Source organism: Heloderma suspectum, chromosome 12 (assembly GCF_057233095.1).
Source record: "Heloderma suspectum isolate Gila_16-S chromosome 12, 16-S_ref, whole genome shotgun sequence".
Lineage (NCBI taxonomy): Eukaryota > Metazoa > Chordata > Lepidosauria > Squamata > Helodermatidae > Heloderma > Heloderma suspectum.
The window spans coordinates 36301481-36445659 of record NC_139469.1 but is presented as its reverse complement, the minus strand read 5'-3'; the positions used below and the strand labels follow the sequence as shown (position 1 = coordinate 36445659).

The 144179-nt window shown below is 47.8% G+C and overlaps 1 protein-coding gene across 1 annotated transcript; it reads right to left on the bottom strand.

Annotated features, from left to right (window-relative positions):
* Positions 1 to 39487: 39487 nt before the first annotated feature.
* Positions 39488 to 126920, bottom strand: USP31 (ubiquitin specific peptidase 31). Its single transcript, XM_084819149.1, has 16 exons — positions 125850 to 126920; positions 64087 to 64224; positions 63599 to 63687; positions 62866 to 62958; positions 61163 to 61298; positions 59185 to 59329; positions 58654 to 58831; positions 54339 to 54450; positions 53714 to 53808; positions 53081 to 53158; positions 52638 to 52767; positions 51826 to 51945; positions 51220 to 51445; positions 50702 to 50860; positions 49162 to 49314; positions 39488 to 45370 (listed from the first exon to the last, which is right to left on the bottom strand). The coding sequence occupies exons 1-16, from the start codon at positions 126531 to 126533 to the stop codon at positions 43836 to 43838; spliced, it is 4071 nt and encodes a 1356-aa protein (XP_084675275.1). The 5' UTR covers positions 126534 to 126920; the 3' UTR covers positions 39488 to 43835.
* Between the last annotated feature and the right edge of the window lie 17259 nt (positions 126921 to 144179).

Genomic DNA, 144179 nt, shown 5'->3' with positions numbered 1-144179 from the left:
GTTGGAAGGCAGGCTGCAAGGGCAGAGAGCACACAGGTGTCTCAGCCGCCTTCCCCTCTCTCGATGTCGTCACCTCCCACCGCCATAACATCCTCTGCCCAGCACTACATCTATAGCAGCACCAAGTTCCGCCACCGGTAAACACATTTCAGGCCCACGAAAACCACATTCCAGGTTATGGTTAGCTGATGGTGCTCTCCCATATTGCAGATTGGCACACTGGAGGAGGTTAGGGGGTAGTACCTCCCCCCAGGAGTAGATGTTTCTGCTGCCATTTTTGCTGTTGTGCCTGCATCTTCCAAGGTGGGGGTGGGGGGTTCTGCTGTGCACACTTGGCGTCGCACTTTGCACGATGCCAAGGTGCTGCCGCTGCATGGCATGCCCTACACCTGTGGCAGAGGGTGGACTTAGTCTGACTGATAGGCCAGGAAGCCAGCAGGATGTCGCAGACAACAAACAAGCTCCCCTGCCTCCTCCTCCTCCGCCCAGGTGGCCGCTGCTTCCTGCTTTAAGCAGACTCTTTATTCCCCCTTTCTAAGCTTGGGGTTACTCTAAAATATGCAGCTGAGGTTCTTTCTAACCACTCAGGGGTCTTTGCAAATGCAAGGCCTGTAAGTTCTAGTCGGATCCCCCCCCCCCCAAGATTTAGCGCTCTCTCTCGTTAGTTTGTAAGGGGTTAACCCTCTGGGATTTAGCTGTGCCCTTGTTTTGGCTTCAGCTGCTATTTATCCATTTTACATTGTTACCTGAGGTACTTTAGCGGATAATTAAGCAATTCCACTCACCTTTCCCGGGCCCCAGGGCTTAGCCGGCTTGTTTGCTGAGGCTTTGTCACTGGGGCTCCTGGAGCTGGAGCTCCCACCCCGCTTTTGTCTGGCAAAGGGCATGGAGAGGATACTTGGCGGCCTCTCTGCCCACGGGGCTCACCGGCTGAGAACGTGCCTGCTGCCAGCTGATGCGTTCCGCTGCTTCTCCTGGGGCTGCAAAGGGAGAGGAAGGGTGGGCCTGCCCCACGGAAGCTCTCTCGGTCTGGTAAGTCAGCCAGAGCCATCGTGTGAAGGATCCCCCAGTCTGTGGCGGCTGCTTCCCAGATCTGACGGACGCTTTGAAGCAGAGCACATCCCAGCAGGTTTGTGGAATTGTGGCAACCTGTTCAATGCCAGAGAGTGCTTGGAGGGCGGGGGCGGGGGGGGCGCTGGGAAGTATGAGGATTGAACGGAACATCCCTCCTGTGCCTCAGAAAAGGAGCAGCAGCGATCTCTGGCAGGTTTGGGGTCCTCCTCCTTGGGTGCAGGGGGCGGACCTCTTTCTGGTCCCTTGACTCCACAAAACATCTTTGACTCACCAAAAAACTTGTATCCTTGGAAGGGAGGAGTGGTCCCAAGACTAGATCTGGGCCGCTGGGATCTGTTCCAGTGTTTGAGTTGTGGATTCCAACAAGCTGCTAACCCTGCGGGGTGATGGTTTCTGGCCAAGTACTGAAAGGCCCCGATTGTGGAGTCTGCCATGAAGCTTGAGGCTCCAATGAGCCTGTTGAGGTGTTCTCTGAAATGCTTTCTGTCCCCTGGAATCTCTCTGAGGAGGTCAGATATTTGAAAGGCTGTCATGTGGATGATAGAACGAATTTGTTTTCTGTTACTCCTGAAAGTAGGGCCCAGTGGTGGGCTGGTGGCCACGGTGGTTGGTGGGGCAGAAGGAGGAGCCAAGGGGTTCCCCCATCCACTCCCAGGAAGAGATGCAATATAATGTTAAATTCTCTCTGACAGTTTTTAAATGCCCCCCTCACTCTCAGACAGATTCAGTATACATTAACATTTATTCAGGCAGATCTTAAAAAATCCTCCCGCCCTGCCACCTCGCTCCCAGGCAGAGACGCAGTATAATACTACACTCACCAAGCAGCTCTGGTGCCTAAAGAAAGCAACAGATGACAGAGAGGGGGGCTTTGAACCCGTGCCCCTCCGCTGCCGCCGCTGCCTCCTCCCCGTTAGCTGAGAGAGTGGAGGCAGCAACATGGCAGAGCAACTGGAGCAGGGGAGAACTGAACTGCAGCACCACCATGCCCCCCCATGCCCTTCCGACCCAGCCCTTTGGGAAGGATCAGGACCAGACCCAATGGGCTGCCTGGCCCAGAAAGGCTGTGACTTCGCAGTTGTTGTGGTCTTTACTTACTTATTTATGTATTTATCTACCACATTTTCATACTGCCCAACATCTAAACAGATTCTGGAGCGGTGAACAACAAGAGATAAAATGAACAAAAGATAAAAAGAAGAAACATGGTATTAAGGTTATTCTTTAAAAAACAGAGTGCCAATAAAACTGAGGCTGGTAAACCAAGGAAGGCTTCCTGGAAAAGAGCTGTTTTCAGGAGGTGCCGAAAACAACCCAGTGTCGGTGCCTGCCTGACCTCCAGAGGCAGGGAGTTCCATAGGACAGGAGCTGCCACACTGAAGGATCTTCTCCGCAACGACTCCAGTTGGGAGATGGGTCCATGTGGAACCACCAGGAACCACCATCTGATTGTAAATTCGGTTCTATTTAACCTCAGAACCTGCACTAAATGGGTCAGAAGCACCCCAGTGGGTAACCAAGCTAATCCCAACAGACAAACATCATTACAGACAAAAGCGTAGATTGAAATCTATTTAACACTTTATTTCAGGAACACACAAAAGATAAAGAAAGTGGCATGGTGGGTATATGAGCATTAGAAACTTTCTCTACAATTACAGGGAAAGGGAATGCAACAAAAATAGAAGATTAATTAAAAGAACTGCAATTGCCAAAGTTGGTATTATGAATTTGGCTAATAAGATAACGGCTTGAGCTTTGAACATCGTCATGACTCCTCCTTCCAACTTTCTCCTGTTTACTACTTGCGGTTTAGAGCTAAACTAGAATGAAACTAAACTTAACTAAACATACGTGTTGACCCTCCCGTTACACTTCCTCCTGTGCCATCCTGACTATATAAAAGCTACGCTAGAGCATTGCTAGGTTCCTCTGGGCATGTGAAGAATAGGGGCAGGAGTTAGGGTGAAAGGGAAGCCCAGACCTGGAAATAATTCCAAATGCCATTCTGAAGGTGGGAGTCCAAGTCCCATCCTCAGAAATAACCTCCAGGTCCCAAACTCAGAAAATATTCTAAGTTCCAAAGTCTGAGATTCTAAAACGGTCCATAGTTACCCCAATCCTCGGGTCTGGTGGCACGGCACAAAGAGTGAAGGGAAGTAACGGCAGCAGCGGGAGCAGCAGGAACAGTAGCAGCCAGGAGCTCCCATTCGCTGGGCTTTTATGCCCTTGCTCTGGTCAAAGGTGGGGCCCAGGAGCAATGAGACAACCATCCTCCAGTCAAACTGTCTCCAATTCTGGGCACCACATTTTAAGAAGGATGCAGACAAGCTGGAGAGGGTTCAGAGGAGGGCAACAAAGATGATCAGGGGACTGGAAACAAAGCCCTATGACGAGAGACTGAAAGAACTGGGCATGTTTAGCCTTGAGAAGAGAAGACTGAGGGGAGACAGGATAGCGCTCTTCAAGTACTTGAAAGGCTGTCCCAGAGAGGAAGGCCAGGATCTCTTCTCGATCATCCCGGAGTGCAGGACACGGAATAATGGGCTCAAGTGACAGGAAGCCAGATTCCGGCTGAACATCAGGAAAAACGTCCTGACTGTCAGAGCAGTACAACAATGGAACCAATTACCTAGGGAGGCAGTGGGCTCTCCCACGCTGGAGGCATTCAAGGCGAGGCTGGACGGCCATCTGTCAGGGATGCTTTGACTTTTATTTCTGCATTGAGCAGGGGGTTGGACTTGATGGCCTTGAAGGCCCCTTCCAACCCTACTATTCTATGATTCTATGACCCTTTCAAATCAATGATTCTATGCTGCTGAGAGTCTTAGCCCTGGAGAGATTGTGCCGCTCTTGATACAAGGTCCTTTTGGAGGACTGAGGAAAAAGAACAATGGGCTCAGAACTAGCAGAGCTGGGAAATACTTCCTGAGAGGGTTCCCCAGTGGAAGCCCTCTGAAGTTTCTCTCTCTACACAGAAGGTGCAAACAGCCTTGGAATGAACTGGAAAAGTTTAAGCTCCAAGCAGCTTGCTTCAAATGTGGGGGGAGGTATGCATGTTTTCCTTCCAAGAGAGCTCCCCACTCTTCTGCTCTGCACTGGGAGGAGGTCTTGTAATTCACAGAGGCCCTGCTGACCCTGTCCCTATAAAGAACAAACAGTTAATGGCTATGCTGTGTTCCAACCCCCCCCCCCCCGCACACCTACGACCGACCGACCCACAGGTGTGGTGGCTGCCCCATCAGCCTGCCCTCAGTACTCCAGATGCTGCTCTTAAATGCCAGATCAGTTCAAAATAAGGTGTCCCTCATCCATTACTTAATAGTGGATGAGGTGGCCGATCTAGCATGTATAACCAAGACCTGGGTGGGTGAGCAGGGAGGAGTTAGTCTCTCCCAGCTGTGCCCATTACTTGGTTCAGCATCAGGGTAGACTTGAGGGCCAGAGGGGGCGGGGGGGGGGTTGCTGTGGTCTTAGGAATTCCATCTCTGTCTCCAGTCTCCATGTCTGTCTGACTGTGGGTTTGGAGTGTTTGCACTTTGTGTTGGGCCATTGGGACAGACTGGGGATTCTGTTGGTGTAACGCCCACCCCGCTGCCTAACAGTCTCTCTACCTGAGCTGATGGAGGTGGTCACAGGTGTGTGGTTGAGTTCCCCCAGATTGTTGGTTCTGGGAGATGTCAACATTCATGCCAAAGGCACCTTCTCGGAGGCAGCCCAGGATGTCATGGCCTCTGTGACAAGCATGGGAGTGTCCCAATAGGTCATTGGCCCAAAACATGTAGTGGGGCATACTCTAGACTTGGTTTTTCAACTGGCTATGAAGATGGTGATCTGAAGGTGGGGGACTTTGAATCAGTTATCACCTGCTGAGGTTTAGACTCAGGTTTTCTCCTCCGCAAGAGCGGGGGACCTATTAAGATGATCCACCCCTGGAGGCTAATGGATCCAGATGAATTGGATCAGGCCTCGGCGGGGGGCAGCTGATATGACTGGCTGTCTTGTCAAAAGCCTGGTTGGTCTGTGGAATGCAGAAATGACCCAGCAGTTGACACAATTGCTCCCAACCACCCTCTCCAGAATAGAACTCTTACTGCTCCATGGTATACCCTGGAGCTGAGAGGAATGAAACAAAATAGGAGGCAGCTTGAGTGTAGATGGAGAAGAACTCCTAGTATATGCAACCAAACACTTGTCAGAACAGCAAAGAGTAAATATTTCTCTGCCACTATTGAATCCTCTATGTGCCGCCCAGTGATGCTTTTCAAGGTTGTCTGGGGTTTATTACATGCTGGCCCTAAGGACAATGTGGATCCATCAGAGGCCCACTGTTGTATGTTTGCAAGGCACTTCCAAGATAAAATCTCTTGCCTTTGCCTGGACTTAAGGCTCCAGTGTTACAGCAGGGGAATCAGGTGAGCTATTCAGAGCACACCTTTTTCCAGTTTTCTTGGATGAGTTTCAGCTGGTACGGCTCAAGGACATTGACAAGGTGCTTGGACAGATTCATGCAACCACTTCCATACTGGATCCTTGCCCCTCTTGGCTTATAAAAACTGGCAGGGAGGAACAGCTGGCTGGGCCAGGGAGGTGAGCCATGCTTCCTTGCGAGAGGGAGTGGTCCTGGGCAACCTGAAAGAGCTGCTGGTGGGACCACTCCTGAAGAAACCCTCCCTGGGCCCAGAGAACCTTAATAACTTTAGGCATGATAAAGGACAAAGAAGGCAGGGACCTAACAGAAGCAGATGAGATTAAGAAGAGGTGGAAAGAATACACAGAAGAACTATACAGGAAAGATCTGAATGTCCCTGATAGCCATGACAGTGCGGTCACTGAACTTGAGCCGGACATCCTCGAGAGTGAAGTCAAGTGGGCCTTAGGAAGCATTACTAACAACAAAACTAGCGGAGATGACAGTATTCCAGCTGAGCTATTTAAAATCCTAAAAGATGATGCTGTTAAAGTGCTGCACTCAATATGCCAACAAATTTGGAACACTCAACAGTGGCCACAAGACTGGAAAAGGTCAGTTTACATTCCAATTCCAAAGAAGGGCAATGCCAAAGAGTGTTCAAACTACCGTACAATTGCGCTCATTTCACATGCCAGCAAGGTGATGCTCAAAATCCTACAAGCTAGGCTTCAGCAGCATGTGAACCGAGAACTACCAGAAGTACAAGCTGGGTTTTGAAGAGGCAGAGGAACTAAATCACCAACATTTGCTGGATCATGGAGAAAGCAAGAGAATTCCAGAAAAACGTCTATTTCTGCTTCATTGACTACGCTAAAGCCTTTGATTGAATCATAGAATAGTAGTAGAATCATAGAATAGTAGGGTTGGAAGGGGCCTACAAGGCCATCGAGTCCAACCCCCTGCTCAATGCAGGAATCCAAGTCAGAGCATCCCTGACAGATGGCTGTCCAACCTCGTCTTGAAGGCCTCCAGTGTGGGGAAGCCCACCACCTCCCCAGGTAATTGGTTCCATTGTCATATTGCTCTGACACTCAGGAAGTTTTTCCTGATGTTCAGCCGGAATCTGGCTTCCTGTAACTTGAGCCCATTATTCCGTGTCCTGCACTCTGGGATGATCAAGAAGAGATCCTGGCCTTCTTCTCTGTGACAACCTTTCAAGTACTTGAAGAGTGCTATCATATCTCCCCTCAGTCTTCTCTTCTCAAGGCTAAACATGCCCAGTTCTTTCAGTCTCTCTTCATAGGGCTTTGTTTCCAGTCCCCTGATCATCTTTGTTGCCCTCCTTTGAACCCTCTCCAGTTTGTCTGCATCCTTCTTAAAGTGTGGTGCCCAGAACTGGACACAGTACTCCAGATGAGGCCTAACCAGTGCTGAGTAGAGGGGAACTAGTACTTCCCGGGATTTGGAAGCGATGCTTCTATGAATGCAGCCCAAAAGAGCATGTGCCTTTTTTGCAGCCACATCACATTGTTGGCTCATATTCAGCTTGTGATCGACAACAATTCCAAGATCCTTCTTGCTCGTAGTGTGGTTGAGCCACGTATCCCCCATCTTGTAACTGTGCATTTGGTTTCTTTTTCCTAGGTGCAGAACTTGGCATTTGTCCCTATTAAATGCCATTCTGTTGTTTTCTGCCCAAATTGCATTGATTGCATGGATCACAACAAACTGTGGCAAATTCTGAAAGAGATGGGGGTACCAGGCCACCTTACCTGTCTCCTGAGAAACCTGTATGAGGGTCAAGAAGCAACAGTAAGAACCGGACAGGGAACAACCAATTGGTTCAAAATTGGGAAAGGAGTACAACAAGGCTGCATATTGTCGCCCTGCTTATTTAACTTATATGTAGAGTACATCATGAGAAACGCCGGGTTGGATGAATCACAGGTCGGAATTAGGATTGCTGGGAGAATTATCAACAACCTCAGATACGCAGACGATACCACCCTAATAGCAGAAAGTGAAGAGGATCTAAAGAGCCTCTTGTTGAAGGTGAAAGTGGAGAGTGCAAAAGCTGGTTTGAAACTCAACATTAAGAAAACGAAGATCATGGCATCTGGCCCCATCACTTCCCGCCATATAGAAGGGGAAGAAATGGAAGCAGTGACAGATTTTATTTTCTTGGGCTCCAAGATCACCACAGACAGTGACTGTAGCCATGAAATGAAAAGACGCTTGCTCCTTGGGAGGAAAGCTATGGCAAACCTAGACAGCATAGTAAGAAGCAGAGACATCACCTTGCTGACAAAGGTCTGTCTAATCAAAGCTATGGTTTTCCCAGTAGTAATGTATGGCTGTGAGAGCTGGACTATAAGGAAGGCTGAGCTCCGAAGAATTGATGCTTTCGAACTGTGGTGCTGGAGAAGACTCTTACGAGTCCCCTGGACTGCAAGGAGGTCAAATCAGTCCATCCTAAAGGAAATCAACCCTGAGTGCTCATTGGAAGGACAGATGCTGAAGCTCCAATATTTTGGCCATCTAATGCGAAGAGAAAACTCTCTGGAAAAGACCCTGATGCTGGGAAAGACTGAAGGCAAAAGGAGAAGGGGACGACAGAGGATGAGATGGCTAGTTAGCATCACTGATGCAATGAATATGGACTTGAGCACACTCCGGGAGAGAGCACAGGACAGGAAGGCCTGGCGTGCTATGGTCCGTGGGGTCACGAAGAGCGGGACACGACTGAACAACAACAACAAGTGGCAAATGTTCTTTCCTGGGCAAGGTCCTTGAGCGGGTGGTTGCCAACCAGCTTCAGATGCTTTTGGATGAGACTGATTATCTGGATCCATTTCTGTCAGGGTTCAGGCTGGGTTCTGGCATGGAAACAGTCTTGGTCACCCTTTATGATTACTTCTGTCAGGAGGGAGATGGGGGAGCGTGGCCTTGTTGATTCTCCTTGACCTCTTGGTGGCTTTCGATGCCATCAGCCGTGGCATCCTTCTGGGATGAATGCCTGAATTGGGAGCGGGAGGCTCTGCATTGCAGTGTTTCGCTCCTACTTGGATGGTCGGCTCCAGAAGGTGGTGCTTGGGGAATATTGCTCGGGCCTGTGAATTCTTCAGCATGGGGTTCCATAGGGGTTGGTTTTGTCCCCCATGCTATTCAATAGCTACATGAAACTGCTGAGTGGGTCATCCAGAGTTTGGGAGTGTGTTGTCATCAGTATGCTGATGACATGCAGTTCTGTTTCTCCTTTTCATCTTCATCTGGTGAGGCTGTGGATGTGCTAAATCGGTCCCTGGCTGCGACAATGGACTGGATGAGGGATAATAAACTGAAACTCAATACAGAAAAGACCAAGATGCTATTAGTGGGTGGTTCTTGTGACCAGATGGAGGGTGCTCAAAATGTTCTGGATGGGGTTGCACTCCCTGTGAAGGAGCAGGTTCATAGCTTGTGGGTTCTCCTGGAGCCACCTCTGTCACTTGAGGCTCAAATGGCCTCGCCAGCACAAAGTGCTTTCTACGGCTTCAGTTGGTGGCCCAGTTACGCCCCTATCTGAACAGAAATAACCTGGCTTCAGTAGTGAGCTCTAGTGAGCTCCAGGTTAGATTACTGCAATGCACTCTACGTGGGGCTGCCTTTGAAGACGGTTCAGAAGCTGCAGCTTGTACAAAATGTCACTGCCAAATTGTTAACGGGGACCAAAATTTCTGAGCACATAACACTGATTCTGGCCCACTTGCACTGGCTGCCTGTACATTTCTGGGTCTGATTCAAGGTGCTGGTTTTGACCTATAAAACCTTACACAGCTCAAAACCGCAATCCCTGATGGAACACCTGCCCTGGCATAAACTGACCAGTATACTACACTCGGCATCTGAGGCTCTCTTCTGAGAGCCTCCTCCAAGGGAGGCTCAGAGCGTAGCAACAAGAGGGAGGGCTTTCTTGGTGATGGCCCCCTGATTATGGAATCATCTCCTCAGTGAGGTCCACCTGGCACCAACATTGTCATCTTTTCAGTGCCAGGTTAAGAGCTTACACTACTCTCAGGCATTTGACAGCATATTATAAGGTTTTCTTATTGTTGGGATTTCTTATTGTTGATTGTTCAAATTGTGCATGTGTGTGTAATAAATGAAATGAAATGAAACATTAAACCACCTTTTGCCTTTTGGCCTCTTGGGGTAAATGTAGTCTGGCTGTTTGGCAGAATCAGTGCACCCAACTAGCAGTATTGTGGGGAGTGCTCATTCCTACTCTGTCAAGGCACAACAGTGGGAGAGTTATGCTCTTGCTATGGGCTGCAGTCCTCCAGTTGCTGCACCTGTAGGGTGAGCTGCAGCTACTGGGGGCACCTGAGGGGGAATCCTTCTGCTATGCAGAGTCTAGCAGACCTTCATCCTTGCTGGAGGGAGAGAGAGGCCATCTTTATACTCTCCCCCACCCCTGTCTTTTTGGCATGCACCAGAGAAAACTGCCCAAGCAAGTTTCCTACCGGGACAAAAGAGAGCACAGCAGAGCTGGGGGATGTTCAGGCTTGCCCCACGGCAGCGCATGGTGGAGGCAACGATGGAGACTGGCCATCCAAGTCAGCTGGAGGCGAGAAAAGACACAAGAGGCTGCTGATGGCTGACCCCACCAGGAAGGAGAGCTGATCAGGGGCTGCTGGTGGGAATTAATTCACCGCTGGGGGGGGGAGGGCAGAACTCATTGCTCGGGGGCCCCAGGGCAGTTGGGTTAGATTCTCCACATCCTGTCGCCAAGAAGGGAAGAGAAGTGCTTAGGCCTCCCGCGAATGCCACGGTTTCACAGGAAGAGTTCTGATTCAGAGATCAAGGAATCTGACTTAGGGCCTATTGGCGTTTTTGATTGTTGAGTTGCTTGGGTTTCGTTTCACAGTAGAGTGCTGTGAGAGGGAAGCCCCTCCTCAACTGCAGCCAGCCAGAGCTAGCCTGGGAGGGGCACCCATGCTGCCACAGCCTGAGAAACATTCTCTGATAAGCAGCCAACAGGCGGACTTGGCCGAGGAAGGGACATGCCCAGAAAGGTCTCCCAGTCCCAGGCAATGCCAGTGGCTGAAAAAGTGGGAGGGAAGAACACCAGTTAGGCAGAGTTCTCAACTCCAGGCAAAGTTTTCCCATAGGGCTGGACTGACAAGTGAGGAAATATAGTCGCCCCACCTCCACATAAAAGCTGTTGCACAGGCAAAAGAGGTTTTTGGCACAACATCATTGATCCCAGACACACCTTTGCTGGACTACTCTTGAACTCTTAACTATTGGATGCCTTGAATCCAGGGTCTTGGATTACACTGCTGGACTTCAAGGCTCTGTTTCTGGCTCCTGTTTTGATTATCTGAGTTTATTGGAACTTGGGCTCACAAAGGACGCTGATCTCTGGTGAAGACTCTGGTGAAGACTCAGGTGAAGTGCCTGAGTCTCTGTCCTGCCATAATAATGGGGTTTGCTGTTTCTTTAACATGTGTTTATTCGTTAATGTTGTGAGAGAGCTTGGGCCTGACAATAGTGGAGAGGGAGGGAGGAGGAAGGAACTCCCCTCCATCTGGGAAGAGACATCAGTCCAGGTCGGAGGAGGGGGCATTGCTGCTGTCCTGCTGCTAACAAACAAGAAACCCTTCTGTGCAGCTCTTGCTAATTTCAACAAGGCCTGCACAGGGGTACTTCCAGTGGATGAATTGTCAGATGTATCTGTCCACTGCACTGCTGTCGTAGCACCACACAAAATTGGCCTCTGCTGAGCTCATGATATGGCACATGTCTCCCTGGGGAATGTAGGTTTAAAACAAGACAACTTGATAACGTTTCCTCCCCCAACACTCACCCACTCATCCCAAGTGGCAGCCGGTTAAGCATCTCCGGGCACATGTAGTTAACAGTGGAAGTAGCAGATGCTTTCCCCACCACCACCTTATCTGCAGGCCCCCTTGGGTGCTCAAAGGCTCCACAGAGCTGACTTGCTGGAAAACAACTTCTTCAGCCAGCCAAGCAAAGCTGTGTCTCACCAGCTGATGTCCCTGGGGCCTCTAAGCTTATCCGTGGGGCACATCCCACCCCCATACCCATCAGAATGCTGAAGAATCAATACTAGTGGATCCATGTCTGATAAAAACTAATCGTCTTCCTTTCCCTCCCTTATTACGGAATGGCCTTCAGCCAGCCATTTGTCCCGCAGATGGTGATATGGGAGTGTTTGGCATACCCAGAGATGCCAGAGTAAAGCCAGCACCACAGAACCCATCCAGAAATGCCCCAGGCTCTCGCCAGGCAGGGCCGTGGCAAGCAGGAAGCTAGCAGAGCACAAGTAGGTTGGCGCTGGGCTTCAGGGAGGCCACCCAGCACTGCTGATCACCCACCCACCCACTGCCTCCAAGGCTGGAGCCTAGGAGACAGCTCCTGCAGGCCACCCACCAGGCCTGGCCACGTGAACTGAGACAGGCCCTGCCCTGCCCTGCCCTAAAGCAAGCTCTCCTGGGGCACCGTCTTGCAGGGGGAGATCCACTGTATTGAGCAAAACGTCTTTCAGAGAAGCTTATCTGCTCAACTGCCTCCCTGAACTGGTCTGCACAGACAAAATAAGCTTAGTTAAGAATGAGGCTTATTTAAATCGTGGCATGCGTGGGGCATGTTTTCCCAGGCATGTTTTGTCATTTCGTGCAAACCTAGGTAGCAGGGCTCACTGGAGGGGGAAGCAATCCTCTAAGAACCCATGGGCTGTTGCAGGGTTCATACAATCACAGAATCATAGAATAGTCGGGTTGGAAGGGGCCTACAAGGCCATTGAGTCCAACCCCCTGCTCAGTGCAGGAATCCAAGTCAGACCATCCCTGACAGGTGGCTGTCCAGCCTTGTCTTGAATGCCTCCAGCGTGGGAGAGCCTACCACCTCCCTAGGGAACTGGTTCCATTGTCGTATTGCTCTAACAGACAGGACGTTTCTCCTGATGTTCAGCCGGAATCTGGCTTCCTGTCACTTGAGCCCATTATTCCATGTCCTTCACTCTGGGATGATGGAGAAGAGATCCTGGCCTTCCTCTCTCTGGCACCCTTTCAAGTACTTGAACAGCTCTATCCAGTCTCTCCATAGGACTTTGTTTCCAGTCCCCTGATCATCTTTGTTGCTCTCCTCTGAACCCTCTCCAGCTTGCTGCATCCTTCTTAAAGTGCAGTGCCCAGAACTGGACCCAGTACTCCAGATGAGGCCTAACCAGTGCTGAGTAGAGGGGAACTAGTACTTCCCGGGATTTGGAAGCTATGCTTCTATGAATGCAGCCCAAAAGAGCATGTGCCTTTTTTGCAGCCACATCACATTGTTGGCTCATATTCAGCTTGTAATCGACAACAATTCCAAGATCCTTCTTGCTTGTACTGTGGTTGAGCCACGTATCCCCCATCTTGAGACCACAGCCCCCACCTGTTCTAGAAGGGGCTGTGCTCTCCCTGACAAGTCCTCGCCTTGGGTGTGCTCCTTGATCATGTGCTGTTCTTGGGCTGCCAAGTGGCAGTGGTCACTAGGAATGCATCTGCACCATTACATTTAGTGTGCCATCTGCAACCTTTCCTAAGTCAGTCTGATCTGGCAACAGTTATCCAAGCCTTGGCCACATCACATTTAGACTATTGCAGTATGCTCTTCTTGGGGCTGCCAATTACCTAGGGAGGTGGAATGCCTCCCACACTGGATGAGGCTGGACGGCCATCTGTCAAGGATGCTCTGACCTGGATTCCTGTGCTGAGCAGGGGGCTGGACTTGATGGCCTTGCAGGCCCCTCCCAGCCCTACTGTTCTGTGAGTCTATGATTCTACGAGGCTGTGGCATGGCCCAAGAGCCTGATGTGGCACCAATGCTTCTAGTCTCCAGGAAAAGGTAGAGCATGGAAGCATCCCCAGCACGTCACCGCCCCTTGCTGGCAGCTCAGCCCCACCCTGAACTCTGCAGCGGCCCCTGGCACTACCCAGTACCCACACAGAAGGACTCAAAGGGGCCTCCTTCCTGATGTGTTTCTCAAAATTATGCCGGTGGCTTCCTGGGGTAGCACATGGGGCCACCACTCTGCTTGCAAGCGCCCACCATGAGTTTCGCTTTCCCCCTCTTGTGTGTGGCTGGCAGGGGCACCCCACGGATGCCAACCCATGGCTGCGCCTGTGCTTTGCCAAGAGAGGGAATGCGAAGGGCTTCCACTCTCATACAAGCATCGTCACAGAGAGTAATGCAGATTATCCGAGGGAGGGGGAGCCGGAGCTTCATCACGGCAATGTCTCCAAAACAAGCTCAGGGGTAGATTTATTACTCAGCAAATAAATACAAGTGGAGGTTTATTTTGCTTACTTGGGAAGGGATGGGAATGTAAGCAAAAATATTAAAAATAAAATAGATTCAATTCTACTTTAATTGACCTTTGAGTCTCAGTGTAATCCCCCCCCCCTTGCTTCAGCCCTTAATTTCTTCTAGTGGAGCAGCTGGGTTCAATGATTCATTCTGTCCTGAGGCAAAGCACACTCTGTAATTGCTTTTTAACTTCCTGGAATGTCAGAGCCAGGATTGAAATTTTACATATCACTCCTCATCCCCCCCACACGCAGCGCACGCACACAACTTCAACAGTGGCTTTAATAATAACATTGGAGAAAGAGGCAGATTTACAGCCAGAGGAAAAAAATGTAATCAAATTTCCAGCCGGAGAGCAATAAGTCCCAATGCTGAGTTTCATTTGGGAGCTTGTTATACCAATGTGGTTTCACCTGCACAGCCCCCCCCCCCCCCCGTTTCTTCACTGCTTTGCCGTGCTGGCTGGGCTGAGAGGACAGTGATAAAAGCTGTGGCAGCAACAGTCGATGACTGGGGGCAGGAACGGAGCTCACCAGAACAGCAGGAGCTGTGCAAGGGCTCGTCTGAACTCGTCCGGAGCGGCTCCCCCAAAAGGGAGGGCTGGGAGTTGCTCCCTTCCTTTCGGCAGGCCCCTGCCCCTAACAGTGACAAATCCAGCAGGTTGAGTTTTCCACAGTTCAGCCTTTTCATCCTGGGAAAAGCAGAAGCCCTCGGCCGGTGCAAGAGTTGGAAGGAGATGGGCCTTGGGGAGGCCCACCCTGTGGCTCAAGCCACCCCCTGCCTGATTCCTTTCTGCTCTCTGTCTACTAGCAAGAGATCGACAGTGCCAGCCACAAATGGTGTTTGTGCTGGGCCACCTGGGAAACATTTCCGCGCATGCTGCTCGCCAATCTTCCAAACGCCTGCCTGCCTGCCTCCAGGAGAGGGCTGCTACGGACGCTTGCTGGTGGCCCTGTGGCTCCAGCCCTGAAGATTCACCCCACTCTTGACTCACCCCCTGTGATGCCAGCACAGCTGGTCTCTGGAAACCACAAGACGGAGGAGCCACAGGCAAGGCCTGAGCAGCCAAAGCATCCTTTATGAAATCCAAACAGGGGCCTGGACCTTTTGCAGCTTCAGTTAGGAAGATTGGCTTGAGAATCCCATTGCCCTGGGGTTTTATTTCGTGGATGCTCCCGAGTCCTGAGCTCCATTTACCATGGGGTTGACTCTGTCAATAGAAGGTACTTCCAGCCAGCTGGCTCTGGCATGGTTTTGGAGGCCGTTGACCTCTCATCCTCCCATTAAGCATCGTTACATGGGTTTCTCACAATAAGTCACTTGCTTCTCCCGGTGCCAGCATTAATAGGTAATCCGTACACTTGAAGGGGAATCACAGGAAATTTTAAAATACTTAAACACTGTCATCCAGGCCCTGGGAGAGCCAGTTGCACTCCTGCCAATTCCAGGCATAAAGGGGATTTGCCACCATGGAGCGGAGCAGGGCCGTCACGCCCGGCTCGATTTACAAGGTGTGGCTCCAGCATGCTGGCACAGCCTTCCCCAGTGCGGATGGCTGGGATTCTGAGGAAGTTGCAAGAGCTGGTGCTAGACAAATTTATGTATATATTTATTTCTATACCGCCCCATAGCCGAAGCTCTCTGGGCGGTTCACAAAAATTAAAACCACAATGAGCAGCATAAAACAATATAAAATATGAAAGCATAAAACCACATATAACAGTACAACCAGAAAGAAACCTAGTAGCAATACAGAGCTTTAAAATACAGACTTAAAGCACCAGACCTAAAAGACTATCAAGCTAAAATGCTAAAATACTGGGAGAATAAAAAGGTCTTCACCTGGCGTCAGAAGGAGTACAACATTGGGAAGGAAACTCAAGAACTTTGGGGCCCAGATAGTTTTCTCATCCATCCTTCCAGTAGTTAGAATAGGGACAGAAAGGGAAAGAAAAATACTCCAGGTGAATGACTGGCTACAAAGGTGGTGCCGGCACGAGAGATTTGAATTCTGGGACCATGGGCTAAACTTCCTGGAAGATGGACTGTTGGCAAGGGATGGGTTGCACCTCACAAAGGATGGGAAGAATGTGTTTGGCCACAGCATGAAGAACTTCATCACGAGGGCTTTAAACTGAATCTTACAGGGGAGGGAGATGTAAAGTTGGGGGTAACAATGGAGGAAGGCTCATGCACCACAATGGAGAGAACAGCTCTAATAGCGCCCAATAATAGTCTTCAGAAACATGTAGGAAGAAAGCCAGACCATAAAGCACATGGTCTTCGATGTCTATATACTAATGCCCAGAGTATGGGAAACAAACAGAACAAACTTGAACTCTCAATACAGGAGGGAAATTATGACTTGATAGGTGTAACTGAGACTTGGTGGGATGACTCTCATGATTGGAATACAGCAATTGAAGGATATAACTTGTTCAAAAAGAAGAGGAGGAACAGAAAGGGAAGTGGGGTTGCGCTATATGTTAAAAATACATATCTTGGCACAGAAATACAGGAGGATGAGCTTAGTAACCCCATCGAGAGCATCTGGGTTAAAATAAATGGAGCAAAGAATAAAAGGAACCTGATGGTTGGAGTCTACTACCAGCCACCCAATCAAGGAGAAGACAAGGATGAAACTTTTGAAAAGCAAATGGCCAAGGTTTCAAGGAAGCATGATGTGGTAGTAATAGGGGACTTCAATTTCCCCAATATTTGTTGGGAGACAAATTTCTGCAAAACATGGCCCCTCCAGGAAATTTCTGACTTGTGTGGCAGACAACTTCCTCCTACAGAAAGTAGAGGAAGGAACTAGAGGATGGGTTATCCTTGACTTGATCTTAACCGACAGAGATGACTCAGTGGATAAAGTAGCAGTTACGGGAACTCTGGGGGAAAGAGACCATGTTAGGAAGCAAAAGCCGAGTGTAGCCAAATGCGTACCCTGGATTTTAGGAAAGCCAACTTTAATAAACTCAGAACAGTGATAAGTAAGGTCCCATGGCAAGCAACTCTAATGAGAAAAGGAGTCCAAGCTGGGTGGGAGTTTTTAAAAAAGGAAATTCTCACGGCACAATTACAAACAATTCCAACAAGAAAAAAAGGGTGGAAAACAGCAGAAGAAGCCAATGTGGCTTCACAAAAGGCTTAGAGATGACCTGAAAACAAAGAAGGGCACATACAGGAAGTGGAAGGAAGGCCAAGCAACAAAGGAAGAGTACAGGCAGGTAGCACAGAATTGCAGGGATGGCGTCAGGAAGGCTAAAGCTGAGAACGAGCTGAGATTAGCGAGGGATGCTAACAGCAACAAAAAGGCTTTCTTCAGCTACATGCATAGTAAAAGACAGAGGAAAGAAATGGAGGTTCAGGTATTAAATAAGATGGCAAAATGATAACAGATCACAAGGAAAAGGCAGAAGTGCTCAATTCCTACTTTGGCACAGTCTTCTCCCAAAAGAGGGTCTATGACCCCCCTGGCAAAGGCAAAGTACAGGCTGAAGGGGCAGGATTGCAGCTTGCGATCGATAGGCATATGGTCAAGGAACACCCCATTACTTTGAATGAGTTCAAATCTCCAGGGCCAGATGAACTGCATCCTAGAGTCATAAAGGAACTGGCAGAAGAGGTCTCAGAACCGCTGTCTATTCTCTTTGAGAAATCATGGAGGACGGGGGAAGTGCCAGATGACTGGAGGAGGGCTAATGTGGTCCCTATCTTCAAAAAGGGCAAAAAGGAGGAACCTGGGAACTATAGACCAGTCAGTCTGACATCAATCCCTGGGGAAATTCTGGAGTAGATTATCAAGCAATCCATCTGTAAGCACCTTGAAAACAATGTAGTGATGACTCGAAGCCAACGTGGATTTGTCAAGAACAAATCCTGCCAGACAAATCTGATCTAATTTTTCGATCAGGTAACCTCCCTTGTGGACTGTGGGAATGCTGTAGACATCATATACCTCGACTTCAGCAAAGCTTTTGACAAAGTGCCCCATGATATCCTTATGAGCAAACTAGCTCAAAGTGGGCTAGATGAAACAATGATTCAGTGGATCCATAGTTGGCTACACAATCGGACTCAAAGAGTGCTTATCAATGGGACCTTCTCAAACTGGGGAGGGGTAACGAGTGGGGAACCGCAGGGCTCAGTCCGGGGCCCAGTGCTCTTCAACATTTGTATTAATGACTTGGAGGAGGAGGTGCACGGAATGCTGATCAGATTTGCAGATGACACAAAATGGGGCGGGATAGCTAATACTTTGGAAGACAGAAATAAAATTAAAAGTGATCTTGATAGGCTGGAGCACTGGGAAGAAAACAACAGAATGACATTTAATAGGGATAAATGCCAAGTTCTGCTCCTAGGAAAAAGAAACCAAATGCACAGTTACAAGATGGGGGATATGTGGCTCAGCAATACTACAAGCGAGAAGGATCTTGGAATTGTTGTCGATCACAAGCTGAATATGAGCCAACAATGGGATGTGGCTGCAAAAAAGGCACATGCTCTTTTGGGCTGCATTCATAGAAGCATAGCTCCCAAATCCCGGGAAGTACTAGTCCCCCTCTACTCAGCACTGGTTAGGCCTCACCTGGAGTACTGTGACCAGTTCTGGGCACCACACTTTAAGAAGGATGCAGCAAGCTGGAGAGGGTTCAGAGGAGGGCAACGAAAATGATCAGGGGACTGGAAACAAAGCCCTGTGAGGAGAGACTGAGAGAACTGGGCATGTTCAGCCTTGAGAAGAGAAGACTGAGGGGAGATATGATAGCACTCTTCAAGTACTTGAAAGGTTGTCCCAGAGAGGAAGGCCAGGATCTCTTCTCGATCATCCCAGAGTGCAGGACATGGAATAATGGGCTCAAGTGACAGGAAGCCAGATTCCGGCTGAACATCAGGAAAAATGTCCTGACTGTTTGAGCAATATGACAATGGAACCCATGACCGAGGGAGGTGGTGGGCTCTCCCAGACTGGAAGGCGTTCAAGACGAGGCTGGACAGCCATCTGTCAGGGATGCTCTGACTTGGATTCTTGCATTGAGCAGGGGGGTGGACTCAAGGGGTCTTGTAGGCCCCTTCCAACCCTATTATTCTATGATTCTTTGTAGGCACCAGGTGAACCCCTCTAGGGCACTCATTCCACAGCCGGGGGGCCACAGCAGAAAAGGCCTGGTAGCCCCCCGACTCACTTGCTTTGGCGGGGGCTCATGGAGAAGGGCTGTTGAGGATGATCTTAGGGTCTGGGCAGGCACATATGAGAGGAGGCAATCCTTCATTGGGTCCTAAAGCAAACTGGGGGTGAAAAAGAAAAGAGAGAGAGATCTGAGTAGGAGAGTTTGCAAGATTGGGAAGGGAAAGAGGGTTGTGGGGGTTTGTCTCTGCCTGCAGGCGGCACACCAAGGCCACCTTCACACATTGGTCTTTTAGTTCAATCATTCTTCTTTGCTCACAGGTTTTTCACAGGTGCTTTAAAGGATGCGGCTCGCCTGCTGCTGTCTCGTATCTTCCGCGCGCTCTTCCCGTGCTATTTGAGAACACGGAAAACCTGGAATTTTCTGTGCTCGCGATTGAAATCGCCGTTTCCCCCCTGTGTATTTCCGCTTTAGTGCTTTGTCCTGCTTTGTGTGGGCGTGTGCTGGGGGGTGTTGAATAACATTGTCATGGCAACAAATGGGGGGGAGGTCACCGCGCTTCCGTGACCGTTTCTGCCTCTCTCCCACTCCACTGCAGGCGCTGCTGCACGTGCATCACGGTTTACGTCGGAGGCGCTCCGCCCTGGCACCAGCGGCTGAGACGGGGGCAGCTGCCGCCACTGCTGCTCCTGAGGCATCGCCTGGCAATTCCAGGACACTCTCGACCTGCTGGGAATCTGGTGTGAGAGCAAAGTTCAGCAGCAGCTGTGGAGCCGCCCCTGGAACATGGCCCCTCTGCGTCTGTTGCGGGTGAGAGTGCAGGCCCAAGACAAGGGCGATGCGGGTGGAGTACCAGCATGCTGTGCATTCCGGTCATTCATTCATTCATTTATTATTAAATTTATTAATCGCCCATCTGGCTGGTCACCCAGCCATTTCCGTTCCCTGGGCTACTTTAGCTTCTTCCAAGGGCCCCTACCGTTGAATGGCACATGTATGTGGGGGCTGCATTCTTGCCTTCAGTTGTATACACGCTTCCCTGAGAGTAAGTCTCACTGACATCCGTCGGGCTTACTTTTGAGTAGACATGCACAGACCTGAGCTGTAAAGTGAGTAACCATCCCAAATGCTTCTCCAAGATCCCCCTGAACACAGCAATTCTTACTTCTGAGTAAACCCACTGGCTCTAAGGCTGTACTTGTTTTTTAAAGGGCACAGGGACGTCTTCTCTTTCTCCACAAACCTTGTGCTTTACTGCTAAAATCCTCAAACTGTTTAGAGGCCAGTGTCAGTTCTAACTGCGGAAGAAAATGTGGAAGAAAATCCAAGTTAAAAGATGGAGTTTTGCTGAACTGACTTGTAGATCATATCGTAAAGTGGAACTCAGGTTGTGGCTTCATAAATACACCTGATCTTTTCCTTTCCTGTGAGTAAGTTTCATTGACCTCTGTAGGGCTTGCTTCCGAGCAGGCATGCATAGGAGGTCACTGTGAGTCTACTTAGAGTAGCGGTCTTAAGGTCTCCCATCCCCTTCAGGCATGTACTTGGAACCTCCCCCTCCCGTTGACTTCGCCAACTGCTTCTTCTCCCTTTTGCTCACCAGATTGATGGTCTTTTTTCCTCCCTGGGTGGATGGGGGAGTCTCCCTTCTCAGCCATGCAGGAGAAAGGCCTGACACTTAGGATTTCATCGAATCATAGAACAGTAGGGCTGGAAGGGGCCTACAAGGCCATTGAGTCCAACCCCCTGCTCAGTGCAGGAATCCAAGTCAGACCATCCCTGACAGATGGCTGTCCAGCCTTCTCTTGAATGCCTCCAGTGTGGGAGAGCCCACTGCCTCCCTGGGTAATGGGTTCTGTTGTCATATTGCTCTAACAGTCAGGAAGTGACTGTTTACCTAGGGAGGTAGCCGGCTCTCCCACAATGGAGGCATTCAAGACGAGGCTGGACAGCCATCTGTCAGGGATGCTCTGACCTGGATTCCTGCACTGAGCAGGGGATTGGACTCGATGGCCTTGTAGGCCCCTTCCAACCCTACTATTTTATGATTCTATAAGTTTTTCCTGATGTTCAGCCAGAATCTGGCTTCCTGTCACTTGAGCCCATTATTCCGTGTCCTGCACTCTGGGATGATCGAGGAGAGATGCTGGCTTTCCTCTCTGTGACAGCCGTTCAAGGACTTGAAGAGCGCTATCCTATCTCCCCTCAGTCTTCTCTTCTCAAGGCTAAACATGCCCAGTTCTTTCCATCTCTCTTCACAGGGCTTTGTTTCCAGCCCCCTGATCATCTTGGTTGCCCTCCTCTGAACCCTCTCCAGTTTGTCTGCATCCTTCTTAAAGTGCAGTGCCCAGAACTGGACACAGTACTCCAGATGAAGCCTAACCAGTGCTGAGTAGAGGGGAACCAGTACTTCTCGTGATTTGGAAGCTATACTTCTATGACTGTAGCCCCAAATAGCATTTGACTTTTTTGCAGCCACATCCCACTGTTGGCTCATATGCCGTTTGTGATCGACAACAATTCCAAGATCCTTCTCGCTTGCAGTGTTGTTGAGCCACGTATCCCCTATCTTGTAACTGTGCCTTTGGTTTCTTTTTCCTAGGAGCAGAACTTGGCATTTATCCCCATTAAATTTCATTCAATGAGTATTAAAAGTGCCTTTTTTCCTCCCCTGAATAAATTCATAATGCAGAGCTTGGAATGGTCATTTTTAATGGTTTCTTTTGTGTGTGTGTTGTTTTAGATAAGGCAGTAATGTTGAGGTGGTTTTCCATAGTGCTCCCTCTCACCTACAGCAAGCCACTGTAATCACTGCCACAAGGTCTTCTGAGTGGCAACCATCTAGGACAGCATGGAAGAAGGTGGGGCAGACAACTGCACAGGGGTGGCATGTACGTGCATACAGCCATTGACTGGACTTGCACTCGTGCCTGTGAAAATGATTGGGAAGCCAGCCAGCCACTATTCTTCTAGTCCACCTTACAGGGTCGTTGGCAAGCCAGAATAAGGGGGAAGAGCAACAACAGTGCGGGGGGGAGGGAGAGGGCCATTCTGATAGCCCGCTATCCCGGTCCCTAGAAGGGCTTCTGACTCCCCTCCTGCTGCGGAAGAGCGGAGGGACGGGTGGAGTCATCAGTCATGTTACAGGGACCAGTGACCAGGGGAGGGGAGGGGAGGGGGCAAGGGCCAGCAGCCCCCTTCTGCCCTGATTGTTCTGCACGGCTCCGCCCAGCCATGACATGGCACAGAGCGGAGGGAAGCGCGATGAGAGGTACCTGCATACAGGGCCGTCTAAATCCCGGAAAGGATCTGGAATCAAAAGGACTGGTTTGTAGTGGGATGAAATGCTGGTGTGAAGGGAGCCCCAGGCTGTCCTTGAGCACCGTCACCACAGCAAGAGAGAAGAGCCAGACAGGGAGGGTGCTGGTGCAGACACACTCTTCCCGGTTTCCAGGCCCTTGTGCGCAACTCACTTCTTCCAGCTGCGCCTTTCCAATGTCCTTTCTCCACAGTTGGAGCTGATGGGATGCCGGATTGCACTGTGTGTCAACCAACTATCCCAGAAGAACTGGCTGGACATCATGGGCGTAAAGAGGAAGCACTGAGAAGCGGAAAAGGGAGGAGACTGGCCACGATCCTTCTCACCGGATGACCAGGGCACGGGCACGCCAAGTGTCTGGGCTTCCAGCCAACTTAAAAGATAGACCAAATGTCTACACATTCATACAAGCACACGATAAAAAATAGGTACAGGGGTGGAGACTACAATCTGTAAATGGAAAGACCTCCAGAAAACAGAGCAGAGGCCAAGATCCCTGTCCTGGGATGCCGCTGGCTCCTTCCTGAAAACAACACTGCGGGGTGGGGGGCAGGGGGGCACCCCTGAAACTGCAGCTGAAGAAGCCCTGGGCACGTCTGCAGGGGGCCACCGCTCCAGCTCAGCTGCCACGCGTGACGCAGACGGGCTCTTCAGATGAGGACCCTGACATTCCTGAGCCCAAAGGCCACATGGGCCCCTCTCTCTCGTGATGCCCCAGGAACGTCCAGCAGCTGTGCTGAAACTACCTCAGGCCCTTCAGCGATGGTGGGCCCTGCTGAAGGCTGCACCTTAGGCCAGGGAGACCGGGGAGGAGGCTGAGCCTCCGCCCAGCCCTAGAGTGTGAAGCACAGGCCCCCGCTTGAAGGCAAAGCACACACCTCAAGACCCCCAGCAAGCAGGCTCCTCAAGTGTAAAGGTCTACTGGACAGCAAGGTTAGGGAGACTCTGAAGCCAGGACTAATAGTATGCAGCTGTACCTGGGTGTGAGCTGGGAGACTTGACTACGTAAACTCCCAGGTTGAGACCTCCTAGTTGCTGGAACAACACCTCTACTTCAGCTCCCACTACCTTGCAACCTGGTCCTCCTGGCCTTGCATCTTCCTTGGGCCGATCTTTTGTGTTGCTGACCCCTGCTAAGGCCCTGTCCCTCAGATTATGCTTGATTTGGACTACTTGCCTGCGCTTGACTTTGGCACTGCCTCAGGCACTGCTTTTGGGCTGCCAGGAATTCTTGACCGGGAATTCTGTGCTTCTGATCTTTGCCTGGCTTCTGATTTTGCTGAATGGATTTGTCCTATAGTTTGCTCCAGGACTGAACTTGACCCAGCCATAGCAAGACATAAACAGGGACCGAGGTGTCCAGAACTGGGTGGCCTGGGACAAAGGGTAGCAAGGAGATGTGGCCGAACCTCAACATTCCAGGGCTTGAAGTGATTTCAGCACAGGAGTGAGCACCAGTGGATGCGACCAGGACAACTGCACTTGTCACACAACCTGAGAGTTGCAGGGCCACAGGACGGTGGAGCTTGCCGTGCCCTGGGAGTGACGCCTTTGTGGGAAGCCAGGAACCATATGACTGACTTCTGCAGAGTGGGACTGGTGGGTGTATTGGGACCCTGGGGCTTGGAGCCCAGGGGTTTTGTATAGGGCTTAAACAAAAGGTCAAAGAAACCCATTCTGTGTCCAACTGAGACACAACCAACAGAAGAGGAGAACATGGCTTGGAGTGCCTCAGACAATGGATTCAACAGGGCAGCTAGAGTGAACAATATTTACAGTGCATAAAATTAATTAAGTTTCTCGCACTTTGGAAGACCTTATGTGATCCTTTACCGCAGGGATGGAGAATCCGAGCACACAGGCCAACTGCGGCCCATTGGGCCCATGGAGCTTTGCCTCCCACCCCCATCCACTCCCTCTCTACAGGGGAAGGGGTCCCCATGGTGACCCCCAGTGACTGACTGGAGGCAGTAACAGGGATCACTTTGCTCGCTGTCCCGACAGGGACAGCCTGCAGCGTGCGCAGGAGGGGCCCAACCCAGCCAAGTCCCACCGCCACACCCACAGAACCCAGCATGGCTCCGTCTACATGGGAAAAGGCAGCATGGAGGTGTGTGTGGGGGGGTGATGTCTGTGGAGGGGGCAGGGCCTTGGGGGGGTCCCACACCGCTGAGGTCATCCACCCAGCTGATCAGTTAGGGGGCATCTGCCCCGCCAACCCCAATATGTTCCTCGCCTACCCCTACTTTACCGGTTTCAATTTACGCTCTCCTGACGCAACCAATATGGGGATGCCACTGAGCATTGCTGTATTATTTGTATGTATTCCAGTTATATCCTGGTTTATTTTTCTTTGAAGAGCTCAGAGCCGCGTTGGGGCTGAGCCACCTTCTCCCCCATGCAAGGCTGTTGCTTGTCCCACGTCACAGTCCTCGGCCTTCCTGCAGGGAATTCTGGGAGCAGGCTTCCCATTTGACTTTGCAAAGCCACGGACTGCTCTGAAGACCAGAGAGTAGATAGGCGCTATTGTACATGTGAGAACTGCAGCCTGTATCAGAATTCTTCCAGAAACTCGCTATGTTATTATTACAACTCACTGGGAACCCGAGGGCAGGAAAAAAAACGGAGTGCATCTTAACTAAGAGTTGTCTCTGGCTTCATCAGGACCAGGACTGTTCTGGCCCCTGAAGAAATTACATAGGCCCAACCCCTTCAGATGCAAAAGCGAGCCTGCGCTTCCACTTCACCCCTGGGGCTGTTCATGCCGGCGCGGCTCTTAAAAGAGACGGAATACAACAGACACACCCTTGTTTGTCCAGTGACCACAGTAATCTGAACCTGTGTATTGGGAACTCCCAGCCTTGTGGGGCTCTGGAGCAAGTCCACTGCCCCCTCCCGCCCCCCATCCCTGGCCAAACCTGGGAAAAGATGAGTGAGAGCTCCTGAAAACGTTCTGATAAGATCATAGTCCATGCAAAAGTAGACATAAATGAACAGAACATGGGCCAGACTTTGGAACACCCCCCCATGCACCCCCACCCTGGACCCCCTGGTAGTGCTTTGATGTCATGGAGAGGCTAGTCAGGAACAGCCTGGAGCCATGTAGTACTTATGGGAACTTTTGTGACCATGGAACCCAAATTCCAAGATCCACGAAAAACCGCTCAGGAGTTGCAGAACCTTTCAAAGAAGGGTGAAATACCCTGCGCTTACGCAAAGAGCCTGGACTCAAAGCCCAGGACAGTGGTGTATCAGAGAACAAATAAAAACTAACCGGTTGGTGCTGCTTGCCTGGCCTCCTAAAACCAGCACCAGATCATGACGGAGATGAGTTCCCTTTGGTCAACAGCCATAGCCAGGCTGTTGCAAAGCACACACGTGTCTGAAGGCAGGGAACAAAGAGCCAGCAGCTGGGTCCCTCTGTGTGCCCCTCGCGGGCGAGGGCTAGTGGCCCAGCAGTCTCACAAGGCACACAGGGTGTTTGATAAATAAGAGACAGAGACATCAATATTCCATAAGCCAAAGACTGCAGTGCATTAAAAAACGATGAGGCCAACGCGCTGAAGCGAGTGAGCCCCTCCACAGCCCACCCGCTCTCTGCCTGCACAGGGGAAGAAGTCTTTAAGATCGAGCGTCAGCAGCATTTGACAGCTGCATTTGTTGTGAAGCTGATAAATAGTTTTGAGAAATATTCAATACGATCAGCATCATTCCATCACCAGCAGGAGCAGTTGTGGGAAGGGAGATGTGAAGAGGGAGGAATTCCCCTTCTCCATACTCCAGCATGTTATTTTAACAAGAACCACTTCGCAGAGATGTAGAGAGTCCTAAAGCCAAGTGGGGTCCCCAGCAGGAAAAGCTCACCCCCCCTGCAGGCACAAAGGAGGGGCCAGGAGGGAGTCCCGGCCCCCGGGCGAAGGACCTCGTGGGAGCCAAAGCCCCCAGGAGCGGGAACCACAGAAGAACAGCATTGCACGTCTCCTCTCACTTTGAGCCAGGATTCCTGTGACTTCTGCGCTGGCATGAGAGGCGCCCTGAGGCGGCTGTGGCAGAGAGGCTGTGTGCAACCAAGGACCGGCTCAGGCACCTGGCAGGACCCGCAGGAGCCCCCTTGCAGGCCACGCGAGTCCAGTGCTGTGTCGCCTAATGGGCCGTGGCTTTCGAGGGTCTCCGGGAGCTCCGTCATGCCATCACCCGGCCGTTGACTGAAGATGCCGCCATGGACTGAACCCGGGGCCTTCTGCACCAAAGCTCCTGCTTGACTGCCAGCTGCAGCCTTTCCCGGGGCGTGGCTTGGCGTGGGCCCTGGCCCGTCAGGATCTCCCAGGGCCCTGGTCACCCACTGGAAAGTTTTCCCCTCAGCTTCATTGCCACGCAGGGTGTGACTTTCAGTGGGGATTGCAGGGCTAATGCCCTAGCCCTCCCCATGCACAGTGGTATGTCCCCCACCCTGACAGCAATGAAGCTGAGGAAAAAACTATTGGCACCAGTGGACTTTTCTTCTTTTCCCTAAGCTTAATTACGTGGAGTGGGGGTAATTTTCCTCCGGGAGGGAGAGACCAGCGTGTTTGGGGCTGGGGGGAGAAGTGGGGGAGAGAAAGAAGCTGTGTTTATAACCCTCCTAAAACATTAAAGTATCTGGACAGGAGGCCCTTCTCCAGGGACCCCAAGCGTGTGCGAGATGCTGATCGAGTGTGTGTGTGTGGGGGGGTGGCTGCTCCTGGTCTTTCAGTGCCTGGGACTGGGGTGCATGGAGGGGTGGCAGATCACGTAGGGTGTCCCAGCCTACAGCGCTTGCGTCTCCCTCTGTATTTCCGGGGGGGGGGGAGGAAAAGTCACAACTTCACACCTCATGGAGACAGAACCCCAGAAACCACACAGCAGGGGTGGGGGAGGGAGAAATCCACACACCCCCCGGCTGCTGCTGCAGCCCCTTCCCCTTCCTTCTCTCTCTTTCCAGGCATGTCTCCACCATGCTGCCCAGTCTAGCGCCATCCTTCCCCTCCCTCTGATCCACAGCCCCAAAGTGCTGGTTCCTTCCCTCCAGCCCCCCAGTTGGCTCTCCCCCCCCAAATCTTCTTGGCCCCCTTCCTTGACCTCCTTTGCCTCACCCTCTAGCCCTCCCCCCACCCAGCATTTTGAACCTCCCCCATGGAATTACGCACCACTTTATTCTGAGTTTAATTTATGGAAGTAATGATGGTTGGTGAATGGGGTAACTAACTGAAAGGTAATTGCTTACATTTTGGAACAGGATCTGGGGGGTAACTGAGGATAAGTTCCTGATTTGTCTTTGGCTTGCTATTGGATTAGCACTCTGCCACATTTTTGAAACTCCATTTTGGTGCAAAAGTCACCATTTATAAGTAGGTGTGTATAGGTGCGAAAGGGCTCATGGTGTGGGGCGGGGGACCTACCAGTCACTCCCTATTTTGCTTTTCTTTCTTTCTTTCTTTCTTTCTTTCTTTCTTTCTTTCTTTCTTTCTTTCTTTCTTTCTTTCTTTCTCCTCTCCCTTCCCTTCCCTTCCCTTCCCTTCCCTTCCCTTCCCTTCCCTTCCCTTCCCTTCTATTTTTAATACCACTGCACATTAACTGTAATTCAAGAGGAACTACTGATTTGAAATGATTAGGAGTTGGGGATACAAATTAAAGAATGTATTTGAGGTGATTTGTTTGAGAAATCAATTCACTTACTTTGCCTTCTGTGAAATTTAAATAAATACTAGTAATTATTGCTAAATTTTAATATACATAAAAATAGCATATGCAAGGTTTATGCAGATGAGTCTTATGGACCTGTGACCCAAAATCTTTCTTGCCTAGCAGCGCCCCTGGTCCCTCACCTAAAACTCCGAAGTTGAAGCTCCCAAAATACACTTCCCTGTCCTGGCAGTTCAACATATGAGCAATATTGTCCTCAGTGCGACTCGCCACATGGATCCGGCCAATGATGTAACGCTGCTCTATGCCAGCGGTTCCCAGGAATGTACAGCCCCAGAATGGCCAGGCAGTATAACTGGGCTCATCCAAGAGGCATCAACCCTCAGTCTTCCTGGACACGTGTTGGTATGCAGAAGTATTTAATAACTTTTTTTACTACTTCCATATAGGGGAACATCACATTTGAATTGGCCCCAAGTTGATGCTACACTGCCTGTTGAACCGTCATAGCGCTCAAACAAGACCTGCTCAGCACCTGGACTTCTATGAATGAGTACGGATCTCTAACAAAGAACGCCCCGCACCCAACAGGCTGCCTTACCATTTTAGGCCAGCTGTAGAACCCCAACTGGCTTTCTTGAGTTACAGGGTCAGACAAGGCACTTCAGCTCACTGTTCGCAGACACCCACACCTTACTCCAAGCCGGGACTTGAGAATCACAGCATTGGAAGAGACCTGGAGGTCCGCTAGTCCATGGGTGGGCAGAAAGTGGAGCTCCAGATGTTTTGGAACAACTCCCAGCATCCCTGTCCACTGGCCATGCTGGCAGGGGCTTCTGGGAGTTGATGTCCCAAACATCTGGAGATCTATCTTCTGCCAGAACCCACCACCTCTTGAGGCAGGCTGTTCCACTGTCAAAACGGCTCCTGCCTTTACAAAGCTTCTCCTAACCTCTAGCCAAACTCTGTTTCCCTGCATTTCCACCCCTTGGTTCCAGTCCTGCCCTCTGGAGCAGGAGAGAGCAAGGCTGCTCCCTCTTCTGCATGACAGCCCTTCCGATTTTTGGAGGCCGCTATCACGTCTGCCCTTCATCTGGTCTTCTCCAGGCTAAGCATGCCCAGGTCTTTCCGCTGCTGCTCATAGGACCCGGTTTCCAGACCCCTCCCCATCCTGTTGCTCTTCTCTGGACACACTCCAGGTTAACAATGTCCTTTTAAAAGTGTGGCACCCAGCACTGGACACACTGCTCCAGATGCAGCCTGACTAATGCGGAGGAGAGCGGAAATGTCGCCTCCCATGATCTGGACACTCGGCTTCTGTTAAGGCCATGCACGACTGCAGTCGCTTTTTAGCAGCCACCTCACACTGCTGCCTCATATGCTGCTTGTGATCAACTAAAGGCGCAATCCTCTGTATGTTTAAACAAAAAAAGTCCTACAACTCTCAGCATGAGAACTGTAGGACTTTTTCCTATCTAAATATGTCCAGGATTATGCCTTTAGACACCTAGGTCCTTTTCACATGTACTATTGCCAACCTAGCTCTCCCCCATCCTACAGTTGCACCTTTTAGTAGTTTATTTGTGCATCCAGGGATTATCTTTATCTCTCTTGAATTTCACCTTGTTGCTTTCAGTCCAGTGTTCCAGCCTGTCAAGATCATGTTGATTTCCAGTGCAGCCTATGCAGAAGCAAAGTGCTTCCGGGCTTCTAACTTCATGAATGAATGTGAAAGCGAAGGTACTAGATGGCATCTCTACACACACCTATGAATAAACAGGCCCCTAAGTATCATCTGTGTCAAAGATGATCAGGGGACTGGAAACCAAGCCCTATGAAGAGAGACTGTAGGAACTGGGCATGTTTAGCCTTGAGAAGACTGAGGAGATATGATAGTGCTGTTCAAATACTGGAAAGGTTGTCACAGAGAAGGCCAGGATCTCTTCTCGATTATCCCAGAGTGCAGGACATGAAAGAATGGGCTCAAGTGACAGGAAGCCAGATTCCGGCTGAACATCAGGAGAAACTTCCTGACTGTTAGAGCAATACGACAATGAAACCAATTACCTGGGGAGGTGGTGGGCTCTCCCACACTGGAGGCGTTCAAGACGAGGCTGGACAGCCATCTGTCAGGGATGCTTTGATGTGGATTCCTGCATTGAGCAGGGGGATGGACTCGGTGGTCTTGCAGGTCCCTTCCAACCCTACTATTCTATGATTCTATGTTTTTTGTACCTAGCTAGAATCATAGAAGAGTAGGGTTGGAAGGGGCCTACAAGGCCATCGAGTCCAACCCCCTGCTCAGTGCAGGAATCCAAGTCAGCACATCCCTGACAGATGGCTGTCCAGCCTTGTCTTGAACGCCTCCAGTGTGGGAGAGCCCACCGCCTCCCTAGGTCATTGTTTCATCTAGCCCACTTTGAGCTAGCTCTTTCTGAGAGCAGAAGAGAGATGTTTTGTGCCCTCTTGGTGTGAAATGAGAACTATCTTAAAAATGAGGATGGGTGGACAGTCCTGCACATGGCTTAGTCGAAGCTTCCCCCTCACACACACAGCCCAAGCAGCAGTGAAACAACACCCCCTGCCCCCATCTGTGAGCCACATCCCCTGGAAGTTTTCTAACTGAAAGAATGGACAGGGAATGAGCAAAAGACAGGCAGGAATGAAAGGGAGGGGGGAAGTGTATGTGTGAAAGAGACTGATGGAAGGAAGGACAGAAGGAAACTAGAGGTGTCTTGCAAAGAATGGGGGAAAGGAAAGGGTTTTGTACTGTTAGAGCAGAAATTAAAGGTGACTACAGACATAACCTTTTCCTATGTCTTTGTCAAAACAACCAAACTCTGTATAATGGTACAAACAATGAGTGCTCACTGCACAAAATGTGACAAGCTGCACATGGAACACACACAGTTCCAGAGCAGCACCATGCTGTAGTGTGGTGTGAATGTGTGTGTGTATTGGGGGGGAGCGACCGGCCTCCTTGGTGCTAAGTGCAGCTGCATTCGGATGTCAATAGCCAAAGAGCTCAGTAAATATTTCCCTAATATTGACCTTCTCTGCACAATGAAAGTCCAAATGGGAGGAGTTCTTCAGACCAGCAAGGAGGGCTCCGTGGCTCTCTCGCAATTCTCTACTGACCTCTGCGGCTTTCAATCAGGCACAGAGATATCTATGACATTCTCCGCCCAGGGAAAGCCTCTGCACAGGCTCCCTTGCTCCTTGCCACAGCTCAGTGCAGACCTCACTGCTCTACTTAGTCTGTAATCACGTTAAGCTGCCAATGCAGCAGCTGCTGCTGCTGGCAGGACATTTTATTAAAGGTGCCACTTTCGCTAAGAGAGGGAGCAGGTTTTATATCACCATAAATTGTCAGCAGTTGGTCCTCTGCCTGTGGAGGAGGGATCAATACCCAGCAGAGGGAGAAAGTGCTGAAGAAGGCAAGCAGAGATGCTAATTAGACTAGAATTCAAGAGTCCAGGGATGCCAGTGACAGCACTTAACCCCGGGATAACTCATGGGTGGACTGTGCCGTCAGGCTGTGAACTGTGTACAGGATCACTCACAGAGGCGGCTGGAGGGCTGCAGAGGATCACACAGAGCACCAGGGAGCAGGCAGCAGAGCTGCTGTGCCGAGTGCAACTTTCCTCTTCCTCACAGAGCAAAAAGAGATGCAGGGTGAAGTAAGGCAAAATAGGTGGAGGCACCGAGTTAACAGAAACAGACGTGGCAAGAACTTCTGTGAACATAATGAATTAGAGCTACGTGGCAAGACTGCAGCGCTATTCCACCCACTGAAAATCCTCTAGGGACACGTTTGCGCATGCACGGCCATCACCCAATGATGCACAGCAGCGATTTATGCGGCTATACATGACAGTTGCTATCTGGAGTGGTTTGTATTCTAAGCCCCTTGCAGCGAACAGTGGCAGAGCCACCCAACTCTTCAGGGAGCAAAAAAGCCTGACTGCCAAGTGGCTGGGGCCTCAGTTCCTCACAGGAAGTGGCAGCTGGGGGCGGTGGAGGGAGGGGCCATGGCGCAAAAGTAGAGCCCCCGCTTTGCATGTAGAAGGTCCCAGGCTCCATCCCCAGCCTCTCCAGGGAGGACACGGAAAACCCGTGTCAAGATTCCTTTTGCCCCTGCTGAACCTCAAAAGCCAAATCAAAACACAGACAAGAGGCTTCAATCCATGGCTTTTAATCCAATACTTCAATGGGTCATACAGATGCAAATTATCAGTGACTCACGTTCTATGAAGGAAATGCTTTCAGGGAGTTCAAAGGAAAGCTACGAAAGCTGCCCACCGCTTGAGAAAAGGTGGGCACGCTTTCCTCACTTAAGGGGTGGGGTGGGATCTCCCTCTCTCTCGTGAGGTCTCTACGCGTAGCTGTTCCCGCTGGGCCAATTGGGCAGACCATCTAAGCTCTGCCCCTGCCACCTCTCTCTCGGCTCTGCGTCTGCGCCTGGCGTCTAAGGATTCAGGCTCTCCACGCCCCACCTCTCCCTGTTCGCTATCTCTCATGGGGGGGGGGTGAAGAGGGGCCCTCTCTGTCCAGCTGGGCCTTTGAAACCTCTGGACAAGCCTGGGAAACTTCCTCCCCCACGTCTTGCGGTTCTTCTACAGAATCTGAACTACTCTGCCACTCCCTGTGCTCAGAGGCAACCCTGACACCCTGCCTAACATCACAGAGAGTCACTGCCAGTCAGTGCTGACAGCTCTGTGCTAGATGGATCAAAGCGGAGCCGGACTCAGTCTAAGGCAGCTTCCTATGCTCCTCTCTGAAAGGGTGCGACCGGGAGCTCTCTGTGGGAGCTGACTGTTCGCATCTTGATGCCGCTGCCTTGTAGTTATGCACCTCCAACCCCCACCAGAGGACCACAATAAAGAAAGTAAGGTAACCAGCCTCGTACAGCTGGTCCCCTTTTCTTAACTTGCTCATTTCTTTTTTAACAATCCAGCATGCTTCAGGGTATTTATCACAAGCTCACACAGTAGCCCAGAAGGGGGAAGCTGACTGCAGGTGACTGATCCCACCTCATAGTAAGTGAAGGGGCAGGATGGCCTTTTGGTCCTTCCCAGATCTAGGCGGTAGCTAGGAGGAGGGGAGCTAGCCTTACCTATCACCAGAGTGCCAAGAGAAAAGGCAGTCCCATCGAGGCTACAATCAACACCTGAAGACCCACCCGCCTGCCTCTCCAGAGACACCAGCAGCCTCAGATACCAGCATCAAATAGCAGCAGCAGAGGGCAGCAGCTTTAAAGACCAGGGAGAAAGCGGCAAACGTGGATTTTATCTGCTCCTTCTTAGCTGCTGCTCTCTTTTATCTCTTTTATCTTTTATACTCTTTTACACTGTTTTACATTTTATATCCTAACATTTTAATATGTGCCTGGGAGGACCATTGAGCAACTCATGGGGTCGGGGAGGTGTGGTCACAGGCAGGGGGGGTATGGCGTTGGGGGATTAACAGGCCAGCTGAGGAGAAGAGGGGCTAGACACCTTACAGCTGTCCCCTCTTCCGGTTCTTCCCCCAACCTGATGGTTCCTGGCAGCCTTACCAGTCTGCCCTCGGGTCTGGTGGTGCTGCTGCTGAATGCCAGGTCAGCCCAAAATAAGACCTCCCTCATCCATGATTTGATTGTGGATGTGGGGGCTGACCTGGTATGTATTACTGAGACCTGGGTGGGGGAACTGGGAGGGGTCACTCTCTCCCAGCTGTGCCCTCCTGGGTACTCGGTGCAGCACCAAGACCCACTTGAGGGTTGGGGAGGGGGGGTTGCGTGGTCTATAGGAATTCAATCTCCCTCTCCAGGCTTCCTGCTCATTCGAGTGCAGATCTCAAGTGTTTGTACCTCGTGTTGGGTACCCGGGACAGATTAGGGATTCTGTTGGTGTACCGCCCACCCCGCTGCGCATCAGACTCCCTGCCTGAGCTGACGGAGGTGGTCTCGGACTTGGTGTTGAGGACCCCTAGGATGATGGTCCTGGGGGATCTCAACTTCCATGCCGAGGCCACTGTATCCGGGGCGGCTCAGGACTTCATGGTCGCCATGACAACCCTGGGACTGTCCCAACATGTCATCGGCCCAATGCATACAAAAGGACACACGCTTGATCTGGTTTTCTCGACTGGGCAGGAGGATGGTGATCTGAAAGTGGAGGAATTAACATCTGTCCCTTTGTCGTGGTCAGATCACTTCCTGCTGAGGTTTGGACTCCTGGTGGCCTTTCCCCTCTGCAAGGGTGGGGGACCTATTAAAATGGTCCGCCCCCGGAGGCTAATGGATTCCGATGGATTCCAGAGGCTCTGGGGGATTTTCCTGCTGGTATGGCTGGTGCTCCTGTCGAAGCCCAGGTCGCTCTGTGGAATGCAGAGATGACTCGGGCGGTTGACACGATCGTGCCCAAGCGCCCTCTCCCTCTGAGCAGAGCCCGGCCAGCTCCTTGGTATACACCTGAGCTGAGGGCAATGAAGCAAGAGGGGAGACGGCTAGAACGCAGGTGGAGGAAAACTCGTGCTGAGTCTGACCGAACACAGGTAAGAGCCCACTATCGAGCCTACTCTGTGGCGGCGGGGGTGGCAAAGAGGCAGTTCTTTTCCACCAGCATTGCATCTTCTCAGTGTCGTCCAGCAGAGATTTTCCGAATGATTTGCAGCCTGTTACATTCTGGGCCAGGGAGAGAGACGGTGGAACCCTCGGTGGCACGCTGTGATGAATTTGCAAGGCACTTTGAAGAGAAAGTTGCTCAAATTCATCATGAATTGGACACCACGATTAATGCAGTTCCATTGGTAGAGGCATTCAGAGCACCATCTGGTCCAGTTCTATTGGATGAGTTTCAGTTACTGAGGCCTGAGGATGCGGACAAGGTGCTTGGCCAAGTCCGATCGACCACTTGTGTGCTTGACCCTTGCCCTTCATGGCTTAGTAAATCAAACAAGGAGGGGAGGTCTGGCTGGGTCCAGGAAGTTGTAAATTCCTCCTTGAGAGAGGGAGTGGTGCCTGCCGCTTTAAAAGAGGCAGTAATTAGACCACTCCTGAAAAAGCCTAACCTGGACCCAGAGGACATTAACAATTATAGGCCAGTGGCCAACATCCCCTTCCTGGGCAAGGTGCTTGAGCGGGTGGTTGTAGGACAGCTCCAGGCACTGTTGAATGAAACGGATTATCTAGATCCATTTCCATTGGGCCTCAGGCCTGGTTTTGGAACGGAAACTGCCTTGGTCGCCCTGTGGGATGACCTCTGCTGGGAGAGAGACAGGGGGAGTGCGACCCTGTTGATTCTCCTGGACCTCTCAGCGGCTTTCGATACCATCGACCATGGTATCCTTCTGGATAGGTTGTCTGCACTGCAGTGGTTCCGCTCCTACTTGGATGGCCGACTCCAGAAGGTGGTGCTGGGGGATTATTGCTCTGTGCCATGGCAATTGTGCCTTGGGGTTCCACAGGGCTCTGTTTTATCCCCTATGCTGTTTAACATCTACATGAAACCGCTGGGGGAGGTTATCCGGAGGTGTGGGCTGAGGGGCCATCAATATGCGGATGACACCCAGCTCATCCTCTCTTTCTCAACAAATCCAGGTGAGGCAGTGGCTGTTCTGAATCAGTGCTTGGGCACGGTAAGGGACTGGATGAGGACCAATAAACTGAAACTCAATCCAGACAAGATGGAGGTACTGTTAGTGGGTGGTTCGTCTGCCCAGCTAGGTGATATTCAACCTGTTCTGGAGGGGGTTGCACTCCCCCTAAAGGATCAGGTTCGTAGTTTGGGGGTGCTCTTGGACCCAGAACTATCACTTGAGGCACAGGTGAACTCAGTGGCACGGAGAACTTCTTATCAGCTTAGGCTGGTATACCAACTACGCCCTTATCTGGACAGAGATAGCCTACCTACAGTTATCCATGCTCTGATCACTTCTCATCTGGATTACTGCAATGCGTTATACGTGGGGCTGCCTTTGAAAACGGTCTGGAAACTTCAGCTGGTCCAAAATAGGGCAGCAAGATTGTTAACAGGGACTGGCCTGCGAGCTCATATTATGCCAGTACTTTTTCAGCTGCACTGGCTGCCAGTCCATTTCCAGGCCCGATTCAAAGTGCTGGTATTAACATTTAAAGCCCTTAACGGCTTGGGGCCAGGTTATCTGAAGGATTGCCTCCTCCCATATGTGCCTGCCCGGACCCTAAGATCAACCTCAGCAGCCCTCCTCTGTGAACCCCTGCCAAAGGAAGCGAGGTGGGTGGCTACTAGGAGGAGGGCTTTCTCTGCTGTGGCACCCCGGCTCTGGAATGAGCTCCCTAGTGAGGTTCGCCTGGCAGCTACATTGTATTCCTTTCGGCGCCAGGTGAAGACCCTTTTATTTTCCCAGGCATTTTAGCATTTTAGATTTCTAAACTTTTAGCTTTGCTGTTTTAAATCTGTATTTTAAACTCCTGCACTGCTGCTAGGTTTTATTGTGGTTATATTGTTATATTGTGGTTTTAATGTTCTATATATTTAAAATTGTTTTATTGTGTGCTGTTTGGTTTTAATTTTTTTGAACCGCCCAGACAGCTTTGGCTATTGGGCGGTATAGAAATGAAATAAACAAACAAACAAACACAACCCCTGCCACCAAGCACGGAGCCACTTGTCTTAATAGCAGGGGCCAGATTCCCAAGCACCTGCATCCAAGTCCCAAAGATGAAATCCCTTAGGCCACCCTGGAGATTACACTAGAAGAGCAAGACAGGCGAAGGCACTGGGCAATTCTGACTCTCGGCATGGTACTGAGAACGGACGTCCTCCTGGTGCCAGCTCTTAGGGTCCACCCCCCCCCCAGTTTTCAGTGCTGCTTGACAATAATTCAGTGCTGTCTTCATTCACAACTGTAACCGAACAGCGACTCAGCGACCTTCTCTAGTGACCTAGATTTGATCTTTCCTAGTGCATGTGCTACACACACACCTATTCCTCTGAGAAGATAGCGGCGCCAAGCAGGATGCAGTCCAATCAGAAACACATCAAGGACCTCAGTTGTTCACTCAATACTCTTCCTGTTCCACTAGCAACTCCTGATCCAATAAGCAGCCATAAATACACACCAACATTGGAAAAAATATTGGCCACTGTAATAAACAATAAAGTACATTAACTCTAATTTGGCACGGCCTAAGGCCAAATTAATAAAGCCGTAACCCAATCACCTATAAATGACGGGCTTGCACATTTTAACATGACACCCATCATGGCAATGTCCATATGATGCATAACATAATTAGGGTCTTGGAAAGGAAATCAAAACAGGAGGGCTGTGCCCCATTCCGCAGTTGCAGCCAAGGTGAAGGAAAGCACCAGGCTTGATCCAAACATAACCTGGAGAACACAGTTCTGTAAGTGAACCTATCACCCACCACTACTGCTAGTTAATCCACCAGTACAGTAGTGGGGGTGGTTCAAAGCACGACCCCTCAAAGCTGTTTTGTGCAGCAAGCCATCGCTCCTAATGTTCCATGTAACCCCGGCCCACTTCAGGACCCAACATTCCGGTGCCCAAGATAGAAAGCAAAATAGTGCCCTCTCCTTCAGAAATCCCTCTGGCTCAGGCCCATCGAGATGAAGGGAGAGGGGTGAGAGCCTGGCAGCTCACTAGCAAGCAATTCTTCCCTGCAAGCAATATGTGGGCACCAAAGAATAGGTGGCCCTTCCTCATGCCACTTTCCCCATTACGGAGAGCTGGACTAAGCCATCTCATCTCCAGAGGCCCAAACTTGACCTCCCCAGGCATCAGTTCTAAGAAGACAGCAGCGATCGGCCCACTGCAGAACTCCAGTACGCAAATGTAACTGCGGGTCTGTCTTCTAAGACCAAGTGCCAGCAGAATCCTGCCTCGCAAGCTTCAGCCAGCCCAGCTCAAGGTAGAATTCCTGGCCGGGACAGTCAGTCAGCACTTGGCTGAATACTCTCTGCCCCGCCCACACAGTGGGGGAGCACTCTACTGGCCAGAAAGTGGTTCTGTCCAGAGGAATTACAGAAAAAAGTGGCAACTGAATTGCCAAGACGGCCATTATAGTGTATCACACGTGTCACCTTTTCCTCTTTTCTCTATAATTGGCCCAGTTCGCTTGTGATAGCTGGGGCACCTGATCAATTTGTTCTGGGTGGGAGAGCCGAAGGAAGAGAACGTTAACTTTTTAAGTATAAACCATTTTTCCCTCTTTCAGGCTGTCTTCCAAATACCTTTTGGGGACTGGGAACTGGTCTTCCATCCACTTTTACACAGGCTTGGCTGGCTTAGGACATGCAAGCATTGGCTTTGGCTGCATGTCGTCCCTTCTGGTCTGTTTCTTTTAGTTCTGTCTGACTCACATGAGAGCAGTTGGATAAAATCCATTATCCAAGGCTCTGCTTTTTTGGCATTTCACCACAACTGCTACTAAATCTTGGTGTCAGTAAAGCGAGAGATCTATGAAGGCAGCATCTTTTTTATATTGAACAACAGAACAATTCATCCACTAGAAGAAAATTATAGATCTACTCTTACTCCTTTCCACCTAGTCCTCCTGACATGCCAGCATCTTATTTACAAGATCTAACAATCCCAAAATATAGACAAGCTTTTTCTAGAGCATGACTGAGCATGCTCCCTTCAGCATCATTTGAGTGTTGTTTCACGAGAACCCCACCACAAAATGGCGTATGCTTGTGTGGAGATTGCAATATCAAAACAGTTGCTCGTGTATTGCTGTGTTATTCATTCTAGAGAGGTTTACTGAAATAGTTAATTCTCTCTCCCAGGGCACTCTTCTGATTTGTACATGTCTTTTTTCTCGCAGATTGGGGGACCCTGGTGATGGCACTGACGGAAACATTTTTAGAGGCTGCTAGAAGATAAGCTCCTCTAGAGGTGTTTTGAATCTTAATATGTTATAATTTTTAACTTGGTAATTTTATCTGTTTAGTTGTATGTTCATATTTTGTACATATCAATTGCAATCACTGGCCACTGATGCAAACACATTTCTATCTACAAAGTAGCAGGTCACTTTTTCCATTATGAAACAAAATGAAACAGTATAATTGTACCTCTTTTAGGACCAACTAATATATCATAAAGTAGTGACCAAGCTTTTGAGTTCGCCATTTTTGAGTTACACAGCAGGGGCGGCAGGAGGAGAGAGAAAAGATCTTCTTTACAAGGGGCATTTTCCTCTCTTTCTGTCTCTCTCTTTTGCTCCCACTTAATAGTCTTCCTAATGAATTCTTGGGAACTTAAAAGCTTGCTTATTTCTTTGTGACATTAGTTCTAATTTGATGAAGAGCAAAAGCAGACTTACCGAAGTATTGTATCATTGCCAAAATGAGAGCCCATGTGGGCTGGCAGAATAGAATGTGCAAGACAGACCCTTTGCACTCTTGTGAAGTGAACAGCAGTCCACATGTAGGTAGGAAGGGGTGCGTGCATGCATGCGAGTGAGTGACTGAGGGAAGAGAAAACAGAAAACCATGAAATCTGGAAGAAAACTCATTCATACACACACACATTGCCTTGTAATAAATGTATTGTACTTTATTACATTTTTCCACTTTTAATCATCCAATACCTTGTATCCAAACTCTTCTTTCTGAAAGGAAATGATTTTTTTAAAACATAAAAATATAAATTCTGCATATTAAAAGTGCATACAAATAAATAAAAGGCATTGACACAGTCTCATGCACTTGCCCTCAAATAAGTTAAAATCCTCTATGGTACAATGGTTTCACCCCAAGAGGAGACACAGCCTCCTTCCCAGAGTATTGTATAGTTAAAAAAAAAAACATTGAAATTTTGATAGCAATATCAAAGGGAGCCTGGGGCACCGGGGAGAGGAAACATCCAATGAGACGTAACATGCAACTCCTTGTACAGGAGAGCAATTCCAGTGTTTGAGGCTCACAACTTTTGGAGCAGGACTGAAAATTCAGTTTTAGCCAAAGGTGAGGCACAATTGGTGAGCAGCCTATGAAATGAATTCTCTGAAGGCCTCCAGCTCTTGGGACAGGTGTAACAGGTGTCACGTTCAGTAAAATGCCTCCAAAGGGAGCAGGACGCCTGGGTCAGTTTCCAAATTGCTTAAAGAATTTCAGCACTTAACATCTGGATTAGGTTGGTTGATACTGTAAAGCAGCCAGCCACACACACACACACACACACGTCTTGGAATTTCCAGTTTACCCTTAATTCTGTAAGATAATGGATTTTTTAATTAAGAAAAATGATGGAGTACTTTCATCTCACCACAGATTAAAACTAAATTTCAGTTACCTCTGCAGATAATGTTGGGGCCTGACCAATTGCTGTGGATTAACAGGCAAATTACAGCAAAGCCAAAAAGAGAATTGCCATTAACATGATTTGAACCGGCATTTCAAAAACAAAACACTTTTTTGACAGCTAATGAGAGGAGCGTCTGTAATGGCTAACAAGGCACAGTACAGGTTTGAGAAAACCTTCTCCTGTGCAAGAGCTGCCTGGGAACCCCATGTGGGGCCAACATCTCTCCTGGTCTAGGATTGCTTTGCAACCAGTGCGCCAGAGGGCCTCCCTCCTTCCCATAAACTGTCGGTTCCCAACCCTCTTGGGCCTCAGGAAGGGAGGCTGGACAGCACTGCCTCCCTGGGCTTGGAAGAAACCTCTTTAAGGTGGGAAGAGGCATCGCAGATCCTGCCACTAAAGGCTGCCAGATGACAGTAACATCCCTCAAATGGCCGGGATAAACACGAGCAGGTTGTTCTTATTTAGAAACAAGATTACACTATAGAAGAAAGCAACAGCCTGCCCCCTTTTAAATATGCCACAGTCCTTTCTGTACCCCCAGAAGTCAACAAGGAACTGCACAAAGGAGAGAGTCTTGTGTGCAAACAAAAGCAAGAGGCTGGGCCCCAGGCTCCTCGACTGCAGGGCCACTCCAGGGACGATGGACAGGGAGTCCTGCCCCAACTCTGACAGCGTAGCCTGTTCCAGCTTGTGAGAGCTGCTTGCATAGTTAATATGAACATGCGGGGGTGGTGGTCAGTGCCATGCAAGTTACCTTCAGTGTCTGCAGGGGGCGGGGGTGGGCAGCTGGCCATGCTCAATATTTATTTCTGCTGCGAATGACAAGCAAAGAACAGTCTACAAATCTAAGTTAAATGTGTCTGGAACATGGAGGTTCACAGTCTAAACATTTAGTCTGACTCAATCATATTGATCATATATATGTTTGAAAGACATAAGCTAAAGCGAGATGCTTGCCATGGTTACAAAGGGCTGCTGTAGGCACCATCTTGCCTGTCAAATATTATACAAAGTTCAAGGTGCCTCTATAATACAATTCCTTGAGGATGTGCTTATAATTTGCATACTAATTAACACTATCCCAAAAACTAGCCCCAAAGAGTGGGAAGCATTCTGAGATGTGGAACTCAACTGTCTTGTAATGGCAAGGGTGAGTGGTCGCCACCCATGGCATGAAGAAACCGGTCTCATGCCGCATGAAATAGGTGTGTGTGTGGGGGGGCTTCCTGTAGCTAATTACTTACCCCACAAAGAGAATTGCTGAGTCGCATGTCAGCCGCTTCCTACACACTATCGTATTCTGGTGTCAAACACTCATCCTGGATGCAAAGCTGACTTGTCCAAGGGGGATTAAGTGCCCCCCACCACTGACAGCTCTGTCTTCTTAAAGATTCAGCACTGGGGCTTCTGAAGTCTGCTCAAGACAAGAGGATCACTTTTTCCCTAAATTAAATGAGATCTGCTGGCAGAGGGAAAGCCAGATGCAAGTCCACGCAATGGCCTGATCCCGCTGGGCCAACGCAAGGCGGCCGGGCAAAGCTGAGCAAGGCCCCTCCACGGAGTCTGTGCTTTAATGCAGCAGGATGCTCAGCCCACCCTTTTCTGGAAGAGCCATTGTGACCGGGGGGGGGGGGCACATCATGCATTCCCTGTTCTATTTCGTGTGGACATGCTGAGATCAGCCAGCCCTGGTGATACAATCACTCCCTGTGGCCAGGAAATCAACTATTCTTCCCCTCGATTTCAAAGAAGAGCATATGAGAGTTGAGTGCATGAAAGCTCCTCATTTTACTTGTTGGAGGAGAGATGTTACCACATAGGAGCCGGCCTGCAAGGGGTTGCCAGCTGTCCCTTTCCATGGGCATGTGGACAGGCATCCTTGCTTAACATATTCAAGGGCCCAGGTTCCGAGGAGGTGCGAAATGAAAGCTTCAGCTGCCACTTTTCAGGGCTGCGGGCGGCATTGAGAATCAGCGCCAGAACAAAAGAGCAAGGTCCACTGTTCCTGTATGTCGATGAAGAGAGAATATCCTAGCTGTGTTGTGGAATCTACAATTCGACAGTGGCAATGCCAGCTCCAGCTGAACTGGGACAAGCTGCTGAAGGCCAGGCCCAGTGCAGTGCAGAGGGAACAAGCGAAACAGGAAGCTGCGTATTAAGGGGCTGAAATCTTGTTACCTAAAATTCTAAAGCAGGAACAGCCAGAAAAATGCAGGCTTCATGCATCAGTAAGGTAACCTTGCCTAGGGAAGGAGCACATCTGCCACTCAGAATTAAAATGACAAAGGAGCAGCTTGTCAGAGATGCCTATGCAAAATTCCCTTCTGGCAGGATGAAGCAAGAGGATAAAGGAGGCTGTAACTGAGGTGCTAGGCAAGGAAGGGGAAGAAGGAGGCGGGTGACATAAGCACAAAGTACCCAGAAGGACTCGGGGGTAACAGCAGGGGGGGGGGAGCGGGGAAGAAGACACATCACTGAGCCCCAACTGAGCACCGTGCAAGATGGCACCACACCTAAAAAGGTTGCGTCTGAATGGCCATTCACTGCCAAAGCTACATGAAATAAACAGCAAGGTAGATGATGATGAGAAAGGAGAGGGAGGACCATGAAACCTGAGGAAGGGCCTGAACCTTTACAAGAGCCTAGTTCCAGCTAGGACCAAACAAGCCTCCCACAAAAACGGAAATGCCTCCCCTCTCCAGCCAGGAATGCTGCAGCAGGAATTCAGCCCACAAAGGAGGCGTGTGCGTGTCTGAGTGGGCAGTCAAGCATCCCCCTCTACGGACTGCAGAGGACACCCACCACATGCAACCCCCTTCAGCTGAACTGCCCTCTCCCCGTGCAGACTGTCAAGGCCCCGGCCTCCTGATTTCTGAGCTGCTGACTGGCCCCTCCCCTCCCTTGATCCGCGCAACACTGAAGGGTGGAGAAGACATGAAAAGAGATAAGTAACCAGGCAGGACAGGCTTTAAAAACAAACAGACAAACAAACAAACCTGCTGGAATAATACTAAAAAAAAACCTACACCCATCTATGAGAGAGAATGGACCTTTTCCCAGAGTCTTCTGTTCCCTCCAGTACTGGCTGAGCATTTACCTGAGAAACAACATTAGCGTTGAAATATTGCCCTTTAAGAAGCTTGGAAAATGGGGTGCCAGGGGTGGGGGGCGGGGGGCAAAGTGACAGTCTTGCCTTCCACAGTGTCCCTTTGCAGCTCTTTTGTGGCTCACAGAGCTGGCTACAGCCTGCTCAAGGCAGATGCCAAGGGCAAGCAAGCTTGGCAACATCGACACAGCTAGCCATGGACATCTTCCAGAGTTGCTCTCTGAACGAAAAAGTGGTTAGGCGCCCTGAAAAGGCTTCTGTACAGACTGCGGTTCTGCTATGGGGCCAGGTGAGCGATCGGGTCCTTTGGCAGTCCCCAGCCTGCTCCTAAGACCAGCCGCTGCCCCGCCTGTCATTATTTGGTATGATGGCGGAATCAGAAGGCGCTTCAGCAGTAGTGGAATTTTCCTTGAACACACCAGGCACATGAACAAAAAAGGAAAGGAGGAAAGCAACCCAGTGGGTTGCAGCGTATCACTGAGATGTGGAAGATGGCCGTGCAGAGGAGGGCGTGCTGGAAGGGAGCTTGCGCAAGGCCTTGTCCGCCACCATTTTGCCACTGCTGGCCGACTGGGTGCTGGCCCCCAGCTGGGCCGACTTGGGCTTGCAGTTCGTGAGCAGCACATGCTTGGCAGGAGAGGCGGCGGCATCTTTCGTGGCAGGGCTGGCCTGAGTGTTGCTCTTGCCCAGCTTCTCCGGGGGCAGGTTTTTGCCAGCTGCCTTGGAGGAGCTGCCTGCCACCTTTTTGGACAGCATGGTGGTCTTGCCCAGGTCGGCCGACCTCCGTGTTTCTTTCTGGCGCAAAGCAGATTTGAAGAAGGACAGCCCTTTGTCTTCCGACTTGCTGTCCCTCTTCAAGCTGGACCGGGGACCTGCCGGGGGTGAGCGGAGACTGGCCATGGAGGAACTGCGCACATGCGCAGTGTCAGCGGCTTTGCCCTCACTGCGCGACTGGCCGATCCGCGGGGAAGTCGTTCGAGAGCTGGTGGGGACGCTTGCCTTATCAGAGCCCAGACTCAGTTTGGAGCCCTCCCTGCTGAGGCTGCGGTCTGAAGTTCTGCCCTTGCCAGCAGCAGGGCCGTGTCCCCGCACAGACGAACCTGAAGAGTTTCTTCTCATTGTAGCAGATGAAGAGGAGGAGGAAATGGACTTCTGTTTCTGCTGAGTGGAGAGGGCGGCAGCTGCTTCTTGGGTCTTCATGCCAGTGGCCTTTCGGCTCTGCCCAGAAGCCGGGGAGCCATGCCGCCCGCTTGCCCGGCAGGAATCCAGCCTGTTCTGGGACCGGGATCCCTTTGGCAGACTCTTAGATGGAGGGGGAGAGGTAGCAGATTGGCAAGAAGTCAGGGAATCCTGACTAGACAAGACCGCCCTCCCTTTCCTCAAGCCTTTGTCTGGCTCAGGGGTGTCTTTGGAGTGGGCTGCCTTTTGTGGGGTGCCACCTGCTTTTGCCGGGGACAGTACCATCCCACTGAAGCTTCTGCCTTCCTTGACTGGAGAGCTTTCGACAGAATCACTCTGATCAACAAAGGCTATCTGATTGTTGTTATCAAAAGGGCCCAGAGCAGGGCAGTTCCTGTCTATCTGCATGCTAGTCTTGCTATAGGAGTCCGCACACAAATTGGATTTCCACACAGGAGTTTCATCTCTGAAGACACCCTCCATGACTGCCAGGGGAGCCCTACCCACAGTTGGATGCTCCTGCCGGTGGCTGCTGCTGTCAGTGGACTCAAGGTAACTGCCAGAAAGACTCCTTAAGCTACCGAAGCATGAGGTGGAGACTTTGTCATCTGCAGACTCCCCAATCCTCTCCAGTGTGGAAGCTGAGCTGTGAACTGGGGAGTCCCCAGAAAAGCGTGACGGTGAGTTGGAGCGCATCTGCAGCTTCGCAGACAATGACCACGAGGGGCGGATCCCGTTCTCGCTCACGGCCAGGGGGCTAGTAACAGAGGATCTGGAAGACAAGCTCTGGCGCTGGACGCTCCTCACAAAGGGCCGAGTTGAAAACCCACCTGCAGAGCACAAACAGACATGAGATCTTCAGACACAGCATAATCCTGAACATGAATTCAGGCACAAGCAACATACACTCTTTCCTCCCTCCCAAAACTGCGCCAGCCTGGCCTCATCACTCATAAGAACATCAGAAGAGCCATGCTGGACCATACCAAAGGCCCATATCATCCAGCATTCTGTTCCCACAGTGGCCAACTAGGTGGCTGTCAGAAGCCCACAAGTAGGATATGAGCACATGAGCACTGCCTGCTCGTGTTCCCCAGCAACTGGCAGTCAAAGGCACACTGCCTCTCATCTTGAGGTAGCCACTGACAGCCTTCTCCTCCATGAATTTGTCTAATCCCCCTTTAAAGACATCCAGGTTGGTGGCCACCTTGTGACAGTGAATTCCATAGTTTAACTATATGCTGTGTGAAGGCTTTCTTTTTATCTGGCCTTGCAACTCATGAGAAGACCATGGTGAATCAGACAAAGGTCCATCTAGTCCAGCATCCTGTACACACAGTGCTCAACCAGCTGCCCACAGGAAACCCCCCACAAGCAGGACATGAGTGCAACAGCTCCCTCCTGCCCACCTTCCCCAGCAACGGGTGTACATAGGCATACTGCCCCTGGCACTGCAGGAAGCACAGAGCTATTGGACTAGTAGCCACTGATAGTTTTATCCTCCATGAATTTGTCCAACCCGCTTTGAAAACCATCCAAAGTGGTGGCCATCACTACATCTTGTGATAGCAAATTCCATAGTTTAACTCTACGCTTTGTGAAGGGGTCCTTCCTTTGATCTGTCCTGAACCTCCCACCAATCAGGTTTATGGGATGACCCCATTCTAGTATTTTGAGAGAGGGAGAAAAATGTCTCCCTATCCACATTCTCCACACCATGTATAATTTTGTACACCTCTATCATGTCTCCCCTTACCCTCCTTTTTTCTAAGCCAAACAATCCCAGCTGTTGTAACCCTCTCTCATAGGGGAGATGCTCCAGCTCCTTGATCATTTTAGTTGCCTTTTCTGCACCTTTTCCAGCTCTACAATATCTTTTTTTAGGTGCGGTGACCAGAACTGTACACAGTATTCTACATGTGGTTGCATCATAAACTTGTATAAAGGCAGGATGATATTGTCAGTTTTATTCTCAATTCCTTTTCTAATTATGCATACATAGAGTTTGCCTTTTTTACAGAAGCTGCACACTGGGTTGATGTCATTGACCTGTCTACCCCAACCCCAAGATCTCTTTCTCGGTTGGTCACTGCTAGCTCATATCCTATCAGGTTATACTTGAGGTTGGGATTTTTTGCCCCAATGTGAATCGCTTTACATTTGCTTATATTGAATGGCATTTGCCATTTAGATGCCCATTTTCCTTGTTTGGAGAGATCCTTTTGGAGCTCCTCAAAATTCCTGTTTTGTTTTAACCACCCTAAATAATTTGCTGTCATCAGAAAACTTGGCCACTTCACTGCTCACTCTGAATTCCAGATAATTTATGAACAGGTTGAAAAGTGTTGGTCCTAATACAGATCCCTGTGGAACCCTGCTATCTACTTCCCTCCATTGGGAGAATTTACCATTGATTCCTACTCTCTGCTTTCTGTTCTTAACCAGTTACTGACCCATAAGAGGACCTCTCTTCTTATTCCATGGCTGCTAAGTTTGCTAGGGAGTCTTTAGTGAGGAACTTCATCAAAAGCCTTTTGGAAGTCCAAGTAAACAATGTCTACTGGATCACCCCCGGTCTACATGTTTATTGACACTCTCAAAGAACTCTAAAAGGTTAGTGAGACAGGACTTTGCGGAAACTGTGTTGTTTCTTTTTCAGCAGGGCTTGTCCTTCTATATGCTTACTAATTTTATATTTAATAATACCTTCAACCAGTTTACCCGGAACAGACGTTAAGCTAACCAGTCTGTAATTTCCTGGTTCTCCCATGGCTCTGGAGGAGCCTGGGCCCTCAGTAATGCCTGCCTGGGCCCTATCCCCATAGGAGGAGAGGGAATCTGCTCTGGAGGCAGAAGAGGAGAGGCCCCCAAGCCTCCAGGAGCAACAGAGACTGAAGAGGCAGGCCAGACTCCTTGACCCCAGGAAAAATACCTGGCTGCAGCAGAGGACTCTTTGGGAGTAGGGTGTTCTCGTCATGAGGACACTCTTTTCAGAATCTACTAACAAGCAGCAGCCGGATCCTGGGCGGGTTTCTGACAGCTTTTGCTTAAGAACAGCAATTGGGAGCTGGAAGAGTTGCTGGAAACAATGTTGACCACACCTTCCTACATCCAGTTTCCCTTGCCTTGACTCCAGACTGCTGTGTTACTTTGGAACGTATTTGCCTATGACCTGTTTGCCTGTGGCCAACCCGACCTTTTGCCTGATCCCTGTTTGGGCTGACCACCTTGGAACTCTTGGGACTCTTGAACCTGCACTGCTAGACTCAGACTTTGGAACATGACAAGAGAGCTTTCTCCTGTGCCACTCCCAAATTGTGGAAAGTGCTCCCCTTGGAGTTACAATCAGTCTCTACTCTCTGCTTTTAGAAAAGGTGTCAAGACATATCTCTTTAACTTGGCCTTTGTTTCATTCAAATTCATTTCAAATTGTTTCATTAATAGTGTGATTTTTCATTTTTGATTATGGCTTCCCATATTTTATGTTTTTAATGATTTTTTAATGATTTTATTTTTTTATTGTTGCACCTTGGTGTCTCTGGAACAGAAAAAATAAATCTGTCCTCAATTTTCCACCATTCAGCTTCACTGGATGACCCCATTGCGTTCTAGTTTTATGAGAGTGGGAGAAAAACATCTCCCTATTCACTTTCTTGATTCTCTGCATAGTTCTATACACCTCAATCACAGCCACCCTCTGCTATGAACAAGGCTTTTATAGGCAGAGAAACCAGGAAAATACACAGAGTACAATTTGCGGACAATGGTCAACTAAGAGCAGCTGCCAAAATGTTACTCAGGAGTATGTTCTTCCCTCTTGCATGCTGAACAACTAGGGGGCAAACTCCGCATTTGTCATTCAGAGGCCCCTGGGCACGCTACAGTGGGTTCATCTGCAGACATGAGAGAGAAGTGCTTGCGCAAAGGACAGTCTGGAGGGTCCATAGCTCAGTGGGACAGGACACCTGCTTGGCATGCAGGAGGTCCCAGGTTCGATCCCCAGCTTCTCCAGGTAGGGTGAAGAAAGAATCCTGCCTGAAACCCTGGAGAGCTGCTGCCAGTCCGTGTCGACAATACTGGGCTAGATGGGCCAATGGTATAAGGCAGCTTCTTCAGTATAAGGCAGCTTCCTATGTTCCTAATGCGAACTTCCCCACCAGCCTCCCCAAAGCACCTGAGCAACAGTGCCAACACACAGCCGCTCAGGAAAGTCCCACCTCAGCAGTCCCCACTGTTAATTTTTCAGGCATTCCTCTGGCTCTGAGTAGAATCCTCTCTCAGCAAAGGCCAAGGCAAATCCATGAGCAAACACCAGCGGGGGAGGCCTGCTCCCTCCCACCATCACTGAGAACAGCCATGTGCATGTCTCCACAGAGATGTGAAGCAGAAGAAGATGGCCTGAAAGAGCTCCCCCTCTCCTCTCTGGGGAACTGGCTACTGGTTCCTCCCAGTATTGCAGGGGCAGCTGGTTGCTGCAGGGGCAGCTGAACGGCAGTGGAGGAGTCCAGTGCCCTAGATCAGATGGAAGAGCTCCCCTGCTGGGATCATTCATGAAGGGATGCAGCGGATCCCCAAAGAGTGCATCAAGAGCAGGCCAGAGCACCCTTGAGATCACACGCACCGTCATCTTCGCTCCTTTCCCCCATCAGCTCCACGGATTCCGAGAGAGAAGCCAGCGACGTGCGCCTGGAGGAGGCTGCGGAGGCGACACTGGGCTGCTTGCTGCCTGGGAGCCGGCTCACCCAGTGCTCACCCAGCGAGGAGCTTGTGGAGCCTGCAGGAGGAGGAGGGCGCTGTGGTCAGACCGGAGGGGGCAGAAGGGGCAGAAGGCATGCCAAGCCGTGGCCCAGGAGGACTGAGCAGCACGCCCGCGCATGCCCGCGCAGGATCCAGCCAGAGCTGCCACAGGGAAAATGCACCGTTACCAGGGGCACCGACTGGGGCAGGGCATGCGCGTGTGACCGCCTCAGCCCCGAGATCAGAGCTGCCAGTTAGTCGCAGTGCACGGCCAGCATCTGTTTGCACATTAGAGGGAGAAGAGGAGAGCCTACCCCAGTGCAGCTGAGCTCTCCACACAACCTTGCTGACACATGCACAAGCTCAAACTGCCCCTGGGAAGGGAGACAACCACCTTTCCACTTCCCTCCACTCCAGAGACACTGTACAGCAAAAGGGATGGTTGCTCCTACATGGGGATGGCCATTTATTTTTCCATACAAGGCCTCTGGTAAGGAAAGGGCAACAACATTGTTTCCCTTCCCAGGGCCATTTTGAGGCTTGCATTTGCACACACGATACAGCTGCAAACCAGCAGTTCAGAGTTAAAAGAGTGAGAAAGAAAGCAGATAAGTCAAAAAGAAAGAGATGAAAAGAAAACCATCACTGGGCACCTCAGCTCATAGTAATCCCCCACACTGCTGCCACTGAGCCTTTATTTTTTTGCATTTAAAGCGGCGGGGGGGGGGGGGATGCCCGGGTAATTAACTGAAGGGGAATCGGTTCTGGAGCAGGATCTGGATCGTCTGGGTGGGAAATTAATTGGGGCAATGGTTAAATTGCTTGAAGAGCTGATCCAGATGATCTGCAGTGCAAATTAACTGAAGAATTTATTTGGCATTATTTGGATGGGGAATAAATTGGTTTCCTTATGTGCAATTTAAATTCTAAATGTACATATATGCATTATATACATATAAGTTATCATGTAGAAATTTTATGCCAATGTGTGCCCTATGGGCCTGGGCCCGGGTCATCTCGGTATCTAATCACACTCCTGCATTGTTGCTGAGAGGCCAAGAAGAGAAGGAACACTTGTTCGTGCTGTGGTGGAGGGGGCGTTTCCAGCCAGGAAAAGGCGTGGGGTGTCTTCCAACAGACAGAACAAAGCAGCAACACTTGAGCCCAGCACAGGAGACCAATGAAGAGCCAAGGAAGCAAAAGAAAGGCTGAGAGCCTTAAGAAGACAGGGTGGCCGCTGAGAACATTCACCAAGTCGAGAAGCAATGTCAGCAGACAGGTGGCAGGTTCCCAGAACACAAGACAGGACCACTTCTGTGGACTTGGGGATTTCTCCCACAGCAACGTGTCTTTCTGGACAAGGCATCCCAATGCCCATCCAATGGAGGAAGCCAGAGGACAGCAGCTGCCGCTCAGGCATTTACCTGCCACAGAGCTGTTGGCGGACCAGGAGGGAATGGCAGTCCGCCTCTGATAGAAGAGGATGTAGGCCGTCTGCTTGCACACTTCATTTTCAGCCAGCTGCTGCACATCACTGTCATCAAAGCAGTACCACAGACCATCAATGGAATTCTTGCAATAGGCTGCAAGAGAATGCCGGGGTTAGGGGACAGGCTCGATGAAGCCCGGCTTCCCTACTTCCTCCATCCTCCTCCCAAAAGAGAGGGGGAAGTGAAGCTGTCAGACTGGGCTGAGAGCTGCAGAGCACCACGTGCTGCCCTCTGCAAGGGGCAATGGCCAATACTCCCTAAGGACAAAGGAGACCAGCCCTGCCTCAAGACCAAAGGGGTGTCAGAGGGGCTCCCTGGGCACGCCAGAGGAAATCCCAACATTTCTCTGGCCCTTGGCTAACTTCCTTGTCAGAGGAGAGCAGGAGCAAGCCAGGAAGCCTGCAAGCAATGGGCCAAATGGCAGCACCTAACCAGAAGCACAGTCCGGTCACCTGTGTAGTGCCCCCCCTGCATGGTGCCATGGTGGTTGCACACAGCATACAAGTCGTAGATGAAGTCGTCCGGGTCTCTCCCCAGGCCGTAGGGACGCCTCCAGGGGGACCAGTGAGACGGCAGGCTCCAACTGCTCTGGCTCCGTTTGACAACATGAGGCGTCATGTCCAGGCCGGTCAGAGGGAATCTGACCATGTTCTGGAGCTTCATCCTTCTGTCGCCTTCCTGCTTGAAGAAAAGGGTACAGGCTGCAGCTAGCAGAAACAAGCGCAAGCTCAGGACGTTGCCTGAGAGGAGCTGCGAACGCCCAGCCCCCAGGAGGCCCCAAACCCTCCCCCCCCCCCCGAGGCTGCTCAGGCAAAGGCAGGAAGGGAACAGCACTGCACAGGAGAAGCCTCCAGGCGCTGATGCCCCAGAGGTGGCTAGTGCCGGAGGAGTGCAGCCCCCCAACTCATTGAGGGGGAGAAGGCCAGACTGCCCCTGCCTGGAAATAGCTCGGTGGACTGTGTGGAGGCAGTGGCAGTCTGTGCCAACAAAACCAAGCCCAGTGCCAGCCCCTTCCTGCGGAGCCCCGTGCCCCCCACCCCAGCCCCCGCTCCTGTCACCTGTCGGAAGCGCTTCAAGTGAACGATGAGGATGTCGGGCAAGGTCCAGAGGCTCAGTGTTATGCTCCCTTGCTGCAGTTGCTTACAGTGGGGGCAGCGCCAGGCATCATCCGGAGCCAGCTACAAGCAGAGACATGGCAGTGCTCTCAGACCCGACTCAGCCTGCCCGCCCGCCCTGGCAAGTGGCCTTCAGGGGCACTGACAAGGTCAGTTCCTTAAAAGCAGGGAAGAGGAAAACATAGGGAATGAACTGCCCTGTGCCATCAGGCCACGCACAGAGGTGCCTAGCCATAGTGGGCTCTCCCACGCTGGAGGCGTTCAAGACGAGGCTGGACAGCCATCTGTTGGGGATGCTCTGACTTGGATTCCTGCACTGGGCAGGGGGTTGGACTCGATGGCCTTGTAGGCCCCTTCCAACCCTACTATTCTCTGGTTCTATGATTCTATCCTCCAGGGAAGCCGTGCATTTTTGTAGTCTGAGAGTGTACTCTTCACTTTGTCATGTGTCTGTACTGGGGAGCGTTAGATTTCAGACACTGAAATGGCAGGCAAAGCGCTGTGCCACGTCTTCACTCACAGCCCAAGCCAGCGTCGTCCCGAACTTTCAGGGGGCAGGGAGGGAGGGAGGGAGGGAGGGAGGGAGGGAGAGAGACAGGCAGGCAGGCAGCCAGCCAGCCAGCAGATGAATAGTACAAGGAAGAGGCAACCTTTGGGCAGGCAGGACAGCAAGAGCTTCTCTGGCCATGAAGGGTGACATTTCTGTTGCGATGAACACTCCAGGAGAGGAACGCACGGGCCACAGAGTCTCTCACCTGCTCCTCTTTGGTGTATAGTTGGAAACACTGCGATAAGGTGCAAGACTGAGGCTGATGGTGGAGCTCCCTCTGCTGGCGGACACTCTCAGCGTCAGGGACATACTCCTCCTCTGTCCTGATGAACAAGCTGCAACAAGGAAGTGTGGAATTCACTTCCCCCGTCCTGGACTGCAGGCAGGCTAGCAGCACGCAGCCGAGTGAGGCTCTGCGGCCCCTTCAGAAACCTAAGGAAGCATCTGTGGAAGATCACTTGGCATCCAGCCCACATCAAAGCCAGGAAGCCAGGACCCCAGCTGCACCACAGCCTGTGCAAGAACCAGCTTACGGAGGCAGGGAATCTGCCCACAGCAGCCGCTGCTCTGTCACATGTGTGAAAAGGACATTTCCAGCCAAAGTCTGCTGCTTCCCCACTGTACTATTAGGAAGAATGTGATACTTACTACTCTTTCGTTTCCTTGTCCCATTCTACGACTAGCTTCACATGAGGGGTCCCACCTTGCCCACATGACTTTAGGGCTCTGCAAAGAAAACACCACGCTAACGAAAAAGCATCCTAAAGGTGTTGCATGTGGAAGCCATTAGTGCATTTCTCTCTCTCTCTCTCTCTCTCTCTCTCTCTCTCACACACACACACACACACACACACTCACCACCTGCCACCCCCACCAGGAACACACATAAGGAGGAACCCAGCTGGGGCTAGGAGGTCATCCATTCAGATTTAGTGATAGCATCATAGGCAGCATACTGAAGAGGAGCCAAGAGCCAGTCCACAGAAACAGTTTCCTCTCATCAGGACCAACAGCAGTCCAAGCAGAACCAAAGCGAGGCCAGCCAGCCGCAGAGGCTTCTGTGCCCCTAAGAAGGGGCTGGCCACAGACAGCACAGCACCAGGGTTCACCGGTGCTGGACAGACTGAGAGGCACTCTGTGAGCCCAGCACTGTGTGCCCCTGCGAAACCGCCACCTACTAGCCCGTACGTGGGACAAAGCCCTCGTTCCCCACCCCATAAGAGAAGTCGGCACTCACATCTCTCCACCCACATCCTCCTCAAAGAAAGAAACCACGCTCACCGTTCCACCATTAAGTGGCAGAGAGGCCGTTCTTCCTGAGGTAACAGGTATGTTATGCCCACAGCACTGACCACTCGCAAGCTGAATGGACAAACCTACATTTAATGGTAGAAGAGAGGAGAAGTTGAGTCCATTCTGAGGAAGTGGAGATGATGGGTAGAAAGGGACACACGCTTTCACACAGGAGGAGAGAATGCTATATAGGCTCCCCGGTGGGTACAGCTGCTGTGCGATTACCTCCAACTCATGAGCACCTGTCCTGTGGCCCCCCTGCCCCCCAGGGTGGCATGAATCAATCAGATGGGCAGAATGCACCATCCAAAGCCCATCAAGAGAAAATACCTTGGAAGCCTAGCACCTATTCTAAGTGGACCTTCTCTTCCTCCCTTGGTTCTCCACATAATTCCAACATAACAAAAGAAAAGAGCAGCAATTTCACATGGAGCTCTTGGGGCTGCTGATTATACTCTTGGTATAGTCAATTCCTCCATTAACCAAAAATGTGAGCAGCAATGTTGCTTTTTTAAAAAAAACAACAACAACCCTACAATTGGATTGGCCCTCGCTACTTTAAATTTGCTCCCTCCAACTGCGGTGCACAAGGCCCAGTTCCAGTCTCTCTTACCTGAACGCAGGCAGAGGGACGCAGAAAATACTGCATCTTCTCCAAGATTTCCTTCTGCAGAAGGTCCCAAGGGATTGTCTTCTCTAAATGCAGCACAAAGGGCTGGCCAAGTCTGTAGTGGGGAGAAGGACCATTAAGCTGGATCCATCTCAAGCCACTCAACAAGGATATTCCCATCCCCACTCCACCCTGGCCCCAGCCTTCCAAATCTGGCACAGCTCCGGTAATGCTGACAGTGCCACCAGCGATCTGGGTCTTCAGGAAAATTTTCAGATGACCTGAATTTATTGGAAGTCAGTTTAAAGCACAATCCTATTACCCAGAAGTAAGTCCCCATTGAATTTCATGCAGCTCACTCCCAGGTAAGGGGGTACAGGATTGCAACCTTAGCATTTTTGACGTATTTAGTTGACAAAATTTACACAGTAAGCTATGATAACTGTACATGCCATATAAATGCCTCTTTGAATTTGCACTGAAATATTTGATTAGCTGAAAAATAACAGTAAGAGGCACTTAATGTGGTTTAAATATTCAAACAAATTCAAAGCTTAATTTGGAAATTAGTTAATTTCATTGGACTATTTATACATATTTTTAAGACATGACAGCTAGCTCAACAGCACACACATTCTTATATTGTTTTAGATTTTAAGAAGAAAAGTGAAGGTACTGCAAACTGTTAACATACTAATTTCAGCACACCCAAGGAGCGATGCTGTCATACATGTGTGCACACTTTCTAGGAACAGTCGCCTGAAAATGTTAATTTCAGTTCTGAATGCCCGCTCTGACTGGTATCGTATCTGTTAATTAGGTTACTAAGTAACTTTATAAAAGCGTGCATTTTTAGAAATGGACCATCTTCCAGCCTACATCAGTGAGATACGCTCAGGCTAAAGCTGCAGCTACCTTCCTCCAGCTTTGCCGGGGGACCCAGCTGCACCCTTTCCTGGAAAAGGGAATGCGACCACCCCAATACATCCCATGGCAACCTCTCCTGTAGACTACTGTAATGTGCTCCTTGGCACTACCTTTGAAAAAGGTTCAGGAACAACAACGGTCTAAAATGCAGCAGTCGGGATCCTGAAGGGACCCTATGGCCACCTTGCACTGGTTACTAGTTTGTCTCAAAGTGCCGGGCTTAAAACTCAAGAACTGGGGGATCTGACAGACCACCTTCTCCACACGGTTCTTCGTGTGCCTTGTGACCACGTGATCCCCTCACTTGTGAATTTGGAGCCAGCTAGATTTGGGGCTTTCTCTATGGCAGCAGCCCAGCCTCTCTTTGGAACTCCCTTCCCAGAGAAGAGTACATAGCTGACTCCCTTGAAGTCTTCAGGTCACCACCAAGACCTTTACTTTTAGGAAGGCTTGTGTTTTGCTGGGTTAGTGATTTATTTCTGGGGTCTCAACTTGGTGGTTTGGTTTATTACGCCAAAATAAATGTCTTCATCCTAGTGTGCTTGCAGACTAGGCTTTTAGCTTGTAATCACCCTGGGGGGTGTGGGGGGTCCAGACAACATCTTCCATTTGTAACCCTCCCCGTGTTTTCCCACCGCTTCCTCCATTGTTTTTCTCACCAGAAAAAAAATCTATTAAGGAGGAAAGGACTGAATAAGTGCACAATGTCTTTTGATTGGTAGTGCTAGGAGCCCTCTGTCTGGAAGCATTCCTCGTTTGACCTCCTCTGGACAGACTCCAATTTGCCAATACCCTTCTTAAAATGTGGCGCCAGCACTGGACACAGTATTCCAGATGCAGCCTGACAGTGCAGAATACAGCAGAATACAACTATTACTTCCCATGATCCACCCACTCTATTTCTGTTAAAGCAGCCTAAGATTGCATTAGTTTTTTTTAGCAGCTGCATCACACTGCTGTCTTATGTTCGGCTTGTGATCAACCAGGATACCTAGATCCTTTTCACATGTGCTGCTCTCCCTCATCCTATACTTGTGACTTTGGGTTTTTTGTACAGGACAGGATATTTATCCCTGCTGTATTTCTTCTTACTGGTTTCAGTGTTCCAGCCTGTCAAGGTTGTTTTGAATCCAGATTGTGTTTTCCATGGTATTAGCCATCCCTCCCAGCTTTGTGTCCTCTGCAAATTTGAGAAACATTCCCTCCAATCCCTCATCCAAGTTACTTTTACAAATGTGATAATTAATAATGAACAACCCCCGACTGTGCTCTTCAGGTAAACTGGCTTATTCCCCTTCCCTCCTCCAAAAAAGTTTGGAAATTGATTGGACCAGAATAAGCTATTTCTCTCTCTCTCTCTCTCACACACACACACACACACACAGCCCAAATTGGGAAGTAGCTTGACATATTCCAAGCCAAGCCAAGCCCATTCAAACCCCACCATACTCGATTCCTCCAGCCCATGCCATGAGCTTCCAAAACTCCTCCCAAATTATCATGCAGCTGCAGCAGAAGCTGCAGAAAGGAGGTCTCTCCTTCCACTTCCTGCAGGAAAACTGAATTTGGCTCATTGCCAAGACAGCACAAATTACCAATGTAGAGGAAGGAGAGAGACCAGCAACATGATTGGGAGGGAGGGAACAGAGTTCTGTGGCTCATATTAAAATCTGAACCAGAAAAATACCTGGAAGGGTCATAATGCTCATCTCCTATTCGAGGCAAGCATTGTGAACTACCAAAATTCAGATTCTGGTCCAAGAAATTACATTGACATCTCTACTGACCATTGGCAGGGTACAAGCAACATCCTTTGCTCTTGGCTTGTGATCAGAATATGAAGATGTTTCTGGATAGGTTCAGAATTTAACTGTTCACCACTTAAATTTCACTTTGACTGGGTTTGCATGACACATGGGTAACTAGCTATGATGGGTTGTCATATCATCCAAACCCAGACCGCTTCCCACAGGATGGCTTATTTTTAGCAACAAGTTACCCTGACAACACATAGCTTGTTCTAGGGGTTGTTCAATCCACAATAGGCTGTCATGTTGTCCATACCCGGGGCAGCAATTTCATCATGGGTTGTGGGTATTGACTACAGAGCCACTTGGCAAGAGCAACAAAACCCCCTGCCACGCTTTGAGATCTTGCCCTTGCCACCCCCAGTGGCAGCCTCTCCACCGACGCCCAAGCAGCACTTTGAAGCAACCATCACTGGTTCTCCACCTTTAAAAAAAAAAATGGTCGCAGAAAATTGCACAAATGTGTTCATATTTTTTTATATTATTTTTTGTTGTTGATCTTCCACAAGTGCACAACTGCACTCTTACAGCTGTCTGTCTGATATGGTAGTCTTGTCTAGTCGATGTTGTTGTATGTTTCAGCTATCACAGGGAGTGATGAAATGGAGCAGGTGACATACATGGAAACTGACTAGGTGAGACTGCATATAAGTTAATTTGCGCACAGTTGCCATGGACCAATTGCCGAGTTGTCAACTGAAAAGCACCAAAAAGGGGGGGGGGACATGTAGGTGCACCAAAAGTGCGGGGGACAATATCTCCCCCTTGGCAATGTGCTCCTGTTACTTTTAAGTGTTGAACTGACACTTCTCAGTGCCCTCCACCTCTTCATCACTTCCCTGAGTGACCAGCCGCTCCAGAAAGGGAAGATAGATTGGCTCTCCCTCACACACACTTTTCACAGCTCCTTTTCAGAGCACCTACTGCTCCAGAAAGGAGCTGCAAAAAGGGGTGGGGGACAACTTGGAAACTGGACCCTGGCAACTATGCTTGAATTAGCCTATATGCAGTCTTACCTTGTCAATTTCCTTGTCAATTTCCTCAGTGCTCCCTTTGACAGCTGAAACATACAAGGTATTGACCAGGCAAGACTACACATATGAGACAGTCTTGCAAGTGCACAAGTGTGCTCTTAAAAGACAGACACATTAAAAAACAAAAACAAATTACAAACACAGTTTTGCAATTTTCTTGGGCTGAAAATGTTTTAAAAATACAACCCCAATTAGGCTCCAAAAATGTAAAGAACAGCTGCAAATAAAAAGGGGCAGCAATCGGAGCGGGGGGGGGGGAGGGACAGGACGGATTCTGCCGCGAAGGACACTGGGATACCAGCTGGAGGACTGAGGGGGAAGGAGGGGAAGAACAAACCATGGTGAGCCTGATCACTTATTTGCAGACTGGCTTAGCGTGACGTGTGAAAGCGGGCTATATTTAAATAACCCAGACTGGCTTACACTGGTTTTTTTTTTTAAAGTAACAGAGAAACAACTATAAAAAATACACAGTACAGTATCAAAAACCAGCATAAAGAAAATTAAGCCAGGGTATCATCGTTGCAGAAATCACAATGCAGTGGTTACCTCTTTCCCTGCTGTCCAGTGCATGCTCTGTTACACACCAACACTACAACCTTGTCACTTGCTGCCGCCGCCGCTACCCTAGTATTGGCGTTCTCCAGCCTCCCGTGGGTGTAAGGAGAAGCCCTATGATGGTCAACACCATATTTCAAGTGATTCAGGTTACTATTCACATGAATTCCTGAAACAGAGTGAAGAAGAGATTTCATGGTCAACTCGCACCAAAGACCACCTGAGTGATAAGTCTGGTGGAAGCCATCAAGCCACAGAAACAGCATGTCAAAAACATGTGTGTTTTTTGGGTGGGTTTCTGTTTTTTGCTGAAGAGAAAGGGCCTGAAGCAACTATGGGAGAGGACTGGGGCGGGGGGGGGGGAAGCATTAAGTTTTTATCCCCTCATCTGGAGCCCCACTATGCAGATCCTCTGGAGAAGAGAAGTCTGGAAGGCAGAGATGTCAAAGAACAGAGTCAGGAGATGTCTATAGGACATGCAGCCCATCGGACCCACCGAAAGGCTTGTCCAGCCCAACTTACCTCTCTGGCTTAGAATCCCCTCAGGCCGGAAGATCTCTGGAGTCTCGAAGGCAAAGATACAGTCACTCTCTTGCACCGTGTCAAGGTCATCCAAGTCAGAGAAAGAGCGATGGAACCCATCATAGTACATCTCGGTGAGAACAATCTGGGGAAGGCCAGAGTGCAACGATGCCCATATAGCCACAGTTCCTAGTCCAAGCAGCCAATGCTTACCAATGCAACACACGCACACACAGAGCCCAGATCCAGTTAATATAAACAGATGCCTTGAGGCCCATCCAGACAAGGGTTAGCAGCAAGTCCCCGGGAGCTCAGGCACAGGCCTTTCCTGGCTACCCTTCCCTGGGGGTGCCCAGGATTAACAGAAGAGCAGTCCTCCTGGGTCAGACCAAAGGCCTCTCTTGTCCCGCATGCCACTTCCTGCCGTGGGAAGCCCACAATAGAACAGCAGACCTCTCCCACTGCTGTTCCCCTGTGGCTGCTAGCAAGAGGCACACTGTCTCTGATCCTGGACGCAGTACGCAGTAGCCATTGATAGCCATCTCCTCCAGGAACTTTTCTAATCCCATCATAAAGGCACCCACATTGGTGGCTGTGACCACACCTTGCGCTAGTGAATTCCATCGTTTCATTGTGTCATGCCGCCATCAGGAGACTCCGAGCAGGAGGAGGGAGAGTCAGAGGCCCCAGCGGAGGGTCAGAGAATCATAGAATAGTAGGGTTGGAAGGGGCCTACAAGGCCATCGAGTCCAACCCCCTGCTCAATGCAGGAATCCAAGTCCAGGTGACGTCAGGCCCTGCCAGGGCCCGCGCCGCGAGAGGGCCTGAGCCTGCTGGCATCCCAGCCCCTCGGGAAGAGGGGGAGTCTGCCTCAGAGGAGGATGCTGAGCGCCCCTCAAGTCCCGGGGAGCAACGGCGCCAGAGAACCTCCACGGAGTGCCAGGCTGCAGCAGAGGCCTACTCAGGAGGAAAGGGTCTCCTTTCCATGTTTGACTCTGGCTCCAGCCTGCAACCTGCCTGTGGCCGCGGCCTTCTGCTTGGACCTCGCTCTGTAAGTGACCTTGGCCTGGATTTGACTATTCTCTCTGCATGACCCCTTTTTGTCTATGCTGCATGGCTCTCCTCTTTGCTCTTTGGGATCTGACTAGGACTCTGGTTCAGCTTCCCCCCGCCCCACTGTACCTTCAGCTATTGACTCACCAGACCCAGCCCAGACCCAGCACCCGGGGGGTGGGGGAAGGATAGGACATGCTGTGAGAAGAAGTCCTTCCCTTTATCTCTCCTGAAGCTCCTACCAGTCAGCTGCATGGGATGACTCCAGGTTCCAGTACTATGAGAAGGAGAGAAACTTCTCGCTATCCACTTTCTCCACACCATGCATACTTTGGTACACCTCTTTCATGTCCCCCATTACTTCCCTTTTCTCTGAGCTAAACAGCCCCAAACCTTTCCTCATAGGGAAGTCGCTCCAGCCCCTTGATCATTTGGGATGCCCTCTTTGGCACCTTTTCCAGCACTATGGTATCTTTTGGGGGTGCAATGACCAGAACAGTACACAGTATTGTCGCACCATAGATTTGCACAAGAGCATTATGATATTGGCAGTTTTATTTCTGCTTCCTTTCCTATTGCTCTCTAGCATAAAATTTGCCCTTTTTAGAGCTGCAAACACTTGGACTTGGAATCTTCCCTGTGCAAAGCATTTGCTCTCCTCCTAAATTAGCAGCTTTCCAAGCAACCTCACAAAAGGTACTCAAGAGAAAAGGAAAGGTGGGACCTGCCCCAGCAGTAGACTGTATGTGTAAGTAAATACACCATGTATGTGTAAATACACAGGAAACAGCGTTCACTACATTTTTAGGTCAATGCCTCCTGCATTCCATTCCTTGAGTAGCTGCTGGACTGAGTGCTTGGCATACGGCAAATGTAGTCTAGTTGTGAGAACCAACCCGAATGTTCTAAAGCAGGATAAATTTACCTGTTTGGCTGGGATTTTAGTTTCTCTGGCCACAGCTTCCCTCAGCCTGGCCACTGTTCCTGACAAAGGCACAGCCACCCCGATACGCATGCAGTGGGAGCACTTTCCTCGGTACACCACAGTGACGTACAGCGGCCTGCAAAGGGTGCAAACACGCTGTTGGGTGAAGGCTGCACCAAACGCGCCGAGGCCTGCATCTCTCACAAGGGAGCACAGGACTGATGCGCGCAAAATTCACCAAGGATATTTTAGGGCCAGTTGCTGGTCACTTGATGTAGGCTGGTAGCAGAACATTTGTTCAGCATCAGGAATCAAATTCATAGCATTTTGCTAGAGTTTGATCTCCTCCCTCCACCTTTAAGAGTAAGAATTTCCTTTTCCCCCAAATTTATATGTTGGCTTTCAAGCATCTAAAAAAGTCCTGGGAGATACATAAAAGTGCCTTGGGCTACATCCAGCCCAGCAGTTGCCCACCCCAGCTTTCGCCTGACTGGGCAGAAACACAGAAGAGCTACTTCGAAGGCTCTTTGGTGTTCTCCTCCTCTTCCCAAGGCAAGTGGTGGCCACAATCCTCACTGCACCAGGGATACTTGCAAGGGGGTGTTTCCACAACAACAGAAGGAGAAGCGAATGGAGGAGTACCAAATTTTTTAAAACAAAATCAGCTTTGCTGCGCTTTGGTCTGTGCAGGGCTCCATAAGAGAGTACTCTGCACCAGTAAAAATCGCTTCACAGAACATACTTCCAGGTGGGGGTGGGGGTTGGAGTGAACATCATCTGACTGGCAGAGGCTGCTCAACCAGTACCAGGGGCTCCCCCCCCCAGTCTCCCCCCATTTCTCCTTTCCCCTGAAGCTCCAGATGCACCTGCATTTCAGGAGCAAGCCTCATTGAGCACAACGGGAGTTACTTCTGATGAGACACTAACTGGTTTGTGCAGGGACAGGAAACACACAGGAGACACCCCTGACTGGGGTCACAGTGAAAGGCACACCCCTGGGCAGGGCTAGCACACCCGAGGTCAATGCGGGGGTTGGGGCACACAGCAACCATACCGGGGAGAACCCGACTTGAGGAAAAGACTCAGACTTTAAGCAGTCTCCGGAAATCCAGTTGTTCCCTGATAAGCTCCGGGATGGCTGCTGGATGGCCACGATACCATGTAGCCTTAACGACCTCCAAACACAGCCAGCTCGGAGTAAATCACTCATGGAGACACCCCCCCAAGGGATGCAGCCATGCTGGGACAATGTACGGCTAGGTACAGAATCAGTCCCAGGTGACTGACAATTGTGATCACAACATGTATCTGCAGAACTGATTCATGGGTTCGCAGTATTCATCTGTGGATGCGAGTGTTCCTTTGGACAGCAGTAGCCAGTGTGAAAACTGCTGAGCCTAACTCAGTCTTTTGGGCTTCCACAGGCTGTGCCAGAGCAAAAGGCACAGAGTCACTTCAACTGGGCAGGGACACCCAGATGCAATGGGCTACTCCCAACGGGTTCATCTCTCTCAAAGCCACAGAGCAAAGCTCTGGGGGGTAGGAAGCCACCAGCAACCCCCAACCCAGCCCATAGAACGATTCATGCATGAGCTCCTGCTCGTTCTATGGGCTTCTTGTCCATGTGTGCAAGAAGACCCCAGTGAGCACAAATGCAGCAGCCGCCTCCCCCACCCCCACCCCCACAGCCCATACATACGTACCGTGTGTGAGGCAGTGGAATTGGCAGAGAGATACACAGGAACGGATCAAAGGTATTACTCTGCTTCTGGCAATGAGGACACGTCAAGGATGACCTACCCAACACACAAGCAGGTAGATGCCCAGTTTAGGTCACAGTACAGCAGCCCCTTCCCCAGGAATAAGGGGGAGTTACAACTCCTGCATCCCCTTGTGATTAGAGCAAAGCAGAGCAATGCCACTGTTGCTTCCACTCCCCACCACCGGCACCAGCAATGAGCCAGGTTAAGGTCTCATTTTCACAAACACAGCAGCTGAGGAGATGGGCACGCTCCTCCAAACAAATAAGATTAAGTATTCTGGGCTCTAGCCTAGCCTAGTTCTTAATGTATAGAGAATTTTTTTCTATTAAGGAACATTCAATCATGTGAGTCCCACTTCAATCATGTGAGTCCCACACACAGTCCAAAGTGGTACAGCTGAGAAACAGGTTTACTGCCTCAGCTGCTGCTGTAAGAACTGGCCTTGAGGCCACTCTGAAAAACAGAGTCCCACACCTGCCCCAAGACCTTGCTTCCCAGTCTACAAAGCCCAGGACAGAGTGGCTGAACCAAGGGACAAAACAGATGTTCACCCCAGGAGGAGGAGGTCCCATTCTGCAGAGCACAGACAGGCCTGCTCCTCATCCTAGGAATCAGCCTAGTGGCCCTTCACCGGGAATTAGGCAATGCTGCCAACAGCCAAGGGACACTGTACCTGTACTGGGCCTGAAAGAGTTCCTGGACAAAAGTGCTATTTATTGAAAACGCCGTTCCCTCAAGCAAGACATCATCTTCCAATGGCGGCTGAAAGAAAAAGGCATTTCGTGGATAGGTGTTCAGGTGTGTGCGAAAGGGCAGAGCGAAGTATATGGCAGCAGCCAGAAAACAAACTATCCGCTCCTGTCAATGCCCAAGACTGTATCTAGTCTGCAGCTAAATACATAAAATCAAAGTTCCACCTCCCAGTAACACACGTTCTACATACACAGACATTCTGCTCCCAAGTATAAAACCTTATGCTTATGGCTTGTCGCAGAATACATGTCATCTGGGAGTGCTCAGTACAGTCCTGGGGTATACAATATTGTCTCAGGGGCTGGATTAGATCCATCCCTCTCAGCCCCGCTCCATTGTCACAGTACCCACAGTGACGAATGCCAGCCAAGTGCTTCCTGAGCCAGCTTGCGTGAAGGCATGCCTTACCTTCAGTGAAGGCCTGCCATTGTTCTTCACTGTGTTGTTGAGATCCTCATGGACTCTGTCCAAGAGCCAGAGCAGGAACTCCTGCGCATCATGCTGCGCACTCCCTCGGTACTGCATGGCATTCTTGGACACTATGCTCTGTGGAGAAACACCACCATGTCTAAGCAGGTGCAGCAAGCCCTGGGAAGCCCCTCCCTGAAAAACACCCTGCCACTAGGACAGTCCTGGGATCAGCTGCCCAGGCTCTTCAGCCACCACAAAACACACACAGAGAGGAGCCCCTGTGCTGCCTGTGAATCCCAAGAAAGGGGGCTGCTGAGCAACCCCGATGAGGAAGCAACAGGGCCGCTCTCCGGGAGCAAAGTTTCAACACAGCGCGTTGACAATCCTGTCATCGGCAATCTACGGAACCAGCTAAAGAAGATTCAAATCCACCCACGGATACTTGTGGCACACCAGAACCCTACTGGTTGGATTTGCACTGCTGGGAGGGTCAGCCCCATGGAACGTGACTCAAAACTCCCCAGGCTTTTGTTCTCCGCACGGCTAAAGAGAGCCTTTAAACTGGCACCCGTTGTGCAGCAGTAACAGACAGGCACTCACAGACCTGCAGCACAGCCAGGGAAAGCAGCATACCAGCCTTTCCACGAGCAGAAGTCAAAATATCAACTATCACAAACCTTTTCGTTGCCTCACAATATTTATTATTTACTTATTTGATTTCTATCCCGCCCTTCCACCACAATATGGTGCTCAAGACAGCTAACAATAATAAAACCAAGAATTAAAACAAACAATTAAAACAAACAATTAAAACAATCATAAAAATGAATAAAGGAGAGAGATAAATAGCACCCACAACAATAGAACTCCCTTCACCAACAAACCAGCCTACTTGTCAAAGGCCTGCCTGAATAAAAATGTCCTTGCCTGCCTGTGGAAGGACAACAGAAAAGGGGCCACCCTAGCCTCCCTCGGTAGGGAGTTCCAGAGCTTGTAAGTCACCTCTGAGAAGGCCCTCTCTCTCTCTCTCTTGCATCCCCACCAAACATGCCTCTAACGGCAGTGGGACCAAGGAAAGGGCCTCCCTGGAAGATCTTAAAACCCAGGCAGGCTTGTATAGAAGAAAGCAGTCTTTCAGGTAGCCTGGTCTCAAGTCATGTGGGGATTTCCAGGTCATAACCAGCAGTTTGAATTGTGCCTGAAAACAGACTGGTAGCCAGTAAAGCTTTTGAGAGTCACATGCTCCCAATAACCAGCCTCAGTCAATAGTCTGGCCACACTTTTCAAAGGCAGCCCCATGTAGAGCCCATTACAATAGTCCAAATGGGATGTAACAAAAGCATGTGTTTCTACAGCCAGAGCAGACATCTCCAGGAAGTTGAGACTAGCATGCAGTTGGTGCACTAGCCTCAACTGCATGAACGCACGCATGGCCACTGCTGAAACCTGGGCACACAAGCTGTGAGCCAGAGCCCTCAAGGAGACTGTAACCCCAAGCAGCACAGGTTGAATCCCTATTCCCTGAACTGCCTCTTGACCTCTGTTTTGTCTGGATTAAGCTTCAGTTACTTCATCCTCATACAGTTCATTCCCAACGGCAGACACTGATTTAGAACTAGAACAGCTTCCTTGGATTTAGATGGAAAGGAGAAATAGAATGGGCAACATCAGCTTACTCTTGACACTGAACTGCAAACTCTGGACAATCTCTCCCAGCGTTTTCATGTATATGTTAAATAGCATGGCGGACAGGATGGAACCCTGAGGGACACCACAGGCCAATGTCCACAGTGCTGAACAGGAATCCCCCAACACCACCTTCTGAGATCACCCCTCCCAGAGGGACCAGAGCCACCATGTAACAATGCCTCCCAGTCCCATCTCAGACAGACATCTCTGAAGAATACCATGGTCAATGGTACCAAAACCCAACAAGAGAGCCAGCAGAACCAAGAGACACATACTCCCCCATCCAGTTCCCAGCACAGATCGTCCACCAGGGCAACCAAAGCAGTCTCTGCCCCCTAACCAGGCCTGAAGCCCAAGTGAAGTAGATCTAGATAATCTGCCTCATCCAGAAACATGTAGCTCCCCCCCACAAAACACTGGATATATCTGAAAGACTTCCAGCATAGCCCATGCAGACTTTCTTCACCAATTCAACAGCAATATCCTCTTAGACTGTTATTAAATCTTGTGCCAACGTAGTGTATCACATCTAGCAGGAATCATAGAATAGTATCATAGAATAGTAGGGTTGGAAGGGGCCTACAAGGCCAGGAAGGGATCAGCAGCTTCTCTCTTGCATTTATAGGAAGTGCAGAAGTGGAGAATGTGCAAGTTACAACTACCTTGGCTTACGTATCAAGAGAGAGGGAGAGCGAGAGAGCCAGGCGTGACTTTCAAGAAGGAACAGAATCATCTTCTGCCAAGGCAGGAATGAAAGATCCATGAGCCACGAGGTGGTGCTGCTGGGCTGCAGCTCCTCAGTAAGCAGGTGAACAACATGCCGCTGGCTGCTCACTAGAGATGCCCACAGGGAAGGGGGGTGTCTTTCATTTTTTTATGTAAAAACTATTTTTGTAATTTATTTCCTTTTTAAAAGTTTACTTTGCAATTTATTCCATAAATATTTCTCTATTGACTTGCATGGCTGGGGGGGGGGAGGGGTGTATGCAGGAAAATGGCTGAAGGGGGACTCTCATCCACCACCCGCAAAGAACCACTGGGGCAACAGGGTCCTTGCTGGGGCGTGGGCTTTCCCTCTCAGTCTATTTGAGAGGTGGAGCCTTTTTAATTTTTTCAAAATTAATTGTGCTAGGATGGGATTGCACAAATGTATCAGTTGTGCTTTTCCTCCCTACGGCAATTGCTTAACTCCAAAAATTGCATGTATTTATGCATGGCTTCAGCCCCAAATCACATGGGGGAGCCCACCCCCCATCAAGGACCATGTTGCCCCTTGGAAGGAATTCCTCCCCCCAATCCAGCTGCTTTCATGCAAACCAACAGAGATTGCTGCTGAGTCTAAGTCCCCCCCTCCCAAATCTGGCAACATAGTTTCAATTTGTCAACCATCAAAAGAAACAGCTGCCTCTCCCCAAAATTAGGACTGAATGCGTGTGCACTAACATGTGCATGTGTCGATAAATTAATCTGAAAGAAAGTCCAAAAGAGACATCTGAAAAGAGAAAAAAAATCATTCTTGATTAATTCACATTACCTTTTAATTCTTATTTATTAAATTTGAAATCATTATGGGGGCTCTATTGTACTTATTTTTCATTCTGAATGCGTCCCCCTACTATTTACAGTACTCAGCTCATGAACCTGTCTCACCTTTTACTATTGGTAAAAGGAAAGAACGTCAAGACTGGGAGAGTAACTGAATTTTCAAGAACATGTAAACCTGTAGCGCAAGGTTTTCTGTAGCACAAGGAGAGTGCTCCACTCTGCACTGTGTAGGCAGGCAGGCCGTGTGCTTCATAGCAGTGTTTGGCCAGAATCTACAACCCCTGAACCCATTTCCAGAGGGGCAGGCATTTTAGTTTGTTGCAGCAAAAATAACAGAGTGTTTTGTGGCGGCTTAAAGATCAACATGCTGAACTCCAGCGTACGTTTTGTGTACTAGAGTCCACTTTAGATACTGGCAGGTACCCTGTCCAGCAATGGAACAAGCTACCCCAAAAGATGTATGAAGAAACATCAGAGATGCTGTGGATATAATAGTCTCAGCCAGCCAGAAAAGAGGCCACAGATGAGGTGCTGAATGAGTTCTGGTGCCCCAGCTAGCTGAGAGCAGACTTGCCTTTTCCTTGCTTCTTCACAAGGGGCAGCAGAACTGAAGGTTCTCTTTATTAAGGGTGGGGCAGTGGTCCCACAACACACACATTTTTGCTTCAAATGTATCAGTACACTGGCCTTCCCTTTTTGCAAGGCTGAACAACTGGCTACAAAAGACGGAGAGAATGCCTTTATTCAAAATAGTCCCCTGAAGGCACAAGAACTGGAGCAGGCAAAATCCTCTGCACTATTTGTAAAATATTATCTTTGTTTATCCCAAGTAGAACTGAGTCCACTAATTTGGGCTGGGGTTAGTAGGCAACCTTTGATAACTACTAGCCAACATTGCCTCTGTGGAGGGCTTGGTTGTTTATTTTTGTGTTTCTTTGCAGGGGAAGAGCGCCAGGCAGTGCGTGGCAGGGATGTGGCACCGCCACTGCTGCATCCCAGCAACATGCCTGGTGCTGATCTGGAAAGGGCGCACGCTTCTCCCTCCTCGCGTTGCCAACGGGGTTTTAAAAGCGATGTTTTCCTGTGACTTACTACTGGTTGCCAGAATTAAATTACTGGTTGCCTCTGGCAACCATATTTATAAACCCCTGGAGATGAACATTGACAGCTGCCAAGATTAAAAACCGTACTACAACTCAGTACACCAATCTACTTTTCAACTATACTATCTGGCGGATAGCATCACACAAGCTTGAGGCAATACAAAACAGAATTTTAATCCCTCACTCTCTATCCCCCTCCTGCAGGATTCTTAACAGCTCTACCATACTTTCCAAAGTATGCTGGCTTTAATCCATAACACAGTTTTTTGGAGTAAGCCAAATTCAATTCCCAATTTCTGGGGATTCTTTAAGCATCATTTTTTATCCACCCTGCTATACTGTTTTCTGCCTGAACTCATTCCTCTGCCACGCTTGGCCCAACTCCACCACCACATAAGCACAAAGCAACTGTCCCATCTAGCCTGTGTCATTGCACGTGTGGATTTAGTGAGAGAAACTGACAGCCCAGAACTTTCAAGAAGCAAGAGCTGGTAGTTAGGCTGGACAGACCCATCTTCATGAAATGAAAAACTGAAATTAATGCCCATGTGGTAGGAAACCTCATTTTTATGATAGTGTAAGTATAGATTTAGCATGTTTATGATTAGATTTAATTGTAACCATGTTACTTTTTAAATTAGAGAGAAATTTAGTATTTTATTTATGATGTTTTTAAAATATTGATTTAAATTTAAAAATCTGATTTAGAAACAATTTAAAAATTAAACCATTGATTAAAATTAAAAATATTTAAAATATTTAAAATAAAAATTAAATCCACCCTGCAACTAGCAGGGAATTCCACAGAGAGGGAGCCAGCACTCTAAAAGCTCTTCTCCAAGTGGACTCCAAACGGACCTTCAGACCATGCTGAACCACCAGGAATGCCTCGTCTGATGACCTCAGTGACTGGGCAGGCTGGTAAGGGAGAAGGCATGCTCTCAAAAATCCTGGTCTCAGGTTATTTAAGGCTTTATGCACCAATAACAAAACCTTAAACCTGAGCCAGTAGTAAATAGGCAGCCAGTGCAGTTCCCTTGGCAAAAAAGTTACATCCTGAAAAGGGGCAGCCCCAGAAAACAGCCAAACTGCTGTATTCTGCACTAGCTACAGCTTCCATACCAACCTCAAGGGCAGCCCCACATAAGCATGTTGCAGTAATCCAGGCACTGTACCACTCTGGTCAAGCTATCCCTCTCCTGGAGAGGCTGAAGCTAGTGGAAGGCCCTCCGAGTGCTGCGGCCACTTGAGCCTCCAACAGAGTTGGATCCAGGAGAGTTGGATCCAACTCTCAGACTACAAACCTGTTCTTTCAGAGGGAGTGCAGCCCCATCCAGAATAAGCCAGACTTGAGAACTATTCACTCATAGGTCCTCTGTCTTGCCAGGATTCAGCTTCAGTTTATTGGTCCTCATCCAGCCCATCACTGAGCCAGGACTTGCACAGCCTCACCTGATTCAGATGTCACAGGGAAATAGAGCTGCATGTCATCAGCATACTGATGGCATTTTGCTCCAAATCCCCTAATGTCCGCTCCCAACAGCTTCATATACATGTTGAACAACATTGAGGACAAGATGATATCCTGTTGTACCTCATACCTCAAAATTGCCAAGAAGCCAAGGAATAGTCACCCAATGTTACACTCTGAACCAGCCCACATGTAGGACCGGAAGCACTGTAACACAGCGCCCTCAGTGCCCAGCCCATGGAGTCAGTCCAGGAGGATATGGCTGATGATATCAAAAGCTGATGAGAGATCAGGGTCACACTCTTCCAGTCTTTCTCGAAGGTCATCCATGAGGGCAATGAAGACTGATTTGGTCCCATAAGCAGGCTGGAACCCAGACTGAAAGGGATCTAGATAATCAGTATCCTCCAAGAGTGCTTGCATGACCCTCTCAAGTACCTTCTCCAACTGAGGTATTTGCAACCGGGTGGTAACTGTCAGATACCATTGGATCCAGAGTGCATTTCTTCATAAGTGGTTGCACTACTGCCTCCTTAAGGGCAGCAGGCACCACCCTCCACATAAAGATGCATTTATCACTCCCTGGACCCATCCAGTCATACCTGACCTGCCCCTTGACTAGATTATCATGGCAGCTTGCCCAAGCCTCGAACCCATCACACAGAAAGCAAAATTAAAATCCAATGCACTCCAGTGGCACAAATGCATTTCCCAGGCTGCTCTGGAGTGCAACTTTAACCAGCAAGATATCACCTTATTCCCAAGAGTGTCTGTGTGTGTGTGTGTGTGTGTGTGCGTGTGCGCGCATGCGTGCACACATGGATGTCTACACACATGTAAACAGAGGCTCATCTAATTTGCTGCTGGAAGGCAAGGCAGGAGATAAAGGATATTGCAGTCCTGGTTCAAAATATGCAGGATAATTCCTTCTACCAGACTAGCCTGGATCTGTAATATTCTAAAGCAAGTTTCCCCGCCCCCACCTCGCATCTCCATCCCACACACAGGTCAAATATGCTTTTGTACCACGCTATTAAAATTAATCTTCCTACACTAGATCCTTCACAAATCAGAAACTACAATCTGGCCAGGCAAGCAGAACATCTGTAATAGGAGCTGCCTGTCCCCCACCATCAGTGGAGGGCTTAGCTCAAAGACAGATAATAATATCCCCCTTAACTGAGAGAAATCATTCATCAAATCTTAGCTATTATCAAGGTAGAGGCTCTTGGTAGTTACTGACTACCCAAAGCTGTTATTTTCAACATGACACTACCATAGCATCACTCCAAGGTTCCCAAAACGGGAGAAGGGTGTGTGTGGCTGTCTGTGCAAGAGACAGAGATACTGAAAAGTAACAAGAAAGCACACCATCAAGGCCGGGGGGGGGGGGGGGTTACTGCAGGCTGCAAGCGTTACATGCACTCCACAAAAGGCACAGGAATATGGCCTCCACCCAGTCCCTTTGCAGGGTGGGATGGGGTGGAAGGACTGAAATGGCAGAAGCTTGAGAGCCCCCCACAGCGGAGCACAGACTTCTTTCTCAAAGGAAGAGAGCACAACTGCAAGGGACGTTAGCCTTAAGCATACAACAGAGTTCATTTCAACAGAGCTAGTTCTCTGCCTCCTAGCTTACAAGACTCTAGTTTTATTCTTTTAAGCCTCCCCCTGCCATGAGCCCCTGAAAATGGAAGCTGATAGTCAGCAGGCCCACCAAGGCTCCAGGCCGGCATTTTCTGTCTCATGCCCTTTTCATGCACATGCAGCCAATGCGCTCCCTTCCCTCCCCAGCTGGTTACCCTCCGCACACACCTCGCGCAGCAGTTAGACTTTTTTTTAAAGCTTCCATTGGCACCAATGGAAACATTTAAAAAGCCTAATTGCTGTGCAGGGACAGAGACAAGGAGATGCTACAGAATAGATTCTAGCAGGACAGCAACGCTGACATCCAGATGCCCAGAACCAGGAGGCTGCTCAATACATTATCAGGAGATACAGGCAGAAGGGAGGGGAAGCAGGGCCATTCCACCAGCCCTGCTGAAAGACCACCCCCATGAAGACTCCTCCTCCTCCAACTATCGCCATCACCAGCCATTCCAGCAGGCTGTACAGAGGAACTGGGGCTATTCCATCAGCCCTGCTGAAATGCTACTTCATTTTTTCCTCTTCCCTCCCCATCTCTTTTTCCTTGTGTGTGATGATTTTTTAGATTGTAAGTCTCAAGGCTGGAACTGTCTTGTTTAACGGATTGTTTGTAAGCCACCTGAGAGCCTTTTTGGCTGAGGGGCAGGATAAAATACTTTAAATAAATAAATGTGTTCAGATGTCAAAGGATATGCAGAAGCTGGGCTGCTGCTTATTTTTCTCTGAATGGTTTGACAAGTGGCTCCATGGGAGAAAGACCTTACTTTTGCCATTTGCACCAAGCGGAACTAAAGTAGCATGTAATGCAGAGTTCCTCAGCAGGTGTAAAATACGAAAAGGCAGTATTTTGAGAAGCATCCTTTGCTTTTTCTTCCTTTTCTTTTTCACAGGTTAAATCCAGCTTCATAAACAAGCCAGTCACCAGGTTTTAGCCACGAATCGATGGTGCGTAACAACAAGACGTAACTGCAACAGCTTGACTGCCAGATTATCAGGTCGCCAAAACAGGAGACATCAGCTACAGCTCAGAGCCTCTCGGAGGTCACAGACCTCACTGGCAAAAGCTTTTAGGCCAGTTTGGCACAGCACCGTCCAGCCACAACTGCTGGCACGGCTTGATCTCTGCTGCCTTCCTGCTCCTTGTGCAGTTCCCTTTGGTTTTGGAAACACCAGGGTGCAGCAACATTCTTCACAACACAGCTTTGCAGACCAGTGGTTGTACAACCAGTGCAATAACCTCATGTTTGCTTCCCAACATTCATACTGAGTCCCTGGAATAAGAGCTGTGCTGCCTAACCCGATGTACTGAAAGCATAAGCCCCTCCCTAAGCCGGGCCAAAGCAGAAGCAGCTGCCTGGCCTCAGGAAAGAGTCGCAGCCCCTTTTCAGAGGCAAGAATGAGAAAACTCAACACCCAGTCCCTGAGCAGCAGTGCCAAGGCAAGAAGGTAAAGCACTGGCTGAAGAAATGGGGCCTGCCCAGCAACCATGGGCCAACACCTGCAAGGCTGCTTGCTGCTGCAAGGAACACAGCTGAATGTCATTAGCTGAAGTGAAGCACCTCAAAGGCTCAGTGGGCAGCACCTTTGCCTGCATCCTAGGGGCCAGAAGGGGAGACAGCGCACCAGAGGCGTAACTCAGTGCCCTCCAGAAGTTTTGGACTACAACTCCCATACCCCCTAACTGGGGCTGATGAGAGTTGTAGGCAAAAACACCTGGTGGGCAATAGGTTGCCTGCCCCTGGCATACACCATGCACCACATGCTTAAAGCCATGAAGGGGTGTGTGTGTTTTTCTACTGGCCCATAGTCCAAATGAGGACTGAGTAAGAGGGCAACATCTTTAGCTGAGGCATTGGAAGAGAGTGCTCATCTGTAGGATTAGGGCTGAAAGCCTCTTGCCTTCTCCTACTGCTGATGTGCTGTTGCAAGGATAGATTAAAAAAAAAACCAGCAAACCCTTAAAGCAGTGCTGGCTGTGATCAAGAGCCGCATTTGCATTTCACACTTTCAAATGCAGCCTGAATAGAATCAAAATGTGTTAAATCCTGGATGAGGGAGAGTGTGAGAAAAAGTATGCTGTGTTTCTTTCTTGGTGAATTGAAAGAGAAATGCATCCAGGAAGAGTTGGACATCTTTCATTTAACTAATTGCTTGGTAATGGTCACAGATGATCAGTGATTTCCTCAGTGGCAGCAAACGGTTAGGAGAGTTTTCCAAACTGGGCAGGCTACCAGCAGAGTGAGAGCGGAGAGTGACAGCATGAAGGAGGAAGAGCTTTCTCAGTACACGGGCACAGAGCTCCTAAGTCTTTCCACACCCAGTACGTAGCACCAGACTCCTCACAGCCATGCATTTTACATCTGAATCTTCCCCAGGGATGAAGACGGCTTTCCCCCCTCCACCCCCACCCCTGTGAGGTAGGTTCAGCTGACAAACCCTGACTGGCCCAAGATCACAGGAGGCTTCATGGCAGAGCAGAGATGTGAAGTCAACGTAGATGTCCAGGGTCCGAGCAGCACAGGCACTCTACCCCATCTTGGCATGGGCAGGTGCAGGGCAACAGTCCTGCTTAGGTTCATTACTTCTCACTGCTTTTAAAAAAATCAAGGGAGGTGGATGCTGCTGTGCTGGAGAGGGAGCAGCCCTGAGGTAAAGAGTTACATAAACAGTGTTTTCAAAATTGGAAAACATTTTACAAGCTCACGAACTAGTGAGGTCATGAACACTGGCCCAGGCCTCAACCAATAAGTAGGTATACATGGTTTTGGGTTGCAGTGAAGCAGGTAGGAAGACAATTACAACACACGCATTTGATGCAAATGTGATCAAACACGCATCATGCCCCTTTGTGCTAGTGATGACACTAAAGCAGCAACAGCTTGCTGTACTGCCACTGAATCCGCAGGGTGTCATTCAGAGATCTGCTGAGTGGTTCAGGGCCTACTCCAGCTTGGTCCAGAGGAGGAATGCACAAGAGCTCCCAGAAGCACACTGTGACATGTACGCAAGACACTCGAAAGTAAAAGTTGCTCAGATCTGCTGCAACTTGAATGCTGTGCTGATACTATTTGTTACATTTATATCCCGCCTTTCCTCCAAGGAGCTCAAGATGGCACACATGATCCTCCTCCTCGCCTTTTTATCCTCACAACTACCCTGCGAGGTAGGTTAGTTCGACAGAGACTGGCTCAAAGTCACCCAGTGAGCTTCATGGTCAAGATCTTCTGAATCCCAGCTCAACACTTGAACCACTGCACCACACTGGCTCCCAATTTCTGTGAGATCACTGAGGTACATGATAAGGGAAACACTATATGGGCCCTGAACATTATCTGTTCTTGTTTTGTGGAAGGGTTTTCAGTTATCAGGGCCGCAGAATGTGGACCACATGCTCCGAGGGAGTCTGGCCTGCAGGAGGCCTCTTAAGCCCGGCCCTTCACGGCTGACAGCATCAAGCAGAGGCAGGCTGTCCACCTGGGTCCAGGGGGCTGACCAGTGCATGTGGCAGGAGGGAGCAGGCATGGCTGCCTGGCAAGGGGCAGTTCTGAGGCCACTCCTAAACTCTGAAGCCCACTCTGAACCCTGAGAAATAGAGCACTCATCAGCCAGTCACAAATATCTCCTTCTTGGGTAAGGTACTCCAGCACATAGGTGGTGGCAGGGCAACTCCAGGCATTTTTGGATGAGGGATTATTTACTGCTTTTTGGAGAAAAAATGCATATACCACAACTTTCTACATTAGGCCCCCCCAAGACGACCACCACCAACAATAGAATTATAATGCAATAACATGTCATTTAAAAGCAATATCAAAAACAACACGAGCAGATTAAAAGCAGCAGCAACACCACAAAAATCACCAACAGAGCAGGGGCAGAAAAGTTAATCCAACGGGCCAAAGGCACCCTGACGTCAGAGCGAGGGCTGGATTAGGAAGAGAGCACTAGTGCCTAGGCACAGTTACTGAGAAGGCCTCACACATCCATGCAAACACACTTCTGATGCTGGAGGGATGCAGAGAAGAGCCTCTCCTGAAGATCTTAATAACCAGGAGGATCTCAGCAACCATACTGGAGAAGGCAGTCTTTCAGAGAGGCTCATCTGAGGCAGGGATAAGTTAGAATTTTGTTCAAATTTTTGTTAAGAATCAAAATTTGGGATTCTTTTCAAAAATGGGACAGAACAAACTTGAGATTTTAAAAATTTGAATGTGAGAGAAAGCGAAACTGGTCCATATAGGCAGGGGGCTTTGAGAGCTTAGCTCTTAGAAGACTGGGGTTGAGTCCCTGTGTATTCAGCCATGTTTGTGAGGCAGAATTAAGGCTTCCGCCTCTTTTCTTCTGACGGGATCCTCATCTTTATCAGTTACATGTCAGCCAGGTACACTAAATTACCAAAGACATCCAACTCAGTCATATTTGATTTCAGAAGAGGGGACATCTCTAAAATAAGAGAACTGGTAAAAAGGAAGTTGAAAGGGAGAGTCAAGAAGTTAAATATCTCCAAAATGCGCAGGGATTACTCAAAACCACAGTAATACAAGCCCAGCAAGAATATATGCTGCAGGCCCGGAAAGGTAGCACCAGAGGGGACTAAAAATGAAACTAGCAAAACATTTCCCTGCCAAGGAGGAAGTACAGCACTTAGTATCATTCGACTGGGTGGCGCCTGACCCATAACAAATTTCGGTACTCAAGAAGTGAAGAAACCCTAGTGCGAGAAGTGAGACAATTTCTGGGATATGCTGGTTATTACTGGAAATTTGTTAAGGACTTTTCTAAGAAAGTAAGACCCTTCATTAATCTTTTGCAAGGAGCAGAAATTGAAAAATGGGATTGAGCTCTCAACTGGACTTCAGAATGTCAATTAGTGCTTGAGGCAGAGTTAACATCTGCTCCGATTCTGGCTTACTCACACTATAGTTGGGACTACGGTGTGGAAAGAAATGTGCATGAGAAGGGCTGTGGCTCTGTGGTAGAGCCCTGCTTTGCCTGCAGAAGATCCCAGGTTCGATCCCCAGCATCTCTAGGTAGAGCTGGGAAAGAATCTTGCCTGAAACCCTGGAGAGCTGCTGCTGCCAGTCAGTGTTGACAATACTGGGCTAGATGGACCAATGCTCCAACTCAGGATAAGGCAACTCCCTATGTTCCCATACACAGTTTGCCTTTCAAGTTGTACACAGATGCCAGTTTAGAAGGATTCAGGGTCGTATTTGCACAGGAACAGGAAGAGTAATTGCTTCTGCTAGGCAGAGCCTGAAACAGACTGAGAAGAATGTGGAGAATTATAGTTCCTTCCAACTGGAACTATTGGCCCGAGCCTGGGCAATTACTGAAAAGTTTAGAAATTATTTAACAGATGTTCTTTTTGACGCAATTACTGACAATAACCCTCTTGCCTACTTGGGAATAGCAAAACTGGGGGCATTAGAGCAGTGGTGGGTTTCTTGCTTGGCAAACCTTAATTTTAGTATAACATTTAGATCTGGGAAACATAACTACAGATGCCCTGTCTAGGTTAGAGGGACCATTGGAGGAGAACTCAGATGTGAAAGAGGAGTGGGAGATGCCTTCTTGGGTGCATGTACCAACTGAAGCTACCAGGCATGTGGAACAAGGAGAGAATAAGAAAAGCCATGACTACTGTGCCACAAGTAGGGACTGAGGAGAAGCCTGGGCAGACATGCAAAACCAGAGTGAAAATAGTACATGGGTTAAAAGATGGTTACAACTGGCGGGGGTGGGGGGAGAAAAATGGATAGAAGGCAACTAAAAAAGGAAAACGAGACCTGCTTGAAGCAACAGCAGAAGTTGGTGTTTAAAAAAAGGGAAGTTATTAGGAGCAATTTTCATCCCAAAACAGCCAAAACGGTATCAGACAGTGGTCCCTGTTTGCTTGAACACTATCATGATCATTCAGGGCACTACGGACTGGAAAAGACAGAAGCTATATTAAGAGATCATTTGGAGGGGGCCAAACATGCAAAACGATGTTAAAAGTTGGATTATTCAGAGTAAAACTTGCACCCTGAAAAAGGAGTTAGTGCAAAAGGAAAAAGCATCATTCATGCCTATTATCTCCAGTCAGTCATTGGGGAGAGTGACCTGGGTCACATGATCAAAATCACATTAACTTACAATAGCAGACCACTCTACTCAACCAGCCGTAGTGGTGCCTCAAATGAATGTAGGACATTTGTCTTAAGAGAAATCTGTGTAATATATTGGATATCCCGAAAAGGTTTTAACAGGCAGGGGAACAATTTTTGAGTCCCAATTATTTTTGGAATTGTGTCAACTATACGAAATGAAGGAAGTGAATGCTACTAGTTACCACCCTCAGAGAAACAGAATCTGTGAAAGAATATATCAAATGATATGGAGGGAGCAATCCTATGCCCCTAGACAGCGTCTGGGGGATGTGGGATATTTCAGATTCCTGGATCCAAGGCCAGAGACCTCAGAGCCAGGAAACAGCGCTCCCTACCGCCTCCCCTCGCAGCCGGCACGGAGAGAGCCATGTTAGCTGCTTCTATGAGCTCGCAAACACAAGCTCGTAGAGGGGTGAACAGGGATGTGTCAGTGGGCAAGGACAGGAGGAGACTGGGGATGCGGGGACCCGAGCTATCCCCAGCCTCCTTCCTTCCTCATCCCCGAAGCCTCCGTCCAGCTAAAACACAGAGTGGGAAGAACACTGCGCCTCCTGCTCTGCGTTGGATACTCATAAGCCTCTGCGTTCGAAGGCCTATGAGTAGCCAGGGAGCATCCCTGGCCTCACCTGCTGCGGCACCCTGGCTGTGGAAAGAGCTCCTTCCAGCACCAGGTGAAAACATTTTTAGTCTCCCACTATTTTAGCATTTTAGCTTCCTAGCCTTTTAGCTCTGGTGCTTTAAATCTGTATTTTAAATCTCTGCATTGCTGCTAGGTTTTATTCTGGTTGTACTGTGATATTGTGGTTTTAAGCTTTCATATTTTATATTGTTTTATGCTGCACTCTGTGGTTTTAATTTTTGTGAACCACCCAGAGAGCGTCGGCTATTGGGTGGTATAGAAATGAAATAAATAATAAATAAATCCCCTAGGATTGTATCCTAAATTACCGAAGGGGATTAACTGCGGAGGAAAATAGCACTGGTTAGAACATCTATTTGAGTAATGTTTTTAAACAACAATTCAAATCAAGGTTCCACTGGGTTTGCACCTCCTTATTTAATCTTTGGAAGAAGGGAGAGGTTACCAGCTGATCTTATCTCTTTAGGGAAAGAAGGAACCAATTAGTGAGGAGTTCAAGTCCTAGGGACTGGGTAAAATGTCATCACAGAAAATTATGAAGTTTATATATAAGGGCAAATATAAAGAACAAGAGAAACAAAAACAAAACTATGATGAAGAATTGGAATTGCTAGAAATAAAAAAAGGAGATACTATTTGTTGAGAAAGGAGAGGAGAAATAAGTTGGAAGATTACTAGGAGAAAGATGTTTACAAAGTCTTTAAAATGCCATTTGAAAATTCACCAGTTTTTGTAACAACAAATGTCTGAGGAAACAGGTAAAACAGTGTACAGATACAGGTTGAAGCCCTTGGGCAAAGGAAGGAAGGAAGGAAGGAAGGAAGGAAGGAAGGAAGGAAGGGAAACAGAATAAAAAAAGGTTCACAACTTCCAAACGGATAGCTTAAGGGCAATTGAGGAGTCAGGGACACCATCTCAAAACTGAGATGGCGGGGGCGGGATGCTATTCAGTGGACACAATGGAACCTCCCAAATGTAGAAGAGGTCTGGACAGGTTTGACGGGGCTGACCCTGTGCTACAGGAAGTGGTGCAAAATTGGGTGCAGAGTTTGGAAAGTAGTGATTCAAGTTGGGAAGCAGAGCAGGAGGCTGTTCACCAGCCTCAGGGGTTGGATTTTAGCCCAGGTTCACCACAAGTTCCAAAGGAACAGCTAATTTCTCTAAGACAGAACAAAGCCTGGCCCACCACAAAGATGGACAGAAGAATGCTAGAATGTGAAGACAATGGCAGACTGAAAAAAACAAAACCTGGAGTCCATGGTTGAAGTCATTTAGTTGAGCTACATGGAACCCTGCTTAGTAGATGACTGGTAAAAGTGTAGATAAGCAGTAGGGATGTACTTGTCTATGGAAGCGTCCAGGAATGGCTTAAGAAAACCTGGGGGTGCAAAATGTGACAGACGTATATTTTATCTTTGTTGGTCTGACCTGGGGTGTTTATTAATCTTGATGTTTTAGGTTTAATGTATTTCATGAGTGTTTTATATTTTACATTGTTTCTTGTTGTTCTTGTTCAGTCGTGTCCGACTCTTCGTGACCCCATGGACCATAGCATGCCAGGCCTTCCTGTCCTGCGCTCTCTCCCAGAGCGTGCTCAAGTCCATATTCATTGCATCAGTGATGCTATCTAGCCATCATGAGACAGATAATGACATCATCCTCTGCCATCCCCTCTCCTTTTGCCTTCAGTCTTTCCCAGCATCAGGGTCTTTTCCAGAGAGTTTTCTCTTCGCATTAGGTGGCCAAAATATTTCAGCTTCAGCTTCAGTATCTGTCCTTCCAATGAGCACTCAGGGTTGATTTCCTTTAGGATGGACTGATTTGACCTCCTTGCAGTCCAGGGGACTCGTAAGAGTCTTCTCTAGCACCACAGTTCGAAAGCATCAATTCTTCGGTGCTCAGCCTTCCTTATAGTCCAGCTCTCACAGCCATACATTACTACTGGGAAAACCATAGCTTTGATTAGACGGACCTTTGTCGGCAAGGTGATGTCTCTGCTTCTCACTATGCTGTCTAGGTTTGCCATAGTTTTCCTCCCAAGGAGCAAGCGTCTTTTAATTTCATGGCTACAGTCACCGTCTGCGGTGATCTTGGAGCCCAAGAAAATAAAATCGGTCACTGCTTCCATTTCTTCCCCTTCTATATGCCAGGAAGTGATGGGGCCAGATGCCATGATCTTCGTTTTTTTAATGTTGAGTTTCAAACCAGCTTTTGCACTCTCCTCTTTCACCTTCAACAAGAGGCTCTTTAGATCCTCTTCGCTTTCTGCTATTAGGGTGGTATTATCTGCGTATCTGAGGTTGTTGATAATTCTCCCAGCAATCTTAATTCCTACCTGTGATTCATCCAGCCTGGCATTTCTCATGATGTACTCTGCATATAAGTTAAATAAGCAGGGCGACAATATGCAGCCTTGTCGTATTCCTTTCCCAATTTTGAACCAATCAGTTGTTCCATGTCTGGTTCTTACTGTTGCTTCTTGACCCTCGTACAGGTTTCTCAGGAGACAGGTAAGGTGGTCTGGTACCCCCATCTCTTTCAGAATTTGCCACAGTTTGTTGTGATCCACACAATCAAAAGGCTTTAGCGTAGTCAATGAAGCAGAAATAGACGTTTTTCTGGAATTCTCTTGCTTTCTCCATGATCCAGCGAAAGTTGGCGATTTGATCTCTAGTTCCTCTGCCTCTTCGAAACCCAGCTTGTACTTCCGGTAGTTCTCGGTTCACATACTGCTGAAGCCTAGCTTGTAGGATTTTGAGCATCACCTTGCTGGCATGTGAAATGAGCGCAATTGTACGGTAGTTTGAACACTCTTTGGAGTTGCCCTTCCTTGGAATTGGAATGTAAACTGACCTTTTCAGTCTTGTGGCCACTGTTGAGTGTTCCAAATGTGTTGGCATATTGAGTGCAGCACTTTAACAGCATCATCTTTTAGGATTTTAAATAGCTCAGCTGGAATACTAACATCTCCGCTAGCTTTGTTGTTAGTAACGCTTCCTAAGACCCACTTGACTTCACTCTCTAGGATGTCCGGCTCAAGTTCAGTGACTGCACTATCATGGCTATCAGGGACATTCAGATCTTTCCTGTATAGTTCCTCTGTGTATTCTTTCCACCTCTTCTTAATCTCATCTGCTTCTGTTAGGTCCCTGCCTTCTTTGTCCTTTATCATGCCCGTCTTTGCACAAAACATTCCCTTGAGATCTCCAATTTTCTTGAAGAGATCTCTAGTCTTTCCCATTCTGTTGTTTTCTTCGATTTCTTTGCATTGTTCATTTAAAAAGGCCTTCTTGTCTCTCCCTGCTATTCTCTGGAACTCTGCATTCAGTTGGATATATCTTCCCCTTTCTCCCTTGCTTTTCGCTTCCCTTCTTTCCTCAGCTACTTGTAAAGCCTCATCAGACAGCCACTTTGCTTTCTTGCATTTCTTTTTCTTTGGGATGGATTGAGTTGCTGCCTCCTGAACAATGTGACGGACCTCCGTCCATAGTTCCTCAGGCACTCTGTCTATCAGGTCTAATCCCTTAAATTCATAAGGGATATGATTGAGGTCATACCTGAATGGTTTAGTGGTTTTCCCTACGTTTTCAATTTAAGCTGAAATTTTCCAAGAAGCAGCTCATGATCTAAGCCACAGTCAGCTCCAGGTCTTGTTTTTACTGACTGTATAGAGCTTCTCCATCTTTGGCTGCAAAGGACATAATCAATCTGATTTCGATATTGACCATCTGGTGATGTCCATGTGTAGAGTCGCCTCTTGTGCTGTTGGAAAAGAGTGTTTGCTATGATCAGCGTGTTCTCTTGGCAAAACTCTATTAGCCTTTGTCCTGCTTCATTTTGTACACCAAGGCCATGCTTGCTGGTTATCCCGGTGATTTCTTGACTTCCTACTTTAGCATTCCAATCCCCTATGATGAAGAGGACATCTTTTTTTGGTGTTAGTTCTAAAAGGTGTTGTAGGTCTTCATAGAACCCATCAACCTCAGCTTCTTCGGCATCAGTGGTTGGGGCGTAGACTTGAATTACTGTGATGTTGAATGGTTTGCCTTGGATTCGTACTGAGATCATTCTATCATTTTTGAGATTGTACCCCAGTACTGCTTTTCCTACCCTTTTGTTGACTATGAGTGCTACTCCATTTCTTCTAAGGGATTCTTGCCCACTGTAGTAGATATGATGGTCACCTGAATTAAATTCGCCCATGCTTGTCCATTTTAGTTCGCTGATTCCCAAGATGTCGATGTTCAATCTTGCCATCTCATGTTTGACCACCTCCAGCTTACCTTGATTCATTGATCTGACATTCCAGGTTCCTAAACAATATTGTTCTTTACAGCATCGGATTTTCTTTTCACCACCAGACACATCCACAGCTGAGTGTCCTTTCGGCTTTGGCCCAGCCGCTTCACTCTTTCTGGCGCTACTTGGAAATTCCCTCTGCTCTTCCCCAGTAGTATATTGGACACCTTCCGACCTGAGGGGCTCATCTTCCGGCGTCATCTCTTTTAGCCTTGTGATACTTTCCATGGGGTTTTCTTGGCAAGAATACTGGAGTGGGTTGCCATTTCCTTCTCCAGTGGACCACATTTTGTCAGAACTCTCCGCCATGACCTGTCCGTCCTGGGTGGCCCTGCACAGCATAGCTTATGGCTTCACTGAGTTACACAAGCTCCTTCGCCACAACAAGGCAGTGATCCATGAAGGGGACATTGTTTCTTAGATGTAGTTTAAATCATATTCAGTGATTTAAAAAAAAAAGAACCCCGCCGATTTAAGACAAGTTAAGGCTATCTTATGTTGGCTTAAGCTCCACAATGCCAGAAAATTGGAAGCTAAGGCTGACGTGCCCCATAATGATGTTGTGCAATGTTGTGCTTACAACTTAGGTTCCATGCACCTACATTTTCCCTGGATCTTTCAGGTCCAAATCCAGATGGGGAGGATGGAGTGCCTGGCACCAACAAAGATACTCCATGTTGTCCCGGTCTTGTATTGCCTTATGAAGCATCTCAGCTTTACTGTATTACTACAGGAATCCTACTGTGAGTTGACTCACACCTATTTCCTCCTTGCAAGCAGGCACAAGTGGTGACATTGTATAACATCATTACTGAACACAGGATAAGGCACTAGCCTTAGTTTCAATTTTCTGGCTTTGTCGAGCTTGAGCCAACATGAGATAGGTTTTTAAAAAGGAAAGTTATTATTATTACATTTATTCTGAAATAAACAAAAAGGCAAACTAAAAGACAAAACACTAATGAGTCATTAACTGAGTAGATGTGTACAAATGGACAGATATGTCCCTGTACGTTCAGAAAGGCTTACTTTTGAGTAAGCCTGCACAGGATTCCAACTTTCCCTCTCTATACCCTCTTCATCAGTGATCTATCAACCAGTGAGAGTGATTCCCTCAGCCTTCAAAATTGCCTCACTCTTATCTCAGTTGACAGTTTCCTGCTACTCCTCCCCCACTGTCAGAATGCTGACAGAAACACTGGTTTTCCTCTCAGAACACTGGAGTTCTGGCAGCATTCTAGCTTCAGAATGAAACAGAGCATGCCTGACATAACTTTGCCAGCAGTGGCTGCCATAGGCTTTCATGGGGCAGAAAAACCTTGATTATTTTTAAACCACTGCTTAGAGTTTCACCAAACAAATGGAAAGAGAATTTCCTCGACAAACCTGAATAAACTACAGCAGTAATTTTCACCAAAATATGAAATAAATATATGATATGCCAAGCCACAACGTAGAGTAAAAAGTACGAATGTCAATTTTCAGCACTTCTTAACTTGCTGAACCTGGGGCAAGTTTTATCGCATCACTCTGAAATTATGCACTACTGTAGATCTTATCAGGTGGATCATGGATGCTGAGTTTCACATTATTAGCTGAGTAGGTGTCATTTTATACGCAGTAGCATTTTGAGGCTTATAATGGCAGAACCCTTTTTTTTTAGATTCACCTTACCTAAAAGGGCACTCCTGTACCTCTTTAAGATTAGCTTGGTTATATTGTAAGCTACTTTCTGGAGAGTATTTGTCTCAAAACGTGGAAAATAAATACTTAAAGAAATGTGAATCAAGAAGGGCAGATGGGTGGGGAGAGCATGGATGGCTCTGGGCAATCGTTGCCAAAAAGATTAGAGCATTGGGGAGAGAGGCAGTGAAACTACAGAAACTCAGCAGTTAGTGGGTTGGAGGAATGAGGTGTGAGGAGGAAAGGAAGATCCTGGAGGGTCCTGTAGAGCAAATCCAGTGAGATGGAGGTTCTGATAGGCATTGAAAGTGGCAGCAGGATCTCAAGCTGGGACAAGACCACCCACACGACGAGAATGGCTGTGAGTAGTGGGGGGCCTAGCAGCCCACAACATCTCTAGACCATCAGCATGGGAGCATCACTTCATCATGGCACTAGGGCAACCATAGAGAACTTCATCAATAAAGCAAATTGAAATGACAGCACATTATATAAAAATTATACCTTCAAGGGAAGCCATGTCTTTACTTATTCATTATATAAGTAGTTTAAACTTAAATGTTTGTTTCAAACTGTCTTCCCAGATTAGAACTGAACTGTGGTCTTGCAGTTGCCATACCCAGCTAAAATGTCAGGACTGCAGGTCAGGAAAGGTAGCACCATGTCCAAAAAGTCACCAGTACAGTTAACAAGGTGTATCAACGAAGCTATTAGGGAAAAGAAGGCATCCTTCAAAAACTGGAAGTCTTGCCCAAATGAGGAGAACAAAAAGGACCACAAATTTGTGCAAAGGAAATGCAAGCACACAATAAGGGATGAAAAAAATATTTTGAGGAACGTATCACTAATAAATTCAAGGCCAACAATAATTCTTTAAACACATCAGAAGCAGGAAAACAGCTATGGAGGCAGCTGGATGTCAACAGAGTTAAAGGAGTACTAAAAGAAGATAAGGAGACTGCAGAGAAGCTGAATAAATTTATTTTGTCTTTTCACTGCAGAAGTCGTAAGATAGACACTGGTGCCTGAATTGATATTTTCTGGAAGCAAGTCTGAAGAACTAAGGTAAATACTGGTGACAAGTGATGAAATTCTAGAGCTTATTCACAAATGGAAAGCAAACAAATGACCGAGCCCAGATGGTATCCATTCTAGAGCTCTTAACTAACTTTACTGTGAAATTCCTGATCTCCTAACAAAAGATGTAACATGGTCCTAAGAACGGCCTCTGTACCAGAATACTGGAGAGTAGCCAATATAGCACTCTTTCACAGTGTCAATAAACATGTGGACAGGGTTGATCCAGTAGACATCATTTACTTGGACTTCCAAAAAGCTTTTGACAAAGTCTCTCACCAAAGACTCCTAAGTAAACTTAGCAATCATGGAATAAGAGGAGAAGTCCTTTTATGGATTGGTAGCTGGTTAAAGAACAGAAAGTAAAGAGTAGGAATAACTGGTACATTCTCATAATGCAGGGTTGTATTGGGGTCCCATAAGGATCTGAATTGGAACCAATGCTTTTTAACTTGTTCGTAAATGATCTCGAATTAGGATCAGTGAGGTGGCCACGTTTGCTGTTGACACCAAATTATTGAGGGTGGTTAAAACAAAAAGAGATTGCAAAGAACCTCAAAAGGATCTCTCCATATTGTGAGAATAGGCATCAAAATGGCAAATGTGGTTCAATGTCAACCCAGTGTGCAGCTGCTGTGAAAAAGGCAAATTTTATGTTGGGCATAATTAGGAAAGGAATTGCAAATAAAACTGCCAATATTATAATGCCCTTATAAAATATATGGTGCAACCACACTTGGAATACTATGTACAGTTCTGGTCACCACAACACAAAAATAATATTGTAGACTTGGAAGAGGTGCAGAAAAGGGCAACCAAAATTATCAAGAGGCTGGAGCAACTCCCCTATGAAGGAAGATTATAATGCCTGGGACTGCTTAGCTTAGAAATAAGGTAAGGGAAGACATGATACAAAAAAAGTGGGTAAGGGAAGACATGATACAAGATTATGCATAGGGTGCAGAAAGTAGAGAGGGAGACATTTTTCTCCCTCTTTCATATTACTAGAACCTAATGCAGTCAACCCATGAAGTTGATCGGTGTGAGATAAAAGGAAGCACTTCTTCACATAGTGCATAGCTAAACTATGAAATTTGCTACCACAAGATGTAGTGATGGCTGCCAACTTACATGACTTTAAAAGGGGATTAGACCAATTCATGGAGGATAAGGCTATAAATGGCTGCTAGTCCTGATGGCTATATATTACCTCCAGATTCAGAGGCAGGATGGGGAACATGACTGGGAGGGTGCTATTGCACTCATGCTCTACTTGTGGGTTTCCCATTGGCATCTGGTTGGCCACTGTGTAAACAGAATGCTGGACTAGATAGGCCTTTGGTCTGACCTAGCATGGCTTTTCTTATGTTCATACTGGGAACAACTGTACCTCTGGAATTTGGTCAGTGCAGATGGGTGAGAATTTTGTTTGGTTCATTTTTAATAAGAATTTAATAAAATTTGCAAATTTCTTCAGAATTTTTTTTAAAAATGTGTATGCATGTGGGAGAAACTGATACTGACAGATTCATCCATCCTTAATCCACCTAGGCCTGGGGTCCCCAACATGGTGTTTGTGGGCACCTTGGTGCCACCAGGCTCTTATTAATTTTCTTTAAATTGGAGACTAACATGTAAAGCAAAGCACCAGGTTCCAGCATGATCTTTATTTCCAAGAATTCTTCTGAGTCCCATGTGAGCCCCCAAGGAATTCTTAGAAAATAAAAATGGCAGGTGGCTGCAGCTCAGCCCTTTTCTTTGAAGCATGCCCAGCTTCTAAGAAAAAAGAAAAATGTAAGCTGGAGCAGTAGGGAACACCTTGGGGGCTAGAGGGGGTGGCAGTCAGTGTGGTGTGTTTTGTCTATGCTGTTGCTGACTCTGTCTCTGTCTGGGGTTTTGTGTGGGGTGGCGTGTGGGTTTTGCCATTGTGGGTTTCTCTGAGCATCACCAGTTTGCCTTCTCTGAAATGAGTATATCCTTGTGCTTTGTGAGGGGAAAATATGTTATTTGGCATTTGGGGCTTAGACCAAACCATTGCCTTGTAAGTTTCTTGGCGAAGTTACTTGTCTCCAAGCCTCATCGATTTGCCTTCTGCAAATAGATGTTGGAACAGAAAATGGTGGGTTCAAATGAGTGCTTTGGTGTTTTAGAATTCAGCCCACACCTCTGCTTTAAACGTAGCTTCTTGGGCAAGCTACTTTTCTTTTAGCCTCACTGCTTCACCATTTGGGAAATGGGCACTTTGTGACTGGCCATGGCCACCATGGCAGCCATTTTGTGAAAGTGATCACAATACTCTCAAAATTCCAAATGTCCCCCCCCCCAAATTGAGGACCACTTGTACCCAGCACATTAAACTGAGCCCTGAACGAACATGGAAACCAACAGAGTCTCTGTAACAAGGGAGTTGCATGTTCCCAATGACCTCTTCTGGTCAATAGTCTGAAAGCAGCATTCTGGACCAAATTAAGTTTCTGAACACTTTTCAATGGCAGCCCCATATATAATGCATTACAGTAATTCAATCGAGATGTAACTAAGACATGTGTCAGTTAGAACTGAAGTTTCAAGGAGCAGATGTCATTGGTGCACTGTGCAAACGCACTCCTGGCCACCACAGTCAGACCCTTGTCCAGGCACACCCCCAAACTCCAAACTGAAACCTAAATCTTCAAAGAGTGCCACTACATCCACAATAAGTTGAACTTCTATTGTGTTCTGCCCCCAGAAAGACCTGTGTTTTGTCGGAATTAAGCTTCAATGTGTTAGCCCACATCCAGTCTATTACAAGCACCAAGCATCAGTTTAGATGCTTGATGTTCAACCAAGCTCAACTGCTCCCAAGGCCTGAAATAGAAAAGTGGTATAGAATTGGGTATGATCTGTGTATTGGTGATACCAAGCCCCAAATTGACCTCCCCCAGCAATTTAATGTATATGTTAAACTGCATGGGTGAAAGAACAGAACCCAGTGGGACGACATAGGCCAGGAGCTCAGAACCAAAAAGGGGTGGGAGGCTGGATGACTCCCCCTCCAGCCCTCCGCTGTGTTGGTTTCAACCTTTAAAGCCCTAAATGGGGCTTTCTAAACTATCTAAGGGACCGTCTGTCTCACTATGAACCTGCTCAGGGAATAAGATCTGCAGGAGAGGCCATTTTGAAAGAGCCATTACCCAGAGGCCAATTTGTCAGGCACACATGGAAAGGCTTTCTCCTGTATCGCTCCTAGACTGTGGAATGCACTCCCTCAAGAATTAAAATTGGTCCCCATTCTCTTAGGGACATGGGAAGCTCCTTTATACCGAGTCAGACCCTTGGTCCATCTAGCCCAGTAATGTCAACACTGACTGGCAGCAGCAGCTCTCTGGGGTTTCAGGTGGAAGTTTTTCCAGCCCAACCTGGATATGCTAGGAAGATTCCTAAAGGCCAAGATGCTCTCAGCCCTTAGACACATCTTTTCAACCCATCTTTTAGAATGTGTAGCTTTAATGTTTTAACTGTTCTTGTTTTTATAGTTTTACAGTTTTATTGCTTTAAGTTGTTGTACAATGCCTTAATTGGTGTTTAGCAGGTAAGGCAGTAATAAGTAAATAAAATCTTCTGGAATCACCATTCCAAGTCAGACCAGAACCACAACAAAACAATGCCCCCCTCCCCTCCAGGCATTCCAGGAAGATAACGTGGTGAACAATATCAAATGCCGCTGAGAAGTCCGAAAGAGCCCAAGAATGCACTTCCTCCCAGCTCTGCAAGAATCCTGTCCACATTCTCAGACTGAACAAATGAAGTATCTGTCTCAACTGGTCAAGCAGCCATGGAAGGAACGTCTATGGCAGCCCCCCAACCTGATACCCTGCAGGTGTTTTGGACTACAATTCCCAACATTCCTGGCCATGCCGACAGGAGCTGCTGGGTGTTGGAAGCATCTTGAGAGCACCATATTGGGGAAGGCTGATCTACAGAATCAGTATTAACTATGGCATCAAAGTAGACACAAATATGAGAGTTTTCATCTGCAAAGTGTCTTGCAAACTGCTCTCATTGTACAAATGAGCAGTTATCATTCCCATCACACGGGCCCAGATAATAAAGACTCTTGACCAATTGAAAAAGGGACGCTGGACATATCTTAAGCAAATGCAATTGTGGTGGAAGAATACAGTTTTTCTGCCACCCTCACACCCCCAGAGTAGGCTCAAAAACATACTATAGCAGCGACCACAAGGTTCAGTTTAGACCCCGATTTGGCAATTCAGAAAACAACTTGGTTCATCTCAGACTGATATGGAGGCTGCCTGTTTCAACTCAGGCCTGAGTCCAAATCTCCGTTCAGAAATCTGAAGCTTCATACCTCCCACTGAGTATCACTGGAAATCAATAAATGACTGGAACTTTTTTTGCTGTTTCGGTGCAGGGGGGTTTAGCTAGATGCCTTTAAATTTTGGGATTTTTTAAAAAAGCCAACTGTGGATAACTTGTTTCTTTCTTGGCGGAACTGGATGAAAATTGCAGGCACGGTTAGTTGCTCTTTCTGAGGGGATCAAGCCTGCCAGATTCAGATAGACAGGGGCAAGAGCCTTTTGCACAAGAGTAGCCTTTACCGTTTATGGGTATCAAAAAAAGGATGTGCTTGTCCTCTATATTCTTTGTAGGTAATTTTATGAAAATGGCACAGAGCACAGAGATGGAATGCAGAGGCTAGGGGGTTGTGATGACTGATGAAAAACAGTTTACTGTTTTCTGCTCAATTGGTACCAAACTCACAGAAAGTTCAATAGGACAGGGGTGGATGATGGATGTGGAGCATACAGGGGCAGCAGCAGAAGTCCTTGAATATCCAACACCTTCCAAGGTCCAACAGACTCCAAAAATCTTATCATTCTTGCTCCTGGGGTAGAGAACTATCGAAGAGCACTGAACACTAAAACACTCCTACAATGTATTACTTCAACAACCCTGCCCCAGAAGCCCTGGGACTGGAGAGCCCTAGTAAAAGCATTCACTGTGATGTGAAGCTAGAGCTGCCAGTCACAAAGCTGCATCCATCTCCTCTCTTCACCAACACCAACACGCCGCTGGCCACTGGTGTTTTCCTTATATGGAGAGCTTAGGGAGAAATGTACCCATTTTTGCAGAAATGCTGTCTGGAGCTCCGGGTCCCTCCAAATCACTAATGAAGCTTCAAGGAGGTTCAGCTTCAGTAAACTTCGGAGGAGCCCCACTTTGATTCTCCTGAATTTCTCTGCATCAGACCGATTCAGCCAAACCTGAAGCACATCCCTAACTCGAGCCCATGTTAGATTAGACTCGTCACAAATCTTCCACCAATGTTGCTCCAGCCTTGGCCCCTGCCGTTTCATTGCCACTAGATTCCTAGAAAACAAGGGAAGTCCTTTGTCTCTAAGCAGGAGAGCGTGCTCAGGGGAAATTGCATCTATCACTTCCCCATTCCAGAGGTCAACCGGGTCTATGACATGGTCACCTGACAAGTTAACAGGAAAATCCCAAGAGCCATCAGGAAAACAATCTTATTCATCAACATCCTGGGTCAGGCCACACGTATCAACATTTACATGAAACCGCAGGGGCAGGTAATCTATGGATTTGGAGGTAAGTTGTCATCAATATGCAGATGACGCCAAACTCTGCTTCTCATTTTCATCTCAGTTAGGTGAGGCTGTGGAAATGCTGAACTGGTGTCTGAAATTGGTGACAGGCAGGTCTAGGGCCAATGAACCAAAACCGATAAAAGACCCCTCAACATGGTAGCAGCATCTGTTGCTCCATGAGGCAATATCTAGGATCATAGAGCCCCTTAAAAGGGCACACGTGTGTAGGTGTTGGCTCTACATGTCATTACTAATACAGCAATATCAGGGCACTTTACAGAGTAACATGAGGAGGAAGACAGGTCCTTAGGAGCACACAAGTTAAATTTAGCCCTAGAAGAATGAGAGAGAACCAATGGTAACAAGACACGAATGCAAGAGAACTTCTGTTGCCTAGACTTGAGCTTCATTTTGGTTTCAGATAAAAGTGGTAGCCTTTTCCCAGTCAGGCTACAGCATGTGTCCCTTTGAACACCGCATGCACCACTGTATACCGATTTTCTTTCACCCATCACTTAAAGAAGTGGAAATTTGAGCAAGGCATCTGATGACTGAAAAGCACCCATTCTATCAGGATGCTGCAGAGAGAGAAATGGGATGCAGGGCCACTCCATCAGGTTGATGAGCTCCTTCAAGTTCCTCCTCTCATGGAACTGTTCCAGCTAGTCATCATAAAACAACTATTTACCTTTAAGCATTGCTGCCTGAGTTTACTCATTCTCCTCTTCCCTTCTCCCTTTTCCTTTTATCTTGACTTTTACATTGTAAGCCTGTGGGAACTGACTGTCTTGTTTTTATATCATATGTAAACTGCTCTAGGAGCCTTTTCAGCTGAAAAGCAGGATATAAATGCTTTAAAATTAATAAATATTAAATGATGAAATAAAATATTAAATAATGTCCAGCACATGGACTTCTTGAATCCTCATTTCTACCCAGTGCCATGCATCGCTTAAATACATGGACAAAATAGAATGTGAAGATTTTGTCACCATATCTAGTTTATGGCATCCCTGGCAGCATTGCATTCTGAATTTTAGCCTGGTTCAACATCCCATGATGCTTAAAACTGCAGAACAAGAGCAGCACTACTATAGACACCAGGTTATTAAAAGGAAACTACTTCCTTCTGCCACTTGAACACAAAGCACCCTAATGAAAATGACTCTGACCTGGGAGCTTCTGAAGGACAGGTGGCTTTTACAAGCACAAAAGTAGACATAAATAAATAAATACTACAGCTCAAAGGACACTCAAGCTGGTAGAATAGCAAGCCCTAATGTAGGTCAGCAGAGGAGATTTACAAAGGCTGCACAGGGATTTTCAAAGCCACCAGGCAACCTAGGTATTTCCTTACTATTCTGTTGGAAAATACTGCCTCCGGCAGTTTTGAAAAATCACATCCTACCAATTGTGGCCCTCACTGCTTAGCAAATAGGGCATATAAGGCAGTATCCGATGGTACCCCTATGTGACCTAGGCCTGTTCAGTTCAGTGGGTCTACTCTGTGTAGGAGTACCATTAGATACTGCCCCATAGTTCAAACTCCAGCTGGAAGGCAAATGGCACCATAACACTTCCCTGCTCATACGTGCTTATTGCTATCCCATATTATTGTGAGGAAAAGGACAGAGAAATGGACAGAGAAAAGGGATGTGCTGCCAGACAGGCACAAACTGGGGTGGGAGGTTAAAAGGCAAATTCACACACAAGGGTTTTGTCTTGATCTCTCTATAGGAAAACAGCCTCTAGCTAGGCGGGCAGGAAAGGCTACCCGGTGAAGAAATGCAAATGTTGATGAAAAAGGTGCCACTGCACCGGCCCTTGACAGTTAACTGAACACTTGAGAACAAACAGACCTGGTTGAACGGTACCTGCCAATAAGGGAAATTCCATTCAGAGTAGGACCAAATCTCCTTCAGCAAACTACCACCCTTCGGCTTCGGCAGCAACTTAGCCAGATGAAGTTCGCTTGCATTCCCCACACAGCATCTGAGCCAGATAGGTATCTCAAGTGGTTACAGGTATAAAGTTTTGATTCACTCAAATCAGTACTAAGCAGAGGGAATGACGACAAACATTAGCTGCAGACTTTGGACACTAAACCAAAGACTGTACATTAAAAGACAACGACCAATTTCAAAATCCTACAACAAGGAGAAGTTATTCCTGTTTACACCAGCTTCCTGAAGTGACTGTCTATGTATCTGTGTGGCATGAAGCCAGCAGAGACGGAGAAGCCTAGACTTATAAGAAGATAGGCCTGCCAGTTCACTATGCTTCACAATATTCTTTTACCCCAGCTCCTGCCATCCTCCCCCCATCTCTTTTTCTTTTTTTAACAATCTAGAAAGGTATTCTCTAACTAAAACAGTGGAATACATTTTATATACAACTGCATGCAAATCAAGACATTTCAAGATCCAAAATACCAGCAGTAAGTTCTTAGGAGTCTGAGCAACCTGGCACCTGGATTCCCCCCACCCCCAACCCAATTCTGTTTTGATGAAGAAAACAAAACCAGGAGGCAAAACTCAGTACCTCAGAGTAACACTGTTCAAGTCAGAGCACCAGCCTCTGGCATGTATACTGTCCGAGGAAGCACTCTAATGGTCCTGACTATGCCAGTGACCAGCTACTACTGGCATAATGTCACCATAGTGTCATCAGGACACTCTAAGCAATGAAGTTGAGAAAAAAAATGACACACAATCACAGGGCGGCATAGTAACAATGCCTCCATGGTAGCCATGCATGGAAGGAGCTGATCAACACAGGCAAATACCACCATGACATCAGTGTGCCACACTACTCACAAAATGTAACTGGCCAGATACAAGGACACCACAGGACCCTCAACAGGCCTAGCAACTGTTTGGCTGCAAGCAAGGGTTCAAAACCCCAATCAGGAATGGTGCAAGGCAAGAGAGGCTCTGCTGGGTTTGCTCCTGATGTAGCTCCACCTGAAGACCACAGTGGTCTGGAAATGGGTGGGGACGGAACACCAGGGACAGACGTGTCCCCAAGCCACAGTGGCTGCTATATCAACAGTGTGGGAGAGATAGGCAGCATGCAGGCCGCAAGAAGCCAGAGCTGGAAGTCCACCTCATGAGGAGCAAGGCAAACTTTGTTCCTGGGGAGCAGGGGTGGAGTGGTAGGGGGTCTCACCAGGCTGAAAACCCGGGACTTTTTTTGGAGCCGGGTCTCAGCTGGGTCCCTCCCACTCCCAGCTTACCCATGTGGGGCAGGCAGCTGGAAGAGCCCAAGATGCTGTTGTGAGCAGGTGCTGCTGTTGCTATCACAGCAGCTACTCTCCCCAAAGCGCTGGGCATGGGGCAGGGAGAGAGGCGAATTCCCCTCTCCCCCGTCTGGAGAGCCCACCTGGGCAAGGCAGTCTTGTCCTGTTGTTGTTGTTCAGTCGTTAAGTCGTGTCCGACTCTTCGTGACCCCATGGACCATAGCACACCAGGCCTTCCTGTCCTCCGCTCTCTCCCAGAGTGTGCTCAAGTTCATATTCATTGCATCAGTGATGCTATCTAGCCATCTCATCCTCTGCCGTCCCCTTCTCCTTTTGCCTTCAATCTTTCCCAGCATCAGGGTCTTTTCCAGAGAGTTTTCTCTTCGCATTAGGTGGCCAAAATATTTCAGCTTCAGCTTCAGTATCTGTCCTTCCAATGAGCACTCAGGGTTGATTTCCTTCAGGATAGGCTGATTTGACCTCCTTGCAGTCCAGGGGACTTGTAAGAGTTTTCTCCAGCACCACAGTTCGAAACCATCAATTCTTCGGTGCTCAGCCTTCCTTATAGTCCAGCTCTCACAGCCATACGTTACTAATGGGAAAACCATAGCTTTGATTATACGGACCTTTGTCGGCAAGGTGATGTCTCTGCTTCTTACTATGCTGTCTAGGTTTGCCATAGCTTTCCTCCCAAGGAGCAAGCGTCTTTTAATTTCATGGCTACAGTCACCATCTGCGGTGATCTTGGAGCCCAAGAAAATAAAATCGGTCACTGCTTCCATTTCTTCCCCTTCTATATGCCAGGAAGTGATGGGGCCAGATGCCATGATCTTCGTTTTTTTAATGTTGAGTTTCAAACCAGCTTTTGCACTCTCCTCTTTCACCTTCAACAAGAGGCTCTTTAGATCTTCTTCGCTTTCTGCCATTAGGGTGGTATCGTCTGCATATCTGAGGTTGTTGATAATTCTCCTGGCAATTCCAACCTGTGATTCATCCAACCCGGCGTTTCACATGATGTACTCTGCACATAAATTAAATAAGCAGGGCGACAATATGCAGCCTTGTCGTACTCCTTTCCCAATTTTGAACCAATCGGTTGTTCCATGTCTGGTTCTTACTGTTGCTTCTTGACCCTCGTACAGGTTTCTCAGGAGACAGGTAAGGTGGTCTGGTACTCCCATCTCTTTCAGAATTTGCCACAGTTTTGTTGTGATTCACACTATCAAAGGACTTAGCGTAGTCAATGAAGCAGAAATAGACGTTTTTCTGGAATTCTCTTGCTTTCTCCATGATCCAGCGAATGTTGGCGATTTGATCTCTAGTTCCTCTGCCTCTTAGAAACCCAGCTTGTACTTCTGGTAGTTCTCGGTTCACATACTGCTGAAGCCTAGCTTGTAGGATTTTGAGCATAACCTTGCTGGCATGTGAAATGAGAGCAATTGTACGGTAGTTTGAACACTCTTTGGCATTGCCCTTCTTTGGAATTGGAATGTAAACTGACCTCTTCCAGCCTTGTGGCCACTGTTGAGTGTTCCAAATTTGTTGGCATATTGAGTGCAGCACTTTAACAGCATCATCTTTTAGGATCTTAAACAGCTCAGCTGGAATACTGTTATCTCCACTAGCTTTGTTGTTAGTAATGCTTCCTAAGGCTCACTTGACTTTACTCTCGAGGATGACCGGCTCAAGTTCAGTGACCGCACTATCATGGCTATCAGGGACATTCAGATCTTTCCTGTATAGTTCTTCTGTGTATTCTTTCCACCTCTTCTTAATCTCATCTGCTTCTGTTAGGTCCCTGCCTTCTTTGTCCTTTATCATGCCCATCTTTGCACAAAACGTTCCCTTGATATCTCCGATTTTCTTGAAGAGATCTCTAGTCTTTCCCATTCTGTTGTTTTCCTCGATTTCTTTGCATTGTTCATTTAAGAAGGTCTTGTCTCTCCTTGCTATTCTCTGGAACTCTGCATTCAGTTGGATGTTCAATCTTGCCATCTCATGTTTGACCACCTCCAGCTTACCTTGATTCATTGATCTGACATTCCAGGTTCCTAAACAATATTGTTCTTTACAGCATTGGATTTTCTTTTCACCACCAGACACATCCACAGCTGAGTGTCCTTTTGGCTTTGGCCCAGCTGCTTCACTCTTTCTGGCGCTACTTGGAAATTCCCTCTGCTCTTCCCCAGTAGTATATTGGACACCTTCCGACCTGAGGGGCTCATCTTCCGGCGTCATCTCTTTTAGCCTTGTGATACGTTCCATGGGGTTTTCTTGGCAAGAATACTGGAGTGGGTTTCCATTTCCTTCTCCAGTGGACCACATTTTGTCAGAACTCTCCGCCATAACCTGTCCATCTTGGGTGGCCCTGCACAGCATAGCTTATGGCTTCACTGAGTTACACAAGCCCCTTCGCCACAACAAGGCAGTGATCCATGAAGGGGAGTCTTGCCCTGCAAAGGGTTTATTTACCCTCTTGTAGCCTGCCTTCAGTCCCTCCAAGGTGGAGAGATGGAGGAACTGCCCACTGCGCCTATGCCTGAGACTTCACCATCCGGTTTCAGGGAAGGATGGGCGCACATGGGCCAGGCTTGCTGGAGACACTGATCTTGATTGTCAATCCTGTGCCCCCAGCAAGCCCAGCCAGTTGAAGAGTGGCAGCAAGCCAGCACGCAGACGCAACGCGCCCGAGAACACACTCCCAGCATCAGACTCGGTCAGCTCAGTCAGTCTGTTGGGTGGCGGCGGCAGCCAAAAAAAGGCGGCGGGGTGTGGGCTGGGGGAGTGGGCAGGGCAGAGAGAAGAAGGAAGTCTGTATGAGTGAAAAATAAATGAAATTTAAAAAATTAAATTAAAATGGTAATACCTGGGAATAAACCGCATTGAAATCTATATGCTTACTTCCGAGAAGACATGTATATGGATATTGGGAGCCCTGACGCAGCGGCCGCATCACCTGCCTCCACACAGCCTGCACAGCTCTGGGCAGGGGCCACAGAGCTTCTCCATTGTGTCTCTCACCCAGCCTTTCCCAACCTTGTGCCTTCCAGATGTGTTGGACTGGAAATCCTATCACCCCCGCCCCCCAAGCCAGCATAGCCAATATTCTGCCTGGAGCCGATGGGAGGTGTCATCCAGCAAATCTGGAGGGTGCCAGGTTGGGGAAAGCTGCAGCCTGCTACATTTCTTCTTGGCTGTTCCTGCAGAGGATGAGGGCCTAAAGTGCACATTATCAGCAACCCTGATGGTCTTTAAATAAATTTGTTAAGTAAAGCAGCTTTTCTCTTGTTCTCCCTCTACACACACACACACACACACACTCATTTCCTCCATATATTTGCTTTGCGCTTACTTGAGAGTAAGTCCCCATACTTGAGAGTAAGCCCCATCACCATGAGGCTTTATTCTATCCATATGACAGGGTCACTATTTTATCTGAGGTAGAAAAAAATAATTGTTGTCCATATCTGATGTATTATTTATTTAATTAATAGATTGGATGTATCATCTGTTGTTGTTGTTTATTCAGTCAGTCACTTCCGACTCTTCGTGACTTCATGGACCAGCCCATGCCAGAGCTTCCTGTCGGCCGTCGCCACCCCCAGCTCTCCCAAGGTCGAGTCCGTCACCTCCAGAATATCATCCATCCATCTGGCCCTTGGTCGGCCCCTCTTCCTTTGGCCGTCCACTTTCCGTAGCATCACCATCTTCTCCAGGGTATCCTGTCTTCTCATTATGTGGCCAAAGTACTTCAGTTTTGCCTTTAATATCATTCCCTCAAGTGAGCAGTCTGGCTTTATTTCCTGGAGTATGGACTGGTTTGATCTTCTTGCAGTCCAAGGCACTCTCAGAATTTTCCTCCAGCACCACAGTTCAAAAGCATCTATCTTCCTTCACTCAGCCTTCCTTATGGGCCAGCTCTCGCAGCCATAGGTTACTATGGGGAATACCATTGCTTTAACTATGCGGACCTTTGTTGTCAGTGTGATGTCTCTGCTCTTCACTATTTTATCAAGATTTGTCATTGCTCTCCTCCCAAGAAGTAAACGTCTTCTGATTTCCTGGCTGCAGTCAGCGTCTGCAGTAATCTTTGCGCCTAGAAAGACAACGTCTGTCACTGCCTCCACGTTTTCTCCCTCTATTTGCCAGTTATCAATCAAGCTGGTTGCCATAATCTTGGTTTTTTTGAAGTTGAACTGCAACTCAGCTTTTGCACTTTCTTCTTTCACCTTCATCATGAGGTTCCTCAGCTCCTCCTCGCTTTCACCCATCAAAGTGGTATCATCTGCATATCTGAGATTGTTAATGTTTCTTCCAGCGATTTTAACTCCAGCCCAGGACGTTGCATGATGTGTTCTGCATACAGGTTGAATAGGTAGGGCGAGAGTATACAACCCTGCCGTACTCCTTTCTCAATCTTAAACCAGTCCATTGTTCCGTGGTCTGTTCTTACCGTTGCTACCTGGTCATTATACAGATTCCTCAGGAGGCAGACAAGATGACTTGGTATCCCCATACCACCAAGAACTTGCCACAATTTGTTATGATCCACACAGTCAAAGGCTTTAGAATAGTCAATAAAACAGAAATAGATGTTTTTCTGATACTCCCTGGCTTTCTCCATTATCCAGTGGATATTGGCAATTTGGTCTCTAGTTCCTCTGCCTTTTCTAAACCCAGCTTGTCCATCTGGCAATTCTCGTTCCATTAATTGCTGGAGTCTACCTTGCAAGATCTTGAGCATTACCTTACTGGCATGTGAAATAAGTGCCACTGTTCGATAGTTTGAACATTCTTTGGTGCTCCCCTTTTTTGGTATGGGGATATAGGTTGATTTTTTCCAATCTGTTGGCCATTCTTGTGTTTTCCAAATTTGCTGGCATATGGCATGCATCACCTTGACAGCATCATCTTGCAAGATTGTAAGCAGTTCAGCTGGGATACCGTCATCTCCTGCTGCCTTGTTACTAGCAATGCTTCTCAAGGCCCATTCAACCTCACTCTTCAGGATGTCTGGCTCTAGCTCACTGACCACACCGTCAAATCTATCCCCGATATTATCATCCTTCCTATACAGATCTTCCGTATATTCTTGCCACCTTTTCTTGATCTCTTCTGCTTCTGTTAGGTCCTTACCATCTTTGTTTTTGATCATACCCATTTTTGTCTGGAATTTACCTCCGATGTTTCTAATTTTCTGGAAGAGGTCTCTTGTCCTTCCTATTCTATTCTCTTCTTCTGCTTCCGTGCATTGCTTGTTTAAAAAATAATTCCTTATCTCTTCTGGCTAACCTCTGGAATGTTGCATTTAATTGGGCATATCTCCCCCTATCACTGTTGCCTTTTGCTTTCCTTCTTCCTTGGGCTGCTTCCAGTGTCTCAGCAGACAGCCATTTTGCCTTCTTGGTTTTTTCTTTGGGATGTTTTTTGTTGCCGCCTCCCGAACAATGTTGCGAACTTCTGTCCATAGTTCTTCCGGGACCCTATCTACTAAATCTAGTCCCTTAAATCTATTCTTCACCTCCACTGCATATTCATTAGGAATATTAGTGAGCTCATATCTAACTGATCTATGGGTCTTCCCTATTCTCTTTAGTCTGATTCTAAATTGTGCAATAAGCAGTTCGTGATCTGAACTACAATCAGCTCCAGGTCTTGTTTTTACCAACTGCATAGATGTCCGCCACCTTTGGCTACAAAGGATGTAGTCAATCTGATTTCGGTGTCGACCGTCTGGTGAAGTCCATGTATGAAGTCGTCTCTTAGGTTGTTGGAAGAGAGTGATTGTTATGCACAGTGAGTTGTCTTGGCAAAATTCTATCAGCCTATGTCCTGCTTCATTTTGTTCTCTCAGACCATGCTTGCTGGTAATTCCAGGTGTCATTTGACTACCCACCTTAGCATTCCAGTCTCCTGTAATGAAAATAACATCTTTTTTGGGCGTACTATCCAGTAGGTGCTGCAGATCCTCATAGAACTGATCTACTTCTGCTTCTTCAGCATCTGTGGTTGGGGCGTATATTTGGATCACTGTGATGTTAAATGGCTTACCCTGAATTCCAATTGAGATCATTCTGTCATTTTTTGGATTGTATCCAAGCACTGCTTTAGCCACTTTATTATTAATTATGAAGGCTACTTCATTTCTTCTGTGGTCCTCTTGTCCACAGTAGTAGATCTGGTGGTCATTTGATGTGAAGTGGCCCATTCCAGTCCATTTAAGTTCACTGACACCCAAAATGTCTATATTTAATCTTGACATCTCCCCAATAACCACATCCAATTTGCCCTGGCTCATTGATCTTACATTCCAGGTTCCTACGGTGTGTTGATCTTTAGAACATCGGATTCATCGTTCACCACCAGCACCATCGGCTGCTAGCCGTCCTTTCGGCTTTGAGCTAGCTGCGTCATCACATCTGGGGCTAGTTGAACTTATCCTCTGTTCCTCCCCAGTAGCATTTTGACCATCTTCCGACCTGGGAGTCCCATCTTCCGATGGTATACCGACATATACTGTACTGATCCATTTAGTTTTCATGGCAAGAATACTGGGGTGGGTTGCTGGTTCCTTCCCCAGAGATCGTATTTAGTCTGACCTCTCTGCCATGACCTTCCCGTCTTGGGTGTCCCTTCACGGTTTAGCTCATGATGCCATTGAGGTGCTCAAGCTCCAGCACCACGACAAGGTAACGATCTCCTTTGCTGAAGGATGTATCATCTACTTCATCCCAAAGGCTCAGGGCTGGTAACAATATGCTAATCAAGCTACTTCATCTTTCCCTGTTGCTGGTCACCAAAGTTTGAATAAAACAGGTCTTCAGCTCCTTCCGAAAGATGCACAGACTTTGGTGTTTGGTGTAAATGTGGTACTTTACAGAGAATCATAAGCAAAAAAGTCAGGTCTCTGCCCCTAGAAGCTTACAATCTAAATATAAATCTAATTTGTAATCTAAAGTTACATAGCTGTTTGAAACTTAATTTTTGATTATACAAGCTATTACTATTACCATTATTATGTTCTCCTTTTTCCTTACACCATTTAGATATAATGCGCCATTAGGAAGTAAGGGTGTGGAGATGAGGACAAGGGTCCAGGCCATTCACCTCTCGAAAATATGCTCCCATTGTTTTGTACCTTTTATTAAAAACACACGCACAAAGCTGATTTACATACCCTTCACTGAGGTTTGTGGTGGGGGGCCTCATTACTGCATCACCAGTAAAGGTCCTGATGCTTGAACTTGTTCTTGGCAGTTCTCCAAACTATATCCCAGTACCAGCAGCCAGAGCACCATCCTATCCCACTCCCACAATCCCAGGGCAGGAAAGGAGAGCAGGGAAACGGCAATACACCAGCTCCCTCGGGAAGTGTGTTTAGGACTGGCGCCTTTTTGTGCTTTACGATGGGCGAGGGGCGCTGGAGAAATGTTATGGAAAAGTTTCTTTCACATCTTGATGAACATGAAAAAGATGCAAATGAGAAACAAGATGATGGCTTGTTCCGCTACTGAATTATTACTACTCATTGTAAGAGTTGGTTTGTGCCAGTTTTTATCGCACAGTCCTATGCGTGTTTACTCAGAAGTCAGTCCCACTATGTTCAATTGCCAGTTGGGCTTTCTCCCAGGTAAGTGTGCACAGGACTGCAGCCTTAGCTGCCTTCCAAGATCTCTGTAAATTTAATTTGAAATAAACATCCATTGGATTGCACTGTTAATTCTTGAACATTAATTTCTACAGTAAGCAGAACTGCAAAATGCAACCTGCTCTGTCAGCTATACTTTTTGGTACAAGGCTGGCATGTACCTGGCCAACAAACCCCAGTGGGGGGAAGGGGAACAGAAAAAAATCAGTTTGGGGTGGGGGGAGAAAGTGGTGGTGGTGGTGGTGTGTGTGTGTGTGTATGGTTCAATCCATCTGGGTGTATGGACGTTTCTGTTGGAGGGGAAGGGCAAGATAAAATGAAGGAGCTTAGGGAAGGCTAATGGGTAATGTTGGTGAAAGAGTTTTAACACCCCTGCATTTTTTCTCAGAGGTCCAGTTGAAATCCCCCTGCCTTACTCGCAGCTGCACTGTTTTTGGATCCCAGCTGAAGGCTATATATCTTACAAGGTTGTATAATCTTAGAAGGGGGCAGGGCTGTGGCTGTCCTGAAGGGACCTGCACTTCTGAATTTGCCACTACACTACTGCTGGATTTGTTGGGCTGGGGAGTGGGGGCAGAGGAAGGCTTCGAACCCACATCTCACACTCCATAGAGCTCTCGAACCTCACAACCACAGGCCCAGACAGGAAAAGGACACATAATGAGCCATTTGCCATCCCACAATTTCCAGCCCTTGATCCCAGAACTGAGGGTTTTGCAGATGACAAGCAGAGGAGGCTGCCTTACACTACGTCAAGCTATTTGTCCAGAGCTGTCTGCTGACTGGTAGCAGAGCTCAAGCAGGCAGGTGGTTTTCCCGTCACCAACTATTAGATCCTCGCCTTTCCTTTCCTTTCCAAACTGGAGACGCTGCCAAGGACTGAACCTGGGATCTTCTGCACGCACAGCATGAGCTCTATAACCAAGCTGTGGTCCCTCCCCAAGGAGGCAGAGCTCAGTGGAAAAGCAGAAGTTAAGGACATGAGCTGGTCTGTATTTGCACTCTGGATGCAACCACATAGCAGGAAGGGCTGGGCCAGGGTGGTGGAGGTTAGAGTATTGGACTGGGACTCAGAAGATCTGGATTCAAGTTCCCACTCAGCCATGAAGCTCACTGGGTGACTTTGGACAGTCACTGGCTCTCAGCCTAACCTACCTCACAGGATTGTCGTGAGGATAACAAGGAGAGGAGAACCATGTAAGCCACCCTTGGGTTCCTTGGAGAAAAAAAGCACAATGTCAGAACAGGAGGGCGAGAGATGTGGGGCATGGGCCAGGAATCCAAGGGCCAGGAATCCAAGGGCCAGCCTCTCGCAGCTCAGGACATCTTTGGCTCCATGCAGTTTATTGGCCTAGCAGGACTCATTTATTTTGCCTCCTGTGCTGACCACTGCATGGCTCTTCACTGGGGGAGCACGTGCTCCAAAGAGCCTGATCCCTGACCCTTGCTGGAGCTGAAGTGGCCAGAAGGCGGAGAAGATACAGACATCCAGCCTTCAGCCACCTCCTCCCATTCAGAGACCCACCCTGTAGCCAGGGATGGACAACCTGCAGCCCTACAGCCACATGCATCCCTTGACCAAATTTCAAAAGCCCTCAGCAAGAGATCAGTTCAGACCCCTGGCAAGAACGCTGCTGGGCACAGAGAGGGGAGGGGGCTGCCATTTTGGCTTTGGCCCACCTTCCACTGGCTTTGGCCCCACCAGCGCCAGCATGTGGCCTCTGACAAATTACCCCCAGGAGAACACAGCCCTCCACACACACACGAAATGTTCCCCACCCCTGCTGTAGACAGAGGTGCACAAGACGGAGAAGGGGAGAGGGATCCCTGTCTACTAACTCCCATTAACAAAGTACCAACAGCTATAAGGAAGTGAACGCTTTTATTGAACAGCATCAAAGATGGGATCAGTTCTGAAAGGGAAGAAGAGGTTGATGACCTACCTGTCCCAGTGGGGCTCCTGTGCATTTGAAAGTTATGTGACAGACAGGAGAGAAACTGGTGTAACTTCTCCCCACCCCCATGCCGAGACAGAGTATGGCATCACCAGTTACGTAACTGTCCACCAAACAGCTTGCAAAAGTACAGGAACACACTAGAACAAGGTAGCTGTCAACCCCACAAAGAAACAGCTGGATGCATACTGGTCACTGCTGCTGGTGATCCTGCTGTAGACCTTGCTTATGGTCTGCATGGCACTGGAGGCGGGGAGTACTGCTTCCTCTGTGCTTGGAGTGCCGTCTGGAAAATGCCTAAAGAGACACAGGGACAGTAATGAGGAACTTTTGGCAACTGCATTATGTCACTGGGCAGATGCTCGGCACATGGCAGTGAGCAAGTGAGTGGCACCACCTCAGTTCTCCTGCCTCAGCCCTCCTCTCCCACTGGAAAATAGGAAGTTGCCTTCTGCCAAGCCTGACCCTTGATCCATCTAGCACGGTACTGCCTGCACTGACTGGCAGCAATGGCTTGCCAGGGTTTCAGGTAGGGCTCTTCCTCAGCCCTACTAGAGATGTTGGGGAATGACTCTGGCATCTTGTGTGTGAAAAGCATGAGCTCCACCACGGAGCTACAACCCTCCTGTCCACACTTGAAGATCCACCCACTGGGGACAGACTGAGACAATTCTCACAGAACTCGGATAAGCAGTTGCAGTGGAAATCTGCCTGCACTTTGCTTCTGCTCCATCTGACAAGGCTGTGATATTGCAAGACAAAAGGAACCAATGGCCAGCCATCGCAACCATTGGAGTGGAGTGCCTGGCCTACACAGCACATATTTAACCTGCAGGAGACAGTACCACTGGATATAAAGGAAGGATGCTTTTGCCAATACATCCTTTCCAATATTGCAGAAGGAATGGGGGAAGACTGGGAAACATTTGCCACGATCAGACCAAGAGAAATGGTATCCTTCCTCCCTTTGAGAGAACTTGCATGGAGTACAGATGTGGCTCCTGTTGGGTGTGTCTGGAGTAAGGTGGGGTGAAAAACCTGTGGTCTTCCAGATATTGCTGGTCTCCAACTCCCATCAGCCCCAGCCAGCATGGCCAATGACCAAGGGATAGGCGTTATTGGAATTTTAAGCCACTTTTTAGGGCCAAGCCAGTTGAACTGTGGTCCAACATCACCTGAGGGGCCACAGAGCCCTGCTGTAAGGGTTCTGAGAAGAAATGTATTACCAATATGCTCTTCCTGCATTTGTTCTAAGGCCAGGCTGTTTGTGCCAAGAGCTCCCTTCCTGTTCCAAATGTCCTGTCACCAAAGTTCTGCCCTGTATGCATGATATGTGTGCATGATATGAGGCCTGACTAGGGATGTAAAGATTCCCCACCATCCATTCCAGTGGGGCATCTATGGGGGGGAGGCAGTCCGTTCCTCCCCCCGGAATCCTCGCCGAGTGAGGAATCCGCAGAGCCGAGGGCTGCCCCGTTCCGCTATCCACATGCCCCGATTCCCCATTTTTTTCGGCTCTCCAAACATACGTAAATAATTCCATAAGTACTGCCGAAAAATCCTTTTCGCGCGCGCGTCTTTGGTCTCCATAAGCCTTGGGTCATAGGGAAAATGCCTATTTTCGTTAAAAGGGTAAAGCCCTTCTTGGGATTCCCCACGTAACTTCCGGTCACTTGACCTGACCTCACCGGACCTCACTTCACTGGACCTGTCGTGAACTCACCGGACCTCACTTCCACAGCCAATAAACAGAAAAGATGGAGGATTTCTGTGAACTTCGCAACTCAGCCCCAGTGAAAGAAAGCCTCGGGTCACGGGGAAAATGCCTATTTATTATTGTAAAAAGGGTAAAACCATTCCCATTCTTCTTCCATTTCTGATTTATTTTCGTGATTATTTTTGTAAAATCCGCCATTCGACAGACAAAAAAAAAAGGGTCCGTGTGAGCTCTGGGCCGGGTTGACCGGGCCACCCCGTTCTGAGGAGGATTCCACGGACTGGATTTGTCAGAATTCGATCCCATTTAAAATTCGTGTGGAATTCTCTGACATCCCTAGGCCTGACTGAATTGTATGTTACCTGCCAAGGGTTTATATACTGCTGTTGATGTGCTGTAATTAGTGGTTGGATTAGCCAAAATCCATTGTTACTCTGTAGATAAATCAGTGGTGAGGAAATCAGTGTTTTCTTCCTCTCCACTGGAAAAGCTTTAACTTATAACACTTCTTTAGCCAGGCTAACATACCAGGATCTCATAGAATCATAGAACCGTAGAATAGTAGGGTTGGAAGGGGTCTACAAGGCCATCGAGTCCAACCCCCTGCTCAGTGCAGGAATCTAAGTCAGAGCATCCCCGACAGATGGCTGTCCAACCTCGTCTTGAATGCCTCCGGTGTGGGAGAGCCCACCACCTCCCTAGGGAATTGGTTGCATTGTTGTATTGCTCTAACAGTCAGGAAGTTTTTCCTGGTGTTCAGCCGGAATCTGGCTTCCTGTCACTTGAGCCCATGATTCCGTGTCCTGCACTCTGGGATGATTGAGAAGAGATCCTGGCCTTCCTCTCTGGGACAACTTTTCAAGTACTTGAAGAGCACTATCGTATCTCCCCTAAGTTTTTTCTTCTCAAGGCTAAACATGCCCAGGTCTTTTAGTCTCTCCTCATAGGGCTTTGTTTCCAGTCCCCTGATCATCTTTGCTGCCCTCCTCTGAACCCTCTCCAGTTTGTCTGCATCCTTCCTAAAGTGTGGTGCCCAGAACTAGACACAGTTCTGCAGATGAGGCCTAACCAGTGCTGAGTAGAGGGAACTAGTACTTCCCAGGATTTGGAGCTATGCTTCTATGAATGCAGCCCAAAATAGCATTGGCCTTTTTTGCAGCCACATCACATTGTTGGCTCATATTCAGTTTGTGATCAACAACAATTCCAAGATCCAAGATGTGAGGGAGCTTGGGATCCTGACTACATTCTACTCCTCCCATGACAAAGCCCGAATGCTAACCACCCACCCCAATGGGCTGATGAGGGTGAACAAGCGCAGGGTAAGCCCAAACATGGTGGTGTTGCTGATCAGTAGAAAGCCTGACTCGGAGACTGAGATTCAACCTGTTCTGGAAGGGGTTGCACTCCTCCGGGAGGCCTATGTCCACAGCTTGGAAGTACTCTTTGATCCTACACTGTCCCTGGATCTTGAGGTGGTGGCAGTGGAAATGAGTAAGTTTGTACACTTATGTTTGGCACATCAACTGCGACCCTTCCTGAGTTGATCTAACTTGGCACCCATTATCCAAGCCTTGGTTACATGTTTAGACTACTGGAATGTGCCCTACGTGGGGCTACCCCTGAAGAGTGTCCAGAAGTTTCAACTGGTGCAAAATGTGGCAGCTAGGCACAAGCTAGGCACTTGTGCACAGTGTTGAGACCATATGACAGCTGTCCTGAAAGAACTGCACGGGTTGCCAATTGCTTTCTGGGCTGAATTCAATGTGTTAGTCTTAACCTTTAAAACCCGAAACAGATTAGGACCTGGTTATCTAAAGGGACTACCTGGGTTGTTATGAACCTGCCCAGTTGTTAAGATCTGCAGATGAGGCCCTTCTGAGGGCACCATTACCCACAGAGACCAATTCGCCAGGCATTTATGGAGGGGCTTTCTCCTGCGTTGCCCCCAAACTATGGAATGCGCTCCCTCAAGAACTACGACTGGCCCCTGCTCTCTTGGCCTTTAGAAAGGGTGTAAAGATGCATCTTTTCAAGTTAGTATTTTAAAATGTGTAGTTTTTAATATTTTTACTGTTTTAATGTTCCTGTTTTTATTTTTGCACTGTTTTATTGTTTTAAATTGTTGTACACTGCCTTGATGGCATCTTAATAAAGCAGTATATAAATGTTAATATTAAATAAATAACATTTCAGACTATGTTGGCATATTGTCCCTAACACTAGCACATCTTCAAGGTACACCAGCACAAAAGATTTCATCAGAATCCCAGGTTTCTGTAATTGTGCCTGCCATATTCACTTTCACAAGGGAGCTGCCACCATTTGGCAAGCATGACAAGCTGGGCCTTCTTCTCAGCCCTGGCGCTGCAGAGGTGGGTGGGATCATCCTGGAAGTCACAAGATGATCTCTTCCCCTCCCCAGCTCTAAGGCTGGGAGGTGACCAGAATGCTTATGTTATGCAGGGCCAAGCCAGCAAGTCCCCTCCCTCCAGTTCCTGCTCTGGGACAGGAAAGGAGATGGGGAGGGGGAGCTCCCTTAACTCCTGCTCAGCCAAAATGGCCAAAGCTCCTTGGGTGGGTGGAGCCCAAATGCGAAACCACCATACCTCCCTTTCCCCTGGGAGGGGCAGGCACCCACACTGTTGGGGTTGCAGACTAAGACTATCCTAAAACTATTGGCACCTGCAGGATCCTAAAGCTCCGCAATGGTTTAAAGGGAACACAAGAAGAGCAATGCTGGATCAGACCAAAGGCTTCTCTAATGCAGCATTCTGTTCCCACAGTGGCCAGGCCACAAGAAAAGCACGCAAGCAGGACACAGGATTGTACTGTCACTCTAACATCATTTTATTACAAACTAAACTACACACTTGCCTTGAGATTCTTGCTACCACTATGGTAGCAGGATCAACTTTACCTCTAACTGAAGGTTTTCAGAAACTCCAATGTGAAATTGCAGTTTTTCACTATCTTTCCAGAACTCTCACCCAGTACAAAGTTTACAGATACAGTTCAGGAAAAGAGAGAGCTGGGACATATTGCTTTATCAGAAAGAAGTACTTTTTAAAAGTTAAATTTCTTCCTTCGCCTGCACTTGCCCATTTCTACATGAACCAGAGATATGATATGGGGGGCTTCAATTTCCCCGATATTTGTTGGGAGACAAATTCTGCAAAACATGGCCCCTCCAGGAAATTCCTGACTTGTGTGGCGGATAACTTCCTCCTACAGAAAGCAGAGGAAGGAACTAGAGGATCGGCTATCCTTGACTTGATGTTAACCAACAGAGATGACGTAGTGGATAAAGTAGTAGTTACAGGAACTCTGGGGGAAAGCGACCATGTTGTACTTGAGTTCTTGGTTCTAAGGGAAGCAAAAGCCGAGTGTAGTCAAATGTGTACCCTGGATTTTAGGAAAGCTGATTTTAATAAACTCAGAACAATGATCAGCAAGGTCCCATGGCAAGCGACTCTAACGAGAAAAGGAGTCCAAGATGGGTGGGAGCTTTTAAAAAAGGAAATTCTCAAGGCACAATCACAAGCAATTCCAACAAGAAGAAAAGGTGGAAGACCACAGAAGAAGCCAATGTGGCTTCACAAAAAGCTTAGAGATGACCTGAAAACAAAAAAGGACACGTATAGGAAGTGGAAAGAAGGCCATGTAACAAAGGAAGAGTACAGGCAGGTAGTCCAGAATTGCAGGGATAGTGTCAGGAAGGCTAAAGCTGAGAACGAGCTGAGGTTAGCAGAAGGAAAAGGAAAGGTTCCTCCTGTGCAAGCACCGGGTCATTACTGACCCCTAGAGGGATGCCTGCTTGTGCTGGCGTTTTCATGGCAGACTATAACGGGGTGGTTCGCCATTGCTTTCCCCAGTTATGACTATCTTTCCCCCAGCAAGCTGGGTACTCATTTTACCGACCTCGGAAGGATGGAAGGCTGAGTTGACCTGAGCCAGCTACCCAAGACCCAGCTTCCGCTGGGATCAAACTCAGGTCGTGGGGAGAGTTTTGGTTGCAATATTGCCGCCTGATGCTAAAAACAACAAAATGGCTTTCTTCAGCTACGTGCATAGTAAAAGACAGAGGAAAGAAATGGTGGTTCAGCTATTCAATAAGGATGGCAAAATGATAACAGATGACAAAGAAAAGGCAGAGGTGCTCAATTCCTACTTTGGCTCAGTCTTCTCCCGAAAGAGGGTCTATGACCCCCCTGGCAAAGGCCAAGTACAGGGCTGAAGGGGCAGGATTGCAGCTTGAGATCGATAGGCATATGGTCAAGGAACACCTCATTATTTTGAATGAGTTCAAATCTCCAAGGCCAGATGAACTGCATCCTAGAGTCATAAAGGAACTGGCAGAAGAACTCTAAGAACCACTGTCTATTCTCTTTGAGAAATCATGGAGGACGGGGGAAGTGCCAGATGACTGGAGGAGGGCTACTGTTGTCCCTATCTTTAAAAAGGGTAAAAAGGAGGAACCTGGGATCTACAGACCAATCAGTCTGACATCAATCCCTGGGAAAATTCTGGAGGAGATGATAAAGGAATCCATCTGGAAGCACCTTGAAAACAATGCAGTGATGACTCGAAGCCAACATGGATTTGGCAAGAACAAGTCCTGCCAGATGAATCTGATCTCATTTTTTGATCAAGTAACCTCCCTTGTGGACCGTGGGAATGCTGTAGACATAATATACCTCGACTTCAGCAAAGCTTTCGACAAAGTGCCCCATGATCTCCTGATGAGCAAACTAGCTCAAAGTGGGCTAGATGAAACAACGATCCGGTGGATCCACAGTTGGCTACAGAATCGGACTCAAAGAGTGCTTATCAATGGGACCTTCTCCAACTGGGGAGAGGTAACGAGTGGGGTACCGCAGGGCTCAGTCCTGGGCCCAGTGCTCTTCAACCTTTGTATTAATGACTTGGAGGAGTAGGTGCCGGGAATGCTGATCAAATTTGCAGATGACACAAAATGGGGCAGGATAGCTAATACTTTGGAAGACAGAAACAAAATTCAAAGTGATCTGGATAGACTGGAGTGCTGGGCAGAAAACAACAGAATGACATTTAATAGGGATCAATGCCAAGTTCTCCACCTAGGAAAAAGAAACCAAAGGCACAGTTACAAGATGGGGGATACGTGGCTCAACAACACAACAAGCGAGAAGGATCTTGGAATTGTTGTCGATCACAAGCTGAAGATGAGCCAACAATGTGATGTGGCTGCAAAAAAGGCACATGCTCTTTTGGGCTGCATTCATAGAGGCATAGCTTCCAAATCCCAGGAAGTACTAGTTCCCCTCTACTCAGCACTGGTTAGGCCTCATCAGGAGTACTGTGTCCAGTTCTGGGCACCACATTTTAAGAAGGATGCAGACAAACTGGAGAGGGTTCAGAGGAGGGCAACAAAGATGATCAGGGGACTGGCAACAAAGCCCTATGAAGAGAGACTGAAAGAACTGGGCATGTTTAGCCTTGAGAAGAGAAGACTGAGGGGAGAGAGGATAGCACTCTTGCAAGTACTTGAAAGGCTGTCCTAGAGAGGAATGCCAGGATCTCTTCTCAATCATCCCAGAGTGCAGGACACGGAATAATGGGCTCAAGTGACAGGAAGCCAGATTCCGGCTGAACATCAGGAAAAACTTCCTGACTGTTAGAGTAATACGACAATTGAACCAATTACCTAGGGAGGTGGTGGGCTCTCCCACACTGGAGGCGTTCAAGACGAGGCTGGACAGCCATCTGTCAGGGATGCTCTGACTTGGATTCCTGCACTGAGCAGGGGGTTGGACTCGATGGCCTTGTAGGCCCCTTCCAACCCTTCTATTCTATGATTCTATGATCACTTAAATATTTAAACAGCATTCTGCTAATCTGTCAGTGAGCAAATAAAATCCCATACCAGCCTGCCTGCACTCTGAGGTCATCAGCACAGGACCTTTTCACTTTCCTGCTGCTGCCAAGGCCAGTTAGACTGGTGAGCACAAGGGAGAGGGCCTCTTCAGGGATGGCCCTGCAGTTCTGGAATAAACTTCCTTAGGGGGTTCGTCAGGCCTCTTCTTTGCAGGTCTTCAGGAAACCTCTGAAGGTCCACCTGTTTTTGCTGGCCTTTCCCTAAATTCTTGAATTGCTAGTCCTAGGTAACTTTGGCTTTTATTGATTTTGATCAGGAACCTTTTGTTTTTATTGAACTTTTAACAAATGTGTAGTTATTGGATTTTATTGTATCTGTTTTGTATAGTTTTAATCTTCTATGCCCTATTGAGAGGTTTGACCCTTAAAGGCAGCCTAAAAATAATTTTAAATAAATAAATACAATCCCATCAATCACAAGATATATTAGCAATCTAGCATAGTAACATGACTGGCTAAACAATGCATACCGTTATCCCTATTCAAACAATCGGGAGTTTGCAAAATGAAATTTGACCCAAATCAGACCCAACACTTAATATTCGTCAATAGCCTTCACCACCCCTCCTGGAATATGAAGACAAAAGACAAAGAAATAGGGAGAGAAGGGGTGGGGGTAAAAAAGAAATGATAGATTTATAAAACAATGAATGACAAAGAGAGAACTGGGATAACTTGTCAACTCTCTCAAAATACTCATGGGTGGATGTGTTTTTTTCAACTAGATGATTGGGGTGTATGGCCCAGTTGGGGGAATTATTCAGTCCCACAAAACTTGAATATTAGGGGATAGGTGCTTTCAGTTTTGAACAAGTAAAGGTGTGAAAGTCCAGGAGGGGACTTCCTAACAGCATGGGGTTAGAGTCAGAGTACTTCAAGGAGAAAGGTTAATATCATGCTCCCACTGGAGGAATCCTCCTCCTCCTCCGAGGAGCTATAGAGCTCCCAGAAACAGATAACGCCAAAGAGCTACCCATGTCAGGAGATCTGGGGGAGTCTGGGCCCTCAGGGAAGATCACTGCTGGTCCGGCCCCACAGGAGGAGGGGTGTTCTGCCTCTGAGACAGAGGCTGGCCCACCACCTAGCCCCTTGAAAGCATCGTCTCTGCAAGAGGCAGGTCAATAGAGATTTTTCAAGAAGTAGTGCTCAATAACAAAGGAAGACTCCTCAGGAGCAACGCCCTCCTCCCAAGTAGGATTTTTGCCAGACAGCCTGTAATGCACTGCAGCTGAGCCCTGGGTGGGGCGCAGGAAGCTCTGGTGTTCAGTGCTGTAAGTTCATAAGCTCTGGTGTTCATAAGCCTTCAGTGTTAGCCTAGACTAACAACATCCTTCTACCAGCTCCAGCACCTTGCATCTTGTTTTCATGACCTTGCCTTATGATGAAACCTCCGTGCTACTGACCCTTGGACTCCTGCTTGATTCTGCTTCTGGACTGTGTACTGTATCTGATTACATAACTGTGCTTTAACCTCTGCCTGTATCTTGATCACTCCTGTCTTAGGCTGATCCCATATTGGACTGAAACCTTTGTACCTGACTATGTGCCTGCTTTCTGGCCTTGCCTTTTGGATTGCCCTGTAATTTGCCCTAACGCTGAGTCTGATTCAGCTATAGCAGGACAGTCTGAAATATGGAAGAGTTCTGCTAACCTGTTTGGGGACATCATTTCCCCTACTCCTACCAAAAACCTGGGTTTTATTTAAGACCAGGAATCCTATGAGCTTCAAAATAGGAGAGAGGCAAGACCGGAGGGGGCGGACCTGATTCTGCATTGTATGACCCACATCCATGGACACAGTTTCTCTCAAGCATATATGTCCTTACAACAGCTTACAGGTTCTTCAATATTCCTTTTTCCCAGTCAAGAAGTCCTTATATCCAGAGGGTTGAACAGTTGTTGAGGGACAGAAGGAGTACATTTACAAGAGGGCCTGAATTCAAGGAATCCATAAAAACCTGTCCTAAGGAAGATTAAAGATAGATAGGATTATGGAATTTGCACCAGAGAAGGAAATCTACATGAAGAACTTTTAAAATGAAAGCCACCTTGAACAGGATCCTCCCCATTCCAGAATACAAGGAGACATAACTGCACACTGCTGTTGACAAATTCGGGGCAGGAACTAGAGCCTTTTCTCTATCCAACTGAAAAAGCCAGGAAAGTGTTTAGTTAGGCAGAATGCAGCTGACTGAAACAGCTGACAAAGACAGTGAGGTTAAAAGCATATTTTCTTGTAAAAAGAAGCATAGAAAGTTTTCAAACAGCCAGCATCTATGGCTCAACTTTTGGCAATGACAATAAATGCAGGAAACTCTTATCTACTGAACGGAACGGCTCACTGAAAAGAGGCAAGCATGTTTTACTCCTGACAGCTTTGCAAAACCACCTGGCTATAAAAAAAGGCAAGCTCACACTTTTGGCTTTGTCAACTGCAACAAAGACTGTCTACTCCAACAAGTGGAGTAGAACTGGAGAAGCAATCTGCATTTAGACAAAAGAAGGCAAAACAACAGTGAGTACTTTTGTAAGTGTTAAGAGTGTTGGACTAGGACCGGGCAGACCAGAGTTCAAATCACTGGTCAGCCATGAAGCTCACTAGCTAACCTTGGGCGAGTCACCAATTCTCAGCCTAACCTATCTCACAGGGCTGTTGTGAGGATAAAGTGGGGGGAGGACTACTGATGCTTCCTTGAGCTCATGGGAGGAAAGGCGGGTTTTAAACATAATAAAGAAATATCCAGGAGACTGAGTCTTTTCTGTGTTGTTCACACAAGTCGTTCAGTCATTACAAAATGTTCATATTCAATCAAATTATGAGATATATCCCATGGTCTGATTTCTATAGAACAATCAAGAACAACATTGCAGCACATTAAAGATTAACAGATTTCTAGACCACAAAAGGAATGTATGAACACAGGAAGCTGCCTTATACAAAGTCAGACCCTTGGTCAATCTAGCCCAGTATTATCAACACTGACTGGCAGCAGCAGCTCTCCGGGGCTTCAAGGCGTTTTTCCTGCCCTAGCTGACAGTGCCATGGATTGAACCTGGAGCCTCCTGCATGCAAACCAGGGGCTCTGCCACCGAGCTACGGCCCATCCCTCCAAGCGTGTACCGTAACATTGGTAGCCTTTAAGGTACAGAGCTCTCTTTTTGTTGCAGACTAACACAAAGGCTACGCCTCTGAGAGAATATAAACAACTCACCTCTCCATATATGACAGAGGCATCCCAGACAGGGAGAAAGTGGGTATTCTTTGGTAACTTTCTCCTGAAAGGAGTATTCAATCCTCTGTAAAGAAGCCCACACACCCACTGCCTCCTCACTTTTAGCACCATTCTCAGCAGAAACAGGACAAGAGTTAAAGCACATGTAGGGTTCATCCAGGCCTACGTTAAGAAGACGGTCTGCACTGTGAACGCACCTCCAGCTCTTTTTTTAGTGCACTTGTGGTGCCAGGATGTAGTGAACCTGATGGTGATACGTGCTACAGCTACTGGCAGATCACTCCATCACTGCCACCATCTCCTGCTGTTGGGGAAAAGGGTGCTCCACAGCCCATTGTCCTAGATGGGCCACTTCCATCTTGGGCACTGGGCAGCAGGGGCACGTTCTATTCTAGCAGAAGCAGGAGGTGGCAGCAGCTGGGGCAGGGGTGGGGGAGCAAGCCAGCAGCCAAGGGTTCTCTTCCTGTTCGTTCACCTGTCCCCTACCTACCAGTGCTCCCGCCTCCTTGTAAGAAAAAAAGCACCCCACAACCAATTGCTTGAGACAGAAGGGGCACAATCTCCTCCCATCTCAGGCAACTGGAGCTTTGCTCCCCAACAGGAGGAGGAAGCAGCAACCGGGAGGCCAACCACAGCACCGTAGCACATACCAGTGTCCAATTTGCTGTTATGCTGTAGCTACAAGTACCTTAAAGGGCGCTTAAAGGCAAGCTTAGTCTTCCCATTGCATTTAATAAATAATAAGCCTCATTTAATGCATGTCTATTTTCTCTCTATGGGTTTGGTTCAGATGAAATAATTCTGTGACTGTAGCTTCAGCAAACAATTTGGCACCCCTTTGTAATTTTGCACCAGTGATGGGGCAGATGCCTTAGAAATGCCTAGTTGAGTCTCTGGCCTCGTAAAGAATATTTAACATTTTAAACAAAAGCTCCACTAAGAATTCAAAAATGCTGAAATTCACAGAAACATCACAAATTTATGGCAGCAGCCAGACCTGTTCCAAAGGAGAGGGTCTTTTCAGTCCCGGCACTCCCATTTGTGGAATGCCTTAGTGAGAGAGGGTTGCCTGGTGCCAGCATGATGCCTTCCTGACACCAAACTTTTTTATTCTCCCAGGCATTTGAAGAACTATTTTAGTGCTTTTAGATCTCTGTACTGTTTCATTTTTTGCTAGTGGTGGTATTTGGTTTTATGATGTGCTGCACTATTCTCACCCCATACCGTGAGTTTATTTTGACCTGGTTCACATGATCGAAATCACACTCTGCAGCGCCACAATGTAATGTGGCTTATTTAAATTGCCGCATGTGCTGGGCACGATCACTGCCCAGGCGCAGCTGGTTGTGTCATCTGAACCCAGGCAGCATGGCTGGTTGGAGGGGGAATCAACCCTCCAATAATCCATGGGGTGTTACAGGGTTATTAGCAGGTTGCTTCCCTCTCCAACAAGCCCTGCCACCCAGCTTTGGATGACACGACCAGCTGCACCTGGGGTTGGTGATTATGGAAATCTCACCCCATACACACCGCAATGTGAATAAGCCACAGTGGCTTATTTTGATCATGTGAACTGCCCTTCGTGTTATTTTATTTTGTGCTATTTTACTATTGTTTGATTGTGATTTTATATCTTATGCTTTTCAATTTACCTGTACACTACCCAGAGAACTTTGGTTATTAGGCAGTGTGTAAAAAGAAAAAAGAAGGGGAAGTTCTCTTTGCTGACCCCCAAGAAATCAGAGCCTTAATCACTCAGGGTCCACGTCATCACCAAAACACCCAACCCCAAAGCAAAAGGCTGAGGTTTGCTTTGACACTGGGAGGGCGCCTCCTCCCAGTTCCAAAGCAGCGAGCCCTAGGGCTGGTGATCTGTCCAGTGGCTGAGCTATGCTTCTGAGCAGCAAATGACAGCTGTGGAGACTTGCCAGTCTCCTCCCTAAAATGGTAAGGAGGCCCCTAACGTTTTTTAAAATTATTTGTCTTGTAACACACACTTCCACACCAGTGGGACTCTGCTTTTAACCTCCAGTGATTAGAGGAGCAGGCACAGGCTAGTCTAGAACAATCACAAAGCTAGACACAAAAAGGGAAAAGAGGCTATGGAAGGACAAGACTCTCCAGTGGGGGTGACCTGCAAGGTGTGTGCAATGTTTGTTTTCTTGCCTGAGAACAACATGGCCTACACCTGCAACAAGTGCAAGTTGATCACACTGCTGGAGGAAAAAGTAAGTGGACTGGAGCGGCAACTGTCGACCCTCCGGGGAATAAGAGAACACGAAGAGTTCTTGGACAGAATGGGGGAACTACAGCAGCAAAGGGCAGACCAGAAGCTTGAAGAGCAACAGCAAGATGAGGCAGTGGGAAATGCTGAGATGAAGAAAAATGGAATAGAGGATACTCCTTGGAAAAGGGTGACAGTTAGGAGAAGAAGAACTAGACGCCACTCTGCACCAGTGGAAGCAGTGGAGCTGTGGAACCGATTCCAGGTACTTGCGGATGAGACTGGAGGACAGCCTGCAGAGGAAGAATCACAGGGGAACCTGCATGAGAGTGAGCAAGAGGCTGAAGGTCAGTCAAACAGAGGCGATGAAACCCAGGCCTACAACAACAAGAAGAGAAGAGTGATAGTAGTGGGAGACTCCTTGCTACATGGGATCGAGACCCAAGTATGTCGCGAAGACCCATGGACTCGCCAGGTATGTTGTCTCCCGGGAGGATGGATTAGAGACGTGACTGAAAGGTTGCCTGCACTCATAAAGCCCACTGACAGGGATCCCTTTCTTCTCATCCATGTGGGAACAAATGATACCGTCAAGCAGAGCTATGAAGAAATCACGTCAGACTTTGAAGCTTTGGGAAGGAAACTCAAGAACTTTGGGGCCAAGATAGTTTTCTCATCCATCCTTCCAGTAGTCAGAAGAGGGATAGAAAGGGAAACAAAAATACTCCAGATGAATGAGTGGCTATGAAGGTGGTGCCGGCGCGAGAGATTTGGATTCTGGGACCACGGGCTATACTTCCTGGAAGATGGGCTGTTGGCAAGGGACAGGCTGCACCTCACAAAGGCTGGGAAGAATGTGTTTGGCCACAGCATGAAGAACTTCATCAGGAGGGCTTTAAACTGAATCCTACAGGGAAAGGAAACATAACGTTGGGGGTAACAATGGACGAAGGCTCATGCACTGCAACAGAGAGAACAGCTCTAATAGTGCCCAATAATAGTCTTCACAAACATGTAGCAAGAAAGCCAGACCAAGAAGCACATGGTCTTCGATGTCTATATACTAATGCCCAGAGTATGGGAAACAAACAGAATGAACTTGAATTCTTAATGCAGGAGGGAAATTATGACTTGATAGGTGTAACTGAGACTTGGTGGGATGACTCTCATGACTGGAATACAGCAACTGAAGGATATAACTTGTTCAAAAAGAACAGGAGGAACAGAAAGGGAGGTAGGGTTGCACTATATGTGAAAAATACATATCTCTGCACAGAAATACAGGAGGATGAGCTTGGTAGCCCCATCGAGAGCATCTGGATCAAAATAAATGGAGCAAAGAATAAAAGGAACCTGGTGGTCGGAGTCTACTACCGGCCACCTAATCAAGGAGAAGACGAGGATGAAACTTTTGAAAAGCAGATTGCCAATGTTTCAAGGAAGCATGATGTAGTAGTAATGCGGGGCTTCAATTTCCCCGATATTTGTTGGGAGACAAGTTCTGCAAAACATGGCCCCTCCAGGAAATTCCTGACTTGTGTGGTGGATAACTTCCTCCTACAGAAAGTAGAGGAAGGAACTAGAGGATTGACTATCCTTGACTTAAGTTTCCAGGACCTATAGAACGTTGAGGCTGTCAGCTGAAAGAAAAGGGGGGAAAGGAAAATTGATGGGGGTGGGGCGGATTGGCCTCCTGACAGCTTACAGTATCTTAGACTACTGTCTTAATCCTCAAATTAGGAATGATTCTACCTGCCAAACGAAGAGGTCATGTTCTTTCAAAATTGTGGAAAAAACATAAAGATCTACTCAAGTAACTACAGCCGTTACTTCTGGAACACGGGTGCACTACCTTTTTATCCTCAAGGGCCTCATGCACTGTCTGTTGAGGGGCTGGGGGGAGCACACAAACTCTCTCTTGCCCCCCTACATGTACACACAACATCAGAGTGCAAGGATGGGGAAGTTTAAACTTTCCCTCCCTGCCCACAGAGATCTAGGGGTCATTGGGGGTGGGGGAGATGAATGCCTCTCCCATCCTCCAGTGATCTCTGCCAAGATTGCTGTTTCTTGGCTGCTAATAGCAGTGGGAAAACATCAATCTCAGAAGCAGCATCATTGGAGCTTAGGAGAGACGTGGTGGTGGCAGAAGCGTTGGGCGTGGAGAGAAGCGGTGGTGACAGGGAAATTCGTGGGCAGGAAATCAGTGAGGAGAATGCAGCAATGAGAGTCTGGATGTCTCTCCATGGAGGGCTGGATCGATGGCACTGAGGGACTGCATGAGACCTACAGGTTGTACACCCTTGTTCTAGAAGGTTCCAAGTACTTAGGGGCAATTCATACATTCAAGGACTTCTCCATGCAGACGCTTCCAGAAACACATTCGTGGACAACCTAACTTATCCACAGGAAACTCTCAGAGCTTCCTGGCAGTGATTTAAAATAATCTCAGCACCTCATTCCGCCATAACAGCAGGCTGGGGGGCTGTACTGAGGGAGATGAGAGGGATTGCTGGGCCATTCCACCAGCCCTGCTGAAAGAATTGTTTTTTCTCTCTTCCCTCCCCATTCCTTTTTCTTTTTGTGTTGGGTCTTTCTAGTTTGTAAGTCGGGGACAGTCTTGTTTAATTAATTATATATGAGCCACTCCGGGAGCCTTTCCTGCTGAGGAGCAGCATAAAAATACTTCAGATAAAATAAAACTATTGCAACGATTTTAAGGTACTGCCTGGTAACTGTGGCTGTATGAGACAGAATAGTCATATGTTACATTTGCTACAGCAGGAGTGGACAGAAGGTAGATCAAGATCTACCAGTAGATCTCTGGGTTATTTGCAGTAGATGGGCAAGGATCTCTGGCTCTCAGTTTTTGGATATAAACCCTACAGAAAGGACAGGGAAGGGTGTACTGGGGGAGGCGTTGCCCTGTACGTCATAGAGGGCATAGTGTCAAGTGGACTCCAACACCTAAAAGGGGTAGGCTCTTCCACAGAAGTGCTGTGGGTGACAATACCAGGCTCCAAAATTAATTTAGTGCTAGGAACATGCTATCGTCCCCCAGACCAGAATGCTCAGAGTGACCTTGACATGGAAAATGAAATCAGGGAGGCCTCCAAACAAGGCAGTGTTGTAATAACGGGCGACGTCGATTGCTCCCACATTGGAACATGCATTTATCCAGTCAGTCACAATAAAGAGGTTAAATTTCTTGATGCTCTAAACAACTGTACCCTGGGACAGATGGTCATGGAACTGACCAGAGGGGAGGCGACCTTGGATTTAATCCTAAATGGTGTTGCCCAGGACCTAGTACGAGACGTAAATGTTGTTGAACCAATTGGAAACAGTGACCACAGTGCTATCAGATTTAATACATATTGAAGTGGAAAATTGCCCAGTTAGTCCAACACAGTCACATTTGACTTCAAAAGAGGAAATGTCTCTAACATGAGGGAACTGGTGAAAAGGAAATTAAAAGGGGGGGTCAAGAGGGTTAAATCCCTTCAAAATGCTTGGAGGTCACGCCAAACTACAATAATAAAAGCTCAGCTAAAATATATACCACAGGTTAGGAAAGGTAGCACCAAGTCCAAAAGGGCGCCAGCATAGTTAACAAGCAAGCTATTAGAGAAGAGAACGCTTCCTTCAGAAAATGGAAGTCTTGCCCAAGGGAGGAAAACAAGAGGGAGCACAAGCTTCCACAAAGGTGATGCAAGCAGACAATAAGAGATGCAAAAAAGGATTTAGAAGAGCATATTGCTAACGACATCAAGGCCAATGATAAAAAATTATTTAAATATATCAGAAGCAGGAAACCAGCTAGGGAGGCAGTTGGACCGTTGGATGACAATAGAGTTAAAGGAGTACTGGAGGACAAGGAGAGTGTGGAGAACCTGAATGAATTCTTCTCATCTGTCTTCACTGAAGAAAATATAGGATAACTGATGTTTTCAGGAAGGGAGTCTGAAGAACTGAGGCAAATAGTGGTGACAAAAGATGAAGTTCTCAACCTTATTGATAAATTGAAAGCAATAAATCACCAGGCCCAGATGGTATCCATACTGGAGTTCTCAAAGAACTCAAATATGAAATTGCTGATCTTGTAACCAAAATATGCAACACGTCCCTAAGATCAGCCTATACCAGAGGACTGGGAGATGGCCAATGTAACACCAACTTTTAAAAACAGATCCGTGGGGGAACCGGGAAATTACAGGCTGGTTAGCTTAACGTCTGTTCCAGGTAAATTGGTTGAAGGTATTATTAAAGATAAAATTAGTAAGCCTATAGAAGGACAAGCCCTGCTGAAAAAGAAACAACTCAGCTTCCACAAAGCTAAGTCCTGTCTCACTAACCTTTTAGAATTATTTGAGAGTGTCAATAAACATGTAGACAGGGGTGATCTCGTGACATTGTTTACTTGGCTTTCCAAAAGGCTTTTGACAAAGTCCCTCACCAAAGACTCCTGAGCAAACTTAGTTGTGGAAGAAGAGGAAAGGTCCTCTTCTGGATGAGTCATAAACCAGTTACTGATACATAAGAACAGAAAGCAGAGAGTAGAAATAAATGGTACATTCTTCCAATGGAGGGAAGTAAATAGTGGGATCCAACAGGGATCTGTATTGGGACCAAACCTGTTCATAAATGATCTCGAATTAGGAGTGAGCAGTGAAGTGGCCAAATTTGCCAATGATACCAGATTATTTAGGGTGGTTAAGACAAAAAGGGACAGTGAGAAGCTCCAAAAGGATCTCTCCAACATGGGCAGGAGGGTGTTGTTGCTCCCGTCTCCTGCTTGTGTGTTATTGGTCAACAGCTGGTTGGCCACTGTGTGAACAGAATGCTGGACTAGATTGACCCTTGGTCTGATCCAGCATGGCTCTTCTTATGTTCTTACATTTTACAAGAGCAGCAACAAGATGACTCGGACTCACCTTAAACTATACTGCTGAAATGAAAAAGGTCTGTGGTAACAGGAGTGGATATTTTGTGTGGAAGCCCTGGAAGAACTATGAGCTCAGTTCAGTTCTGGTAAAACAAATTCTTGGGCTCAGAATTATTTAATTCTAAGTGTACGTCTTTTGCACCAAGCTGTGGTTGGTGGATCTCAGGGTTCTAGTAAAAAAAGAAAGTAGATCCTGCAAGCCTGACATCTGGTCTCCCCTGCTCTACACTATTATAGCTCTGCCCATGGACTGTCTGGGTCACATTACAATCCTTGACAATGCATCCTACATGGATAGCTTTGGTTCATTATGTGTTGAAGATCCAGAATGTCCAAACCAGCTTCAAATAAATCCTTGTTCCAACAAGTTTTCCCAGAACAGTGATCATCTTCATTGTTGTCGTGCTTACTGGTAAATACATAAAATGGTTTTGCCCAGTGTCTTGCATATGTATATGGAAATATTCTATTTAATTAGTTAAAATACTTCTCCACTGGCCTTCGCTAAAATTGTTTCCAGAAGCTTTACATAATTAAAGTGTTACGACAAACACAGAAATCCATTAACTTAATAATAGCTTGCTCATTATTTGTGCCATTTGATTGGTCTTAAAGGTATTATGATGATATTATTTATTCGATTTATACTCCTTTCAACCAAAAAATGGACTCGAGGCAGCCTTCAAAACAATTTTAAATAGATAAAAACAATAAGACATTAAAATACAATAAAAACATAAAAATTACAAAATAAAAACAGCACCCAACCCACAGACTCATTTACAGGGCAAAGGCCTTCTTGAATAAAGCAGTCTTTGCCTGCCATGGGAAGCGTAGCAGAGAGGGAGCAAACCTAGCCTCCTTTGGGAGGGAGTGCCACAGGCTGGGAGCAGTATACTGGAGGCAATATATAGCCTTCAAGACTAGTAACCACCAATAGCATAATCCTACGTGAATCCGTCCCTTTTAAAACCATTACGGTTGTGGCCATCACTACATCTTCTGAAAACAAATTCCACAATTTGACTACGCACTGTTTGAAAAGTCCTTCTTTTTGCCTGTTCTGAATCTCCCACCCTTCTGCCTCACTGCATGACCCCAGTGGGTTCTAGTATTATCAGCAACAGAGAAACTTCTCCCTATCTACCTTATCCACATCATGCATAGTTTTATACGCCCCTATTTCCCCCCTAGACTTTTTTCTAACATAAAAAGGTCAAAATATTATAACTCTTCTTTATAGGGCATTTGCTGTAGCCCCTTGATCATTCTGGTTGCCCTTTTCCGCACCCGAGTTAAATCAATGATGTAAATAAGTCTTTTCCATTAGTGATAAAAGGTGCTAATTTAAATCAATTCACTCTGGGAAAAAATTATGATAAACAGATTCCACACAAACAGCTACCTTGTTTTCAAAATCATTGCAACCCACCGACAAGTTTAGTGAGCCTTGTTGCATTTAAACCAGTTTAGCTGCACTGAATGCACTGGGAATAAACCAGTTTTTGACATTGATAAACCCTGTTGCTTGTTAGGAACAAGCTTTAAGCTGCTCTCTTGCACACAATAGCCTCTTGGTTTGTCAACAGTGTGTGACCTCCTGAAATCTGGCACCCCTGTTGTTTTCTCATGGCATGAGATTAAAGGGAAAGTGTTCTACATTCTCCTGACTCAAGCGTTAAGGACAAGCAAGAGATAATCTCTCCATTATCCCAAGCACTAAATCATAAACAAACTTTACCCTGAAAGCTCAGGCCCATTCTAAACAACTTTATTGGATACCAACCAACCAGAAGAGAAGCCCCAACTCTAAACACATGCCTATTCTGTTGTCCGAGCCCTGGCATTTCCCAAGTCAGATCTTTGCTAACTAAGGCTCCAGTCCTGGAACCTTGAACACAATGAGACTTCCAGGCAGACATATATAAGACTGTGCACGAGTTACAAATCTGCGGGGTGGTCACACACATTTTTATGGTGGTCTACTTGCTAGTCCTAGAAACTGATGGCTAGACAAATTCTAACCAGAAACATATTGACAAGGAAGACTTAGCCGGTAAAACCATCTACCCAGAGTGTGAGTAGGAAATCAGACTAGATAGCTAACAAGGCCATAGCTCCTTAAGCAAGACTTGCATTGCTGGGTTTGAGCAAACAAGGCAGCTGCTAGCCTTGCCTCAGAAAACCCATGGAAGGAACCTGCAACAGAACCAAGTGGACTTATTGTCCCCACACTACTAAGAGTTAAAAGACAGACTGGATAGGTTGCACAGAGATGGTTTGTGTATGATTTGGCTTGACTGTGGGGTATAGCTCCTCATGTGTTATGCACAAGTCAGCCACATGCCTGCTGGCTAATGTTGTTTTCACATGAGGCTTTCTGGACCTTAGGTACAGACCCAGTTCAGGCAATCAAAACAGCCCATGGGTTATTTGAGGGTAGTTTCCCCCTCAAACAAGCCATGCCACCTGGGTTTGGGCAACATGGTAAGCCAGGCCCAGGAGGGTAATTAGGGAAATCATGCTGGGGATTAAAACAAGCCACTGTGGCTTATTTAAGCCACAGTGGCTTGGTTGATCACGCAAACCAGCCCATGCACAATCAGGGGTGGGCAGAAAGTAGATTTCCAGATTTTTGGACTTCAACTCCTAGAATTCCTGACCACTGGCCATACTGGCAAGAGCTTCTGGGAGCTGAAGTACCAAACACCTGGAGATCTACCTTCTGCCCCCACCTGCACTAATTCACTAACCACATCTTTCTACACAGCAGACCAAAACTAGCAGGAGCTGCATATGCATGTGTGGTTGATCAGGGCTATATTTATATGAAATGGCAGGAATACATACTTAAAACTGAGACTTCACTACTCCTCTAGCGTGCCTGAGAAGACATTATATGGAACTCTAAACCTTATACCAGGAGTCCAGAACCTCTTTCACCTGGGGAGCCAATTTCAATTTTGGGAAGCTCTTGGGGACCACATTCCAGGGTGAGAGGGGCCAAAGGCACAGGGCCAAAATACCCACACTGCCAGCATATTTTAGTGTAATGGTTTTACTACTGGTAACTGAGCCACAGGCATTTCAGTCTTTCAGAACAGAGGAAAAAACTGCTCAAAAGCCAGGAAGACACCAATGATTGGTGGCAGGTGGGGGGGAAGGGGCCAATCTGGGGAACCCCCAGAACCAAACTGGGATACCAGGAGGGCTTGAGGCACGGCACCCCTGCCTGTGCCAATGGAAGTGGATCCAATATATTTCAGTGTTACAGAGCATGTGAGCTACAGGGAACAAGCAATACTGACGCAGAAAAAGCTTAGCATCTTGTCTTGCTCAAAAAACATGAGGTGATCAGCGGACAACTGCTGGGGGAAGGTGCCAGCACAAGTTGCCTGTCACTCTCCATTCACAGCCACTTCATGTGTGAGGGAGGCAGGACTCCCCAAGGCTCATCCCCAGACCTGGGTTTTGGTACCCCAGAACATGGGTAAGCTATAGGAGTTATTAAAATGGACCTCTGGATCAGCTCAGAGAAAATCCCCCTTTCTTACCCAGCCTGCAGGTACAAAGAAAGAACAGTCTCAGTTTTATTCAGAAGGCTTAAGTTGCATGCAGGGATCCATTTGAGCTGGAATTCTGCCAAAGGTATCCATTTCGCACTACCAGCTCTCAACACCTGTACCTGTGAAGCTGTTATTCAGCACCTCGTAAGATTATTAACATCCCAGGATCGATGCATGCGACCTTTTCAGAAAAGGAAGACACCTCTCGCTGCCCCGCGGAGTCTACAGTCTAACGGTCTACGCCACGCAGAGGCTCGCCGCACCCCGCCGAAGGGGCGCCGGCCGGCAACGAGGGGAGGCCCAGAGCACAGCCGCCCCCGCGGGCGCCCCGAGGCCAGAGCCGCGCCCGGCAGCCCGCAGGGGCGGCGCAGAGGCGGGGGCGCCCGGGCCCCGGCCGCCCCCTCACCTTGAACTCGCGGCTGTGCTGCGGCGTGTACTCGAGCGTCCAGAGGGCGCGCACCAGGTGCGCCAGCTGCTCCGTGACCTCGCCCTTGCCGCTGTCCGGCGCCGGCTCCGGGGCGGGCGGCGGCGCGGCGGGCGCCGCCCGATTGGCGTCTCCGTCGCCGGCGCCCGCGGCCCGGTACTGCTCGAGAGCCAGGTACTCGGCGAAGAGCTCGGTGTTGCTGAGGCACTGCAGGACGGCGTTCATGAAGCACGTGTTGCCGTGGTTCCGCAGCCCCGCCACGCCGGGCACCGGCGGCGCCGGCGGCAGGGGCACCCCCTGGGCGGGCGGCGGCGCGGGCGGCGGCGGCGCGGGCTCCGGGCTGGGCTGGAAGCAGCGGCCGAGGCTGCTGCCGGAGGGGGCGGCGGCCGGGTGGCTGCGGGGCCGGGCGGCGGCGGCGGGCGGGCCGTGCTCGGTGCCCAGGTGCGAGAGCGTCGAGAGCGTCTTGAGTACGCGGCTCATGAAGCCGCCCAGCGAGCGCGCCGGCGACGAGCCGGAGCCGCCCGCGCTGGCCCCGCTCACCCGGCCCCGGAACAGCAGCCGCTTGCTGAACGAGCGCTTCTCCTTGGCGGCGGCCGCCGCCGCCGGGGAGGGGGCAGCCGGCGCGGGGAGCACCGGAGCCGGCGCGCCGCTCACCCGGCCCGACATGACGCCCTCGGGCCTAGCGCCTCATCCCCGGCGCAACCCCGGCCTAGCGCGGGCGAGCGGCCGGCGGCCTCCTCCCTTCTCTCCGGTCAGGCGCTTCCCCGGCGCTCCCCGGAGGAGCGGAGCTGCTGCTGAGGCGGCGGCGGCGGGGCGGGGCCCGCGCGGCAAGAGACTCACGTAGGAAGCCGGCGGCGCCATAGTGGGTGGGGGCAGCCTGAGCCTGCCTCTTATGCGGCCGCCATCTTCGGCACTGGCAGAGGCCTCTCCTCGCCCGTACCGCCCTTGAGGGGGGTGGTCGGGGCGTCCGCTTGGCGCCTCTCCCTGGAGGGGGTCCCCGATCCCGGGCCATTCCGTCCAGGGCCCGCCCCGCCCCGCCCCAAGCCCGTGGGAAGCCCGGAGCCCCCTTCCGCCCTCGGAGACGAGCAGCTCGATACTATTATAGGGCTGCAGATGTGGCCCCATCAGGGGAGTCGCGCTCCACCGTATAGCCAGAAATAAATGCATACTCGGAAGTAAGCCCCACCGAGTTCAGTGGGCCTTATTCCCAAGAATGTGCGCACAACATACCGTAGGGTCGCAGCCTAGATTCTTAAAATACCAGCATTTACGATGGTCCATGGGGTCACGAAGAGTCGGACACGACTGAACAACAACAACATTTATATCCCGCCTTTTTGACGGCTTACATGCGCCTCTTCCTCTCCGTTTTATCCTCACAACAACCCTGTGAGGTAGGCTAGGCCAAAAGTCAGTCACTGGCCCAAAGTCACCCTGTGGCTCTTCAGAGACCCACAGCTAACAGCTACACTACGCTGTCTGTCTTTACACACAGAAATAACAAATTAAATAATACACCCCTGTGTGAAGAACCCCAATGTTCCGGCTGTTCTGGGCTGTTTGTTGGCAGGCATGTCTCACACAGTTAATTTCTGTTTTGATAAAACAGATGGAAACTTCCCAAGCTGTTTCCTCATTCCCAGCTTTTATCCTATTGCAACATTCACCCCACTTCTGAAGCGACAAGAAGTTCCCGAGTTTGGGTTCCTTTTGAAAGAGAACACAGGAGGCTTATGATGTTTTGTAATATTTGAGTTAATTTGCAAATATACAGTTTGAATATCGGTAGAGGTACAGCTAGAGATGTGAAGGCCTGGAAAAAACTGGGCAATTGGGGGGGGGGGGGGACACCTGGTTTTTTCTGAGGACTGTTCCCCACCCATTGGAAAAATTGAACAGCTTTGGATTATGAAATATTTTCTTTTAGAATGTAAGGCAAAGTATTTATATATTGTTACCCAGCCTTTACTACCCCCCCAAAATGATTTTTAAAAACTATGTAGTAAGAACACTTTTCTAAAAAGACTAGAGATGTAAAATGTCTGGAAATAATGACGCCATGGAGAAAATATATATATTTTTATATATATATTTTATATATATATTCCTCACTGTAAGATTCCCAGCACAGTTAGTTCTTTCATTCCTTATTAAAATTATTGAACTAAAGTATATTTTACTTATAGACATTTATACTCAGTTTCCCAATATGTGAGTAGAGTCACCATTGTCCATTCTTGACAGCTTGGGTTTTGTTCTGTAGAGTCCTGTCTTTCTGATGCTGTAGCAGTCATTTAATTTAATTCTAATCTATTCAGACAATAATTACAAATTTACTGAGTTTCACACACTTTATAATGTTGCCCTATTTCTCTCCCATTTTATCTCACCTTATGTTTTTATCTTATTTTATCTCACATATTCTGGGTGTCTTTTATGTGTTTTACAATAACTTTAGGAACAGAAAGGCTGCTTTATGTTTAGATAAAGCAGCCCTCCCTAACCTGTACCATCTGGATGTTTTGGACTACAACGCGGAGCATTCCTGACCATTGACTGTGCTGCCTGAAGCTGATGAGAGCTGAAGTCCTAAATATCTGGAGGACACCAGGTTGGGGATGGCTATTTTAAAGCAACAAAGAGACTTTAGATCTGTAAAGAGTGCTAAAAAAATTGTTCAGTCGTTCAGTCGTGTCCGACTCTTCGTGACCCCATGGACCATAGCACACCAGGCCTTCCTGTCCTGCACTCTCTCCCGGAGCGTGCTCAAGTCCGTATTCATTGCATCAGTGATGCTATCTAGCCATCTCATCCTCTGCCGTCCCCTTCTCCTTTTGCCTTCAGTCTTTCCCAGCATCAGGGTCTTTTCCAGAGAGTTTTCTCTTCGCATTAGGTGGCCAAAATATTGGAGCTTCAGCTTCAGTATCTGTCCTTCCAAAGAGCACTCAGGGTTGATTTCCTTTAGGATGGACTGATTTGACCTCTTTGCAGTCCAGGGAACTCATAAGAGTCTTCTCTAGCACCACAGTTCGAAAGCATCAATTCTTCGGCGCTCAGCCTTCCTTATAGTCCAGCTCTCACAGCCGTACGTTACTACTGGGGAAACCATAGCTTTGATTATACAGACCTTTGTCGGCAAGGTGATGTCTCTGCTTCTCACTATGCTGTCTAGGTTTGCCATAGCTTCCCTCCTAAGGAGCAAGCGTCTTTTAATTTCATGGCTACAGTCACCGTCTGCGGTGATCTTGGAGCCCAAGAAAATAAAATCTGTCACTGCTTCCATTTCTTCCCCTTCCATATGCCAGGAAGTGATGGGGCCAGATGCCATGATCTTCGTTTTCTTAATGTTGAGTTTCAAACCAGCTTTTGCACTCTCCTCTTTCACCCTCAACAAGAGGCTCTTTAGATCCTCTTCGCTTTCTGCCATTAGGGTGGTATCGTCTGCGTTTCTGAGGTTGTTGATAATTCTCCCGGCAATCTTAATTCCAACCTGTGATTCATCCAACCCAGCGTTTCTCATGATGTACTCTGCATATAAGTTAAATAAGCAGGGCGACAATATGCAGCCTTGTTGTACTCCTTTCCCAATTTTGAACCAATCGATTGTTTGAACCATGAACCATGTCTGGTTCTTACTGTTGCTTCTTGACCCTCATACAGGTTTCTCAGGAGATAGGTAAGGTGGTCTGGTACTCCCATCTCTTTCAGAATTTGCCAGAGTTTGTTGTGATCCACACAATCAAAGACTTTAGCGTAGTCAATGAAGCAGAAATAGATGTTCTTCTGGAATTCTCTTGCTTTCTCCATGATCCAGCACAAGTTGGTGATTTGATCTCTAGTTCCTCTGCCTCTTCGAAACCCAGCTTGTACTTCCGGTAGTTCTCGGTTCGCATACTGCTGAAGCCTATCTTGTAGGATTTTGAGCATAACCTCGCTGGCATGTGAAATAAAAAATAAGTATTGCTAATTTTTCAATTTTTCCAAAATTTCCAATTTTTCCAGAAAAATGGGGGGGAAACCATTTTTTTCCATGGCCTCAACATTTCCAGAAATTTTATAACTCTAGGCTTAAACACTCCAACAGACAGCCAAAGTCCACAGCAAAGTCCCACATCAGATCTCTAGAGAGAGGCAGCCAGCACCCCAAACTTAACTCTCTGTTTCTCTCTTCCTCCATTTCAAACTACTGTCTATTGTCCTTTTCACTCCTCATCAGGTAGATTACAATATCCTTAGCTGAGGGCTGGAGGGGGCAGGTGGAGAAAGGCATACCTCTGTTCAGGTATTTCCTAGCCATTTAGCTAGTAATTTCCCTAACCAAAAAAAAAAAGAAATTGGCAGCTTTGCAAGAGATGATCAAATAAATCAGTCATTCTAGCCCCATTAACCCTCTTCCGCCCAAACCCTCATTCATAGAACATACATACATGGCGATCACTCGTGACCGAGTAAGGTTGTCTTCCAGAAATAGAGTCTTAGCAGTGGGTCTGCAGGTGGCTGTGAAGGCCAATTCTGGATCTACACAGCCTCCCACAATGAGGACATAGATTTCCAGGTGGAAGGCTGTCACGGTGAGGGTTTGCTTGACGTGCCTTCCGCTGAGCTCGTTTCTCCCTTTCGCCCTGTACTCATGCTTCTTCAAAGTCCATAGTGCCTTTAATATAGGCTGACCTCCAGTTGGAACGCTCATGGGTTAGAGCTTCCCAGTTCTCAATGCTTATGTTACATTTTTTTTAGATTAGCTTTAAGAACATCCTTAAATCTCTTCTACTGTCCACCAATATTCCATTTTCCATTCATAAGCTGGGAATAGAGTAGCTGCTTTGGAAGACGATAATCAGGCATTCGAACAACATGGCCGATCCAGCAAAGTTGATGTTGGAGAATCATTGTTTCAATGCTGGTGGTCTTTGCTTCTTCCAGTACGCTGACATTAGTCCGTCTGTCTTCCCAAGTAATTTGCAGAATTTTTCAGAGGCAGCGTTGGTGAAATCTTTCGAGAAGTTGGGAGTGGCGTTTATAGATGGTCCATGTTTCACAGGCATACAGTAAGGTCAGTAGTACAATGGCTTCGTAAACTGGCATTTTGGTCTCCCTGCGAATATCCCGATCCTCGAACACTCTACCCTTCATTTTGGAGAATGCTACAGTCGCAGAGCTCAGGCGATGCTGAATTTCAGTGTCGATGTCGGCTTTTGTGGAGAGATGGCTGCCAAGATAGGAAAAGTGATCAACATTTTTCAGCATCACACTGTTAAGCTGGATTGATGGCGCTACAGAGGGGTTGGTTTGTGCTTGCTGGTAAAGCACTTTGGTTTTTTTGATGTTAAGCGGGAGGCCGAGCTTTTCCTATGCTTCTGCGAAGATGTTTAGGATAGTTTGGAGATCTTCCTCTGAGTGTGCGCAGATTACGTTATCAACAGCATATTGAAGTTCTATGACAGAGGTTGTAATTACCTTACTTTTTGCTTTCAGCCTACTGAGATTAAGATTCATAGAACACTATGGTATTCACCTGTGTGGTTCCCTGCCCCCATATCACAAAATCATTCATAGGTGAGTGCTTGGGATATCCAGGAATTAGACAAGGACACATTGTCTAGGCAAGCTAGATAAATTGGCCCTCATAAAGATATTAACTGTGGCCTTTGGTGTGTGTTTTTTAATAAACTGACATAGCTGCCTATGACTTTTGTAGACAAGAACATTATTCCACTGAGTTGCCAAACTCAGTTTCTGAAGATCCAGGCTCTATGAAGCTATGACTCAGAACATGGCAGCCAGGAAAGCTGAGGAAGAAGCAGTCATGGCTCCATCTTGGCAATTAATGGGGTAGCACCCCCCTGCCTCTTTCCCCTGTAGACCCTGCACTTATACCAGAGACATCCCCAGACACACACCTTGCTCCGATACATGTCGCACCTGCTGCCAAGTGCCACACTTGTTATTGATCATCTGTCTATTCTCCAGCAATCTCTAGACAATGTATGGAGCATTGCATTCAACATTAACAGATCCAGAGGAACTGAGGGAGTGAGACAGGACCAGGGGCATTGCTAGGTTCTTAAAAGATCTGGGGCACAGGCCCATAACACAAATTTGCATGTGCATATGTTCGAGTCTAAGCATACCTCTAATATAAATATACGTGTGTGTGGTGAGCATGTGGCATGCTTGTGTGTGTATATAGATTACATACATACATACATACATACGAAGTGTGCACTAACTCCCCACCCCATTTCAACTCAGACCCCGATTCAACATTTGGAAAACATCCTGCTTCTGCTCAGGCTAATTGGTAGTCAGTCCACTTCAGCTCAGCACCAGACATGACTCAAGGTTTGGAAAAATGAGTCTTTATGCTTCCTTTTGACTGATAAGAAATTAGGAAAAAAAATGACTTTTTCTTCTTGGTCAGAACTGGATGATAATTTCAGGCATAGTAGCTCCCTAGAAGGGGATTACACCTGCCCAATGTCAGAAAAATAGGTGCAGGGGTTATATTTTGATTTTCTTTTAAAGGGAACTGCCAGTAACATTTTTATTCCTTGGAAGAATTGGATAAAAATTTCAGGATTCATTGCCCTATCAGAGGAGATCCTGTCTGCCAGTTTTCAGAAACCACAGAGGGTTTTGTGCAAGGGTGGCCTTGACATTTTGAGGTCTCCAAACAGGGACATACTCATCCCCTATGTTCCTTGTGGACAATTGTTCTGAAAACTACAGACAGCCTAGAGGTGTCCCTAAGTAAGAAACCAGCAAAGTTTCAGAAGAATAGGTGCAGCAGTTAATGTGGAAGGAGAGTTCTCCAATTTGGGGGAGGGAGTGAGTTGCTTTCCTTTCCCTTCAACCCCCCTTCCAATAGTTCTTGGGTAACTGTATGAAAATGCACAAGTCATTAGAGGTGTCCCCCAGGCAAGAAATCTGCAAAGTTCCTGAAGGATATACATGCATGCAAATTTAGAATTACTAGAATTTATTTACATTTCACTAATGTTAGCAGTAGGGGAACAAGGCTGGGAAGGTGCTGTTATACTCGTGTCCTGCTTGTGGGTTTCCCATGGGCACCTGGTTGGCCACTGTGTGAACAGAATGCTGAACTAGATGGACCTTAGTCTGATGCAGCACAGCTCTTCTTATGTTCTTAAATATAGACTGCCGCTGAGCATGTGCAGAATGCTTTTCTTTTACAACTGAGCACTTACAGTCTCCCGCTATCCATTATGTTCCCCTCCATACAACAATCCCTCCGAAATTCTTTCATCTTCCAGCAACTCTTCATAAAAACAGATGTCTTGTTTTGTGCAACTCTCTTCTATTATGCACAAGCTCTCATTGTATCTTCCTCCCCATAACTTTATTTGTGCCAAGAGTTCACCAGGATTCAGCCAATGAGTCTATTTTCAAAACTAGAGCTAAGTTATGGAGTAACTCTGAGCATGTACTAAGTTCCCTTCCCTCACCATTGAAGCTAGAGTTCATGCAAAATGAAAAAAACAAATGTCAAAACATGCATAGAAGTGAGCTGAAAGGGTAGTCAATTCATTAGACTGGAATTGGCTAGGCACTGTATTAAGCCTGCAGTACCATGCGCACAACTCAGGACTTATTTCTGAGTAAACATGCAGAACATCAGGGTGTAAACCTCCCTTGCAAAAGTAACTTGTGCTGGAATCCTATGCACACTTTCCTGAGGGTAAGCCTCATTAAACATAATGGGGCTTCTCAGTAGGCATACATAGGATTGCATAAATGAGCAGTATTTATCTCCCCTCTACTCAAAAAACAAACCAAAACCTCCTATTTTTATTAAAGCTTTCTGTTCCTAGGAACGTAGGAAGCTGCCTTATGCTGAGTCAGACCCTGGGTCCATCTAGCCCAGAACTGTTGACACGGACTGGCAGCAATGTCTCTCCAGGGTTTCAGGCAGGATTCTTTCCCAGCCCTACCTGCAGATGCTGGGGATTGAACCTGGGACCTTCTGCAGGCCAAGCAGGTGCTCTGCCACTGAGCTGCAGCCCTTCCTATTGCTGGATAATGGCGACTGACAAACAAAACAAACAACTGACAAACAAGTCCTGCCAGACGAATCTGATCTCATTTTTTGATCAGGTAACCTCCCTTGTGGACCAGGGGAATGCTGTAGACATAATATACCTTGACTTCAGCAAAGCTTTCGACAAAGTGCCCCATGATCTCCTGATGAGCAAACTAGCTCAAAGTGGGCTAGATGAAACAACGATCCAGTGGATCCACAGTTGGCTACAGAATCGGACTCAAAGAGTGCTTATCTATGGGACCTTCTCAAACTGGGGAGAAGTAACGAGTGGGGTACCGCAGGGCTCAGTCCGGGGCCCAGTGCTCTTCAACATTTGTATTAATGACTTGGAGGAGGAGGTGCAGGGAATGCTGATCAAATTTGCAGATGACCCAAAATTGGGCAGGATAGCTAATACTTTGGAAGACAGAAACAAAATTCAAAGTGATCTGGATAGACTGGAGCGCTGGGCAGAAAACAACAGAATGACATTTAATAGGATCAATGCCAAGTTCTGCACCTAGGAAAAAGAAACCAAATGCACAGTTACAAGATGGGGGATACGTGGCTCAACAACACTACAAGCAAGAAGGATAGAATCATAGAATTGTAGGGTTGGAAGGGGCCTACAAGGCCATCGAGTCCAACCCCCTGCTCAATGCAGGAATCCAAGTCAGAGCATCCCTGACAGATGGCTGTCCAGCCTCGTCTTGAACGCCCCCAGTGTGGGAGAGCCCATCACCTCCCTAGGTCATTGGTTCCATTGTCGTATAGCTCTAACAGTCAGGAAGTTTTTCCGGATGTTCAGCCGGAATCTGGCTTCCTGTAACTTGAGCCCATTATTCCGTGTCCTGCACTCTGGGATGATCAAGAAGAGATCCTGGCCTTCTTGTCTGTGACAACCTTTCTTGGAATTGTTGTCGATCACCAGCTGCATATGAGCCAACAATGTGATGTGGCTGCAAAAAAGGCACATGCTCTTTTGGGCTGCATTCATAGAAGCATAACTTCCAAATCCCGGAAAGTACTGGTTCCCCTCTACTCAGCACTGGTTAGGCCTCATCAGGAGTACTGTGTCCAGGTCTGGGCACCACACTTTAAGAAGGATGCAGACAAACTGGAGAGGGTTCAGAGGAGGGCAACCAAGATGATCAGGGGACTGGCAACAAAGCCCTATGAAGAGAGACTGAAAGAACTGGGCATGTTTCGCCTTGAGAAGAGAAGACTGAGGGGAGATATGATAGCACTCTTCAAGTACTTGAAAGGTTGTCCCAGAGAGGAAGGCCAGGATCTCTTCTCGATCATCCCAGAGTGCAGGACATGGAATAATGGGCTCAAGTGACAGGAAGCCAGATTCCGGCTGAACATCCGGAAAAACTTCCTGACTGTTAGAGCAATACGAGAATGGAACCAGTTACCTGGGGAGGCGGTGGGCTCTCCCACACTGGAGGCGTTCAAGACGAGGCTGGACAGCCATCTGTCAGGGATGCTCTGACTTGGATTCTTGCGTTGAGCAGGGGGTTGGACTCGATGGCCTTGTGGGCCCCTTCCAACCCTACTATTCTATGAAAACAGCCCCAGATTTGTTTCTCTGCAACCATGTGAACCCACTCTTCTCAAAGACTTGAGTGAGAAGAAGAACAAACCCTCTTGTCTGTTTGTATAAAGTCAAATACCGTTCACAACTTCTCTTGCCCACCGAAAAGAATTCTCTTTAAGAATTCCCCAAGATATGCTCTGGATGGAATAAAGAAGAGAAAGAAAGAACAGGATAGGGGAGGGGAGGGGAGGGAAAAAGAAAAGAAGAATCGTGATTGGAAATGTGCGCGGGAGTGGGGGGTAGAGAGAATTCCCTAAGCCAAGTGGCTCCTTTCAGAGAGGTAGTACTTCAGAGAAATTTAGGAGGCTGTGGAGGGGTTGTAAGGATTGCACGTACTTAAATGAACTTTATGAGGTGAGGTGGCTGAGGACTTCTTCCAGCTTTTTAAAAACTGTACAACCTATTTAAAAGCCCAGTAGTTCCTCAATCATGATGCCACATAACCTTCTTTTTGGAATAATTTGAGTCCTACAGCGATTTAGGAGAAATTAAAGCGGATGGGGAGAAAGAAATCTGTGGAGGCTGATTGGATCCTTTGCTATACTAAAGATACTAAATTCCTGCAGAAGCCAAAGGTTCCGGTTTGGGGCAGTAAAATCCGATGCGGTGTGAAATACCAGTATTTCACATGGAGCACGCTCTTCTCTTCCTTCTCCCTCTTCAAAATTTCATTGTAAGCAAGCTCCCAAGAGTGGGCATGTAAGCACAGAAAAATAGGTGGAGAGAAAAAAAACAACTATGAGCAGACTGTGGAAGGAAAGGTGGCGGTCTCCCCTCTAAAAGGCTGGTGCATTCACGCTACAGTCCCTATTGGTCTGCCAAGGGAGTGAGTCCTAAGGCCTCCTAGTAACAGCAAAGCTACTGAGCTCAGAGGACAGAAGCGGGCTTGTGTTAGGTAGGGCTGTGCACTGCTTCGGATCCAGATCTGAATTCCAAACCAAAGCAGAGTGATTCAGACCAAATCAGTTGGGATCCGAAGCGGGTCAGATCAGTCTGAATCGCTTGAGATCACATTGGACAATGCTGAAGCCCAGACAGCCTGTCTAGGAAATGTAACAATTTCCTTAAAATTAAGGAGGGGGAGAGGAGGAGTTCACAGGGGGGAACTGAACCTTGGCAAGTGACATCTAGCTGCCAATAGGGCTGAATCTTTAACCCAGCAGTCTCCAATCACAGTGGGGTAATTGAGAGTGGGTTGCAATCACTACTCTATAAGGAAAGGTTTCAATGTTTGGGCTATTTAATTTGAAGAAAGGCAAATAAGGGGAGAGGTTTATAAAATTATATGTAGTGAAAGTAGAGCAGTACAATAAGCTAAGTTCAGTGTGACTTTTTCCCAGGTAATGTGTATTGCAGCCAAAGAGATGTTTAACTTGATGGTCTTATAGGCCCCTTCCAACCCTACTATTCTATGATTCTATGAACTTTTTTTCTTCCCTTAATGAGGAGCCTCAGATCATCCAGTGAGATTCAGGACAGACAAAAGGAAAGTACTATTTGCACCTCAAAAAAACCCTACACCAGTGATTAGGGATAGTGACCCCCTAATGGTCACCTTCAACACCTTCTGATTAGGATCTCTAATCCCCTGTGTAGTTTGATGGTTTTTACTTTTTATTTTAGTCTTTGAGAAAAGGAAACTTTATGCATGGCTAGCACAAAAGCCATTGGGCCTAACTGTCTGACATTTGGCAGGTTCAGTCAACTCTATAGGGGCTGCCAGGCCCCCAAATTCCATGCAGTTATGTGGAAGCACAAAAACATTATAGCTCTTTGCTTTGACAGATTTTCTTGAAAATAGCACATGCTACCTGTGACTAGCACAAAAGCCACTGGACCTGCCTGAAATTTGGCAAGTTCAATCAGCTACATGGAGGATACTAGGTCTCCAAATTTCATGCATTTATCATACAAACTAAAAATGTTATGGCTGTTTTTGTTTTCCAATACAAGTCAATAGGAAAATGTAAAAATAAATAAATAAAGCAATTATGACAGCTCAAAAGATCTGGGGCACAGCTCAGAAAAAAAGATGTGGGGCCTATGCCCAGGTGGGCCCACCTCTAACAATGCCCCTGCGGTGGTCCCTGGAAAGGTCTCCCTGATTCTTCTCAATGGCTAGCTTCATGGATTGTGCAAACTATTGATTTAGCCTATGACTTGTCAGGCTTGGAGCGTCCATCTCATGTTTGGGCACATTCCACACATGGGTTCGCCACGCCTACAGCCTTCAACAAAGGTGTACCATTGTTGGACTTATGTAAGGCAGCAACGTGGTTGAAACCTTCAACGTTTGTAAAGCATTACAAACTGGATGTCGAGGCATGTTCCGATTGTGCTTTTGGGCGAGCTGTGCTGTCTCCGCTTTTGTCGTGAGACACTTACCCACCACCGGTAAGTAAGCTTGTTAATCTCCCATAGGTGTGATGCACAGAGACCACAAAGAAGAAATGCAGGTTGCTTACCTGTAACTGTAGTTCTTCTGGTGGTCATCTGTGCATTCACTCAACCCACCCACCATCCTCACATTGGTGTCAATGTCGAATTCGATGTTGGTACTGAGGTGTGATTTTCCCTCAGATTCGAGGCCACACTAGGCGGTCTCAAGGAACTGAGGGAACAGGCAGGAATCCGCTGGGACATGCGCAGTGTGGGAGGGTTCCTGCCAAAACATTCCTCAGCTTTAGAAGTTTCCCGAATGAGGCTCAGTGCAGGCACAGAGCCCATATGTGTGAATGCACAGAGCACTACTTGAATGCACAGAACACTACCAGGTGTCTAGGGCTTCAAGAATTAATGTATGGGTAGTAGTCCCTGAAACCTCTTTCAAGCCAGACAACACAAATATGGTATTAAATAATATATATATTATTTATGTATTTATTTATTATATTTCTATATTGCCCAATAGCCAAAGCTCTCTGGGCAGTTCACAAAGATTAAAACATTTAAAAATACAATATACAGATTTTAAAAGCCAATTCCGTAAAAAACACATAAACAGAACAATATACAAGAACATATATCTAAAACAACAACAAACAATCTCAAAGCAGACAATCACAACCATACGCCATTCCAGGATAACTTAAAACTTCTATGCTGCCAAATGCCAGGGAGAAGAGAAAGGTCTTAACCTGGCACTGAAAAGATAACAATGTTAGTGCCAGGTGGGCCTTGGGGAGATCATTCCATAATTTGGGGGCCACCACCAAGAAGGCCCTCTCCCTTGCAGCTGTCTTCCAAGCTTCCCGCAGAGTAGGCAGCCAGAGGAGGACCTTAGATGTTGAGCATAGTGTACAGGTAGGTTCGTGTCAGGAGAGGTGCTCTGTCAGGTATTGTGGTCCCAAGCCATGTAAGGCTGTATAGGTTAAAACTAGCACCTTGAATCGGGCTCAGAAACATACAGGCAGCCTGTGCAGATGGGCCAGAATGGTCTTATATGTTCGGACCTTCTGGTCCCCGTTATCAATCTGGCTGCCGCATTTTGCATGAGCTGCAGCTTCTGAACCATCTTCAAAGGCAGCCCCAAGTAGAATGCATGCAGTAATCTAACTTGGAGATTACCAAAGCATAGACAACTGAATCCAGGTTATCCCTGTCCAGATAGGGGCGTAGCTGGGCCACCAACCGAAGCTGGTAGAAGGCACTCTGTGCCACTGAGGCCACCTGAGCCTCAAGGGACAAAGATGGTTCCAGGAGGACCCCCAAGCTACGGACCTGCTCCTTCAGGGGGAGTGCAGCCTCATCCAGAACAGGTTGAACACACTCCACCCGATCAGCAGAACCACCCACCAACAGCATCTCAGTCTTGTCTGGATTGAGCTTCAGTTTATTAGCCCTCATCCAGTTCACTGTTGCAGCTAGGTACTGATTCAGCACATCCACAGATGAAAAGGAGAAACAGCTGCATATCATCAGCATACTGATGACAACACACTCTAAAACTCCGGATGACTGCACTCAACGGTTTCATGTAGGTGTTGAACAGCATGAGGCACAAAACCAACCCCTGTGCAACCCCATATTGGAGAATCCACGAGGCCAAGCAGTGTTCCCCAAGCACCACCTTCTGGAGCCGACCCTCCAAGTAGGAGCGAAACACTGCAATGCAGAGCCTCCCACTCCCAGCTCAGACAATCATCCCAGAAGGATACCATGGTCGATGGTATCGAAAGCCACTGAGAGGTCAAGGAGAATCAACAAGGTCACTCCCCCGTCTCTCTCGCAACATAGGTCATCATACAGGGTGACCAAGGCTGTTTCCAGGCCAAAACCTGCCCTGAACCCTGACTGAAATGGATCTAGATAATTGGTCTGCAAAACATGCCCCTTCCAGGAAATTCCTGACTTGTGTTGCAGATAACTTCCTCCTATGGAAAATAGAGGAAGGAACTAGAGGATCAGCTATCCTTGACTTGATCCTAACCAACAGAGATGACTTAGTGGGTAAAGTAGCAGTTTCGGGAACTCTGGGGGAAAGTGACCATGTTGTACTGTAGCAGCCATATCGGGGGTCAGACTAAGTAGCCTCTTGCAGTCTCATGCTTCATGTTCTTGCTGAGCTCTTTCTCCCTTGAATATATTGTTGTAAGCTGACGAGACACAGGAATTCCTTATCTTGTCAAAGGTCATACAATTGTATATCTTGTTCTCTGCTGTTCTCTTCTGTTCTCTCCTTATCACGGCTACCCCATAACCCAGTTCTTGTATTATAAACAATAGTGCTAGGAGAAGAAATGTTGAGGACTGCAACCCCACGCGGGAGGGGGAGGAGGAGCCGTTTCATATGTGTCACAATGTCTATAAAACCAATGTGCTGATGTATTTCGGGGCTTCTGGCTCTTTGGAAATGATTCCAGCCTCAAGCCCGCGCGTTAAATAAAGAATCTCTTTTTCCTTCACTCCGTGGTCTCTCTGACTCTGGGTTCTGCAACATAAATGGTGCCGTGACTCGGATGTGGCAGGCTCTGAGCCAGACAGGTGGCAGTTGCCTGCTCTTGATCGCCGCACCAGGAGGACGAGCTCGGCGCATGCCTCCCTTTCTTGGCGCCACCGACCTTTTTGTCGAGTGAATGGGAGAAAGCCTGCGCCAGGATCGCCCCAACGGCAGCGAGCAGCAAGAGAACCTTGGGAAGCGGAGGAAGGAACTTGAGCCCTGCCTGTATCGCAGCTGCAATTGAGTTGAAACCCACATTGGAAGCCTTCAGGAGAAAGGCAAGTATATGGGAAAAAGAGGGCCCCGCTTTATGAAGAAGGTCAGTGTTGGTGGTATACGTATACAAAAGAACCTACTCCTTGTGAGTAGAAGGGGGGCCTGATCACACCCCCGAGTGGGCGCCAGTACCCAGCACGCCAGTACTCAGTAGGAAGCTGAGGAAGCTGGGGAAGCCGCTTTCCGCTCTGGTAAAAAGTGGGAAAAGTGGGTGGCAGGGACATATGGATGCAGTGGAGAGAATGATGATTGTGTGAGTGGCTACTGCGGTTTCTGACGCATACCGTTGACCGTCCGGGTGCCCAGGCCAGTAGCAAAGTGCGTGGTGTGTAAAATCCTCTTGTGTCGGCCAGTGAGACCCCTTACTCACTGACCAATTCCCATTCCCTAAATTGTGTCTGTCTTCAATTTAGGAGGGAGGCTATGGGTGGTGGGGGAAGCAAACCTTGCACCCCCTTGAGATGTATGTCAAACAAAGAAGGAAAAAGGTTTTTTTAAAAAGATTCAGAGAAAACAGCAAAAAGCTCAAGGTCGAGCTAAGAGGAAAAAAAAAACAAGATCTGAGGCTGTTTAGAGAAATGTTGCAGGACAGTCTGGCTTTCAACAAAGCGTGGGAGCGTGGGAGTGTGAGGCCGAAGAAGTAGCTCTTAGCCTAGTGCGCCGAGAGAGGGGGGGCAGGAAAATTGCCCACAACGTTCTGAGTTGTGCAACATCATCACCTCGCCTAATTGAGATGAAATCCCTAAGAAATGGAAACTGAAAATGAAGACCCAGAAGATGAAGGCAAAACAGAAAATAAAGGTGAAGAATCAGAGCACAGGCTAGACCCCTCTTCGAGTGAAAAGTGTGCCATAAGACTGTCCCAAAGCAGAATAAAGCGGAAAGACCACGTTGAAGATCTCTGTCAAGGTAACCGTGTTTAGCTTTGAACTGTGTTAGAATTGCATAGAGCCTGTAGCTACTGACCATCGGCTATATGATTTCTGAAGAGCGTAACCATTAAGCTTTTGCTGTGGGATTCCCTGCAATGAAGAAATCTCACTGATTTGAGAGTCCGGTGTTACACTGCCTGAGTGTGTGTGCTGAAGAGACCGAGAAACCAGACAGCATGTTCCTGGCCAAGCCAAAAATCACGCTACTACCATGCTCCTGAAAGCTGCAATAAACTGTGTAAGCTGGGAGACCCAACCTGATTGAGAAGAAAAGAAGATATTGGAGCAACTGTCTTAAAAAACAATGAGATCTGTATAGCTGGCTGGCTGACGCTGTCAGTGATGTTACAACTTTAAATTAAGACTGTTTTCCTGTTTGAGACCCCAGCGAAGAAAGCTGACCCGAGTTATTTGTTGCCCGTGCCAAAGCAAGAATTTGGCGGCCCTGTACCTCATCGTGTCCTGTTTTAAGCTTGGGATTTACAAATACAAACAAACTGAGAAGTTTGCCTCTGAAGTCCTGCAAATCACCCCACCGCCTCCCCGAAGATTAATGGCTGCCTGAAAAATGCAAGTATAAGGCGATGCCCATCACCCCCCAGCGTCCTGAGTTTCGGCACTCAGTGTTTCAGTGCTTTCGTGTACCAGAGAAAAAGAAAAAAAAAAAGAGTACGTTTTTAAAATGTCTGTAAGAAAACCTGACAGAAATAAAATAAAATTTACAGAGGAGTTGCCCAGGTTAAAGCGTCACGGCTAGAGAGCTGAGCTGTGCCGCTCTGTTTAGACAGAGGCCTTGCTAAAAAGTTAAAGGCCCTTGTCTGTCAGAAGGGGTGTAGGGCCACACTTTCCCTTTTTAAACTGATGCAAAAGTGGAGAGCCTTTGCTGGAAACATCGCATCTTCATTGCCCAGAGCCTTTTCTGTTTGCCTCCATCATCATCTGGGCTTTTTAGAGACACTCTGCACATGAACTAAAATTTTAAATTGTCAAAGACTTGCCATGGACAGTGCTGTGAAGCTTTGGATAAACTTGAACTCTCATCGCTGTAGACCGTGTGTCTGTGTTTGTAGTCAGCTCAGTGTACAGCAGGCTGAGTTTGATCTATAACTTTTAGATTTCCTTCTGCCAGAACTCATGCAGCATGGAGTTGCCGATGCAAAAATGGTGACCTAGAACACTTTGCATGTGTGGGTATGCCCGTCCCTTAATTTTAATGGGCCCTGAGCTTTCAGCCAGAAGAGCAGTATAATTGCTGGATCTGCTCCATCATGCCTTACCATGCAAAAAGTGCTTTCCATTCATTGTGTTAAATTGCAGAAAAAGTTTGTTGTGTATATTTTATGATTTCTTAGATATCATAAAGTATATGTGATATTTGCAGATTAGTGTTAGTTGCAACTCCAAATGATACTAAGTGTGGTTCCCGATGGATGACAAGGAGAAAAGACAAAAGCAAGTAAAAAAGAAGGAAATAGAGAAAGTAGAAGACAGAGAAGAGAGAAAAAAAAGAAGAAAGAAAAGGCAAGAGGCAAAGAAAAAAAACATTTGTAGAAAAGAAGCGTGGCCATAGTTGCCCCCAGGGTAAATTAAAAGCAGCTGATTGTGCCTGGAGCTTATTACCTGGGGTAAAGTAGCCACAATAATGTAATAATAGTTCTTTAAGATGAAAAAAATGTAACTAGAAGGAGAAGAAGAGCCTATCCCAAATGTGTGTCATTGGGACTAGTGTAAGGCAGAAAGGTTTAAGTAAGTGAGTTTAACTTAAAAAAGACAAATAAAGAGACAAGGCTGGTGCATGGAGCAGAAAGTTTTATGTAAAAAGTTTGAAACATGATCTGCAATACAGGCAGATCAGCAAAGAAAAAAAAAGCAAAAGAAAGAGAAAAAAATTGTCTTCCCATACTAATGAATAAAAGTGTTATCAAGCACTTTGGGAAGCGAAGTTGTTTACAGGAAGCTGTGCCTGAGAACCAAACACTTCTAGCTTATGCTGAAAATGCTTGCTAGTGTTGTGCTGCCTCATGGGTAACATGTATGGTATAAAACCCATTTAGCCCAATAGTTCGTGGTTCAGAGAAGCTGTCTGATCCAACCATTAAGTACGCCTGTGTGCTGTAAGTTACCCAATAAAGTCTCCTTGTAAGTAACCCCCCCCCCCGCTGAAATCCCAAAACACAAGTGGGGCTAGAGCGCCTCACCCAGTATCAAACCCTGCTATTAAAAGCCGTAAAGGCAGGTATAAAGAAGTCAATTAATATGACCAAAGTGTCTAAAGTGCTGCAAGGTGCCACCGAGGCCACAGAGCGTACTTGGAGCGTCTTTCAGATGCCTATCGCCAGTATACCTCCCTCAACCCAGAGGCCCAAGAAGACGTGGATGAAAGAAGAAAAGAAGACCCGGCAGAGGCAGAAGATTCTTAAAAAAGACCCAGTGTGCCCAGTGTGGACAAAATGGACATTAGTGGCATGAATGCCCAAATAAAATAAATCAAATACACAAAGGAGAAAACCAAAGGGGCCAGAAT

What these genes read in the sequence shown, in the direction of transcription:
- USP31 (XM_084819149.1), bottom strand. Translation starts at nt 126,533, where the DNA reads ATGTCGGGCCGGGTGAGCGGCGCGCCGGCTCCGGTGCTCCCCGCGCCG. An exon ending in AGCACAGCCGCGAGTTCAAG is followed by an intron (nt 64,225 to 125,849) that starts GTGAGGGGGCGG and finishes GTTTCTCCACAG; the next exon opens with AGCATAGTGTCCAAGAATGC. An exon ending in GACAAGGAAACGAAAGAGTA is followed by an intron (nt 52,768 to 53,080) that starts GTAAGTATCACA and finishes TCCTTGTTGCAG; the next exon opens with CTTGTTCATCAGGACAGAGG.